The sequence below is a fragment of the Diadema antillarum genome, unplaced genomic scaffold (genome assembly GCF_040938485.1).
Source record: "Diadema antillarum isolate AM-2024a unplaced genomic scaffold, OU_Dant_1.0 seq00000696_RagTag, whole genome shotgun sequence".
Taxonomy (NCBI): domain Eukaryota; kingdom Metazoa; phylum Echinodermata; class Echinoidea; order Diadematoida; family Diadematidae; genus Diadema; species Diadema antillarum.
The window spans coordinates 866,945-997,843 of NW_027271601.1; the positions used below are offsets into that span (position 1 = coordinate 866,945).

Sequence of the window (130,899 nt, forward strand, 5' to 3'; positions counted from 1 at the left end):
GAAGCTGGACGGGTGTTAAACCATTGATATTAACACCAGCAAATATCAAATCAACACCATGTGGTGTCATTTTTGAATTAACACCAGTACAGTGTCAAAATAACACCAGGTACAGTGTCAAATTAACACCACGAAGTGTCAGGTGAACACTTTTCAACACCATCACAGTGCATTTTTAACACCTGTGGGTGTGGTCCTTTATTGAAGTTTGATCGGTGTTAGATTTAACACCCGTGGTGTTAAATCTAACACCGACGTTTTTACAGTGTATGTGTGTGTGTGTGTGTGTATATATATATATATATATATATATATATATGTGTGTGTGTGTGTGTGTGTGTATTGTACTTTTTGTATGTGTATCTGTATGTGTGTGTGTTTCTGTGTGTCTACGATATGATTGCTTGTATATAAGCACGCTACATCGTATCGTGACAGTCATGCCCTCTAATAGTGGTGACAACAAACACCAAACCAAACAGATTGGACGAAGTGTGTCCCCATAAGCTAATCTATATGAACTCTCAACAGCGCGTCTATTTACTTTCAATATGTGATACTGTAACTGCATGCACTGCAAGTTCCTATACATTTCCTTATTTTGGACAAAATAGAAATAAAGTGGAAACCTATTGAGGGAGATTTTACAAATGCTTTAAGAGGAAAAATTATTTCAGGGAATGAAACCAGAAAGAAGGATCTTCTGGTGATATGTTTTGAGGCAAGTACATGACCACGGACCTCATCCTGGGCCCCTGTTTAATGCCATCGCATGTGCTGCCACCAATCAGAGATATTTCTGGCGTGACGTGTCGAGTACCTGCAGCTTGAAGTGCGCCCCGCGTGTTGATACTTGGCCAAGATAACGCGTCGTAAACACACTCACGCCGCATTCACACCAACACGTAACAAACCACGAAGCATCAAGCGTTCTGCCTACCTCAGGTGATACATTATTTACCCACGAACAAATCTTAAGTCCTATATAGTGGGAAATTTGCTCTTGTTGCAAGGAAGACGAGTTAAACGGGGTTTGATGTCAGTTCTCACACTGTGAAACAAACATCAGCCAATTTGCTCGAACAAAACAACACCTGCCGCAGATAACGGAAGAAATAAGCAGTAACTAGCTAGTGACAGTTTGAAAAGCGTTACATAAAGTGAATCAAGATGTTTGATACCAGTGTATTCAGATATTGAATATCATTAGTTATAGGGTGTCATTAGAAGATCATCGTCTTGTTAAAACCTTGACAAATGTATGGTAAATTCGTGGTCAATGTCTCATATCTGTATTCAGTCTTTTCTTCAGATTCCTTTATTTGCCACGACGTGGGTTTGAGAGAGAAAGTAAGATTCTTTAAATTTTGTAACTCATTGTCACCGATGAGAATATGCAGCCGTGGCTTGTGACTGTTCATCATCGTGCTTCATCCAGGCCAAACTCACATCGAATTCTACTTTGAATCTGCTTATTCACCACTGTCGAGAACCTCAGCCTTCTGGACGTGACCGTCTCCGGGATTGTCGAGGTCGACGACGTCATTCGCGTAGTCGGACGCGACCTCTGCTTGAGCAAGTTGAATGGCTCGTACCGGGACCCCGACGTCTAAGTCGGCGGCAACCTCAGCAACCTGATCAAAGTCCAGGTCATCGGCAACGTGCTCACCGGCCACTTGTGCCTGGCCCATTTGTACAGCGCGAACGGGTGGGACGACGGCGTCCGTTGTCTCAGCCCGCTGTCCTAGGTCGATGACGTCCTTGCATCCATCGGACGTGATGTCGGCCTTGCCTAGCTGGACGGCTCGGACAGGGGGACTGACGACGGTCTTCAGGTCGTCTGCTCGCTGCTCCAGGTCGTGGACCTGTGGGCCGTGATCGGTGGCGACATCAGCTTTACCCAGCGTGACAGCTCGCACCGGCGGAGGAATTGTGGGCTGAACTTTGGCTTGGTGTACTTTGGTGAGCGGCTTAGCTTCGACTGAGGACAAATTGATGATATCGGAAAATGGCGATATAAAAGTCATTATTCGGCTTCTCAGTAACCAATCTTATGTCGGCATATAAGTTTCTGTGTGGATGTTTGTTTCATATCGCTCATTATGAAAATACCATTCTCAAAAACATTCGTCTTATGACCAGAATCATTGATATAAAAAAGATCAGTTGAGATAGATGATGCAGAGAAGTTAAAGTTAGTGATTCAAAGATTTATTTGCTTACCTCGAAAACTTGGAAGCTATGATAAAAGTAGCCAGCAGTCGTTAGTAATGTACAGTGCAGTTGTGCGCCAAGCCATTTTGTTCTCGAAATCGTGGAAATCCGCCCTCTATGTCCGCATGCTTGTAAGTTTGTTGTGGCCAGAAGCTTGTCAGTGAGAGAGCGGTCTGGAAGCTGACATGCATTAGGAGATCTCGGCATTCGCTGTCTGCATATCTCATTCATCATTTGACATTCAAGTGGACTTATTCATGTTTCAGCAATGTGTCACAGTATGAACGTCTACATAGCTGTCTACGTCTAGCGGGCTGGAGGTTAATGCATAAAGCAGCTGAGAGGAAAGTTAGTGGTTTGTTACTTATACTGTTTACCTAAAGTACCAGGGCTCTACGTTAACTGTGGACCGGTGGCCCGGTGCCCAAGGCCACCAGAAATTGCTGTCGGGCCACCAAATTTCGGATAAGGATATCCTTGGTGGCCAAAATAGATTATGTTTCCGTTTATTTCTGGTCACTGCATTTCTCTTTTTTTTCTTCTTCTTCTTCTTCTTCTTCTTCTTTTTTTTGTAATCCGAATGCAAAAAAAAAAGAAAAAAAGTTAGTGTTGAGCTCTGCCTAAACAAGCTAATGTTTATTATCTTTTTAAGCAGATTTGTTTTTCTTTTTAAAATCATCCTTTTGGTTAGTTGTAATTTCGACACTATTAATGACTAGCATGCTATGGGATAATGCTTGTCGAAAAGAAAATGTGAGCCCAGCGAGTTTCACTCCGGTAATCCCGTACTTTACTACGGCTTACCATGATCATGTAAAACGAATGGACGCTCTTCATTAGGCCCATTCCTTCACGTGGTAGTAAGTGGAGACGCTGCATTTTTCAGGCTGCATTCGATATCGCGTATCTCTCGCCTGCTCCCACCTGCTTGTAACTGTAACTGGGATTTGGGCGGCTGCAGACCAGAATCCCAGCAATACGAGGGGCGGGGTAGTGCATCTGGACCCTGGAAATCACTGTCAGCACGTCAGGGAAAATTTTTCAGCTTATCATGTTTCCTAGATCATTTCATTAGGTAAAGTCTGACGTCACAATAAAATAGACTCAATGGTATTGCATCAATGGACAGCTTGAGACAGTTGGAATATCAACTCGCTACAAGAGCCCAATTCAATGTTTGAATAATTGTGCGTCTCTGGAATAGTATACATTATTCAAACAAATTACATGTGATTTGATTTGAATACCACTTCCAATAATAGCTTCGAATAATAACATTAAACTTGAGGATATTCTAGAAAACATTGCAGTACTGCAGTAAGTAGTGTAATGTAGCCTGATTCCACAATCCAATCAGTTCTGATGATGACCACAAATTGATTTGGTTATGCATGGCCCTTAAATAAATACATGATTAACTAACGCTGATATCATGATCCACTACTATGTCAACATGAAGAAATGTAAGTTTGACTTTGAGACCATAGGAAATGTCAACATATGCGACATTAACCATTGGTTTCGTAGCAAAAATAGATTTTAAAGTTACTCTATAAATGCACAGCGGAAATGGGTCAAAGGCGCCACAGGAGGGCGGTACGGAGGGGGAGGTATCACCCCAACATTCCGGAACCACCCTCTTCAAGATAAGCTTTACACACCACCCCTGGCTCAATGAATCGGAGCGGCAAGAATGTTCCCCCCAGAGCCCGGTGTCTGGAAAGGGACACCCCACCCCAGTCTGATACCATCGCTCTCCGGCACATTTATGGATATAGCATTTCTGCTGTTTGTTACCACACGCAACCCAACGCTCTTCTACCACTGATGTGAACGAAGTCTGCCGCCAGCGCATATAATGCAGAAGTTGTGCAGTAGTATGTGCATTTGAATGGCTGCTTGTGTTTGTTTATGCATTTATATGCCTGTGCGTGTGTGCATGTGTTCCATCCATTATGATATTTGTTAGTCGCAAGAGGAGGGAGAAACACAGGTCAATTCGGGTAAATCAAACAACAAAAATATCTACAAGAAAATAAAGTTTTGCCAGCAACATGAAAGGAAATTATGAAATTGTTCGTTATCTTTTAATTCATTCACCTGATTTTGACCTTAAAAACTCAAGGCGCTAACCGGGTTTCCATTGTTATTTGTCGTTTTTGTATACCATGATATTGCGACTGACGCGATACAATTCGTTACTTATTGTGAAGTTAATGTAGACTGGATGTATCTCGTTTAAGGAATTTTCTCCAGGGTTGTGCTATATTGCCATTACGCACACGTCTTTATAGTGTGTGGGACTATGTGTACTCATACATCAATAAACTGTAAATTGTGTTAGATTGGCAGAAATAAACAAAACATTCCAGTGATGTCATTGAGTTAAACGTCGTCAGCTTGTTCCCTGGAATTCCAGGAATGCGGAAGACATCTCGCACACCACAGACCGCCGTGGCCGCGTCGAACGCCGCTCCGCCATAGGCGTCACTCACGAGCCGTTTCAAAGCAATTCTCAATCAAGTTCATCATCGTCAATTGAAACAGGAATGCAAGCGATTTACAGTCTATAGCCTACGAATCAACCTTGTGCGAAGAGCAGCACAAGATTTTGAGGTATCCCTATAGCTATGTAATGGTATGGTGACTTGTGTATTACCGTTTCACTATAATTATAAGAACTTGAAGTAGATTTTAACAAGGAATCAAGCAACTTCAAATACCGTCATCACTCACCGCACACACAAACGCTTACTGACGTGCAAAGAAACTGAGAAATGTGCAAAAAGATGTCTAGCCCGGCCAATATATTTGTCAGAAACGCCCCTTGGTAAGCTGGAGTATACATTGTACACACTGAAAACACGTGAATGAAGTTCAAACGCATTCAAGTGCACCCATTAATCCACGCGTTATCAAACTAATGTTCAAGATGTTGTAGAATAACTGTACATGTTTGTTTACTTTCTATCCTATTGACAGTACAATAATTATGTCAATAATAGTAAAGAGCAAACAACAACTACAACAAAACAAACAAAATGAAAAATAAAAGCCGAAATGGCCGACTCGGCGTGACGAAAAAGTTTAGCCAATATTTTTTGTACATCACATTAATTATGGAGCCAGGCTAGGATAAAAGACTTCACTCAAATATTTTCTTCTGCTTTGTTCGTGATGTCAGTGTCGAATAGTTGCTCATCAAATTTTAGGCGGTTGATCAGGAATTACATGCTCTTTGTCTGATGGAAGTGTCCGAGTACCGGAGTTCTTGTACCTTTTGTGACATCCATCCATCAACTATATCATTCTTCTTCTTTTTCTTTTTTCTTTTTTTGGTACGGAAATACAGAGCTATAGTATATATGGAAGGACAAAATCTTATTTATATGGGATTGATTAATGTAGTTATAGGAAATTGAATCTATGAGATCAGGGAAGTCAAGAGAGATGCACCCCCTAATGAGATAAAGGGGTGGTATACACCTCGGCTGGGACAGACTGGTAGACTAAAATACCAGGCATACCTTTTCAAGATAAAGGTGTTCCTGACATAAAAGTTTGCCCGAGGCTTGACGACAAAGCTAGAACTGCATTAGGCTGCGTTCACATAGAAGGATACTATTCGGGTATTCGGGCTCGTTTTTCGAGGGCACGCGAATAGCTTGAATCGAACGATAGGATTTCCTCACACCGGTTCACAAAGGAGGGCACTATTCGAAAATACCGAATAGCTGCAAATAGTATAGCATAGTGGGAATCAAGCTTGTTCGATTTTCGAGCAGCGTATACCATCTTTCGTTTATTAAATGATGAACATTTTGGTCTGGATTTGCCCTTTAGCAAAAAATAAGCATATAGACTGACATTCTGATGCAGTTTAGAAATTGTTATTGCTGGGATGATTGTGTAGGAGGAAGAAGTAGGGAGTTGATGGTGCGGGTGATGGTGTGATAGGCCTACTGGGTCGACTTGACGGCGCATAGCGAATACCGAATACCGAATGCCGAATACCGAATACTTCTATGTGAACGCAGCCTTAGCACCACGTGATTACTACTTGAACCTCAGACTTGATTCTGAACTTAGCAAGAAAAAGTACATTCTGTAGCTCGTTTAACATGATTATAGGTCCTTATTGAATATATCCATCATAAACGCAACATATCATTAAATTTGCTTTTGTCAATTTTGTCAAAAAAAAATTGTGTGTCATCAGAGGGGCGTGATCCTTGTCATGGATGTTGCACTGGTGCGGACACACAATTTAGATGATTGAGAGGCAAGTGTGCAGGTGCACTCAAGCGTGTCTAGCTAAGAGCTGTTGGTGACTTTTAATACGCAGTAGTCATTAAAAGCAAGAACACACTGAAGACGCAAACGCACACATAAGAAGGCAAAGAAACAAATTGTTTCAGGCTTTATCTTTAATAATTTGCCAACGAGATTTTAACCATGCAATCACACTATGTTGGGTACACACACCTTATCTGAGCCCAGAGCATGTGGCTATAAATTGCCTTATGAATTCAGCCATAACACCAAGTCTCAAAGATCGCACATTGCAAAAACCAGATCCATCTACATTGCTCTTATGTTACGTTCAGGCGAGGCATTCCGTCATTCTTTGACTCACAGAATTCACTATCAGGCATTTTTCTTTCTTAAAATTATGATTCCAATACACACTCCGTTAAAAACAAATTAACAAATTTATTACAAAACAAAAAGATATGACGCAATGTTCTAAAATAGAAACATTAAAATTGTGAATACATTCTGACGGGTGAGGAGAGAGAAAAAAATAAACTCTTTCCATATATTCCCCTCGGCGCTTTCTTTCTGTTCCTCTATCCGGAAAGACACTCTCTTTATCATGCAGGGCTCGACACTAACGGTGGCCCGGTGGCCCGGGGCCACCAAAAACGCACGTCGGGCCACCAAAATTTCAGAAATGAAGAATTTGGTGGCCCAATCGGGCCACCAAATAAGGTCGGATGTTTGCCTTTGGGCCACCAAAACTAAAAGTCAGTGTGGAGCCCTGCTTTATGATATATTCACTACTTGCCACCATGCACTAAAACTATAGTCTTTTACCTCAAAACTAGACTACATAAGATTATTTGCGATTCAAAACATGTACAAGTGTGTACAAAAGAAAGAAAGAAAGAAAAAGCTTTCGATTGGGTTTCCGTAGACGTGAATACGTGTTTGAACATATGCTGCATTAGAATATTCGTGTTGATTTACACATTGTACATGTAATTTCATTCTGGACAGTACAGTGTATTTGACGATTACTAAAAAACAATAGTACAAAGAGTGAACGATTGATTACAAAGGCTTAGATGCTGCCTTCGGACTAGGTGAAATAAGCTATGCTTGGTTTCTGATTAATTTAGGATGTTTGCTTGTGAAGCTGCAGGGAACGTGAATAGCATTTGTATAAATGATGTGCTTCAGCTAGCGGTGGCGCTGATATCATGCAAATTAGGGGTGCATGGAATCTTCTCAGCAATTAGATTTACATGGCTTAACATTTTTTGTCAAATCAAAAATATAAAACTTAATCCGATTCTTAATTCAGAGGAGAAGTACAAACACACCAACTCATTAGACTTCAGCCAGTAATATTTGCGCTTTGGAAGTTAAAAAACGATAAAATGTGATCATTAAAAATGGCTTATTTACATCATGGTTTGCACTGAACAAAATCCCAAAACGATTCTGTATTACGTTAGTCATATGTCGTTGAAAAACAATAGAAAGTGTATTGTCATAACAAACAAACAAAATCACACATAAACTATAGAGTACACAGTATCGCAATCAATATCTGCATTATACTCAAATGCGAAAAGGGGGATTCTTATGCCGCTAGGAACTATATACATTGTATGAATGTATATTTGTATCTTTTGTTGATGACGATGAATAAGAAAATATTCTCATAGAAAATAAAACTTTTCTTACAAAAATGTGAATGACGAAATCACAAATGCGTAGACAAGATAACTAGGCCTATTATAGCTGTCTGATGACAGGTACGTCATTCTTGTCTAAAGATTCAAGACTAACAAATGGCTGCTTATAATCTATTTTTGTTTTAAAAAATGCCAAGTGTATTGTCATATGAATGAATGTACTCTCCAGTACGGTGCACTTATGGATACGATGGGGGACATTTCTTATCTCGCTCACTATCTGACTTAGCAAACTCAGCATGTTACGATCTACTGCTGATAGACCAATCAGAAGCAAGGTGAAAGCCTTGTGATCATCCAGTAGAGATTTCAAGTGGGTGAGAGATTGTGGTAATTTTAGGGGGAAAATAACAATTTATGGACTCTGGAGGCCCAGCAGGCTGCTACAGGTGACATGGGATTAGACTAAGTAGTGGGACACCCTACCTAGGTCGTCATGCGACTCTACGATTACGGGTCTGTAGCCCACGGTAACCCTCTGGCGCCTGGTTGGGAAACTGCCGTAGAGGTATCCATGCCCGTAGCCTGGAGAGTAGATATCGGTGTAGCTGTTGGGGTAAAACTGCGAGTAGCGAGTTGAAGCTGGTTTCCTCTGCTTTCTGGGGGTACTGTAGGTTCCATAGTAACTTCCAGTGCGGGATAGGTAGTCACGTGATGCGTAGTAATACGGGTCCGCTTCGCGTAGCCCAGTCGTTTCGCCGATGCGCATCAGGGAGTTGCGGTAAGATGGCGGAGGGATCAAATTGTTGGCGTTTGTCAGGGATTTTCTCGGGGGAATCGTCTGCGGTACCATGTAGCGGGACTTCACGCTTTCGTATGCTCGCTGTTGGTAGGACTTTCCAGCACCCGTATAACTGCTTGAAACACTGGAACTGCTTGATGGCAGTGGAGTGCGAGCTGTTGGTGGGACCGACTTCGATCTCCTCTTACGTCGAGGGACCACAGGCGTGTAAGCTGGCGTGTAGGCTGCACTATAAGACATGGTTGGCTGCTGGTAACAATAGATTTACGACAAAAAAGTCAATCTACAACCAATCCAACTTGAAAAACGTTCTTTATTCTTGAACGGAGAAGATGGTAGGACCGTCAGCTCTTACTGAATATTACAGTAAATCTTACACGAGTTACTTTCCCTTGTGGGCAACACTCAAAACAGGCACAAACACACAGAGACGTCCAACGCTAGCAGACAGCCAGACGATTATTACACCAGCTGAATAGGAGGCACCCTATGTAACGCCTCGAATGGAGTGTCTGGGCACCTTTTCGCTCTGCCTGCATGTGGAAGGATCGGCCGAACACAGGCCTGATGACATTTGCTGCTCGGTGAGGGGCAATAGGACTGCCTTTCAGTGTCTCCCCGTCATCCGATTACAGGTTGGAATTGGCTAGTGGGCCACCTCTGGGTTAGGCGAGGCGTCGTCTCAACATGCCGGCTGACTTATATAGCTCTGCCATTGGCACGGCTGTGTTTTGATACACCCTCCTTCCAGCGAGCCCTGGGGATGGAGCGGAGGTTATGTTGACGAGATGGGCGTGGCCTAGGACGGTGGTATATCTAGTCATAGGTGAGGGAAGGGGCGGAAAGGGGATTGGGACAAGGTCGATATGTTGGGGTGAGATGGTGGAGGGAGTTCACATCCTGTTTATGGCGTACGTGTGTAAGAGTGAATGCATGTGTGTACGTATGTATTTGTGTGTGTGTTTCGCCATTTGGGAGGGCTTATATACGTGCCATGAGGAAAAGACAAGTACACTATAGTACAACAATATTAATATTTAAATTGGAAGCGATTACGAAAATGCGACACTTAAAAATACATGGAATAGAAGGGGGGAAAGAGATAAAAAGAAACTGAAGAAAGACGGTAATTTATTACATATGTATCATCCTTTGTTTATTGGTAGAAGCTATGATTGATGTGCAGTATATAGAATTATAAACTTGACCAAAGCGTAAAATGGTAATAATCTATATACGGAAAATGAAACAAATGAAAAGGAAGGACATCAAAACCATCACGTAAAATAACCTGAACTTGCCTTGCAAGGCATGCGAGCAGTACAGATGTATACTGAGAAAGATACAGAAAAAAATACAACGGCAGATAAGAAACAAATTGTCAATGTTGCCTATAAATATGTATTGCTGCCTAGGTGCAATTTTTGATACCAACATATACAACTCAAATTAAGACGATAATAGAAGATGAATCTATTAGTTATCACCACTCGTAATCCTTATTCTGAAATCTAACTGTAGGGCATATAATTTTTGATTGGATTGATCTAGATGCGATGATGTGAATCGCGATTTCATCAATAATCATGACTTAGTGAGATTAACAGTAATGCCAATAACATGAAATATTTAACGACTGACATTCCATGAAACAAAACACACACACACACACACACAAACATACATGCATTATAATGTGTATCATTTTATGCAAGTACAGTTGTCTAACAAATGCATTGTAACAGGACTGGAATCCTTACTGCTGATATCCACGCATCCCTTGCTTTTACGCTAATTCTTCATAAATAATCATAGAATCATAATAGTAATGATAGTGATTACATTGAGAATAGTAATAACAGTTATCACATGTATCATGATAAGAATTTATTATGATTTCTTACACAGGGTGTGATAGCCAAACTAATTTTACCACTATAGCATTACACTCATCAAAGCCGTGACAGTTTCGTGTTTATAGTTTAAAAAGTAACAAATCACACACGCATCATGAGGGAACAAGTCCCGGAAATTTTTACCTGAGAGTCAATTCAATTCAATTTATTCAATTTTCCACAATCAGGCAAAATATAAACAAAATACGACTGTGATTAAAAATAGTAACAAACAATACAATACTGCGTTTACATGACAACTCATAATGCGTATAGGTCATCACAAAAGGCTGTATTAATACAAGAAAGTGGATGGGGATAATATGGATAACAAAAGCAAAGTTGCTTATCCAGGTTAAAACCACAAACATGTCATGCATAGCGAATCCCATCAATCAAGTATCATAAAAGTTATGTATGTACAGAGTTAAATTGTATGTAAAGGGAATAAAATAAGTTCCTAAATCATAAAGAAAATACAGTCATACAAGCAAACAAGAACACACATTCTCAGGCATACACACACGCACACACAGACACGCACGTGCATACAGCCATATGTGCACGTAATTATCATACACGAACATATCATTATGCCTTACTTTCTTTTTTTTTGGTGTTAAACATTGCCAATCATAGATGCTTTTAATCTGCGTTTGAAAATATCTAATGAAGTGCTACAAATTATTCAATCACTCAAACTACTGGTATTCCATATGACTGAGCCCTTATAAAGAATAGAAAGTTTTGAAACATCAGTTCTTATTAGAGGAATATGGAATTTTTTGGCTAATCTAGTAATACTATTGACGTCAAAATTCAAAAATATCTGACGAGGTATATCATTTTTAAAACACAAAAGCATAAAAATTGCAATGTTGTAATAATTCAAATCAAATATATTCATAATTTTCAATTTGGCAAAAAGAGGCTTGGTATGCGCTAAGAAAAAATAAAGACTCGTATAGCTCTCTTTTGTAATAAAACAGTCTATTCATACAGTAATCTGTTGAATTACTCCAGGCAATGTTACAATAATTCAAATGTGGATATATTATTGCATTATGTAACATTCTTGAAATACATTGAGGTAAAAAAACGTAATCTATTCAATATTGCGACACCTTTGGATACTTTAATACAGACACTACCAATATGCTCATGCCATGTTAATTGATTGTCAACTATTATTCCGAGGAACTTTGTTGAAAAAACACATTTTATCTGTTCTTCACCAATTTTAACATCAATAATTATCAACATTTATATATCTTTTGGTAAATATCAGATAATTTGTTTCTTAATAATCGAAATCAATTTATTAACAGATAACCACTGAGTTAGTTTGTCTAATTCCATATTGAATCGATTACATAAATTTTGAGGATTATTACCAGACATAAAGACACTTGTGTCATCAGCAAATTGAATGTACTGCAAAATACTGGATACATTGTAAACATCATTCATATAAATAAAAAATGATAAGGGTCCCAAAATGGATCCCTGGGGCACTCCACATCTTATAGTTTGTAATTGAGATTCGAAATTATTATTGATGACTTGTTGTTTTCTATCACTTTAAATAACTTTTACTCCAATCCAACAAAACACCCCTAATTCCATAATTTTTTAATTTTTCTAGTAAAATAAAGTGATCGAAAGTATCGAAGACCTTTGATTTTTCCAGTAAAATAAAGTGATCTAAAGTATCGAAGGGCTTCTTAAAGTCAAAAAATATTGCCAACATTATTTCTCTTCTGTCAAAACAATTTGCGACTTTGAAAATAAGATCTGATATAACTGAAGATGTGGAGTCCCCGGAGTCCATACCACTCTCCGCTATATTTTTCTTATTGTTTGTGTTCTCAGAAATTCTACACTTTTCACGCCAGGAAGAAGGCTGCAGATATGCTAACCCCTAACAATAAAGGACGATTGAATGACATCAGACGTATTATACCGCTAAAGAGCAGACTAACGGATTGGTAAAGTATGGTACAACCAGCAGCCATCAGTGGAAGACGGTTATATGGACAAGCGCCCTCTTCTGACGATTCAGCACATGGGGAGAAAACTTCAAGGGTCATTAAAGGGATCATAGTTTTGGTTAAGACCTAATTTCAGGTTTCTAACATTTTTGGCGAGATAATGAGAAACCTCTCATGAAATATGAAAGGGTATGTAATTCGTTAAGGAATTCAACGGTCATGTGATGAAAATTTGTTTTGAAATGTCTGAGATATCCAAAACAGAGCGATTCTAATAAAGTGTGGGACCCACCTTTCATTACGATCGCTTTGTTTTACCTTGTTTTTGGATGTTTCAGTCATTCCAAACCCGAAATTCATCAAATAAACTTTGAATTCCTCTTAAAATGGTATGCTCTGTACTATTTCATAAGGGTTTCTTGGTATCTCGCAAAAAGTTAAAAGCCCGATTTTTCATCTCCACCAATACTGTACCCCACCCCTTTAACTCCTTCTATGCCAGGGAATGTGGACTGTGTGTACATCGCTACAGAATTTGCTGTGCCAATCGCACTCAAAGCAAACAAAGTTTTAATTAAATGTGGCAAATTTGGGAGAGTTACATGAGAGGTAAAAAGGCAACGAATGTAATTACCTAATTTTATATCTATATCTTGGAGTAGATATCGAAATGATTGGTTGGCCTATCGTAGGATTGGTTTGAGGCACCGAGAATTTTGTTTTTTCTATTAATGATTCCGTGGACTCTTTTAGCAAACAAGGCTGGGACACTCCAGTCATACAAAGCGCGCAAAATGATGTAGACCTATGATTTGTACTTATTTCTTCCTCATTTATATGTGAACTGTATATAATCAATTAACCACAAACAGATGACGTCACTGATGTTATATGACGTAGAAGCATAGCTAAAATCATCCATGTGAACTGAATATTTTATGCCTGCTACCTAATATTACGTGCGTGATATCAAAATATTTTGCAATATCGAATTTGGTAACGTAAGAGAACATGAATCGGAGTAGCAGGAAACCATGTTGGTTATCTTCATTTTCTATTGTTATCGTTTTGTTATCAAAGGTCAGCTTCATGATTTCACTGCAGTCGGTTATTGATTTATTTTATGTTTTCTATAATTCAATGGAGTACGACTTCTGAATCTTATGCAGTCAGTGTGAATAAATACGCATTTTATCATCACCACCACTATGCATTATGTCATTATATGTCATTATTATTTCATTATATCACCATCACCATCGGAATTATTTTTTCAGTGAAAAGAGATTGAAAATACTCCAAATTCTATAGCCACGCATGATTTCCATGTGACAGAGCAATACATTGAAATAATATACCACGCGTCGTGCCAATCAAGGGGTGTTATAGGCTTACTCCACGTGTCTGACAGCGCATGTATAATACATTTTCATTTTGACCCCGGCAAACAAACATGGTGCAAGCTTTACGTAAAGAGCGTTAGTGACAGATACAGGCAGACACGTGAACGGAAACAACGCCACAGACAGGAATACAGACAGACAGACAGCAAACAGACAGACGGACAAACAGACAGACGGACAAACAAATCTTCATAATTTATATTCCCTGCAGCCAGTGACCACTGTCCATCTGTTCCTTTGTCTAAAGTGTTACATAATCATGCGCGTCTCTCTGTCTTCAGAAGATGTTGATGTATTCACAACTTATCGTCGTTTCCAAAGTATTGCTCATGGGTACAATTTCACTCTTTTCGTCATGATACTGATTGAAAATACTTGAAGAAGTCTTGCCATGGTAAGAATATTCTTGCCTCTATAGTGTTTGATGATGATGGGGTACGCTTGAAATAACAAAGGCTGTTATAAAAGCAGCATTTTGAACTTCCCAGTTGCGCATATGCTAGAAATAAATGGTAACCTTAAAAAGAAGAAAGAAAACATGCCATGCAATTTCCTATCAAGCAGAGGTTACAAATGGTTGAAATAATCCCAAACAAATAGAATTCGATAAAAACGATCTGATATTTGAACAAATCGAAAGGTTTTCGTGTTTTGTAACATCAAATTGTTGAGGTGTACAAATTTGTTTGTCATTACTGTTCTTCTACGACAAAGAATGAGGGGAAAGACAAGCGGTCTCTCCTTGTCTCGTGTAGAGGTTGTTTTCGTTTTCTTCTCCGACCATGAAGCTTTGTTTTTCGATCACAGTTAATTTGAGTAACTGAGGAAAATCAATACCCGACTTTCTGCGATAAACAATAACACGTGTCATCCTCAATTCGAACATAAGGTCGGCTTGTTGTAATTATGCTCAACACCAAAGAATTATTTTGGCAGTAGGCCTATATCAGCCCAAAGTGTTCGATACGAGTGTGCTCAAAAAGCTTCCAATGTCTATGTATCGATCCATGGTACCAAAAAATAAAAAAGAAAGAAAAGACTCACACACGAGAAATAAAAGGAGGGGAGGGTAAATACGGCCTTGGCTGTGGCAACGAATGACACGTCATTTCTAACACGTCGACAGTTTCTACGTCGGACGAATTGATCAATGCATATGTAGTGACACTCTCGCCATTCTCCATCTCACGCTTGTTACAGTAGCAGGGAGAGTGAACCGGATTTGAGAAGCAACTTGTGGCTTTAAAGCGACATCCGATCAATGTTGTCGTTTCACCCGACGTTCACTGAGGATCCCAAGGTGATAGAAAACATTCATGATCACACTACACTATCCATTTAATACAACCAAAACAGTCTTGATAATTACGACATACCTGGATTTAATGTGACAACAGACGAATGTATTACCCCTTGCATGGGTACGATAACATCTTTTTTTGTTGTTTCTCCATGTACGTGTGTGTGTGTGTGTGTGTGTGTGTGTGTGTGTGTGTGTGTGTGTGTGTGTGTGTGTATGTGTGTGTGTATGTGTGTGTGTGTGTTTGTGTGTGTTATAGGAGTGACTAGCCCTACAACAGATGGGAGTCAACGATCAGCGAATTTTATACATGCATCATGCGTATAGTTCATAGATTATGCAAACACACACACACACACACACATACACACAATAAATGTACAAAATGCTAGACATTTAGAAATTTGCAGTCATGATAGATGGATTTAGTATAGTTTGTGTTAAACTGAACATCGTGTTTTTGTTTTCCATTGGAACACTTTCTCTTCCGTCTCTGTACTGTCACTTTTGAGTCAAATATATCGAAAGGGCAACAAGCTTGAACCGAGCTGACTTTAATCCCATGACGAAAACGCAACACGCCGCTCTTCGGTGCGTGCGACCTGTTTAACTCCCTGCCTAGATCGATAACTCTCGTCATTACAGCGAGTAATATTGATCTCCGTCAAAATGTAAATTTACCACTGTTGCTCAATATTATGAGTACCATCCATACTGGCCAAGACAATCGAGAGGGAATTTATGAAGCTAACTGTCATGCACGGAAGATCATTGTTTATCTTATTTTCCTATAATGAGCATAAAATCCCATATTGATTCCAAAGTCATACTTCCGAAAATGACTTCTTGCGAAAATGAAACGCATAAGCTTATTGCTTGGTGGATATTGTGTCTCTATGAGATGCACCAGGGTGGGGTGGGGTGAAGGTAAAGCTAAATGTGGTAGCAGCAAATGCATGAATTTTGATTAATTTTGGCTGGTCTGTTTTCCTTACAAAGCTGCAGGTGCTTTTTCATAAAAGCGTGAATAGATGGAGGAAACGAGAGAGATAGGGAGAGAGATAGACTCTGCTGGAGAGAGAGAGAAAAAAAAACATATATGAGGAGAGTAAGTCAGAAAAAAAAGTGTTATGAACACTGCAGTACATGTAGTTGTAAGGTACCTGTATTGGCCTAGCAGCTGTGTGAATATGTCAATATTTGATACAGGATGTCCTTAGTTCATAAAGAGTATAAAAATTATCGTTATCATCTTTTAAAAAAAATTCCCTATAAATGCCTTAATATCAACGATCTTTTCATTGTTCAATCAAAAGTCCAACCAATGGGAACCTGAACAATGCATTGAGAAAGAAAGGGGGAGGGGGGGGGGGGGGCGAAAAAAAGTAGTAAAAATAGGGGAAGTCCAAAAGTTGCCGTTCGTGTTTACTTCCTCGCATAACTAGACTGTGAATGGAATGAGCTCACCGCGAAGGAATGCACTCTAAAACGATCGATATACTAACACAATGATAAACGAGCAACAGAGCATTGTTAAACATGTCATTAGATTTGCTGAACACGTTGACCAGTCATTTCATAGATTTATGTTTTTTTTACCTGAAAGAACTGTCAATATGAGCAGATTATGATATAAGAAATGTCATATTTCCTCAGTCTATATTAATCATTCACACAATGGAGATAAGGGATCTGTTTCTGGGGAAAAGGTTTAGTCATGGAAACAACAAGAAAAAAAAATGTTCTGACCACGATTATGGGAAATTGTCAGACATCATCAACTGCCTCTTTGTCATTTTTTTACCATGACAAGGGGGTGACAATGGGGTAGAACCTTGAAAACTATAAAAGAAGATAGTTTTCCAAGCCTGAAATACAAATTTTGTTGTTTGACGTATTCAAATAACTGTAAGTACTTGGCGGTACCCACGAGCGAGCGGGCGCACGGGGCCAACCAACCATCGGCGAGTCTGCATCATCACAGCTGTACAACGAGCGGTACGCACTCACCGGCCACAGCTTAGCCTACTCCACATTTTCATCTCTTCCACACGTTCGCATTGACAGCACGAACAACTATATAACAGTATCGGCAGCATCACCGGAAGCACCGACTAGCTTCGACCTTTTGCACAATTTGTGATCTGTGGTAGTATAGAATTCTCAATCTTCAGTATTGGACGTAAAAAGACAGTCGTATTCATCGATTTTTCATCGCTTGACAAAACCACCGTTTTTTCAAAAGGTAGGATGAATTTTTCAGAGAATGTGTGTGATGAGGTGACTTTATATACATGGATGGATGGCGTCAAAAACCCATTGGCGCACACATGGCGTGGAGGTGTGTGGAGGGTTGGTGGGTAGTGAACCAGCTGGTAGCTCCACTACGCACGGAGTAGTTTAGGCGGGTTCCGTTGTTACACGACACCAGCCAGTAACCCCACCTGTCTTGCCGCAGTGGGTTGCTGTTGTACTGTATACTATCTGCGGCTTTGCCGTGCCCTTTTGACAATCTCGTACACAGGGAGAATCTACTTCACTGCCGATGTCTATTCATGTTTGATAGGGTTTCTGCTCGTTGCTTCACTATTTTCTGCCCCTCATCATTTTCTTAAAACAATATCCAAATTATTGTGCTATTTTGAAGAATTCGAACTCAACATCTTGTCTGAAATCGGTAATGATTTTAAAGCACAAATCTCTCATGGCCAAGTAAAACCGGTACAGTTTTCTAAGGAGCATGCATGCATTCATCTTCAGTTCAGTTGTGACTGACAACACCAATACATTTTGCACTATCTTCGCAGTACTTGTATAAAAACTGTATGTGCTCTTGAATTTTCATACAAGTGTTTAGTTTGTTGCTGTTGTTTTTTTAACAACAGCAAACACACCAGGATATTTCTGACATCTGTAGAGGCACTCTAACAAAAAAGTGAGATCTTCATTGTCTAGATGTTGGGTTGATCAGGCCAAAATATGTACTCGATGGTCATCATTAGGAAAGTTACAAAATTTATAAACATTGTGAAATAATCTGGCCAAATGCTGTGTACCTAGAAAACAACTTACAATGTACATGTGGTGTACAATACCCAGTAGCAGTATCAGTTCGGGAAACCCACTCACAAGGGGGGCCCCTCCTTATAAGTAACCCGTCCCCCTTATAAGTAACCCCGTCCCCCTTATAAGTAACCCCCGGGGCACCCCTTATAAGGAGTCTCCACGCTTTTTTGCAATGCAACGCGAAAATGAAAGGACTGCGGCAATTCGCTTGATTATGTCCATAAAGCTTCACAAGTTTCCTAGTTACTCACGAAATTTGAGCAAAATCGGTTTGAGGCATCATATCTAAAATCATGGATTTAAATGCGATGTCAAACGACCCATGCGAATGCTGAAATGCGAGCGATTACTGGCGTGAGTGTCGCCAGGCGCGGCGGCGCGGCAATGCTTGAGTGCAGACGTGGCGACTGATTTGTACTCAGTCGCAGTCCTTTCATTTTCGCGTTGCATTGCAAAAAAGCGTGGAGACTCCTTATAAGGGTTGCCCTGGAGGTTACTTATAAGGGGGACGGGGTTACTTATAAGGGGGACGAGTTACTTATAAGGAGGGGCCCCCCTTGTGAGTGGGTTTCCCGAACTGGTATTGAACTTAAAATGTGACATTACTGTCTGATGTTATGCAGATTATTCCATAAATTTCTGCTCACGCCCTAAATGAAAATGAAAATTGCAGTACATTCAAGAGCAGTTGATATTCAAGCCTAGCCTGATCACGTCTTATTGTATCTGCAGGGTGGTATAAATGTATTGTATATTTTCATTGAAAAAAAAAACAAAAACACATGAATAGGTACAAGTAGTATCATATTAAACACAATACACAAAGAAATGGTAATAGCCGCATGATTTATAATCCAATTTGGTACAAATTGTAGGACTCAAGCATTGTGCCGGGGTAGTACCATGTTGCATTGCATATGGTTGATCAGAATGTTTTGAAATGGAAGTGCAAGTATAATTACCATGCTATGAAATTGTATTACTGTTTTCAATGTGAGAACTCTGAATAGACGAGAATTTGATGAATCAATTTTAGACTCTATATTCAAGTATTGATCCTTAAACTCTGAACTTAAAATGTCTTTGACAGACGTCTTTGACAGACTTTAAAACAGTTGTATTTTGCTAGCAGAAACTTTCATTTTTGTTCCGAAAAAAAGTACAATTTATGTATCGAATGCTTTCATTTAAATGAAAACATCTGAATACACTAATTTGGGAATTTCCCTGAAATTGGCCCAGTGTGAAAAATCAATCTGCAAAAGTTATCATTTTTACTGGTTGTACTACAATTTATCTGAAATGCTGATAGATGCTGAAATTCGTTGATATTTTGTATTTTTGTGGACAAGAATTTTTTAACACAGATATTGATTTTTTCATGTCATTGACCACAACGCTGAAAGCACCAACGTGAAGCTGAGGATGCAGTGTAGGTCTATATAGCAAATGAATTCTCCCTTTCTTCTTTGCTCAATCTCCCTTCTCTTCTTCCCCCTCCTCCTCACTTTCTCTTCCTTCTCCTCACTTCCTCTTCCTCATCTTTACAAAGTTTTTTTTCATGATTTAAAGTGAGGCATAAGGCTCCTGCCATGTGTGATAATTACTGGTGTGTGCAAGATCCCTTGTGCATCTTTGCTACTGTAGGTTCATGATCTTCATACCATAGCCCTTGTAGATTTTTTTTTTTAATGTACATGTACACTTCTTGTACATGTACATGACTGGAGTGTACAAAATGTACATTCAAGCATACCAGGATTGACAACACTGTACAGTGCATTTTGTGCTTGTAGCTTGATAGTCACAACTGAGGTTCAAACATTACTTTGCCATTTGTACTTCCATTGGTTTTCCCAGTTACTGCCAAAATAATGTTCATTGTGGCAGTAACAGGCTTCATCATATACATGGCTCGACACTAACTTTTTTGTTTGGTGGCCCGATGGGGCCACCAAAATCCTAAATTTCAAATTTTTTGTGGCCCGAGAGAAAAATTTGGTGTCCCGAAAAAAACAATAAAAAACATTAAAAGTCCCTTTTTTTTTTAATGAGTCAAATATTTAAGTTTTATGATAGTAAGAATTAGAAGTTGGACATATCTACTCATAAATAAACTTCAACAAACTTGCAACACTCACTCTCAGGCACTCATTCAGTCCTTTTCATCCATCCTTTAAACAAATTTAAGTGCTAATTTCCGGCGCAAAAAGTTACGAATTTATTGACATACTTTTCAAAAAAAATTTGGTGGCCCGAGGCGGGCCACCAAATTTGCCCTTTTTTGAAATTTGGTGGCCCGACTTTCATTTTTGGTGGCCCCGGGCCACCTGGCCACCGTTAGTGTCGAGCCCTGATATAGGATACACATGCACAGTTTTTCTGTTCTATTGATTTTACAGGTGTAAAAATGACTCATTACAGTGATGTTCATGTCTGATTTTAAGAAAATGCTGTGACTGAATGCACACAGATTCAACCAAAAAAAAAAGAAAAGATTTTGCGCAAATGACTCGGCGCCCTTTGACTTTTTCTCCACAAAGATATTTTAATCTAATGCTTCATTGTATTGAGGCTGATTTCCTGTCTTTCCCATCAAACTAAAGATGATTTTATGTTGGACATACTACAATGTGCATGTAGGTAACTGATGGTGACTAGACGCAAACTGTATTTTATAACAACTGTATGCAATATACAACCTGTAATTTATTACTTAAACTGTATTATATCACGTGGTGATTTTGTTCCATGTCGGGCTGAGTATTTATAATACTTGAATTTGAACTCATCAGACATGAAAAATGGCGCGTAGTTCTACTGGTAGTTAATATTACCAGTGTGTCTATGTAAAAACATACCAAATTCACAATACTGGCGTTATAACCGACACCATTCAGGGATGGCAATATTCATTCTCTCAGAAATAGATTTTGATAGAGCAATGACTGCACTTGCAACCCCCAAATATGGCCTTGGATTCGTGTTGGTTCACTGCTTCGGTTATTTCCGGCAACTCATTATTTTGAGGCTGTGTATTATTGTGCCTCTATTTAACGGCAGTCATCTGATTCAGGAATGAGTTAGAGGCAAAAAGGAGCTTTATTTGAAATAGCACCGCAGGCATTATTCACTGCTGCTAATATTAATGTATTTGGTAACAAGAAACGAAGTCAATGGTTTCAAAATGAAAAAGAAAAAGAACACAATTATACATTCCACTTGTAGCACAGGTCATTGTGTGAGCTGAACAGAGATATGGCGGGTTTTGAAATTTGAAGTGCATTGGATCATCTGGCTATTGGCTGAGCTCCCCAGAAGGGAATTTCCTCTGTTTGATTAAACCATATTGTGTTCTGCCCTGTGTTTGAACTTGGCAAGCCGGGCTGGTATTCCTACCACTCTCTGTAATTATAGATCGATTGGTGCTTCAGGTCAATATGTGAACAGCTCAGTTTGTCCTTCGCTTCCATTTGTTTTCCACTTCAGCCATGCCCAGCAAATTTAATTCCATTATTCTTCACAGGTTTCCTTTCAGAATAAAAAGAGAAAGTGTTACCAGTTAGACAGAAATGCTAAAAATGTCTAATTTCTATCTCTGTATGTAGAGCATACATGTGTGGGAATTTGCAGAACATATTATATAGATTAAAGGAAAAATGTTGGAAGCATGCAGTATTTTCAGAATGAGTTAAATGTTTTTGGCTCTCCACACAAAGCAGTAAAAAGGCCAACAATACAGGTAGGAATTAATTTTGTCATAAACTAATCAGCAATTTGTGTTTAGATACTTGTTATTGTTGCTAATTCTACCAGTCCTTAAATCACATGTAATTAGTGAAATAACTCTGATAACAAGTAACAAGGTCAACTACAATGTATATTACCAATGATGATTGAAGAGCATTATATTGATACACCCAATGGTATCGTGTTGTGCAAATGCACACGGGTTGTCTTTATATCAACATGCTTTTTAGCTGTGCTTTTAGACTATGGAAATGCAACACAAAAAATTTGCCAAGTAAAATCAAATGTGATTTATTTCACTATGTACACTGTAATGTCAAGGATATTTTAATCAGGTTGTGGTACAAAGTGTATCTAGATTATTTGTAAATTGTGTCATTATGAAGAATAGATAATGCTTCCCATACGTGTACATGTACATTTAAATTGTATGTTGTGCATCTACAAGTTGTAGCTCTTCTTGCATTACATACAAACTGTAAGTACCTGTATTGTAATTAATCATGGATTTAACGAAACTGATTCATGCTCTCATATTCAAATTACCTCCAACTAAATTGTACACTAGCTATTACTCATATCAATGACAGTGTTATCTGATTTCGAACTATTACGGATCAAAAGTGGGAAATGTTTTTTGTAACACCTAGTACATGTATGTATCTAGGGATGTTTCTCTGTACTTTCCTTCAGAGAAATATTCCATCCAACTGTAGGCCCTTGACTTAACGTCAACATTATGTTGACATTGCAAAGACCGAGTTCTGTGGCATGCATGAACATGTTGGGAAAGGTAAACTGTGAGAACATTCATCATACAGTGAACTGTAATCAAGTGATGTAAATGTGACATCCATACAACACTGTCTATTTTCTTTAACCTGATTCTTTATTCTGTGTGCCAAATTGAACTTGGAAAAACGAACCTGCCAAGAGACTGCACTAGATTAACCCATGGCCTATAGGCATGTGATGAACGATAAGCAAAATCCATGGGAGTTTATAATATCCTATGAAATAGGTTAAAGTAGCTGCCCAAGGAATCTTTCCCAACTGGTCCTTCACAGGTTCAGCCAAAATGTAAACATTTGCTGCATTTTTTTATTAAGTTTGCAGAGCAATTGTAAATTTGCAGAGGTCCTCAGGTTGGTGGTCCTACTGTAGGCTAAGTGTTTGTCCCTGAATGTATTGATTTTGGACTAAGGGTTTTAGACTGTAACAATGGCAGTCCCCAAAATAGAGACTTTCTGGGCATGGGAATTCAGTTTTATTTGGTCGTGATTGCTTTCTTAGCAGTGAATGAAAGAAACTTTTGATTCATTGTTTTGCATTTTATACCTGGGTAGAATGTTTTTATAGGGTGTTACTCGCACCTCCTAACAAGTGTGGGTCATGCACTTTTCATACACAATAGGGCAGTTCCCAAGGGAAATAGGATTGTGAGAAGTTTCTCAAAGTCTGCAAAGAATACTTATATTGTAGCTTGATTTACATTTATTGTGTTCTTCAGTCTACAGTTTATACTCAGACCTCCCAACCATTCTGAATTTCAAGCAAAGAATCTGAATTTTGACCATTCACAGGCCATGTTTTCATAAGATTTTTCATATTTTCTCGATAATTTTACTGCACACTCAGGCTACAGGACATATTAACATTGCTTTGCTTTCAATACATTATACATGCTCTTTTATATTACTGAATGTTTTTGAGACTTGCCAATTTGTATACACATGTACAAGTACTTAAATAGAAATACCTAAACATGATTTAGTGCTGATTTGCACAGTAAACCTTTTTGCTTTGTACCCACCGTCTAAAGCCCCTGGCATAGGAAGAGTTGACTGGGATATTTTAAAGTGCTTCAAAACCGAATAGGTCATAAATGTACCATAAATTCACTGTCCAAAGTCCCATTGAACTCCATCTGCTCAGGTTCTCAACTTGGTTGCACCATTTTGACATCACTGAGTCTGTTAAAAACTCAGAACATAAAGCACTTGTCAGTTTGTGATTATTTGAAATTGTGACGATGAATGTGTGCACAAATACACACCATCCATTCTCAGTCATTCTTCCAAGTTTTCTTCCTCCTCCCATTTGAACAATCACAAAGAGCACAATACTCTTTGCCGAATTCCTTTGAACTTACGGCTTCGTCTCGGGATTACTCATTGTAAAGATTACTGAATTATCTCTCTCTCTCTCTCTCTCCCTCTGCTTCTGATAAAGAATCTGTTCTGAAAGGAGTGTTTTGTATCAATTCTCAGAGAGCAGGATTTTAGGCCTTTGTGTGAGATTTGTGATTGTACATTATGTCCTTTGCTCGGCATGAGGCAGGCTTAGAGTGTAAAGGGTTACCAGTGTGTGTATGCACCAAGCATTCACACTCTAAATCCACATACCATGGCTGCTTCGGTCAAGAAAAGGGTGCAGTTGTATGAGTGTTGAGCACTTTGGTGCTAGTTGACATTAGAAGGTTAACGCTAAAGGTATTTCTCTTACGGCTGTCATGTTTACACACTAGTCCAAGGAGTTCAGATGTGTTGAATGTTTACACTTTGTGTCAATAAAATATGATGAATTGTGCAATCTTTCAATCTCATTGGCAGAATGGGTTAGGCAAGCATTTATCTCAACAGGGGAGAAATGCAATACTTGCAGCTTTAATCAATATCAAAGATGGACAGTTCATTGTCTTGAAACCCCCCAAATCAATATGCTCTGTTTATGTACCAAGAAATGGCTTCAAGGGCATTTGTCTATTCAGTGTGGCTAAACAGGGCATGTTCAATGAGCTAATGAGTACTGTGTGCATCAATCAAATACAATTTGTACCATTGACAGCAGAATAGGTTACAAATGCATTGTTTTACTTTTTATCCTGATTCTGATGTTGAGTAAAACAGAAATCCCAGAATTGGACACATTCATTAATCTTCCTTTGTGTCAATGTCTATTCAGCATAGCATATCAGTCTTCTGCCAAAAGGCCCTTAATGCTATAGACTTTGTACACTATTAGTGCCCTTTTGGCATAACAGGGGAAGTTCTTTAAAGGTAGGGGATACCTTTTACAGACCTCCCAAAATGCAGCAAAACATTCAATATGAACCTCAGGGGACTTGTTTAGGCCACTGCTGAGAAATTTGGAAGTCAACAGTTATCTACAATTTGAATAATGCACAAAACTCAACTACTCAGTAGTTCTGCGTGTCAGCCACACTTAAGCCTTTTTGTTGCAGTCTTCTGTATTTTTTTATCTATAAACACAAATCTAAAAGTATAAGAGCTGATGTAATAACATATAGAGTGTGTGGCAAGAATGTATATAGAAATGTTTGTAAGTTTTGATGAACTTTCTTCACAAAATATACATGATGGACACACATGCAGTGGATGGGTCTGCAAAGCTAGCCTAGTAATGTACTGGAATTTACGGTGAGCCCCGAAAAAAATTCAATTCAAAATCTAACGGTCAATAAAAATGTACTAAATGTTACCTTCTACTTTCAATACTTTATGGGAGTTTCTAAAATGATACTCTCTTCAACATACCACTGTATTTATACAACTCTTCATTTCAGGCATGCAAATGGGATTCCCTACCTTTAAGGCCCTTTTGGCATTTAAGGCAGACGATATAATCAGATATTGCTATGACCTATCATTAGATTTTACATTCCCTGTAGAATAACATTAGTCATAGCAAGTACCATGTTGTGGATCGCTGGACTTAGCTGTTCCATGCCTGTACGAACTTACATGTAAATCATGGTTGTATCAAACTCCAGATGATAAATTCCTGTGTAGCGCCCTCAGTGGCCAATTGTTGCATTTTGCCATCCATCTGCGCTGCATCTGTGGAAGGGTCAGACTATCTGGGTTGGATATTAATGATGCCATCGAAGGTTGAGTGTCTGAGGAGCCTGGATTAGTTCTTGCTACGTGAGCTAGTGCACATCTCCTATACCAGCCTCTCAGAATTCATGCTGTATCTGGAAGTGCGTGTCTTCTATTCTTGGTTGCCGGTAGCAACCCATCCTCAGATTTATACCATCATCTGAATCACTTGATTTCCCTTGTGCTTCTTGATGCCAGGTTTGTTACATGTACATCCTGCTCTTGAACTTGAAGTGTGTGCTTGGATATTAATTTATGGTAACTTCATCTTTATTCGGACCATATGATCAAAGGGTACAATGTTTCAGAGCTTTTCATTATTATCCCAGAGAGCTAGTACATACATGTACAGGCTTACATGTAGTCTACACATACAATCTGTAGAAGTGTTAAATAGTGTGCTGGTAAAAGTACCTGTGTAATTGATGTACAAGCTACAGTGTACTATACGTACAAGGTGTAGCGTACATTGTAGTATGCCCTTGCAGAAACTGAGTTTGTGGTCCAGTCCTGCTAGAATGGAAACATTAAAACATGACTAATTTATCTGTGTGTCAGGCAAGGCTTTTTAATTATTTTGTGTAAAGTGTAAGGGTGTGTGCTTCTGCTTTTGACATGTTAATTTTACAGTTTACTGTATGTGTACAAAACTGTAAGTTGCAAACAGATACTGTAAGAAGTGATGCATTCACTATTGGTAATCTTGTATTGTAAACATACATGTACAATGTACTTTGTATTTTGCAACACTGCACTGATGTAAGATATTTCCAAAGTACTTGTGAGAATGTAAAAATGGGGTTGATTTTTAAGATATCTTGCTTTTTACAAGGAGTTCATTTTTTAGATATATTTGTTGGCCCATTTAGGCATGTAATGTTTGTCTAGGGTCCAGTCATTTGTATACCATGATAATGACATCAATTTTACGTTGGTCAGTGTTATTGGGCAAGAACTTACTTACAATGTACAATTACATAGCTTGTTACAGTAGAGCATACTCAGTCGTCAGTGCATTTCTCCATGGCTACTGTAGAATAACATCTGCTTTCTGACTCTACTAAACAATAAGCAGTCATGAAAATATTTCATATACTCTTTGATTGTTTTTAAAGGAAACTATTTCCCAGTCTCCATTCTAATCAAATCACTAGCAAAGATGCATGCCAACACTGCCATGAAAATAATGATTAAATTGACAAGAATTGCTCGCAGACCTAAATATTGATCCAATTACAAATAGATGGTTCACATACATGTATATTTTACATAAAATTGTTTCATGTTATGTTTATTTCAACAGTTTATTTAGAATTCATTGTTACCACGTTGATAAGTTACAGTTTCCTTCATTTGTAACATGTGCATCAATGCCACTTTCTCTACATCAAATCTATTCTAAACATTGGAATTTATTTTGCTGTTGATAATTCACTACATTGTAGAAATATCCAACTGTTTATCTAAAAAAGAAAGAACCTACCAAACTATTTTCATTTGGTCTGCGGACTATACCATGCAGTAAACCCAGCATTATGGAATGAGTAACCTTATCACATTATAGCAAAGGAGTTTGCAGCTGTAGACTACTTCCTGTATCAATCTCACCTGCTTTATCTTCATACTTCCTTAGAAACCATCAACCAATCACAACAGATAATAATGGATTGCCATTCCAGAATTCACTTGAATGGGAGGCTTTCGTATTTGGTGGTTAGCATTTCCCTCTTATCATACAGGAAGTAAGGCTGGTTTCAAAGATGCTGGCTTCTGAAATATGCCTGCAGAAATCACATAGCAGTGGTCTTTATAGGCAAACGGAAGTTTAGTTGAGTGCCAAGGGTTGTCAGAATGTCTGACTCATTAGATTGTACATAATGCATCATTTGTGAAAATTATGATACAGTATTTGTATTATTTCATCTTTTACACTAGCACAACACAATCAGAATGAGTTGTGCTACAATTTGTACAACAGCATGCCATTTGTTGAATGGAAAGGTGGCTCAATGACAAATAATCAGTCATAGATAAATATTGACCAACAATAGTCTCTACTTTTAAAGCAAGAGAAGGTAGATCATGTTTAAGCAGAAAACCCTAAGGCTCACAGCCAGACCAGATTAGACACAATACCACGAATAGCATTGATGTATGAAAGCACATTTGATTTGATTATTGCTCCCCTGTTTATTTTTTTTTTCGAAAAAAGTGGCAAACTTTCCTTTGAATTATTGTTTTTAAAATGACTAATTGGCTCTTTTACTAAAACTCATCATTATAGTTCAATAAAGTGTACCATACATTTGTACCTTAATATCCTGAGGGTCAATGTGCACATGTTTTGGATTATCTACAATTAGAATGCATGTACTTGTATACGCTTGCCATGAATATGAGTTTCCACAATCACAGCCGGATATTACCGGGGGTGGGGGTGGGGGCAACAATGAATAAAAACACACATTAGTGAACATTTTGTGCTGTACTCACTTGCATTCAACATGCCACTTGCCAGCTTATAAAGCTTTAGTCCTTTGGAAATTAAATGGAGTGTACTACTATGAAGATCTCCAGCTTTGTAATAAAGCAGGATGCCTCCTGACATTTGCTGAGATTGTTCTGTGCAGTCAAGTTACATGGCTCTAAGGCATTTAATCAGAGATCCATGAGAAATATGGTAGCCAATTTATTTGATGTATGATCAAAGGCATGTTTTCAGATCTGCCAAATATGGGGTAACAGTGCAGTGCAATAAAGCCACAATACTGCATCTCATGCATGCTCTTCTTCAGATAACATGCAAAATGTACAAGTGCATGTACAGTATAAGACCAATGTCATGCATTTTGTGGTAATGAACAATATGTGTGTGCAATTACAGTGTCTGACCTACAATATGTAATCTAGTGCTTTATTACTGTAGATGTTTATCACTCCCCTTAATTTAATTGCCCCTTTTCCCAAAAGCTACAGTAGAGCAAAAGATCTTAAAGGCAAAAGAGCTTAGAACTAGAGTTCATGCTCTGTATGGGATGTACAGGGTATGTTTTTACAATATTCAGTATATTTCTTCTTCAACAAATAAACAGTACAATTTGTATGTGATATAGATGAAAATAATTGTATTAGATTTTTTTTCTGAAATTTGTTTTGGTAAGCTGGATATGTTCAAATTTACCATTTTCAATGTAAAGATGAATTCAAACCTACAGAATACAATGTACAAGTATGTGTTTTACTGTATATTACTATATCAATACAATGTAGATCTACATGCTCTGTATGGGATGTACAGGGTATGTTTTTACAATATTCAGTATATCTACAGAGGTTGCAGCTGTGGATTTCTCATTGAATATCAAAACTTATCACTATTACCATGACAAAAAATTGGGTAGTTTTTTTTTTTTCCATCAGTGGAAATCACTATGATTACCGGTACAGATTGCAAGCCAACAGTTTTGTTGTAGTATTTTTAGCAGCTGTGATGTAGACTGATTTACCATCTTTACCATTTGTTGGTTTCCCCAATCCCAAAACAGGTATTGTAATCCTGCTTTGCTATACAGGGATATTGCCCAAAGCAGTTTAACACATTGAATCAAGTTTGATTACTGACAGTCACAATAGATCCCAATTAGAGGCTTATTGCATCATCTCTGCCTAATCACACTCTGCCAGTTTGTATTTGATAAACACAATCCTGAGATCACTGGACTTCGCTTGTGTGAATTGGGCGTGAGGGGTAGAAAGGTGTGTAGCTTTGTGTGTAAAGTGTGTACTGTGATGCATCATTATCACAGTGTGCCTGCACCTGTATGTGTAAGTGTGTGTGTGTGTCTACAAATGTGAGTGTGTGAGGGTGGATGATAAACAACAGATAAAGACAGATCAGAGATGCTGTAGATTTGAGAAGGTACATTAATTGTAGATGGAGAGAGAAGGAGGGGGGGGGGGAAAGAGCATACAAGTATTGTACAAGCAAATGATTGTAGCTTATTTTCTACTGCAGGTACTGAGTGTTACAAATGTAGTCAATATCAAGCCAAGGATCTATTAGTGCCAATTAATGACAAAGATTTGCCTCTTAAAAAAAAAGGGGGGTGGGCCGGGGGGGGGGGGGGGGGGGGGGGACATACTGGGAGCAGAGAAGTTATGTACAATTTGTATTTGCATCAGCATGTACAATTTTGTACATTGTACAAAAAACTTAACATTTGATTTGAGGAAGTAGCACAAATAGCTCAGGATTTGATACATGGTAAATAAATTGAGGTCACAGAGATGTAGAAAAGAATGGAATAAAAGGAAAGTATGTGGATCATTTTAGATAATTTTTGCATCCTGATGAGGGAGTGGCAGACAGCTTGCCCTCATTGTCTGAGTTGATTACAGCCAGGCTGTCAGGCTCAGAATAGCTTGACGTGTCATCTCATTATCTGTGACGTGGTAAAAGGGTGGAAAAAAAATGAAATCTGTTGGCTATTTGTCAAGAGTCAGTCTAAGCCTCACTGGCGAATGTATGGATTATGGATGTAAGGTCTCTCTGCTACTTGTAAATAGTGCAAGCTGTAATTATTGTACCCATACGTGCCATGTAGGGAACACTGGATACATTGTTGCAGTGAACAAGATTATAATGAAATTTTGTTACGATGAAGTAAAAATTCAAGTCCCAAAATTTATTATTTCTCGTGCCTTCTGTGCAAAATTTCCTAAATTTGGATATAACGAAGTAGCACTACCGGTGTCGAGGACTTCATTTTATTGGGAGTCGCCTGGACAACAGACGATACCAGCTAGTGCAGGCACTGTCAGATCAGTGATGGTTGGTAGGCTTTGGCAACCTGGCTTTCAAAGTTTCATGCTGACTGGGCTCAATTGATGTTACACGTAATACGGATTATCAAATGAAGAGACCAGAGCTCTCAATTTTATGGAATAAAGATTTTACGACGCATTATTCTTAAGCGTGGTGCCTTTTGAATGGAGTGATATCTTTAGCCAGCCTGAGGAACAGAGCCCTTGTCCATTGTCATAAAATTAACTGAAGCAACTCAAATATTTGGTCATGTTATATATGCAACATCCATTATTCTGCTGTTACTGCACACAGTACAAATTTTTGGTTCATGTTATTTTTTTTTTGAGGGGGGGGGGGATAATTAATTGCAAAATGATGCAATAAACTTCAAGGCAAAAAAGGGAAATTTGACCAAACATTTTTCATGTAAAATAATTTGAAACTTAAAGTGGCATGTATGCATGCTGCAGATTGAGGAATTGAAATAGTTCCCAAAAAGAAAGTTATCACATTTATAATTTATCTGTTTGTTTTACAGTGTGATCTGAGCTGATCATTGAACATCGAATCCTTCACAACACATCAGCGTACATTGCATCGCGGGAGTTTTGACATACCATGACATCATGTTTGCCTCCATGGAATTTTGGCAATCTTTACTCTCACCAACATCTCACAGCAAGGAAGGGGGAAGGTTCAAGTCCAGACAGCCATCCTTACCAAAGATGAAGAGCAAGAAAAAGAAGAAGCAGGACTCCCCTCCAAAGCGAATGGAACAGTCTCAGCAGGGGAAAGGTCAGAAGAGGTCAGCACCCAACTTGGCCTCCAAGTCGGGCAGGAGTGGGAGTAGCCAAGGTTGTCATGGCAACTTACCAATTCCCAGCAATGTTGACCGCCATATTTGGGAGGTAAGGGGTCAATTACTTGGCACTTGCTTGACCTTTGTGTGCACTGTGTGTGTGTGTGTGTGTGTGTGTGGTAACATAATTGTTTGAGCAGAAGTTTATGTATTGTATGTGTGTTTTGACTTCACATATCGAATATTGTTCATGTACCCCTCCCTGTATTTCTATATTATGATTGTGCTTATGAATTCATGTTAATAATTTGATGCCTAATACAGCATATTTCATTTTTAGTGCTTGTTGGTTAACAAAGTAGCAAGGTAGGTGCCTATGTACATCTACCTCTTGTTTCCAAAAGAGTACTAAGGAGGAAAGCCAGACCTGATGCTTTTTCCTCATTTCCGCTCGGCTGGAAATGGGGTTTTATTCAGAAAAAGGCTCATTGAGTGACCTGTCTCCAGATATTCATCAGCTCAAAGAACCTCCTTTTAGTGGAAGTCAAGCATTGAAAATCTGGGATCTTACTGCAAGGCAGCAGATGAAATGAGATTAGTCACTATTTAGTTTCAAAGAAGAGAATCTGAACTGTGAAAGTTAAACTGATTGCCTGCTGATAGTCCAAACAAATCAATAAGATGGCTGTGATTGTCCGAGAGAGAAAGTCCGTGTCACAACAAAGTTATTTCAGCGATTCAAACAGAGTGTCTCGCTGTGACTATTGATTTCATGCTGAGAAGACACATGCCTGCCCTTGTCTCCCAGCTGACAGTTAGCAGCAAGAGGGGCTAACGATGAAGTTTTCTCAAAGAACTGCTAGGATATATGTGTCTTCTTTAGGATAAATGATATACTGATTTCACATTTTGTGAAAGTTGAATGTGGAAATGGTTTAGATTTGTATCTTGAGCGGAGAGTATCAAAAGAAAAAAAAAAAACAACATCAAAAGACCAGTGAGAGATTAACAAGCAACCCTGATATGCCATAATATTTAAGTGCAGGAAGTGGGAAGTGTAGATTTCCATATGATGTGAGCCTGAGATAAAAACAGCCAACAGTTTGTTTTGGAAGTGAAAATATTTATCCTAGCAGTTTCCTCCTGTCACTGAATTATTTCTGGCAACTTTATTTTTACCCCCTTCTTTGATGAGAAATAAAGGAGAAATTATGTCTCCTGTACCCTGCCGTGATTTCGATAATCACACATCACCGATTCATTTGTGAGGGTCAAATGATACAGACCACGAGTGGATGGTGATTATAAAAGATACAATGTAGCAATACATCTGCATTAAAATAAAGTCTTTGGAATGAATCATTTTGTTATGTGTCTATTGGTGTGGGTCGTGTGGGTTTTTTTTTTTTGTAGGGACAAAGGGATGGTTTCAAATCTGTTTTGGAAATCTCATACTAGTACTAGATGAGCAGTCCTCAACTGAAGTTTCATTTAAGTTAGTATACTAGGCTCAAGGGGTGATTTTGTAGCTTTAATGGTTTATGTCAACCATTTAGCTGGCTCATCCCCAAAGTAAATCACTTAACATTCCAATCATTGGTTAAACAAGGAAGGAGAAAGGCAAGACTTTGGTGTACACAGTGATTCACAGAAACCATGAAAACTCTGTCATCAAAGCGGATGGTCAGTAGACTGCGTTTAGCGAGAGGATACAGCAATTATGAGTTCTTCCCGGGAAAGCTTGCAGCAGATATCGAGTGTACATTGTACTTCATGAGCTCTGTACGCTGCAATAATTCCACAAACTTTGTTCGTTTCCTCTCGGGCCATGCATCAAGTCTGCTAAAAAAAAGTGAGCGAGTGAAGTACTCCCTCTGAAGTAACATTCCTGAGTGGTGCGAGAGCAGTGGTTATGATAGCCATGAATATAGGAAGTTCCTACTCAGTGTACATGTGTGTATACTTGAGTCTGGGAAAGTGCTCAAAGTGTGGGAGGTGTACAAAGCCGGTGAAATGAAACTCCTAGCCTACTCTCTTTGTGTAGGTTAATAGCTGCGTGCTTTACTCTTGCTACTGCTGGCATATTTTGTGCCATTAGCGAAGTTTCTGTTGACTATGAAAAGTTGTTCAGGAATGCACTGCTGGAAATGAGTTGAAAGTGGTGTGGGAGCCGTGCTGCGTTACTCATGGATTTTTACCGAGTGGATTTATATCAATTCTGGATGTTTTGTGCTCTTTTGGTGAACAATGCTTGATGTTGGCGTATGTGGGAGGGTGAAAATGGCAGAATGTTTGGGCTATGAGGCTTCAGCAATGAACAGCAAGACTGTAGAGGACATGAATTCTTGCTTCTACTCAGCTTTAGAATCCTATTGGCAGGTAATTGAAATGGAAAAAGCTTTATTGTATTTACTAGGTCACATTCTTTTACTGAATGGTAATAAAATATAAATGCAACGCTTTCTGTACAGGACCGAGTCAAAGACACTATTGGCTTGAGTTTTTTCAGCAGTCTTTTTATTTATTTTTTTTCTGTGAATGATCAAATATTGATTCTGTAGCTTGTCTTGTGCATCTTTTTTGTCATGCCAATTGCTCCCATATCAATTCTCTCTTGATGATTTTTTGTCATTTTTTTTTAACAAGAAGCAAGAGTCCCGGATGAAAAGTCTTTTTTTTCACTTGATCATAAGATACATGTAGTGGCTTACAATAAATGTGGGTGACTCGAAGTAGCAGTTCAATGAAAATTTGAATTAGATACAGATGTGAAGAATTGCCTTCATAAAGCGACAGTATTTATTCATCTCAGAATGGTTATTCTGCGTGTTAACAAAGCTGCTACACTTTGTGTGTACCACCCTTCATTCACTTTATTCAAAATACAAGCTATGAATGATTATAAACACTTATAAATTTCTTTTTTCTCATAAGAACAAAATTATCTTTCATCCAGTGCCCTGCTTTGAAGGTATGTTTCCCTATCATTTGAAAAAGAAGAACTCAGTCAACGTTAACATTATGCATGTTCTAGAACAGTTGTGATATTGGTCATTGAGTGTACAAGGTAAAAAAGTCTAAGATGTGTAGGCCTAATTATTTATTCATATAATGACATTTGGACCACTTCTTAGAATACCACACGTGCTAACAACATCCAAACATTCTATCAGACAAAATTGCCTTCTTATTCATCCGTGAAAAAGTTTGAAGGTTTCACTTTTTGATAGTTTGTACACATTACAGGTATATTCCAACCTGAGACAGTATTTTGACTGGGATAAATTCTCTCTCTGAAAGGCTTTAAAAAGTGTAGGTAGCAGGTCGAAGTGTCATCTTTTTGCATTATGTCAGTAATTCCAAGAAGGGGAGCGAGGAACCTTTGATTTCAGCTCTCGTTTTTCTCTGAACTTTCTCTTTATTACATGTAAATTCTTATGCATGTTTAACTCTGCCAGTACTTTGTAGTGCCCTACATTTTGTGTACTGGAAGTGTATAACATTGTCGAGTTTCCAGTGGGAATGATAGAATTGAGAAGAAATGCTGCAGTGTCCGTTTCCTCATTGTCATGTGTAAATAGGCCTACATATTGCGCCGTTTCTGTTTACATTGTGTTCCAGCTGGCGTCATTGATACTGCTTCACACGCTTCATTTTATGGAGGCTACATGTATTCATGTACAGGAAGGAATGCATTGTCCTGCATTCCTGTAGACTCTCTCCAAAGTCAACATTGTATGACGTCATACATTTGAATCACTTTCCTTTAAAAGTTCAATGTATCTTGAAAACAAACTATCTAAATGCAGACTGTGGGACCAAACTGTGACTAACAAGAGTTTGAGGAAGTGAATACTTACTCCATAATCCTATCATTCTATCTTTCCCACCAAGCTATAGAAACTAAGTCTCTATAAAGTGGGGGAAAATTACATATTAAAATATATGTGTGTTCTATAGAGTGTAGTCAACAGATTGATGAGTCATCAGAGTCAGTGAATATCAAACTTGAAAGTGACTTACAGTAGCAAAATCATGTTAAAATTGCTATTATTATTTTTGCATTCTGTGCACATCAAACATTCAATTCATGAGTGTTTTTGAAAACTTTTCTTTTTCTTTTTCAAAGTCACGTAACTCTTTAAGCTAGAAACACAATCAGCAATATTAATGAGCAAATTTGCTAGGCTTGTGCATTTGAACAGTAAACTGTACAATGTATGCAAAGTTGGCAAGCCTTTACACTTGTACTATCAGTTGTTTTGGGTTTTGATGTTTTTTGTTTTTGTTTTTGTTTTTTGCACAAGGAGGAGACATTTGCAAAAGATACCTGTAGTATTAAAGTTCCATGAAAATTTGACAGAAAGAATAAATTTTAAAAGTATAACAGGGTCTTTCTGAAACCACCAGTTCAGTATACAGTAACTTCAATAATCTTGTAATCTTGGCATTGCTTAGATTATATTCATTCCTCCTCTGCTCTTTGGTAGAAAATAAAAGATGAAGCAAAATTATGGTTACAATGAACAAGAAATTAATGTCCTGGAACTTCTTTTTTTAATAATTTACTTCATAAGATGCCTGTAGTGTGGACATGGAGATATTGACCAGTGTTGTAAGTGAGGATGATATGATATGTTTCATATAAGACAAAAATGTGATGGTGGTGAAATTTCACTGTGTCTTAAATAAATAGGGAGTAATTTGCCTGAGGGCAATTTAAGAAAATGATGGGGATAGATTGCATTTGATACCGTAGGACATTTTGTTAAAGATTTTGTGGAGATGAAATTAATCAAAAAATTTTAAAGTGGATATTCAATTTCACTCAGACTTTCCATTGTTCATCTATATTCTTTTCTCTGTTCATTACAGTTTCCTCACACAGTGTATATACAGTGTAGAATGTAGATCATGGTTAACAGTTGTCCCTGAACTTTTGTTGTTGCTGTTGTTGCATGAGGCCACAAAGATTGTAATGCTCAAACACATAGCCAGCCGGGTCTTCAATGTGATGAGCATAATTTTGGCTTCGATCATCTTTCACATCATTTGTAGATTAGGTCTCAGCGATTGTATTTGTTCTGTGTTACATGATAGAATGCCACGTTTTTATAAGAAACAGAATACATGTACACCTAGATTCACCTGTATAACAATGATGATGATACCAATGATGATAGTGGTAACAGTAATGATGTGATAATGACTATGATGATCATACTGCTGATAATAGGAGAATGATGATGATAATTGGTATTATTTTGCCATTATTTCCATTTGCAGTATTGCTTTTACCAGTAGTAGTAGTAGTAGTGGCGGTGGTAGTTGTAGTAGTAGTAATGGTGGTGGTGGTGGTGGTACAGCTATATGCATCTTTAGTGACAAGAGAGTAGATTGATAAGCCGTTTGCCTCTTGTATCCTTTCCTACTATAATAGAAGTCCGCGATGCAATAGAATGATTAACCCATTTGTTTCTCTCCTCAGGTATTCACTACAGAGCTTGACTCTGTGACATCATGGCTGACAGAAGCTGTCCAGTTTACAGACTGCTGGAAGGCACCGTCTCACAGCATACCAAGCATTAGGGTACAGCTTGAGAGACATTTGGTAAGCTAACCATGGTACATTTGTACATGTATCTCCCTACTTTTATCTGCAGAGTTTACAATACTGTAAACTGGGGGGACATTGGACAGGCGGGTGACTTTGGACAGTTCAGAAAAAAAAAGATTGTTTCACTTACATTTGTTTTGCTGTTGGTTTTTCTGAAAATATTTTTGTAGGTTATGAAAGGGGGATATGTGAATATTTGAATGACTGCACCTCTCTTGTATATATTGCATTACCTTATATGTTTTTTGGGCTTTTCTTTGCAGGGTCCATGGAATGCTTGAATTTTGTGGCTGTCGAACTTTTGGTACTCTAGGAATACAGAACTATGGAAGCTCAAGCCTATTTGTTGGATAGTGAACATGAAGTGGTCATGAACCTGCCTGTATACTCAGGATACCTGACCACCCTTACAAATTTCAAAATAGGTCATGTCCAATTTCACCCCTGGATTTGGGGTCACTTACGGGGTGACTTTGGACACCACAAAAGTACCAAATGTTCGACGACTATGCAATGTTTTTTCTTTCTTTTACAGATGAAATAGTTAGTTAGGATGGGGAGATCATGTAAAAGACGATCTAGGTCAAGAGACTATAGAAACTCTTCAGAAGAAAGCATGAGAGATGCTGTGAAAGCTTGCAAAAATGGAATGTCGATCAGGAAAGCATGCGCAGAATTTAACGTTAAAAGGGGAACTTTGTGTAACAGACTGAACAATTGGCACACAGGCACACAAGATTTCCAGTAGACATTGGTTTTCATTTGTGAACCTAGGTCCAAGAATTTGAGCAAATATTTCCTGTATTTGGTTTTACTTTTGTGATTCCTAGGGCGAGGAAAACCTTGTATTTGCAATAGACATTGGTTTTAAATTTGTGATAACTACAATAGGGTCAATAAAAACCTTGTGTTTCTAGTAGACACAATTTTGTTCTTTCTTCCCAAAGGCATTTAAAAAAAAAATAAAAATGTGTTATTTTGCAAACATTCAAACTGACCTAAAGTTACAATGAAAAACATTCAAAGAAAATTATGAAATTTTCTTGTAGAACTACATACCCTGGTACTTGAATCTGGCCAACCTCATGTGTACATGCATTTCTTGGGGTAAAACCCCAAATTATTCTTTACAATGACATGAAAATGATCCATGACCCATTCAAATAGTAGTTTACCTTATTAACATCTGTAGGATTTGACAACTCAATGATGGTACATGTACATTGTACAATACCTCACTTATCCATGTTATCAAAGTTGCTTACTATCCTAATTGCAAGAAAATTCATGCAGTGCCTTGTTTAAGTAGCATCCTTTTTCCATTTTTGTTCTAAACTATAATAAATATTCAGGTTTTTTGAAAATTCAGATTTTCAAATGTAGGGGTACCAGTAATTCTAGTATTAGTATCTTGGAAAAATTGTGCAAGCAAATATCTGTGAATGCCTCTTTAAACTGAAATTCTTCACATGTTCATAAATGCAGAATTTTGCTTCTAAAAACCACTATACACAATGTATAACTCATTAATGTGTATTTTGTAAATCATATTTGCTGGTTGTTATGAAACATTTCAACATGTTAGAGTTGTTAAAACTTTTTAAAAAACTTGTTAGTAGTCAAAACTACCCCCATAGGGAGTTTATCCTTGGACAATCAACAATCCTGCAGGGTATATTGACAAGGTGTCTATAGTTGTCCAAAGTTGCCCCGAACCCCGGGGGCACTTTGGACAGACTTTGACCCAAAAAAATTAACATAAAATAGAATAAACTGAAGAAGTCTCTATATGGCATGATATCCTCTTTATTAGTACTTGTTAACCCCCACATTAACCCCAGAATTCCTTTGTTCTTAATGAAGATATTAATAAAGATAGTTCAAATTTGTCCAAAGCCACCCCGGTTTACGGTACTAATGTCTTCTTGTGAATTCATTCTATGAACATTTTGATGTTATGATGCTGTATCACAAGTTATGGTATTGATATAGTCTTATTGATACCTTTATTCATTTTCTTGGAAAAGTATCCCTTTGAATTATAAGAATTGACAATATTTGGTGTAAGATTATGGTATTGAAAATATGAATGATATTCATTATACTGGGGTAATGAATTTCATATTAATCCAAAAATGAAATGACATTTGTGACCGGCGACAACGGTTTCAGGCAAAAGTCGGGAATTTTGAAAATCCATTTTTTCACTGAATCACATAACCCATTTCCTAAGCTTTGCATTGATATAAAACACTTCTATTCTTCGGCACCATAAGTGGGCATAGAACGAGAAATAAAATGCACTTTTTAAGTTGTTAGCCTGACAAAATTGCGAGAAAACAGGCTTTGAAGATTCACCTCTTTCTCAAAGACAATGTCCGAGCGGCGATGCGAGGGGAGAATCACCCATCCGTACGATGGTGCCAATCGATGTTAAGCTCCACCTCTAGCAACCACATCACCTTCTGATTGGCTCACTGAGAGAGTCAAATTTCCCGGGCACCTTCCTCGGAGCTTAGCGTATGGAGCCAAAAAACAATGCATTTCGCTCGGGTTTGTTTACCAGTACGTCTTTCAAGATGGCGAACACGATAATTGCACGTATGGTGTACATAGTTCATTGTGTATGGTGTACGCATTACGCAATGGCATCCACGCACCATGACCGTGTGCATGTAACAGGAGCGGTGGCGAATCCACACATTTACACATCGCGTTTTCATTGTGGTTGATTTGTCTTTTTCATTGGCGACCCTTTTGAAGGGAGAAAATTGCTAGTGCTGGCAAGGGTCACGCTTCCTGCTTGTTTTGTTTTTTCAAGACATGCATAAAAGACATGCAACAAACACGACGCGTATGTTTGGTGCGATCTTGACGTGTAGTACTTGAATATAATTGGTCACATGTAACCGCTCCTTTCCTCTCATCTACCTTCCATTAAGTCAGTCTGCTGTCATAATTTTTACTACATGTACAAGTAGACACATGTGAGAATATTTAGTTTTCTTTTCACACGATTATGTCATGCTACATGATTTTTGTTTCACTTCCGTTGTCGAACATTGCGGTAGAATAGTTTGGATAGAAAGCCAAACGAAGAGCACGCCTACAGAGCGTATTATAAACCACTATAGAAAGAACAATGGAGCATGTAATCGTGCACGCGTGGACAAAGCATTCCCCAAACGCTGTAACTGGTAATGTGTCTCCGAAAGCCGAATTATGTAAATGTATGCGACGCACCAGCCAATCGCATGCGAGACCATGCGCCGTAGCAACGCTGGGGATATTGGCGCGGCGTTCGAAAGAAGCTCGAAACTGATGAGTGCGATCCAACATAGGGTGCTTAAAATTCCATTTTCGATAGGAATAACTTAGTCTTATGCTCTGAAATTTAGTGTAGATGTAGAAAACATATCAAAGATTCGATTTCTGCAAAAAAACCTAAATCGACAAAAATAATGGTCAAAATCTTTGTAACCCGCCTAGGAGGGAATTGCTCTTGCGACTTTTGCCTGAAACCGTTGTCGCGGGTCACATTTGTTATTCAGAAGGTTCATTCTTCTGAAACACCCAAATTTCATATACCTAGAGGTTCATTAATCTAAGAAGATTCCAATCAAGTGTGGTCAGTTTTTAGAGTGGACATTAGGGAAGTCACCTGAGCTGATTGGTGGCATGTGTATTTGAAATCTGCTTTAGAAGGGATTTCCTTTTGAAACTTACTATCTGTGGGGATTTGTTGATAATACACCCAGCCAGTCAAGGACAGTGGCACTGTGAGATAGGAATAGTACAGTCCAGAGGGAAAATAATCGTTCCATTGATTGGCTCAAGCATCACACTGTTTAAGACTGCTTGGAGATCAAAAGAATATGATCACATGTCTCTCATGTAGAAACTTTTCACTGTGATTGCATATGATCCAAATGAGCTTTATAAAAGCTAATATTTTGTGATGAGACATGAAGTTTCTAATATTTATCCCCCCCCCCAAAAAAAAAAAAAAAATGAAAAAAAAATGAAAAAAAAATGAAAAAAAAATGAGAGTAATAGAATGTATCAATTATTATATATTTTACAGGGATGGACAGAGAACATTACTTAACTACATGTACATCTTTTTGAATGAGTGGGGCCTAGATGAAAAAAAATATATAGTTCAACTGTTTCTGTATTGAGTGAAATTTATGAAAGGTTTTTTTATAACGATATCCTTTAATTATACTTACCATTAAAGACTGACATGTTTGTCAGGCTTTTCAGTTCTCTTAAATGTTAGTCAGAAGTCAGAAGAAAATATAAGTTACAGCTTATTTCAAATTATTGTATAGATGTGTAGTCCGATCTGGCTTAGTGCTACATAATGTCTCGTTTTGTAGACTGTTTTTGTTTTGTAATTTGTGTCTTATTTTGTCCTCTGTAAGTGCATTTAGTACTTGTAATTGTTTTATGTGCTTGTTGTTAATTATTCTGTAATGCTTTAATTGATAACTGTTAATTATGATATCATTATTTTAAATGACTCTCTTTTTTATTTTTTTGTCTATGGGGTTCGGCCTCGAAAGGTCAATGGCCTATTGCTGTTCCCCTCCACACTCGCCACATATCCCGAGTCACAAACTCTGATTTTTATACATGTGCGTTATTTTGTTATTGATTGTTTTTTCTGTGTGTTCATTTTTGTTATGCTCACATGAAATCACATTGATTTCATTTTTCTTTTTATGAGATGTGGAAAATAAACTTGAAACTTGAAACTTATTGTGAAGAAAATCCCCAATAATTGTGAAAAGTTGGGTCATGTTATTTTGTATATATCTGGGCAAGTCCAAGATAAGGTCCCCTCAGAGGGCAAAATTTCATCTTTGCTCAATATTGACATGTTTGGTATCATTTTGAAGCTTATGAGTTGAAGTTTTAATTTCCGTGGAGGAAAAAATGATATTATGTAAATTTATGCAAATTTCAAGGGCTTCATTTGCATAAGTGTGAAACACAGCGTTACGTATGGGACATTTATAAAAATTCATATTAATTCAAAGGAAAGCAAATATATTTGATTAATATGTGGACATAAGAAGTTCATCACATAGTTTAACTTGGTATGAAAATGTAGGGATTATGCAAATGATTATGCAAATTAGCTCGTGTCCTATCATGAGATGTCCCATACGTAACAAAATGAGGTCATTTTTTTAGGTTTTCTCTGAAATTGCTAAGGTTATTTTAATGCCCTTTTGGAAAGTTCTAATTTATTGTTTAGAGAAATTAAATACCAGAGAAAAAAGAAAAAAAAGTAAAAGAAATATTCTTCATTAGGCATTGAAATAATGTTATGTATGGGACAAATGCGTTACGTATGGGACATCCTCATACATATTGCATGTGAATGCATGTAGCTAGCTGGGAAGGTCTCTCAGTACACAAATGGTCAATCATCCTGAAGAAAACATCCCAACATTGCAGCTACTTTTTGAGTTATAGACACTTGGAACAATATATGAACTTGACTGAACAATTTTCAGAAAGGGGGAGGGGGAAATGGCAAAATACACAATGAAAAATCAGCATCAAAGGGATGGCATAGTTTTTTTGTAGAAATGGGGATTCAGTTTTCAACATTTAATGAGATGATTGGAAACCAATTATATGAATTACTTAAGAGCTTAAAATCCTAAGACTAGAGGAATTCAAAGTTTATGTGATGGAGATCCAATTTGAAATGGTTGTGATATATATATATATATATAAAAGTAAAATGATTTTTTTTTTTTAAAATTGCAAGTGATACACAAATTTTCCTTATTCAGTTTTTAGTAGTAGCCACAAAACAAAATTCATGGGTATACATATACTGAGGTGTGACTCGAATCAATGACCTGACTGCTAGACAGACATCATATATCCACTCGATCACTGGGGTTCCACGCAGCAGGTATTGCTTATTCATTAAACTTAATATCTCTTGTGTCAAGTTGTTTTTATTGAAACTAAATGGCAAACTGCCCTTCATCAATGGAAGTAAACACTTTAAACTATTCAATTTTTCAGTAGTAACTATCCTGATAAAAATAGGGCATACATACTCAGGTTGGTCATAAAAAATATAGAATATGATTGAATGTGATTATGATGGTAAATATCTGGGGAATATTGTTCCCTTGTCAATCTGGATCAGTATTTGAGTAATTTCAACTGATTCCACCTCAATAATTATGCAAAAATTTGTTGATGGGTATTTTGCAAAATTGTTTTGCAAAATACCCATAAACATGGCTCTTCACACACTAAACGAATGGGGGACAAAGGGCATGCATACCCAGGTTGGTCATAAAAATATGAAAATATGATTGAATATAATTATGATGGTGAATATTTAGGGAATATTGTTTCCTTGACAATTTGAATCAGTATTTGAGTAGTTTCAACTGATTTTACTTCAATAATTATGCAAAATACCCATAAACATGGTTCTTCACACACTAAATGAATGGGGGACAAACTGTCCCATACGTAACTGTCCCATACGTAACACGTCATGTCTGTCTTTAATTAGAACCTGTAATTAGAGCTTTTTGCCGAATGACATGAAACTTACATGTGATAATCTTGAGTGTTGTGACTTTCATCACAGTGAGTTACAAGTTGTAGAATGATATACTTTCAGAGAGTTTTGAGGTTGAAAAAAATGTTCAAAAAAACAAAATTTTTCTGGTCCCATACGTAACGGCACATATTTTCTCTTCTAGAATGTAATTGTCAAGGTCATTTTTCTCAATTTTTTACATGATTATACTTCTTCTAGATATCAATCACTATGATGAAGTTCAATATGATCAAAGGCCATTAACACTATTTTTCAGGTCATAAAAGTCTCTGAATGTCCCATACGTAACGTGCGCGTTATCTTGGACTTGCCCATCTGTAATGCTATCTGCAAAAATTGATATTCTATAAATATGAATGTATAATGCTTCTGGATGTTTTTGATTTGATATCTTAACATTTTCATGACTTTTTATTGTAGGAAGTAGTCTAAAACTACATATATGTGAAAATCAATAAGGAATCAAGAAATTACAGCCATGTCTGAAACCATGTCTGCTACATGGATTAAGCAAGCGTTGTCTAATTATTAAAGAAAATGTGGCTGCAGAACATAGTATCATACACATTTACGATGTACATCTTCATGATACATGTAGATCGATGCAGCCCAGTGAAATCAGACTGACCTGGGATTTTTTTTTCCAAGATATATTGATTTTTTTAATGACAAGCCTCAAAATGTGTTTCTTTTTGTTTCTGCCAGTTTAAGCATGTTGATTGCACTGAACTGAGGGCCTCATGTTTGATTATATTTAGCTGTACAATCATCCATGCTAAATTTGTTCCCCTAGGAGTGTTTGAAACAAAATTCCCTTTCCCCAGTTTACCCGTGACTCATGTCTTACAGTAAAAAATAGAAGCAGAAAATGATTCTTATCTCACAGGACTAACATAAAAACCTTTCATTATATCAAGTGTGTGACAGTAATTTTATATGTGTGCGAGAGACATTTGTTACAGGTGTGGTGTCGATTCATTTCATGCATCTCAGCAAACTAATAGTGATGTATGTATTTTGAGGGTTTTTCCCCCCAGAGGGTGAGGCAAACAGGATGTGTAATTAAACAACTGTGCAACTGATGAGCGTGAAAATTTAAAAAAGGATGAAATTAGTGACCTTGAATAGGAATGACTGTGAGAGCAGCTTCCCGTGAATTTATCTGCAAAATTGAATCTGGCTGTGTGGCATACCCTACCCTGTTCCTCCCTACCAATGAAAGCCATGGCCACTGATCCGCAATGATGCTATCGTCATGGTCGCACAAGACTTCAAACTCAGGCAGCTGGAGGACTCAGTGCTCCATTTCACATGCATAGTCTCTCAAAGAGTCACAAGATAAACTTCCTCTTTCAATATTTTTTTCAACTGCTGAATGTCACATAATCTCAGCAGTACTTAATGCTTTGATTTATTATTATAATTTATTTTTTTTTTGCATGCCATTCTGCTGATGGGTATGTACACTATGGTGGGGGTATCATTTAAACTTGAGATCTTGATGGCTCCATTATTTCTTAAATTGAATTGGTCAAACCTCTATCTGTAGGCCCTATATTGAGAAAGATACAGTACAAGCACACTTTAGCACTGATGGTGGTGTCTGAATTAAGTGCTTGTGTTTTGTATCAAAACTAACTTTGTATTTCACTGTTCAGGAAAAGATATAGAATTGTTGTTGCAGTCATTAAGCCTGTCGAAACATACTTTGATTTCATGTACAATGCAATTTTAACTGACTGGGCCAATATTATTAATGTTTGTAGAAATAATGAATCCAAGGCTACACTGTCATATTATATTAAAAGACCAGTCCTGATCATACTCGGGCAGGTGTGTATGGGAATTGTGTGTTAAAATAGCAAAATCACCTTGTCCTCAATGGGTTAACGAGTATTGTCTTTGGAACTGAAGAGGCAGATTACTAGAAATCCTTGTTTATCATCACCACTATTATTTGTATACTGCACTCATTCTGTGATGGTTTGCAAGATACAGTGTACTTCAGAATTATTGTAATGTTTCTTTTTGATGTCTTTGGGTCAGTATTTTTAAAAGGACTAGCATATAAACCTTGGAATGGTATGTTTCTCGTTAGCGGCACACAGACTAGTGGGACAGTCCACTCTAAATAATTGAATGAGAGAGAAATTATGGGGGAGGGAAATTGAGTCTGCCTAAACCACTTGTGAGTCAGTGTCTGTACGTCATGGGGTGATGATGAAAGAGTGATGTCAGCTAGCCACTAATCACGTCTATTGTCTATGGCTAATTTAACTGCAAACCCATCAGTGCCTTGTTCAGAGGGTGATGGGAGTTGATGTAGAAGCATCTGCTACCCGTACAATGAGAATGAGAATGGATCTAGTGTGTGGAGAGTTGCTACATTTGTACATAAAACTGTATACACTATACGTTACATACAGACACTATTAACATAATGCCATAATACTGGTAGATATTTAATACTGAACAATGAATGTACATGTATGCTCTTTATTTTACTTACACTGTAGTAGTCACTTGTCAAGTATATTTTGCTGAGTGTAAACAGTGTACTTTTTATGTTGTACATGAACACTCACAGTATTGCGTAGCTCACTGAGAGCACAATTTGTTCAGTCTGGGCTTGATACATGTACAAAATTGTAAAGTATACAATGTAGGAAAACTGTCTGAGACATTCGTGTACAATCTGAGAGAGATTGTGAACAAGTGGCAAAATAATGCTTGATTCTTGGTCAATTTTATCAGCTTAAAACAAGTGATATTAAAGTAAATGTTATAAGGTTTTGCATACTGGTAATGTAGAGACTGGATTCATTAATGAAGTGACGGAGTAATATACTGTAGGCATGCCATATATTTAGTGAGTTCAATTATTGGCGAATCAGGACTTCCCAACAATAGCGTGTGGTTAAATTTGCGGATGTGGAGTGCAGTAATGAACAGAAAAATGTACAACGTATGCATGCACATTCCAGTCATGTCGAGATCCAAGTTTAAAGGGATGGGTTAGTTTTTGGTTGAATTACAAATGGAGATGCAGGTGTTAACTTTTTGCAAAATGATTTGAAACCCCCCATATGAAATATTAAAGAGCATATAAAGAGGAATTAAATGTGTATTTGATGAAAAACAGTTTTAGAATGGCTTACACTGTACATCCGAAAACAAAGTTAAACAAAGTTGTCGTAATAAAAGGTGGGTCCCATGTTTTATTAGGATCTCTTTGTTTGTGGATATCTCAGCTATTTTAGTACCAATTGTCATCAAATAAACTTTTAATTCCTCTTTTGATAGAATTGTATGGTCTTTAATATTTCATTTAAGTTATTTCTTAATCTCTTGCAAAAAGTTAAAAAGCTGAATCCCCATCTCAACTAAAACTGCTTACCATCCCTTTAACATTTTCACATAAACCCCCCCCCCCAAAAAAAAAAAAATTACATAAAATAATATTGGAACTTGATTGACAAATTGCCCTACATCGACGTAAATAAGCACTGAATTGATCAGTGTTTTAGTAGTAGCCATGATAAAAAAAATCATGGGCGTACATACTCGAGCAGGATTCGAACCTGCGACCTCCTTGTAGGGCAATTTGTCAATCAGTTGCAATAAACACATCTGGACGGAAGAATTTCATCAATATGAATAATATTGGAACTTGTTTCAATCAGCGCATTCAGTGCTGTATGCACAGCATTATACAATTGAATGAATGCTGTAGTGACTGTTACTTTGGAGTGCTGCTGCACATTACATACAGTACATTGTATATGAAACAGGTTTAGGATGCTTGACATTTAGGATGCCTGCAGTACATCCCTTGTGCAAGCAAACTTGGCACACTTGAATTCCTCCTGGAGTAAATTTGTTCTATGATGGATTAAGTCCAGGGCAGTTTTAATTTCTTAGATGTAGAGCAATTCATTATGATGTATTAGTACAGTCAACTTTGGATTGGAGGGAGATTGGGATAAATTTACTCAGGATCCTGAGTCGATAAGAGAGGACGAAAAGGACAATAGTGCTGATGAACTCACGGACACACTCAGCAAATATTGATCAAACTAGTCGTCTGTTGCATCTATATTTACCTGTATGATGTATGGGTAAAAATATATGCATGCAAGAGAATAATTCTTACAATACAATGTTTATGTTTCACGAACAACAATGGTTGTCATGGTGCACAGTGCCTCAGGCAAGGGCGAGAGAGAGGAGAGAGCTAAGGTCTGATTCTTGCAGAGATTATGTTCATCAATTATACATGATCTCTACAATCTGAGTGAAAGTAAGACCAACTTGAAGAAATACGTACGTTTTGCCAGGTGCACTCACTACACTCCTGAAATGGGCAGATATGTCCTCTATCTACATCTACAATATCAGGCATGATATTCTGTATCTACGTAGAGTTACATCTGACTTCAGAGTTTTTTGCTTGTTTGTTTTTTTTGCTCAAGTTTATACACATTTTGATTTTTCAATATATGTATCAAAATCACCTGAAAATTTTGATTTCCATTTTTTTAAACAAACCTCAATATCATCCCTGAATATGTATGTAGTTTGACTTTGTCTGATGTTTGAAAGCTATATTGTCTGCATGGTACACTATATTACACATACCATTTGAGCATTTGACGAGAACTTCTACACTGTATGTTGACTCAATGTTGGTGAAAAAAAAAAATTGCAGTTGTTACATATTTGCTAGATCCCTATTATAGGAGGGAAAACATGAAACTGAGATTTAGACCCAAGCAATTATCCAAGAAAGGCATGATCAAGTTGAAATATTAATGTCAAGTTCAATGATTACCAATTATTCTTCCAGGCTTTTTCACTGGAGGTTCAGACCCACAAGAACCAGACAGAGCGGATCGTGTTTCAGGGCCAGGATATTGCGGACCAGTCGCCAAATGTGGCCCGCAGTCTGGGACCAAGACTAGAGAGTGTGGTGGCCCAATGGAATCAGCTGGAGCGAAGTCTAGACATCCAGTCCCGACAGATCCAGGAGGCACTCTCAGTGGTAGAAACCAGCATTTCAACAGGACTCCAGGGGGTACGTATTCATCCCAAGGGGGCGAGTCTCACCCCATTTTATTAATCCACCTGTCATCCAGGAGGTACTTGCACATCACCTGAGATAATTGCATGTTCAAATTTTAGTTCTCTTGGCACAGACATACAGTGTACATGTACAATGTACTTCAACATTCATATCATCATGTAGGCCTTACCTTTCAAAGAGCATAACAGGTATTGTGAGACAATTGTATGCTTCATCATCAAAGTGAATAGGTCAATCTGCTAAATTGAGAATTAAAAAGATAGTGCCCACAAATCTGATTCTATGATGTCAAAAGAGTCACATTTTTGAAAAAGCTGTTCATTGAGGAGGTTGTGTGTATTAAGGCACATTCCAGTGATTTGAGATGACAGATCATTGCTTCACCTAAATCAAGCATACTGCCTTGTACTTCGCATTATTTCAGATGTGGAGATGTTATTTAAACTCACTTTAAAGAGGAAATACACCCCAAAAATAAATAAACTCTAAAAGAAATTTCTTCTGAAATTGATGAAATTTTGGAGTGGATTTCTTCTTCAAGTGAGATTGAAATTTATAAAAGTTAACTTAATTAATACTACAAAATGCAGTAATACTGGCAGAGCTCATACTTTGTTATGCTGTCATGTAGTAGTAGGCATACTCACAAGTAGTGGTGTATTAACCCGTTCCATACTGAATTCTGAAACCCCTATGTAGACTTGATAACAGGCCACCAGGTTCCCGTATGGAACGGGTTAAAAGTCTGAGGTTTATCACACAAGCTACATGGAGCAGTATTATGATACATGGTTTTGAGGATGAGGAGAATAAGGTTTGCTATCCAAGAGGAATATTTTATACCTCTTTGTGATCGTCTCTTGTCTGTCTAGTTTGCATCCTGTACCAAACTTTGTGGAGGACTTACTCTTCTCTGTGACCCTCAACTCTCGCCAGTGTCTGTTGCTAGGCAACCTTTTTCTGCATATCAAAATAGCTTCATGGATATTGATGAATACTCCTTGAGGCACACATGTGTTGGATGTGTCAGACTCGTAGCTTGTGTCAATTTGCAGGGAACTGTGGGACACATGAGGCTCCAGCTCACTAAAATAGCTTTCAGTGTCATAAATTGGCACCGAGGATTGGAAGGGGAGAGTGTGTGTATTTCCTTGTATACCAGCAGATTTTGATGTCAGTGGGAAACCTGGCTAGCCTATAATAGCCATAGATTGGGCTTACTCTCTGTACAGGGTGATGCCAAAATATCGCTGCACTTTTTTGAATATATGACAGTAACCTCAGAAGGCCCATTAAAGTAAACAAAAAAAGCAATAAATCATAAAATTTAATGGTTTGTTGCTAAGTGGTCATCCATTAAAGAATGTTATTGGCATGATTGACTAGACACTAACATAGCAACTGTACATTTGTTGCGCATTCATATCTACAGCATCTGCAGTGGTTGTGGAATGCAACTTGTAATTTTACTTGAGCAGAATTTTTCATCAAGGTAGGCCTATCTGAAAATGGCAAAATGAAATCCTCAAAAAGTTATGAAACAATCATTTCATTTTGTGTCATAAGATATTATTTGAAGACAAAAGCAAGTGCTAATAAATTTTGAACTAGATTTTGATAGCTTTTGGTCTCATCAGTAATGAAGCAGAGGAAGAGACAATTTACAAAGGATGTTAAGTCTGACATCCATCCAAGTTAATTTGAACAGCTTTAGATAATTATATAATTAACTGCTAAAAAAAGAGTGACACAAAGGAAGGACAAATTCTGTGGACTAGAAGGCCATGAAAAGTGGCCATTCCAAAGATCATAATTAAGTTCCAAGACTGAGGCATAGTGAGTATTATGCTGTATTATGAAGGGATTGTAAAAACATGCATCATGTGATACATAAGGCCGTACACTCAAATGGACGTGTAGCTAGTCATTTCCTAGCCATATACCGACCACCCCCCCCCCAGCCTGTCTCGACAATGAATTGCAAACGAGCCTCGCTGCCGTCTCGCTTGATCTATGCCTTGCCATGCCTGCCTAATACCCAACCATACTTCCTCCAGCTATTCCTGCATAAATATTCTCTATTGTAGTCACACTATGTATTATAGTCTCATATATGTCCTGTGAGTACCAATCCCCCCTTTTGAAGGTCAAAATACTGTCTTCTTCTGGAGAGCCATTTACCTTAAGGATGGGTTGAAGAAATATCTTGACAAAACAAAAATTAAGTCACTTTAAATTGATGATAAAAGCAAAAATGCACGTATGATATATTGGCCTTCATACCTAATCAGTGTTAATAGTTTTTTTAGCAAGATTTGCAATTTCAATCACATTCTGTCCTGTTATTCCTTGGGCATGATAGTAAGACTGATATTTACTACAGGTGTGTATGTATAGTACACTGAGTAAGATTTAGATTTACTCTGTGTAAATGATTGTAATTGGTACACACTCAATACATTGAGTAGTAATGTACTAAAGACAGTTAGATGAAGATTGTTATAATTGGTTTGTACAAGCATTTCTACTATTAAGTAAGGTTTAATATTTACTGTGTGTATAACATATCATATTTACACTGAGTTACAGTAAGATTTTGAATCAGTGTTTTTATAGTACGTATGTAATTGGTGCATTTCTACCACATGATTTAGAACAAATTGTTACAATGGATCCTACATACAGAAGACAATCTACGTTGTAGATGCTAAATTTTATACTAATTAGTCTTACAAAGCCTAATAGTATGTGCAGACACGTTGCGGTAGAGATTAGGGGCACCTGGAAAAGAGGACAAGAGGTTTTGACGTCAGTCGGTGTGAGGAACTTCCTGTCCGCTAGTCTCTAATTGATATTTATCAGACTGTGATTAACAGTCTGTTTTTCATAGGCAAGCATAAAACAGGGAGAAATGGAACATACATGTAATACATAACAGATTCGAAGGCTTTTAATTTCTTCAATATTTTAAACATCGTTAAAATCAAGGATATACTCATGCATTTATCAAATGTGAGATATATTGCATGTACAAAGTAGGCACACATTTTTTTTTAAAGTTGTCCAATTTTGAATATTCAGTACAGTATATGTGCATTTCTTTTTCTAGAGATATAAAGTTGACAGCAAAATCATGGTGTATCATAGATGAGAATGAATCGGAAATGCAAATGGATGTTATCGGAAAGATTTGATTCTATAAAGTGCAAAGCAAAATGAACGTAAAGATAAATATGTGTTTCAGCATTGTGAAGGCCTCAACATAAGATAATTTTTCCACTTCAACTCGTTCCTAAAAGTCATTATTGCTTGGTTATTGTTGCATACTTATATTATGATAGAAAATCTTTATCATAACAGTAAAACAAATTTCATGAAGATGATAGATAAATGGAAGACATGTTCTTCGATGACATACCGTAGCCTCACCTTGTAGTCATGGTCAGTATCACTGTTTGAAGAAAACAGATTTTTAGTCCATGACTTTCTGTCATTCTTCTTAATACTCTTAAGAATTATATTTTTTCTATCGAAGCCAAATTTGGCATGGAGTGGAATTAGACTTAAAGCAAGTGATATATCGCAGAGCTGGTTTATTGATGACATTCTGATACAGTTCTTGTCTTGACTGAATTCAGAAGAAAGTCTCTACACCCACATGTAAACAGCTGCACCATTTGCATTATTGACTTAGACAGGGCACAGAAGATAGAAATATTCCACCATCTTGAAATCGTGGGTTAGAGATGCCGGGGGCAGGAAGTCATGGAGTAGATGCTTGCCGGGTTTTCATACCAGCATCTGTTTTTTATGTGGATGCCTTCCCGCCCCCTTCCTTGAGTGTTGTGTCCTGGCAACCAGTGTATTATGAGCACAGCAGGTCTTCCTGCATCATTCTCCGACATCTCACTGTCTTCTCATCCAAGGAGATGAGAGCTGACATTTAAAGGAGGAGCTCAGTATCAAAATCTCGTGACATTCGCAAACTGTAACCTGCACCTCCACAAATGCTTATAATATATCGTTTGCTAGGAGACTGGTAAGGATTCATATTAGACATTTAGGCATTCACAGATGTACTTTGAGTTTATTGAATGTTTAATCTACCTGTATAATAATGATTCGTAGCATTATTCTTGTCCTTTCTGTTCCTCTTTTACAATCTTTATAAGTTACTTAATACATCGCTGTACAAAGTACATCGTACGTGTACTGACATATAATGATAATTTCAGAAGATTACCAGTTTGAGGACAAATTTAAAGCTAAGTACCTTGTTTCCTGAAGATATTTACTTTTACCAAAATTTGCTCAATGATCATGCTGCAGGTGTTGTGTGATTTGAATGTAAGTATATGAAGTTTTAGAGCACTATGAAGAGTGATAACTTCTACTGAGATCAACATTGACATGTCTTGACATGTCTGTGTAACATGAATGCAATCCATTGCTGATTAGCATAGCATATTACATTAATGTACTTTTATTCTAGACAATTTATTTAAAATCCTTGTAACTGACTTTGAACCTTATACCACTGAAAGAGAGAGATGCATACATCATGCAACCAGTTGAAAACCATTAGCTCGATAGGAGTCCACTATTAACAAGTCTGTATTTACACGTACAAGTAGATCCTATGAATCCACAAGATGTTCACAGAACAATTGATATATGTTGTTTAATTCTGATACATGTATGTCATTCGTGATATGATATAGTTGAAAATATGGGTATGATTATTGGCTTCTGTATAAACTAAATATTATGCTACATACATTGTACATGTGTATGGTTGCATTCTGTTGTGGATTCATCATCATGTGTTATGATACACAATGCTCTCCAACAGTGAACAATAGACCTTGATTTTCCATTCGCTGTGTAGGGGAGATATTTGATACAAATGAGTTATAGCAGAGGCAGTGTAATCGGTAATTTGGTCTCAGGTGACAAATTTGCCTTCGTTTTGTGTGACAGCCACCAGCTCAATTGGCAATTTAGCCAGCTATTTAATACAATTATTTGATTGCGATAGTGTGTTTGACAGCCTAGAGCCAGCAGTGTGAGTGGTGTAAGCTTCCTACATGTGTATGAAGAATACTTTGCCATTTTGCCTTATAGAAACATATCCTAGCCCCTTTCAGAAGACCTGTGTTGGGTTTCCTTGAATTGATCAATTAGGCATATCATGTTTGACATTTCCTGAAGCCTCCTTCTTCTACAAACATTGATGATTAAGCAGTACCCAGCAAGATCATGCACAGTATGAACAATATTAATATGCACTAACATTCTTTTTTTGTTTGTATTGAAAGGATAAGACTCGTGTACAATGTACTGTACATGTATGTCACATTGCTCAGCGTGTTATCAACTCTGTCATGTGAGATATTATGCATGCCTGTGGCTTATGAGGAGAGGAAATTACTGCACTTCTGTTTTTGTTTTTTTTTTGTCTGCTGAGCGGTGTGTTTTTCTCATTCTGATTATTGCCAAAGCCTTCTGCTTCTGGCGAAGAATGAAATATGAGTTACACTGTAGATTCATGAATTAGTGAGAATTTCTCACATTTTTGGCCTAAGCGACTGATATTATGTGTGTTTATTGCATAATGAGGAGGATTTTCATAATATGTGTTGTAGCATATGTTCAGAAATATCGCTAAGGCTGGTCATGACACTCACGCATACAATGTGTCATGTTATCCAAATCATTTTCATTGTTTTGTCTTCAATACCTTTAAATAGTACATCCTGAAAGAAATTTTTACTCATGTCATGTGATTATTCATTCTTTCCTGTGGAAAATAATCATATCCTTTGAGTGTCACCTGCTCCATGAAAATAATGGTGTCATGGTACAACATCCACAGATGGTTAAAAGATGTACAAACTAAACTTACAATAAAGTGGTTTTTTTTTAATCTGTTTCAGTTGACAAGATTTTACCCCAAATTGGAAAAAAAAATGCCACTCATCTTTCTGATTTCATGTCTTTGTTTTTATTTTTTGTTCACAGAACTCGGATGACTTGCTTGTAGAAGAGACTCGGGATGCCATTGAGTTCATGAGGATGAAGCTCAGACGGAATCAGGGTCGAAGTTCACCGGTCACCGTGTCCATCTCACAGACCAACAACTCAAATTTTAATAGCAAGGAACAATCAGTGCAGTCAAGCAGGTGAGATACAGCAGTGTTTCTTAGGATTTAAATTGAATTATTTCTTCTTCTTTTTTGTTCAGCTTTCTCTCCTAAAACAGTAAATCAGAAGTTAGTTTTTGCCTTGTAGCCGTAGGCAACCACAGATGTTGTAATGCTAAATTTTGGCAACCTTGATTGGAAACCCAATTTTCATAATTCAGCCTTGTATACAGTATTTGTCAGGCAAGCCTGAAATCCGATGATATCATACTATCATACTAAATTTATGCTGAAACTGTTTCCTACTCTTGTACTCATTATTGTATCTTATAGTTTATTCAGCATTGATAGCTTTGAAGTCATCGTACACGAATAACTAGTTTTTTATGGTTGTGAGGGACCACATCTCACGCTCGTTTGCAGTCGCCCAAACAACCAAAAGAAGGCAAACCAGAAGAAGAAAAAGAACAATTGTTGAACATTTTATTTGAACAGTTATGGCTAAAGTGACAATGAAAGTGTTCCCCCCTTCAAAAAGACAGATCCCTGAAAGTAAATGTTATGATTTCTCACAGGTTTTCTCCTGCAACAAGCAACCCACCATCATGCAGCTCATCGCCGGAGTTTGAAGTACTTTACAACGAGCTCTCTGATTGGCTGGATGACATGCACCTTGCCGTATCAGACAGTGCCGACATGCGGGTCTCGGAGCACCACAAGCAGCACATGTGCAAGGTAGAGATATAGCGCCCTCATTCTTCGTAATGACACACAGCTTCTAGTCATACACTGGTTTCTGTAATCTAATTAGTCTGAGATCTAATCCTTCGCTGCATGCAATCCTAGCCTGCAAGCTGATGAATATTTTCAATTCTCAACTTAGTGTAATGCTGTTAGCAAGCCTCCAAAACACATACTGCATTAGTAGGGAAATATAACTTTGCCCATACCAACCTGGTTGTATAATCAACCTATTGGTTGGTTGCTTGTCTCAGTTTTGGGCAACCCCCTTTTAAAAACAAAAGAAAGCAAAACAAAACTGAAACAAAACCAAGGATAAACAAGCTAGACCACAACAAAGTAATGAAATAAATCCATGCAAAATAAAACAGAAGCATAAAGCCAACAAAGAATCCAACAAAACAAAACAGAAACAGAATAATAGACCACATTTTTATAGCTTTTGTGAAATTGTTTGAATTCTGTGAAGGAATATCCCCTAGCAATCTGTGTATGCCAGCGCAAAGCTAAAATCAATTTAATCAAATTTTACAGTGTCTCACTTAGAATATATCGACATTCAAAACTCGTCTGATTATACAGTTCACTCTCACTGCAAATACACATTACAAACGCACTAATGCATTATTACAATTTTGTTTCAGCTGCCTTTTGTATAGTTCTAAGAAATGATAATTATTATGTTTTTGAAAATCAATAAGTAGCAGTGAATAATGACACAAAATGCAAATGATGAAAGTATGTGTCATCATCATTCTCTATCTCATGTGTTACCCTATATGAGTAAAAAGAGGAGGAAGTCAAATCTAAAAGTGCATCATTTTCTGATAAAATTCAGTGATAGCTAAAGTGCTACTTTGTCTGAAAAATTGAATCATAAAATTCCCAGCATTTGAAAAGGGATGAGGAAAGGACCAATTAAATTTTGGACATCTTCCTGTGAACCCACAGTTCACTCTTTATGGGAAGGAACAAGTACTATGGCCTTTTTGCTACAGAACAGTTCCATGTAATGTTTCAGTTACAAAATTTGAATGCTTCATGCATATTTATTCATATTTATTGAATTACGTTTAGATACCACATTCAATAACAGGCTGCGTAAGATTGAATAAGGGCACATGGTATCACATTGTTTTCATATTGTTTTGAATTATATTGTACTTGTCACTTTTTTGTTTTTAAGAAGTAAATTACATCTATATATTTGGTTTAACATCATGAAAATGTCTTTGCAAGAATTCAGTATGAAAGCTGCCCATCTAGTTTTCAATCATCAGATTATCTTTAAAGTGTGAAGTGGCACTCTGGAAGGCCTTGCTGAGTGTCCACTGTTTCTAATGCATAATCCAAGTAGCTCTTGGTGTGGTGGCCTTGACATTTAAATTGGTAATACAGATACAGCAAGAGGGAATACTTTCTCCTTGCGACAGAGTTTTAAGTGGTCATCTTGTTCTCAGATTGCGAGTTTGTATGTGGGCTAAAAGCTCTCCACTTGCCATTGAGTTGACAAACTGAATATCACAGAGTGATGTTTTATAGCCTGATAGCAATATTTATTTTGATGATTAAATTCTAGGAAGATAGATATCTCTCTGGCAGAGTATAGTCCCGTGCCCACTCACTGAAATATGGAATCCTGGAAAAAAATGGGCAGTAAAAGTGGCACTGAATTAAGATTGAAAAGATATGCCCCAGATTCAGTGGACATGTATAGAGTTAGGAAGCCTCATGAAAATGCATGTAGGAATCACACTAATGGATAATGTATCCTTTGTACTTTAAATGGTTTAAAAAGAAAGAGAGAGAAATGAAAAAAAGAAGTTTCATACTCTTTGTTATGTCACTGTAGACTTAAAGGGATTATTAGCATTTGCAGATGAAACAAAAACACAGCTTTAGTACTTCAAAATAGTTCTAAAATGTGAGTTACATGTAGGGATAGAAACAACTGGTATAAAAATGTTAATTGGAATAATCAATGTTAGATATTCAAAATGTGAACAATAGTTATAATGAAATTGTATCTTGAATAAACCGTCTACAGTTATGGTTTAATGAGAAAAGTAGTGATACATGTATCTCCCTATATTTTAGGCTTTATTGCAAAATTTATATATGGTAGGATGTTTTGTTTTACAACTGACTTATACACATATGCATCAAATGTGATAAACTTGATCATTTTTAAAATCACTGCTCCCAGTGGTAAACAATACCTTTAAAATGTAATCTCGCGTTGGATCATGGGTTAGTTCTAACTTTCCTTAAATCTATACTTCCTTTCATTCCTGTTCTAAACAGAGAGTAAAGAGACTACAAGATTTTTTATTAATATTTCCTCTCTTATGCTAGCTTTCCTGAGCACCACAGATACGGCATAACTCATATCTCAATTAGTGTAGATAGTTCCGTATGCATAGTGATGCCCTTTAATATGAATTCAAACATATGCATTCCATGTGTGTGAGGTCATATGTTCACTGCACTGGCACTGCTTGGTTGAAATTCCACTGTAGCCATTCAATGCCAACTGCAAAGCCATGTGGCATTGTTAGTCTTCAGAGTCAGACCTTGTGACATGGCTGTTCAAAGTCATCCATATTTGCTTCTTTCTGACCAACAAAAATTGCAGAAATAAACTTGAACCATTGTTCAGAATTACTGTTTAGTGCGATGTTATAACAAGGGAGAATATATCCAGTTTGAGTGATGATGTTGTATGACTTCACACCTCTTTTACTATAATGCCTGATCCTGCGAAGGTTGACCATAGTGTCTACTTTTCCAGAATAGCTTTCTGTAGAAATTGAAACCTCAAGTTGAAAATGGGTTTAAAATCACACATTGCTGGATTACTGGTACATGCAAATGCTATAATGCCAGCTCAGATCTGCTTTATTACCCTTCCTTTTATATATCTATCATCACATCTGGCTGTATGGTTAGGCAGTTAACCTTTACGACTTCAACCGTTGCCTCATATGTTAGAGATCTCTACCCCCTTAATTTAGACTTGCCTTGGGGTGGATGCACGGAGGCAGGAAGCCTTGCTTGCCCTGCCACATAGGTGTAAAGCAGCAACCCTCTGCCTTCACATTGGTCCAGTACTTGAATTGTTAAACAGTCAAGATCTAGGTTTCCCTGGCTGCACCTGGTAGGGTTACATTCAGGTCTGACACAATGTTGGGACTTACCGGTATAATGGAGGATGGTCAGATAACAGGCACTAAGGAGTGATGGATAGAAGTGGGGTAAGTTTTTGTGTTTTTCTGTGTTTGGTCAGAATCATGGCAGTTCAGCTGGGTAGTGTTGGTCATTGGTGGGCAGGAGTTTTATTAAGAAGTACAGAGTTTTGACTCAGAACCAACTAGCGTGTATGTAATGATAGAAGAATATCCAAGAGGCTGGCTCTCAGAGAAAGAATGATGCTAAGAATTACCGGAGGTGCTTAGAAAAAAAAAAAGGAGGATTAGCATAATGACATTTTAGCATGCACTGAGATGGAGCTAGAGACCCTTGAGTAATGAATGCGACATTTTCCTACAAGCCATTAATGTCAGTCATGATATATTATCCTAGGGGCGGGGATGGGTGGTTTGTACTGTAAGGAGAAAGACACACGGTGAAGTACCTTGTAATTCAACATGGCCTCCATCATTCTCCTACATGAGGGCTGATCTAGAAATAACTCAAAGTGGCGTCTTTCTAAATTTAGTTCTTGTAAACTGATTTAACTCAGCAAGTCTCGGAAGCCACATGTTTGTGGTTTGGTGCAGGATTTTACTGAAGCTACATTTGAAGGTAAAGATGCCCCATAAAACATCTCGTGGCATGATTTTATTTTGTTCACCTTGAAGTTCTCTTGCTAAAAGTACAGTTACCATCACCTAATTGACATATAAAAGTTTGTAATTCCTTTTTTTCCTAAAAGCAGCATGCTCTTCTAAAGGTACTGCTTTGATTATGAGTGCAAAGTTTCAAAGATGACATTTGCGCCTGATACTTTTTAGCTCTTCCTCATCACCCAACTCATTTCAGTGATGAGTTCAAGTCTAGTTCATTCAAGTTTTAGTCTTTATAGCTAGCATTTCGTAAAGTACAAAAAAAAAACCCCTCTCATTTTAACACTTTGTATGTGTGTTTGTTTCGTTTGCAGAATTTTCATAAGCCTCCTGTATTGCAGGATTTGTAACCAGTCATAATCCTATTCCTCTTTTACATTGACAAAGTTGTGCCCATTTCTTTATGATTTTGTGCAAATTTAATGATTTCAACCAGCGTCATCAAATCTTTCCCCAGTATAAGATATAAAATGCAGAGATGCTAATTTCACAATAACAAGTTGATAATATCTGCAGTAGTATTATCCTGAGACTGAAGGGGTGTGTAGTTTGGGTTGAGATGGGGATTGGTTGAGATAGGGATTCAGATTTTTTTTTTAAATTTTGCGATATTAAGAAACAAGATGTGAAATATTAAAGAGCATATGATTCTAAGAGGAATTAAAACTTTAGTTGATAAAAAGTGGTCCTTAAATGACTGAGATATTCTAGTACAAAACAAAACAACACAAAGTGGTCCTAATAAAAAGCTGGGTGCCATCATTCATTAGGATCATTTTGTTTTACTTTGTATGTGAATATCTCACCCATTTCATAACCAATTTTCATCAAACATATTTTTGATTCCTCTTAGAATTGTGTGTTCTCTAATATTTTACATAAGTTGTTTCTAATTTTCTCACAGAACGTTAAAATCTGAATCTCCATCTCAACCAAAAGTATAATATCCTTTATGGGTTGAATAAAAAGTCAAACATTGACACTGAATTTCATAGCAGAAGTTATTTCCGTTCCTTAAAGATCAGCAACTACATTGTGGTGCTAAGTCACTTCAAGAGATGCACACTTTTTAAAGTATTTTTTTATATATTTGTTACTGAAATATGTTATTGCACAACTCTGTTCTAGACATGTTATTAGTAACATTTATATTTTTTAAATCAATGTTTGAATGCTTTATGGGCAAATATTCAAGCTTATTTCTTTCAAATGATGTTTCATTAAATTTTTGGTTTTCCTTTTTTGTGTCTCTTGATACCCACATTAGGCCCAACCATTTTAGTTAGACAGCATCTGTTTATCATCATTATTATTATTCTCTAGTCATAGCTTTGTAATAAAGTCCATCCTTTCAGTAGAGATGAGATACACAAGAGTACACATTCTACATCGGTGTCTTGTAGACACTTCATCAACAAATATTAATCACAATGTAATGATGCTGTATTAGATTTCCATCATTATTCTCAGGACTCTTAATTACATTGTAGCGCTTAACTATATGCCCAGGGTGTTAAATTTGTTTGCAGGCAATGTATTGCATGTGTAGTGCATGGAGGAATATTGATGACTGTTGATAGAAAAAACTCAAATCAGACTTTGTTGTTGTGGTGAACACTTTGCCCTAGAGATATTTGTCAGCACAAAGTCATTATAGAATTAAAAAAAAACAACAATTCTGTCTCAGTTAAGGAGGAATGATTTGATAAGTTTTCTCTACAATAGTCTGTCCCAGCATCTGTACCATTATTGAATAATGCCAGTTTTCGTAAGCTGTAGGAATGTTTGTCAAATTTCAGTTTAAATGTACATAAATTCAATGACCCAGTTTCAGGGGGAAAACTTGTTTGATGGAAGAAACTAGGTTTTTAGCACATCAAAGGATATTGACATAGGTTTTGTACTGTAGAGAAAGAAGGGAAGTGTGTGATCGATCGGTTCCATGCAGGAAGTAGTTCAGTCTTCCTGACAACAGACCCATGGTAATAGCTGTCTGACCTCAGCTCACTCTTGTCTGGCTTGGCTGATTTTTCCCCCCTTCATTTCTAGTTTAAAACTAACAGTTAGACATTTATATACAGTAATAAAAACTGTCAAGGTATGAGATGTGAAACTGTGGAAACTGTGGAGTATTGTTGTTTAGTTTTGATACTCCAGTCACTGTGCATACACTGGACTGTCACAATGACTCATTTTATTATCAAATGCAAGATTAAGACAAATGAGACCAAATGATCTATCCTGTTACCATGTTGAGGTAGACACTTTTGCAGTTCACATGATCCCCCCCCCCCCCCCTCCCCACGATTGCTGTCTATATATACATGCAGTATACTTCAAATTGTCAGTGTCTTCAAATTGTAGGTAGTCCATGTCAATCCCCCTAAAGGAACTGCTCACAAGTGCACTGATATGTGAAGATTTCAAAAGGGGTATAATATTTCACTCCTCTGAATCAGGGATTGACCCAGATATGATGCAGATCGTGTGATAGAAAGGTGATGTGAATGGAGCAGGTGTCATTGGTTTAGACTTTGATACTAGCAAAGCTTGACATGGCATGATGTATCTTTGTATTCTGTGATATCTTGACGTCTATCTCAGTATTCTGGATCAAGAGATTGTAGAGTAGAATTCAGTGTGGTTCCTCTACATTGTTCATTGTGTGTTTAGTATTGACATGACCCTTTCCATTTTTCCTTCCTTTGGAAGTTATTTCAGTTCACTAACAGATTTTCCAGTCAAAGGTTCCAAAGGATGTGTCTCAGTAGATAAGATGTAATCTGCACGTGTGCTTTATGGCATTGAACGTATTTGTGTTCTAAATTTTATATCCAGTTCAAGGTTTGTCAGTTTCAGTTGAAATAGTGTCATAAGTCCCACACTTCTTGTTTGTAATGACATCAACTTTCAGTGGGAACGTATATTGCCATGCGGAGTATTACTATACATGCTGTAAGTCTGGCATAGTTTTCTTGCTGTCTTCTAGTTTAGATTTTTGCTCATGACTTGGATTTAAGAGGCAGCAGAAATTTGATAGCAGGTGAAACACAAGGGGGAGATACCAGAGAGAATAGTCATCGGATTGAGATTTAGTCAGAGGAAGCGAGAAAAGCTGCCATGGAAGAGGGAAGCTGTCATCACCCTCGCCTTCCAAGAGAGATGGAATGTAGGCAACGGAGATTGGCTGAGGATCTATGGCAACAGGAGTGTAAAGCTTTAGGGGGATGGTTCTCATTGGTTAGTAAGGCAGAAGACAGTCATGCCGTATCCTCCAAATAGTGCAATATGCCATGGGCGAGATAGTCAACTTTGGTGGGAGAAATTAATTAGATATGCCCCCATTTCCTTTCTCCCTCTTCCTCCTCCATCCAGGGCTATGAGCAGGAGATGCAGCTACGTGAGGTGAGTCGCAGTAAGCTGCAGAGGAAGGGACTCCAGCTCATGGCCTCCAAACCCAGCCTGGTGGAGGAGGTAGGTGCCAAACTGGGGGCTCTCAACCAACAGTGGCAGGCCCTTCAGCAGCACATTGCACCGAGCCCACTCCTGGCACGCAAGTCTAGCAGCACAAGGTGAGTGTTGAGGAGAGAATACTCAATGTGCTGCCCTAATGACAGTATCTCACTTTCTCTTTGAATATCATTTTATCACTCTTGATTCAATGCAAAAGACATTCCCATTCCTTCTCAGGTATCAATTTCCCTCTTGTCATTTCAAACTAATATGAGTATCATTAAATAACTTTCACAAGGGTCATCAAATTGAATACAAGAATGTATTTAGAGCAGTTCATGAGTCACAAGCAATACCGGTAATACAGAAAGATAGGTCAATAGAGAAAGTGTTTTCAGTTTAATGTTTACAGAAAAAGAAACCCAATAGATGATGAAATGTTCATCTTCAGTCATATTTACAGTTTTATGTTCAAATTGTATGAGACCAGTATAATCATGAAATGTCAATAGATTTATGTAAATCATATCTGTATTCTATAATTGACATCAGATTTAGATCGTATTTTTTGAGCATAAGGAAATTGCATTAAATGATGTAACACCTAATATAGCTTCTGATTGCTTGTCCTGATGCCCCTGTAGTTTTTAACAATGTTATGACTCAATCACTTACGTGACAGCAGTCTTTCAGTCAAGGAGTAGGAAAATCTTGTTCTTTTAGAGTAAAATGATGTCAGGTCTGAATACTGTATACGCCGATATTTCGCGAGGTGTTTATTTTCGTGAATTTCGCGAGTCAGGTGCTATTCGCGAAAATAAAGACACGCGAAAATATTGACTCTGATCCCGATGTGGATGTGATGTACGCGTGTACATTTTTCCGTTCAGTACAGGACTCCACGATCGCGAATTTAACCACTCACGTAATCGTTGGGAATTCCAGATTCGCGGAAATTAAGACTCGCGAAATATATGGCGTATACAGTAGTTGATTGACGAAATTGATTCTATACGGGCCTTGTGCTCCTAAAAGCAAAGATTTATGATATGTGCTTGATAGAAATGCTATTTGATTGGTTGTGACTGTCTGCTATTTACCAGGAGCCCAAATGCCTTCAGTAGTTCCGAGCAGGCCATGAGTATGGCCATCGAGGTGGACGAGGCTATTGGTCAGCTCAAGACATGGCTGACCCACATCGAGGGCAGACTGTTTGAGACTGAGGGCAGTGAGGCTCCACAACTTTGCCAGCTGGAAAACAGACTACAATCCTTGGAGGTCAGTCTGTGCATACATACCACATTGTGAAATCGAATGCACACATGTAAAAGAAAGGATGAAAAAACCCTCTTGTAGGGCCATTTTGTGCAATTTTGTAGTGTGATTTTGATTTGATTCCTTCTCTGACTCTTATCAAACATTCATATTATCCATTATTTGAGTCTACTGTATATTATCCTTCCTTTGATATTTCAAGAGGTCCATCAATCAGCATAATATGACAATATACTGTGGCCTGTACACTTATAGTATGTGAGTAAATACTGTCTCAGACTATAGGGCTCTAATCACTTGTTTGGCCCTGACAAAGCTATTAGCCTAAAGAATGCTAATTTTAAGGAGTGGTGGAAAAATGATACGTATAATTATCATATTGTTCATGATGGCAAATCATATGTCAGCTAGGAAGGAATTCAGTTGATCATCATACAATTCTAATGTGGCTGATCCTGGTGAGCTAATTTAATATCCATATTGAACATATGTTAGGAAGTAGAGAATTCATTAGATTAAAAATAAACATTAAAGTTAGTGTCTCTGCTAAAACATTCAATGCAAGTAGTTATCATGTGATTCTCACAAAATATGCAGATCAGCAAAGTTGCTGTTGGCAAAACTCTGTGCCAATTGTATTTTCAGAGCACCTTTGTATTGCGATATGGCAATAATGATGATAATGATGTACCATTATGTTTGTTGGTGCGTTTTACATTCATGATCCTAGCACTCTAGCTTCTCATTTCCTGTTAATTAAAATTTTATTTACAGGTAAAAAAAACCCTCATAAATGTGTAAGGGCGGTGCACTTTTGACCATTTTGACCAAACTTATAGTCGGTTTCTTGATGAACTCATTGTTTAAACCAAAACCTTGCAAATGCTATGTCTGCTTTTATGAACATATATGGCCCTGATATCCTAAGTTTGGGTCCAAACATCTTTGGCGAACTTTATTTTTTAAAGCAGTATTAAAATAGAGTGCTAGGAAAATGATGCTGACTTTGTAAATGTCTTTCCATCCCTCCACCACTAGGAGCTATGTGAGGAGATTGAGAGTCACAGTCAGGGGGTTGGAGTCGTGCTGGAGCTGTGTAGTCTCCTCCAAGAGGACGATCTCTACCTCAGCTCCCACCAGAGGGAACGGGAGACCCTGCAGCTTGGTGCCATCAACGTTGAAAGACGCTGGCAAAATGTCCGCATGCAATCCCAAGAAATCCTGGCACACACAAGGGAGAGAACGGAGTCCATGAAGGTATGACACTGTTAATGCAGTTTACATTCCTCCGGAAAAAGTAGTTTCTTTTAATAACCGTCGCTATGTTTTACTTTAATAGCTGTTGGCCAGTTTTACTAATATTTTCACATTTTATGCATGACTACATAGCATAAGTTGTTCCTGTTGTTCCTGTTGACATTCTGGACACTTTTATCAGCTTTCTAGATATCATTCTTGACTCAGAATCTATGTCACGATGTTTGCTTGTAAACTGATTGATGATTAGCAATTGTTGGTATGGTACTTGTTGAAAGTGACCTCCATCAAAATTCTGTTCTTAGAACTGATATTTAGAGAAATGCATGTAATAGTAAAGGCAGATTGATAGCATTTTTCACAAATTTAAACAGTTCACTTTTATTGATACTTTTTTTTACAGGTCTGGTTTGTGTATGACTTTTTTTGTTCATCAAAATTTTATGCTGGTAGTCATAATCTGTGAGGCCCACAGAATATTAAGACATGTATCAGTTGAGGTCCTTACAGAACTTTACTAATGAGGGCGCCCTGTCATGAAAGCAGATGAGATTAGTTGGAAAGATCAGCTTTAGTATAATGATAGAGGTCATAATCATTTATCAATGCCCTTATGCTTTGCTTGATCGAACAGCTGTGAAATGCTTTAAGTACTTATAAAGTGCATTTAGTTCTTCCTTTGCTATTATAGAATTTTGTCTGTATTTACTCACTGGAAGGTGATATCCTCTAGATTTTAATGTAAACAGTCCAATCTTGACTGTTGATCCGACACAAAATGATTATGATTTTTCTCATTTCATTTTACATGTGGAAAAAAGTAGAGGGCATCTTGTGAGTGTCTGTTGCAAGAATGTGTTCTGAAGTTCAAGTAGCTTAAAAGACAAGACCAATATGTACATATACATGCTAAATGTGTGGAACTACCAGGAAAAAACCTGTACAACAATGTCAAAAATTAATATACAGCTTCTAGGATTGTATTATTCTTGTAGCTGTCCTGAAAACTATTTGAGCCAGAACCACTTTACATTGGATTATTTAGATCTATTCCTGTGCTGCCAACTCTTAAAAACCACTTAAACTCATCAGAAATGAAAATTTTCCTTTAAGCGCTTTGTTGTATAATCTGATCAAATTGTAAAGAAGGGCAGTAAATTCACTCACATGTACAAGCTGGTTGCTAAATATACTGTAATTATTCAAACCAACACCCGCAGAAAGCCCTAATAAAAAAAGGCACAGACCTTTTTATTTCAGTAACTGTGCTTTCTTTCAATTGGGATCTCTTCCTGAATGAAGCGATGTGAGAGAAAGTCTTACTTTTCTGCACCAGGAGTGCCACTGTGTGACAGACATGGCGCATTACAAGACTCCATTATTATTATTATGGACTGTTATTAGGAATAGTTAAATGTATTCCATTGAAGTCCTCCTGGCTGAGTATAGATTGAAAAGACATTGTGGCAAAGGGAAAAGGAAATCCTGGTTAATCCTGGCTTTGTATGTGGTGGTGGTGGAGCGGCATCTAACTTGAATAGGGTTGGCATCTGGTCTCTTGTTAGTGAGCTATAGGAGAATACCATGGCTTAACTGAGTTTTTTATGCCTCCGCCACGAAGTGGTGCCAGAGGCATTATGTTTTCGGGTTGTCTGTCCGTCCGTCCGTCCGTCGTAGCGTCCGTCCGTCGTAGCGTCCGTCCGTCCGTCCTTCCGTCCGTCCGTAATGAATTTTGTGGACAGGGTAACTATCAAAACCTTTTGAGGTATCCTAATGAAACTTGGCATATATGTGTATTAGGGGGTGAAGTTGTGCGTATCAACTTTTGGGTGCACATGCTCAAGGTCAAAGGTCAAAAGGTCAAGGTCAAATACATAAAATTTCACTATTTCCACCATATCTATGCAATACCTGAAGATATTTTCTTGAAACGTAGTGTATACATGTATTACCCAATTAAGATTCTCTAGTGAAAGTTTGGGTCATGAGGTCAAAGGTTAAAGGTCAAAAGGTCAAGTAAAAATATTAAAACTTCACCTTTTTTCTCTACCTTGGAAATATTGTTCAAGGTATCTTCATGGAACATAGTATATATACATGTACTGACTGGCAGTGATTATCTAGAAAATTTAGGGTTCATGGGGTCAAAGGTCAGGGATCAAAGGTCAAGGGAAACACCTCAAAATTTTACTACTTCCGTCATGTTTATGCAATGCTGGCAGGATTATTATTTTTTTTTACACTTGGTGTATGCATGCATAACCTAATAGAGATTCTTTGGAAAGTTTTTTTTTTTCTTTTGTTTTTGCCTCAAAGGTCAAAAGGTCAGAGATCAAGTGAAAGTGCTGAACTAAGCTTTTCCTCCATATCTCGGAAGTGGCTCAAGTTGTCTTGAAACTTACTACATATTTATGCATGTTCTGCCTGACAGTGATTATTCTATGAATTTTAGGGTCAAAGGCCACATGAAAATGGTAACAATTTACTACTCAATACAGAAACTGCACCTTTTCTCCGCACTTGAAAATAACTCATTGCATAAACATATGAATGGGTCAAAGTTAACGTAAAGTCCTTAACTCCCAAATACATGCTCTCCTATTCATCTAATTAAACCTAGGTCAAGGAAGGTGAATATTTAACACATTTGTGACAAACTTGTCGTTTTAATATTTAGCCAATTTTGTGAAACTGTAATCACACATTGTCCACATGTACTATCTGGACCCATTAGGAGAATCATGCATTATGGCGGAGGCATACCGGTCGCCATAGCGACATTTCTAGTATCATTTGATGGGCAACAAGGGGTTGATTTGTTCAGCACAAATTCCTGTTGTGTTCCAAACTTGACCACCTACTCCAGGAAACACTGATAGAATACTGTTAAACCTAGTTGGTTTGATCCATATTCATTATTATCAAAATATGCCTGTGATGTTGTGTCATTCTTTGACTGACAACCGTACTGTCTTCACATAGTCTTATAGAGTTTGTCTGTGTTACACTCAAGTTGAGTTTATACATGCTCCTTTAACCAATTTTATGGACCAGTATTTGTGTCATTATACCCTTTTAAACACCTCTTCCTTCTTAATACATAGAAAAATATACATCCCTTTTCATTCTTTTCCCTCTTTTGTAATAAAGTTGTAATCACTCTGACATGATTCCTTTGCTATTTCGTAGATTTCCTGTGGGGATGATTTTGAAGGATTTCTAGTCCTATGGAGGCCTGCCACTGCTAATCACTTAATAAAAGGGAAATCATGTTTTGACATTTTTGAGCAAGTTCTCATCATGAGCACACTATGAGCTATATTTGAATGAGATTATAAGAGCTGATGCTGGCAGCATTTCTTGACTAGCCAGCGACTATTGCTAATATGAGCATATAATAATTGGTTTGAAGGTACTTCTATGACTCTTGCTTGGGAATCCCAGGAATATGTAATTTGAAATGTGAGGCAACAAAACCAAAAACACCGAAGGGAGTGTGATGAAATATGATAGTGAAGCATGCTTGAATAGTGAAACTCAAATTTCCCTGTCCTGTGCTATATCTCTTTTTCATTGCATAGACAGGACTGCAGTATTTGAATGAGTGTATATAAAATGTATCATCTAATGTTGCACAGGTTGCAGTATCTGGAAATATGTCAGATGAAGAGCAGAGGCCTCAAACACCAGATCTGCCCTTCATCATGGAAGAAAGTTTGGAAGAGATTAGTGTTGAAGAGCCCAGTCTGCCAAGTTGGATTCCTACAGAAAAGTGCAATGACCCCAGTCCACCAATATTTTGCCCATCCGGAGCCAAAGATGACGATGTTGTTGATGGCTATGGCAACCGGACCCATGATCATGGCCGGAGCATTGAGTACGAGGACATTCTGATCGCTAGGGAAGCTTTCTCAGAGAATGATGCATTCAGCATTAGTGATGCTTCAGAGGTGTCAGCAGAAGACTTTGCATTTGATGATCATCTTCCATTGAAGTATGAGGAGGAAGAAGAGGAGGGTGAGCTTGATGATGACTTGGCCTTGCCGCTGAGTGAGACACCAGACATCATGGAGCTGACAGATGAGATGCTGGATGCCTACCTCCAGCTGGAAGAGGACCGGATCCAGGAGGTGGAGGCAGAAATGGCTGAGGATGAGAAGACGTCCAAGGCTGCCGAAGCTCTGGAGTTCTGGTCCATGTCACCCAGGGAAGACCACATGCTGAAAGCAGAGGAGCTGGATAGGATGCGGGCTGCCCTCAGGCAGGTGCAGGCTGAGAGGGGAATTGAGGAGGAGGAAGATGGAGAGAATTCTGGAGAAGAAGAGAGGATGTCCCTGGAAATAATGTGCAATGCTTACGCCCAAGCCATCTCCAGTATAGAGGAGCACCATGGCCGCTTGGGATCTGTCGGTTCAGACTTCTTGTCTGAGGAGGCAGAAGAAGCCCTGGAGTGTCTGGCATCGGATGATGACATCGGAGATGAATATGATGGTGATCTGGATGACGACTGCTTCTTGGTTGAGGACTCCGCGCATGATGTTGCTCTTCCAGACTGTGTCTTCATGGAAGAGACCCAAGAATTCAATGATGATTATGCTGGATGGATGATTGGGTCAATGGAAGATGTTGCTGAATGTCCAGATTCATTAGAAATGGACTACATGAACACCCCTGATAGGTCTGAGAGCAGCAAGCAAACTGATAGCAGTCTGGGTGGAGAGGAGGAAGAGGAGGAGGAGGAGGAGAAGAATGAAACTATTGATGATCTCCCAGAACTCTGCCCAGAGGACTCCATTTTTGCTTCCGCAGATTATGAGTCTTCATCTGTATCATCATCACCACTGCTTTCTACTTGGCCCCAGGATAGCCATCAGTTTAGCCCACCGATCTCTGAGGAGTCTTCAACCAACTCACTATTCTCATCCCTCAGGAGTCTGTCCTCAGCACCAGAGTTAGGAGCCTACCTCAAGTCCACCAACCTGATTCCATCCCTCGTCCATGTATCCACCGACGATTTTCTCAGTGAGGACAGACAAACTGAGAACAGCATTCCTGCCGTTTCCCACCGAAGGAAGAGCCTGGGACAAAGAACACATTCCCAGTGGTCTAATGATGCCACTCAGAGGAAAGTTGAGGAGAAAGACAACTTACTGGAAATAACCGACATCAGTCTTACTCACATGTATGAATCTCTTGACTTTGTAACAGAGCTGGTTCATCAAATTGCTCCAGAAGAAAAGAGCAGAAGTCACAATAAAAAATCACGTTTTGATAGTTTCACAGAAGCAATCAGGGAAGCAAAATTCTCAACCCCCCACCAACTCTCTGACAGTTTTGATATAGTTTCTAGCATTGTACGCAAGATGGTTCCAAGCGACGATGATCAGTCAACCTCAGTGGAGGAATCAACCACAGCCAGCGAACAAACACATGCCAATCAGGAAGTGAACTATTACAGCCAATCAGAGGATTCAGCTGAGCTTAGCTTACAGGAAGTAGAGAGCTGCAGCGCCATTACATTGAGTGATTCACTCTCTAACGACCATTCACTGTGGAACACTTGTACTGGTAGTTTCAATTTCACGTGGCCCGCCAGTACTACGGCACACTGTGATAGTTGTGAGTGCAAGGAACTTGCTAGTATACAGGCTGCGGTGAAACACACCTTGTCCAAGGCATTGCAGGAAGACGACCAAGCCATGGAACGAAGCAAGAAGTCAAAGAAGCACAAGCGAAACAAGCGAAAATCGGGATCCACCTCCACAGAGTCCTCGGCCCAAAATGACGGAACCGAGGGGAGTGTTACAGGCAGCTGTGACACTGGATTCCACTCCTTGATGAGCGTGGATGATGAAAAATCCAGCATGGATGCCAGTAAAATCACTGAAACAGACAGTCCATGCACTGTTGTAGATGAGAATGATGAATCAGCAAACAAGTCTGGCTATATGAGTTACATATCTCAGTTGGCTGAGGCGTGCTCTGAGGGAAATCTTGACCAGTACCTGAGTAGCAAAAAACACAAGCAGTGCTACCTGTGGTCAGTACCACCAGCTGCCAAGGACACCCCAGAGGAGCTGGCCTTGAAGGCTGACATTGCAGAGCTGGAAGAGACAGTCAGTGATCTCCTGGTGCCCACTGAGGAGCTGGAGTCCAAGTGGGACCTCAACTCTCAGGCCTCCAATGACACTGACCAGCTCATGGAGGCCACTAACCATCTGGTGGAAGAACTGAAAAGTGGTGGGAACCTGGACGTCGACGACCTCCGGGAAGACCAGGTGGGCAGCTGGAAGGACGTCATCGTACTGTGGATGGACAAGAATGGAAAGATGAGAGATACAGAGACGCAGGGCTGCACTCCAATCACCATCTCACCTGATTACTTATACTCTGAAGATGGCCACATGACCCCCATCATTGAGGTAAGTTTATTGGTTCTATGGAGATCAAGATTTGTCATTTTATCCTTTTCATATTGAAATACATAGATGTACATGTAGCAATATACATGCATGCAAACATACATGCATCGTGTATGCATCTGCATAATGAACATTTACGCGTTGTACACTCTTTCCAGAACATGAGACTCAAGAGTGTATACAGGGCTCCACACTAACTTTTATTTTTGGTGGCCCAAAGGCAAACATCTGACATTTTTTGGTGGCCCGATGTGCGTTTTTGGTGGCCCCGGGCCACCGTTAGTGTCGAGCCCTGGTGTATACATTATACAACTATATTTTCATACAATAGCATATTTATTCTGTGAAGTACAGCGCTCATGTTATAGAAGGTTTGTCATTTAGCTATAGGTAGTTTGGAGAAAAATGCCGCATGTGAATATTCTTTGCTCCACTGATAAGATTCTTGGACAAGGATAGCATTTACAGGAACAATAGTAAAAACAAATGTTTTTACTTCTGTTCTCTCTGATCTTTTTTTAACTAACTCCATACGTGAAAAGTAAGTAAAATACTGTAAAACCTGACATTTTAATTTACATGGAATTTGTGTGAATTTTGCGAGGAGCCAAGATTCCTGAAATTAAAATGCATGGGAAAGTCTTGTCTACACCACTATGTATTGAATGCCAATTAGCGAAAATGTAATGTCGCAATAAAGATCATCTGCTAAAATTTGCTAAAATTCCATGTTGTATGAAAGGCTTTTGGCTCCAAGTCGTGAAAATATCGTGCCTCAAATATTTCTGGGGTTACAGTATTTTTTTTTTCATTGCATTCAAAGGAGGACATCATTTTGTTATAAATACATATAACTCCATACAGATACTCTTCATGAATGCAATAAACACTTCACAACACCAGTTTATTGCTACATGTAATTTGAATTGAAGTGAAAGAGTATCGTCTTTTTTTAAGCATTGCTAGCACAGATATTTAATTATATACCCAGTATAGCAAAAGTAATTTGCTCAAAGGATGCATTCATTGTTTTAATGCAGGTCTACTCAGAATTTGGTGGAATCATCATAGCATCCTATGCAGTATTTAAACAGGTGTTTGATTTTAATCTCATTTCCAATGTCCTCCATTTATTCTCCTAACCAGGAAATCACATCGTTGACGGAGCCAGGCACGCAGCAGGAAGCGGTCTCCCGGTATACCAGACCCAACCCTGGGGAGTTTGGTCCACCAGCAAAAGATGAGACGGATGCCCCTCCCTCAGCCCAGCCGAGACATGCGGTGGAGACTGTGAGGCCTGTAACCTATGTGAAGGATGCTTGTGAGCAGTACGAGATTCCAATAGCGCAGAGTAAGTCGGTTTTGAGACGGTCGTTGGGTGTGGCCCTCACAATCCACCTGCTCCTCTTCTTGTGCGTCATCCTCATCATTGTACTGCCCTCTGTAGTTGTCCATACCAATGGTGACTGCCACCTCTACCTGATGGACAATCTTATGCTAGACTCTTCCAGATGGGGTCCAGTTAAAAACTATGTCCATGGTTCACCACCGGTGTAGGACTTTGCAATGCATTGTGGGTCAGTAGAATCAATCCTATTGGTCGTCCTTGGCTTGGATGTGTAGATCCTTGTCATAGTGTGTATTAGAAAAAAGGCAAAAATTGTTGGTATCATAACTGGATGTAGCCAATGAAATGCTTTTGGAATACATTTGAATGTGTTTCCCCACATTAGGGCTGTGACATATGACAAGGATCTACATATCCATTCCAAGAACAGACAAATAGCATATGCCTCCAGCTTCTTAATGGAAGGTAACTGCTGCATACTCTATAATATTGGTCACCTTCCATTAAATTGGAGCTGTGTTTTACTGACAGGTTTATATTAATCATGGACCATCGTTCTGTGTACTTAATATGTCTAAGCTTTCCCAAGCTTGCATCTTATTTAGCATGACTGATTTTTGAATATCATGCTCTTCATTTTGCTGCAATCTTTGAGCTTGTCACTGGATGCCTTGCCAAACATAATTCCTAGATTGCCATGAAAATAAATGTATTTTGGATTGATTTATTGAAGCTTTTAATTAATCCATATTGTTTTCTGACAACTCATTCAAAAAGGCACAAATGAAAGCTTTGTTAACGTTTAGAATTTATGAAGTCCTGAGCTATGTCTGAAGGACAATGTAATGTGACCAGCTGCTGTTTTTATTTTCTCAAAATATGCTGTTGACTGCCAGGTGTATGGAATTTGCTACAATGCAATGGCAGAGGAAAAGTCTCTTGTTTTGTTGGATTTTTTTTTGTTTGGCAATGCAAAATTTATCTTCCATTGCCATAATTCTAGAGGAAAAAGATTGTCACAAAGACAGTGCTAAATCACCTTGCTCACTGAAGGAGTTTTTGATATTTTTGTAGCACCAATGACAAGTTGAAGAGAAAATTGAAGAGTTCTAAGGCTTTGTAATTTCTCCTTGCAGGTGATAATTAAATTATAAGCCATGTGGGCTGCATTATATCTATTTGTTGATTTGAAAGAAACTTGAAAAAGGAAGCAGACTGCAATATGAAACCTTCCTACCAGTATACAGTGACTGTGTAACATTGTATTTGGCTTTCTCTGTATTGTTGAGTAGCAATACCAGCACACTGTGTGAATGTAAACTCCTTTTAAGTTATTTGAGCTAAAAAGTGATGGTATGTGATGTGTTCTGTAATTATCAGTGGTCTATGTATGGAAGTCTGTGTGTCTCTTATAATACATTTGTGGCATGGATGGCAAGTTCACATATGTTCTGCATGTTTAATGGCTGATTGTAAGAACCGAGCTGGATGTAGATATTCCTCTAGTGAAATTTCGTTGTCTTTATCTCTTTACTTATCTTTAGTTACTACCTTCTGCCATGATTGATGTTCTCTGTATGCAAGTGAAATGTGTATGCTGATCCTGTAGTAAATAGTGCTTGTACATACTGTAAACACATTGTAAATTGTTTAACAATGGTAATGTACCATTTTGTACAAATGTATACAGCTGTGTAATTATACCAAGAATGTAAATATGATGCACTTGGATGACTTACAATGTCTGTTTATGATCTCTGTGTGTGCGAGTATGCATTGCTGTTACTATACCATGTGTAACAGGTGACTGATAATCATGTGTTTTTATCTATTTATTTTTTTTTGGGGGGGGGGGGGTGGACAGACAAATAGGTTGCTTTGAGCATGTATGTGTATGTGTGCATGTCTGTCTGTCTGTGTGTGATGCTGTATTGGGATGCAATATATTTCTTGCCTTTCATCATGTTATTGCCACTTTCTGTTTTTGTTTCCAGTAAATTTGGTTAGCTTTCATAATGTGTCTGCAAAGGACAGGCAGTACAGGAAGGCTAGTGCACTACCCAGATCGCAGAAAACAAAGTACTGCATGTTTTTAGTGCAAGACATATTTGCTAAAGTTTGGGGGAGGGGGAGGAAAACGAGGCAGTTTTCTAAAATATTTTCTTATCAAATCTGATTTCAAACTAAAATGATGTCTAAACTTACAGCTGAAGTTTAAATTATGTTACATGTTACCGTTTCCTAGCATGTCAGCATTGAATGAGATAAGTCAGTAGTTCAGTAAAGCTCCAAGTTTGCAATTGGCTTGAAACTAGATCGCTATAATATTATGCTAGGATGGTTTGTATTATTCCAACTCTCCCTGTGGCCCTTGGGAAATTGTGTCAAAGGGTAAATGAGCCAAGTGGTTGTTTTTGTCTAGTTGAAGTCTCAACTAATCCAGTCTTTATGTAAGTAATGTTCTGGAGAAATATTTCCAAGTGCCAACTTCATGCATAAACAATGGAAGGAAAGCAAACCTGAGCAAGACTTGTAGATGTTGGATATCATGTGTAATCCATGTAGAAAGAGATACAATGCATACAGTTTTTGTATATCATATTACCCGCACATATGACCTTAAGGAGTGATAAAAGATTATGGCTTTGCCAGTAGAATTTTGCAGATCTGTTATAATGATTATGTTACCCCCACCCCTCCCCCCAACCCTGTCTTAGGTCAATAAAGCAAGGGTTAGAGGTTAGAGTGGTCATTTCCTGTCTCGGTCATGCTGATAATTTGAGATAACACTGATCCTACTTCCTGGTCTTTCTTTCACGAGGAAACAACCAATTTTTGTTATTCCTTCACTGAGAGCAGCCAATTGTCCTTTTACTTTTATCAAACTTTTGTTTGACTTGGCAAGTGTTGCAAGACTTGTTTTTGTAGCAATTCATTAGCTGTCTCTTCAAAAGATGAAAGATTATATTATATCTTCCAAACTTTTCTTGATTTTAAAATTCCTCTATTCATGAAATTTATCATTCATATATTATCAGCATTTTTGTAAGGTTATTATTGTAACTATTGGGTAACTTTTATTATGTTTATTACCTTATTATTGTTGTTATTGTTATTATTATTATTGTTATTAATATTATTGTTATTATTATTATTGTTATTATTGTTATTGTTATTATTATTATTATTATTATTATTATTATTATTATTATTATTATTATTATTCCCATTCCCTTCTGTGTTCATTTTCTTTTCTTCATGTCCTTCCTCTACTACTACCTGTCCTACAATAGTTTCCTGTTTCAAACATCCTGTACCTCCACTTCCTGTGTACAACCTGTGCAGCCTCTCTCTCTCTCTCTCTCCCCTCTCCCAGCCCTCCCCCACCCCCATCCCTTCCCCATCCCCATCCCTTCCCAACCTACAATCTATCTTTGTAATGTCTTGTGTCTGCTGTCTGTCATCTCAGCTTGCTCATTGTGTGTTTAATGCTTTCCATTTTGTGGCAATAAATTCCACTGTAATACCTATCCTGTCGAGTCCTTGTTCCTCAACTTTTGTCTGTACCTGATGAGGGTGTGCATATTTCACTGATGGAAAGAGTTTTGCCAACTATCCTGGCATCTCTTTTTTTAATACTTCTTTCCTTTGCTTCTTTCTTCCTGTTTTGTCTGATCTTTCCTCACTCATTTACCTTGTTTTCTCTTTTCTATATGTAATCCTCAATCATGGTTGTTACATCAGTCTGTGTAATTCATTTTAAGAAGCAGTCTGCTACTTTAACATGCATCACCATGATTGCATTTGGTCCTTTTGTTCATTTCTTTTTAAATCTAGCCTTACCCCGTTTTCTCCTAAATCATTAATACTCTCTTTTCATTACCCACCTAGGTAACTTCTTGTCTGTTTGTTTTTTGTCCAGGTCATAGTACCACTGGACTTTATTCCTGCACACTTTACATCTTTAATATATTACATACCTCCCTTCATCCTTTTGTGCTCATCTGTATACTTCTATAACACACTAGCAACACATACAACTTTCACTTTCACAGCAGTAATGAGGTCAGTGTTTGCACAGGAAACATAAGATTGATATCAGACTTCTGTGTAAACATTCACATTCACTGAAAAGAATATCCTCATAGATAGTTCCTGCCCTGCTTCCTCCCAGACACTGTTTTTCATGCTCATATAACACCATGACTACAGTATTTCCTTGTATTCAGTATTCACCAGTAGCCCTCATTATAATACTGTTCAGCTAATGCTCATATTAATGTAATGCCGATAATAGTGTAATACATTAATGTAATGCTTGTAATTAGTATTAGTGCAATATTCATATATTAATCTAATCCTTATTTAATGCTTATATTCTAATATCATGTTCATGTTGAGTGAGGCTAGCAGACTGCTTCTTGCATGATGTACAGTCACATTTTCAGTAAACACTGGTTGATTTTTTGTGTCATATTGCTTCCTTCTAAGCTTCATTCTTTTTAATACCTTCCTTCCACCACCATTCCTGCCCAAGTTGTTCCTTCTATTCTTTGTTGCTTGGTCTTCATCATACACAACTTCCTGTATCTCCCCTCCTTTACACGATAATTTATTCATTTGTTTATTATTTATTTATTTATTATTGTTATTATTATTATTATTATTATTATTATTATTATTATTATTATTATTATTATTATTATTGTTATTATTATTATTATTATTATTATTATTATCATTATTATTATTATTATTATTATTATTGTTATTATTATTATCATCATCATCATTATTATTATTATTATTATTATTATTATCACAATAATTATTATTATTGCCATATTGAAATTATTTCCCAAAATAGAAATAGCAGTATATTTCAAGTATTACTTTATTAAATGCATTTGTTAGAACCACAGAGAATTTGATCCATGTTCTTTCAAATTATATTTTGATGGCTGCTACTTTTGTATGTGCGCTGATGTACTTATTGTGTTTGTGAGACCAGGAAGTAGGGTAATGCTCAGAGTGTTACTGCTGCTAAATTTATATCAACTCCTCTTTTCTCTCTCTCCCCCCTTCATTTTTTTATCTCTCTCACATGGAAATTCCGTGAAAATGACATTTGATTTAGATTCCTTTACTAGTGATTGCTACCAACTTCTTGGTGATACTGTGTAGTTGCATGGCAATCATAGACTTGTCCTCTGCCCTTTAGTGTTCTCCAGGAAGTACAGTGAAATAACCTCAGAGGAATTTATCATGCTGTTTTTATTTATGAAAAGGAACAAACCTGTATTATCAATGTAGTAAGAACCTTGTTGAGTCCATTTTTTCTAAAATTCATCCTTTGCATGTTATGAATCCGTCTGTATCAGTATCCCTATGTGAAATAGGTTAGTGTGATGTGTGTGTGTGAAATGCATGAAATTTCTCGTGTTGCTTGCGACCTGTGTGTAATCTTGAGCAGAAGATGTCTTTGTGTATGTGTACGAAAATTCAATAGCAAACTAACCTCTGCAGCAATATCGTGATATGCTTTCCGTTGATAAGATTAAGGTCATGTCCTGTCGTCAGTCACCAAAATATCCAGCTCGGTCAATCTCACTTCTTCATTTGTGTCATATTTTGTTGAGTTGAATTTCATGTTATGGAAAATCTCATTGTAACATTTATGTTAGGTGGCTATTGGTATTCTTTTATCAACATCAATTCATTGTTCTAGTATTCTGTTCAGAATAACTTAATAATTTGTGAAAACTTGTCATTGGTGGAGCTTGTTTCCTCTGTAGAATTGTATGTGTTTGTCATGATTGTAACAGATTTAGTCTGCAAAACTGTTGTCAAAGAATGAACTTTCCTTATAGATGGAATAGACAGAAGATCAAGTAAACACTTTATTCTGTGAAATGTAGTCTATGGCCTCATCTCAAGGTCCACCTTCTAATGGTCACTGCACCAGTGTGTGGTCCAGTGGACAGTTGACCAGTGGGAGAGCAGGTCGCACATCTTTCTAAAGTTTTCCAGAACTTTAACTGACACCTTTTATAAAAGAAAAAAGAAGATCTCCATTCCATATTACGTGATTTTCTTTGTTCTGATTGCATCATGTTGTAAATCATTGCTTGAAATCATTACCTGTCTTTTTCTCTCTCCCTACCTCCAGCAACGAGAATAGCCTGTCAGAAATATCATGCACACATTAAAGTAAATTTGTGTTTATCTAGCTAAGTAGTAATACATTTTATCACTCTTATGATTGAGGGTGAATTTTTAAGTTGGGATGTCGTTAAGTAACGGGTGTTAAGATATATCATCAGTCATTTCAGGTATTGTAGCACATACGTTTTGTAATGTAGATAAGGTATATGGATACTATTTAAGAGAAATAGAGATTTATTTGAGGTAGACAACTACTGGAAAGAATAGGTGTAGAATGAATGATTTATGTATATGTTGGCCAACTTTATCTCTTATGTAGGGTAACTTTTTCTCTCTGGTTTCTGTGCAAATTATTGCATTATTCCTGTTTTTGATTGGCCAAATAGCAGTCCCTTCCTTGAGTGGATTAATTGCAGAACTTGCCACAAGGACATTGCTTACATTGCTGCCAAAGGTCTTAGATAAAACATGTCCAGAGAAAGTAATATCCTTATCTACATATTTGCAGCTGCATGAGTGGACTCAATACCAATGCAGAATCGTTGTGCCAAATTTAAAAGTGCAGGTCAGTATTGAAGTAACTCTCCAAAGGATGTACACTAGATGGGTAGGCATAGGTGTCGTAGTTCTCTATGTGCTGAAAGTAAAAGGGCAAAAGTGGTGCTAGATTGATAGCAATAAATAGCATTGTCTTCAAGTATGCAGACAAATAATGGGAAGAATTGGCTGAAGAATGTACGTCTCTGGTTTAATATCAAGACATGCTCAAATGTGTCTGCATGCTGATTGCTCTTCTATTTCCACTTTTATGTATTTTAATGCCAAGAGTTAGGTGAGGATTATAGTTTATATTGTACAGCAGGGTATTGTTTTAGATGTAAAGGTAGACATGAAATGTACGATCAGTTAGTAAACTTGTGCAACAGTATCAATGTTTTGCCAGGATGTAAGCAATTATAGAATATGCACGTTCTTGTCCAAAGAGGGTTTGTTTTGTAAGAATTCTGAAGTATTTTTACTTCTAGGCAGCTATTGTACCACTCTATGTATGAATGATATTTGTATGCAATGGGCGTAGTAAGCCAAGTTTTGTTTATTGGGTATATTTTGTGTTATGATATAATACGGGTAAGTTATTGTCAGCATCGAGTATAGGTCTAAGGTTACGAGTGAAGGATTAAGGTAATTAGTGAACTGTAATGGATTACATCATCTTGTGGCTCGAAACTTATCATGCATGCAGCCTGCAGTATCAACTCTGGTCCAGAGGCATTGTTTTTTAGAACCATCTTGCTTAATCCTTTGGATTTTATTTTTTTCATAAAATTTTGATTTCTTAACAATCTTGAAAAGAGTGACCAGTGTAAGGACTACCTCATTTGTGTTCTTAAAAAGAATTTTGTGAAAAATGTTGGACACTGAGACCTTTTAAAACAATGAGTAAGTGGTTGTAGGCATCTGTACAGAAATACAATATGATATTTTAATTAGTTACAGAGATGTTTTGATTTTATGGTAACTTTCTCCATACAGTCTACATAAATTGAATCTGTGACTAGGCTGGAAAGTGCTCAAGTATTGTGACACTGTGCACCTATTCCCTTTATATGTGAGTGAATTGAGTAAAAATCTTTCAGTTTCAATCAGGCAAGATTTGATATGTTTGGGTAGCTGTGAGAATGGCTGGAAGCACAAAGATAGGCCTGAAGAAGAATTGTCAACTGACACCCACCTTGTGGTCTTATGGACCACTACTGTAATTGATAGCTGAACTCATTATCATTGCATGTCATTGTAGCCACAAGATTGCCATTGCAGATTAAGCAGTATTTGTGTAAGGCAGTATTAAGATTACATTGTGTATTAAGCAGAATTAACAGCTCATGATAAGTCAGGTTTGTACCGTAAGGCTCAAAGTGTAAAAACAGAAGAATAAGGCTGTAAAAGTATTACTTGTATGTGCAAGGGTTATGATGTACAATTGTAAATTATCTAAGTTATATAGGATGTAAAGTGTAAAGTGTAAAGAAAAAGGGTTCTGTAAAGTGTATATGCTGTATGACATAATGAAATAGGTATTATTATTATCATTATTATTTTTTGTAAGGTGCAATTTCTGTGACGGACTATTTTGGTTATCTCGACCAACCAAACCAACCAGTCAAGAGTTCTGGAGAATAAATTCTGAAAAAATTGATGTCATTGCTGTGTGTGTGTTTTATCTGTGGCATGTATTGTGCATTAGTCATGACTGATATCCTTGGGCCCATTTGATAAAGACTTACAATTGATCTTATGCTCGATTTATCAAGTGTGACTCAGTGAATCGAGTCTAATATCAATCTCATGATCAGTCTCTATGAAAAGGACCCAAAAAGCGATGTACAGTGCACTCCCGGTATAACGAACATGGTTATGATGAAATTCCGGTAACAATGAAGTAAATATTCAGTATTATCTGCTCTATGTCTTTTATTGTTTATTTGTTCGGTTATAACTAAATTTTGATATAACGAAAGAAAACTGCCAGTTCCGAGGACTTCGTTATAATGGGAGTCCACTGTTTAAGGAACTGTTGAATATGTTCCAAACAAAAAGTACACAAACAGAACTACACCACTGATCCTGTGAGATATGGACTTCATTAAAATGATTTAACTTATAGTGCTAAAACAGATTGAATAGTAAGATGATCATCTTTTGCTAAAATTATTTTTCAAGGAGAGTTTTTAAAGAAGAATGATATGATTCACTGGATATATGTATGATACAGCATGATGTAATGTAGTAATAATCAGGTTGGTACGTGTGTTATGATAAAAAAAAAAGTTGAATTGGAATACTCCCTGTACAGTGTATATGCCAGACCTATGATAACTGGCTTAATACTGTAGCTCTAAGCAGTGCTAAGTACCCAAAGTAGTTTATTTAGCATTTGAATATCAAAAGTGTTCAGATTACCAGGGAAACATTGTGGACAGGAAAGAGAAAAAAATGAGAAGTAACAGGAAAATGAAAGTGAAAGTACAAACAAAGGAATGGGGAAAGTTTGTTAGAGGCAGAGTGTGAGAGAGAGAGAGAGAGAGTCAGAGAGGGAGGGGGAGGGAGAGAAAGGGAGTCATATGGGAGAGAGAGAGCACAACATAGACTGTAAGATGTGACACAAACTTATGGTGATTCTACTTTTCTCAATCAGATATTAAAGTTGTTTGCATTTTGTCATATCCAGTAGTCAACTGCCCAAACGTGACATGCACTGCATGAATCTTAACTTAAAGCACTACATGTATTTACTTTCAATAAGAATTTTAATATTTGATATTATCAGATATCAAAACTTTTAGTAAAAAATAAACAGTGCTGTAAGGACTAGCACAGTGAGAGAAAATGAGTGCTTCCATTGTGCTTGTAGTGCATTGCTATATGTAAACTACATATGAATCAATGAGAAATGGTACTGTAAATACTTTTAAGTACAGTATACTCTTTACTAATGTCCTCCACTGACTTGTACCATAAAATTGAAAATACAATGTACTAGTCCCTGCAATCCTTACATCTGTACAATCTTTATTAGCAATTTGTAGAAATTTTTCGATAGCATGTGAACAATGAGCATTTTTTTCATACATTATGTCCATACAATTATATATACATAATATATACAGTATAATATACTGTATGTATACATATATATATTATATATATCATATATATATATATGCTATATATATTATGTGCACATATTATATATACATATATATATTTGTATACATATATTATAAATATATATTATATATATAATTATATATATACATATATATATATATATATATATATATATATATATATATAATCATTATACATATAAGTATAAAAGCATCAAAAGGGGGAATATACATCTGAAAACGAGGTATCTTATGGGGAATTGATTCCAAAGGGGAAATTTTTTATTCCCCTTAAAGTTTTGACAATGTCTTTCAAAGCCTTATCATTGATTTGGGGTCTCAAGACTATACTCCACAGTATGGCACAGATGGCATAATGTGTATACACTTTTGTAGATTGAGGACTGTCAGTACCATCAATACAATTTAGCAGGGATGCAAAAAATGGGTGTATGATGTTGGATGTGCATAGAAAACGGGTAAGGGGGAATTTAGGTATATCTGCTTTTTCAAAAAAAATACAGTTGTATTTTCTCAATAACACACAGAATTTAATGGTATAAGATGCATTTTGTGCTCTTGTCAGCTAAATTCTGCATTAAGCCCATATTAATGCATGATTTTTCAAAAAGGGCAATATTTGTATTTTGTCTCAATATTTTCATGCTTTTTATCAAAATTCCCCCAAACTATCATTCATTCCGCATTAATTGTTAGATATGATATATATATATATACATATAATACATATACATTTATATACCATACATATATAATTGGTAAAGAGAAAGAGAGAGAGATGACATGATAAATAATATTTTGGGAAAAAAAAGAAAAAATGAGATAAGCAACCTGCCCCGTGTGAGGCTCGAACTCACGACCTTCAGATTATGAGACTGACGCGCTGCCGACTGCGCCAACGAGGCTGCTGAGGAACAGGGAAGCTAATAGCAGATAGGTCGGTGACCCGTTCGCATAATTTACATACATCCGCTTAATGTTTACCAGCTATAGACAGAGGCGAATAGCACCGCTTTGTGTGTTTGGCACATTCTACTAGAAGCTCCTATAGGCTGTTTCTGCTGATGATATGTATAGCACAAACTCTCCACATTTAATAGTAATCATATCAGTGTATATCAAATCCATAAAAACACTCTGAAAAACTTTCAGAACGATACAGTGACTTGTATCTTCCACACCATGGGTTAAAATAACTCTTTTGGCACCCTCAATTCCCATCTATTCTCTTAAAAGTAGTGAATGGATAGAGAGACAATCAGATAAAATTATCAGCGTTCATCCGTGTTATTTGTGGTATTAGAATGATCCATGATTTTTCACGAAGTTCACTACTTGAGTTTTATTACATACTGCTGGTGTTTGTTTTACGCGATATGACAACTTCTTAGAAAAGACAACGCACGGAATACAACTCGTCCAGAACACTTTGTTGCTTACTGGGGGCGCTATTCTCTCATTATTTGATATCAGTGGCTGGACTTTGTACATAATTATTGGGTTTGTGTTAATCAACTTTGCCTAATCAGAAATAAATATGAATATATGAGTGAGTGAATGAAATGAAGTAATCCTATTTTGACGAATTATAAAGAGCGCTCCTTGATTACGACATAATCATAGGGTTTTGTTGGATATTTTTTGAGAATCGTGAGAATTGATGGTAAAGAGACACGATGAGACACACTTTCTTGTAAGTTAGAAGTTATCTTTATTAAAAGAAGAGCCCCCTCCCCCCCCCATAAAATTGACTTGTTTTTCTCAGTTTATCTTAGTGTACTGGAGTACAGAATGCATGCGATTTGTTTTGAACTTTGCTTAGCAGTCAAAAACATATAAAGAGCTAAGATGCCCTTTCGTAATTTCTTATCATAAAGAAAGATATAAAAATTGGTCAAATATTTTCCTTTTGAAATTCTAAGAAATAGTCTGGTGCCAATGAGTGAGTGTTTGTTTGATTGTTTGTTTGTTCAGTTCAGTTCAGTTCAGTTCAGTTTATTTTATTTTAGCACGGAATCTGCTTCAGCCAATGGCTGTTCTTCAGCTAGTCCGTGCCTGATAAAATCACATAATGCATCACCATACATTGTACAATAACAAGCATATCAAATAAACAAAACAAAAATACAATACATTGATTAAGATAACAAAAATGCACACTAATACAAGAAAGTACCCCCCCCCAAAAAAAAAAAAAACACACACAAAACGTTCATCCTCTCCCACCCCCCCCCCCCCCCCACCCCCGGTCCATTCATAACATAATACTGAGTATTCACATGATATATATCTTTATCCTTCAAATATATTTCATGATTATCTCCATTTCAACCTTACACCTAAACAATAACCTTTGTTTGTTTGTTTGTTTTTGTCCGTGGAAGCAGAAACAGTTTCTTGTACATCCTCGGCATGAAATCATTGTCCAGTTCTGATGACCTACCAAAGACATTGAAAAAAAAAATCTGGAGGGGGTTGTAGTTGCAAATCATTAGCAACAACAACAAAAAGAAATATTTCCGCTTTATTCAAGTGCAATGGAAAGAGTTGCGTTTCCATATACAACTCAGCATAAAAAAGAAAGTAAACATTGATTTCCAGTTCATAATTTTCAAAGACGATTTTGATGAAAATCAGTGTATTATATTACAGCATATTAAAGGTAATTTAATTGGATATCAACCTAGTAGGCCAATATAAAGAGAAACTTTACACATGAGTGAACACATTTTGTTTTTATCCTCCATGGCACAAAAGTAAAAATTGAAAAAATCGACATAAATGTCTTTCATTTGTAAATGCCCTTTAAGATAACAATGATAACAAAAGACAAGTTTAACACAATGAGAGACATGAACGACATAGCAAAAGTAAATTTTCGTTCTCTTTATCTCTTTATAACTTCAAACTAAGTCAAAGTGGGAAACTTAAGGGGAGAAAATAAGAATTTTCTCTCAACTCAAACTTCAAATAACATACATGTCACGCATGTAGGGAGTAAGGGCACAAAGATGATTAAATGAACAGAATATTTTTATTTCATTCATTCAATCAATTGATTTAAGAATTCATGAGGCAAATTCAAGGACCAAATTTAATTTACAATCTTTCAAATTTGAGAAATCATTTTAAACTGCTACCATTTTTGTTAATAATGCTTCTTCTCTCATTTCATTTGAATTTGGATTTGACAGAAAATTCTTCATTTCCCTCCATTATTTTTAGCCTTTTATTGATCTTTTGGGCTTCAAAGATATTACAAAGATCATAGGTATATTTTTGCAACTGAATTCAAGCTTTTATTTTGCTTAATTTGTCTTTTGTTCATATTGTTACATGGAAGAGCATTTACGTATGAATGACAACTTGTTCATTCAGGTGTGAGTTTCTTCAATTTGTCTCCCTCTACAAATCTTTCTTTCATTTAACTTGTTCATTTTGTGCAATTTTTACTTTTGTGCCTTGGAAGAGAAAAACAAAGGTGTTTACTCATGTGTAAATTTTTCCTTTTTTATTGACTTACCAAGTTGATAGCCCATTAAATTACCTTTCATATGGTATATAATACATTAACATTTAGCCAAAAATTTTATGAGAAATATAAACTTGAAAAGGTGTTTACTTTCTTCTTTTTTTTTGCTGTGTGCACATGTATTACATCAGTAAATCATCATCAATCTATTCTTCTATCTATCGTTTTTTTAACACATTGAAAGACCCTTAGTCGATGAGAGTATCCTGAATGAATGATATTGTGACATAATTGCACAAAATAAGTTCATATTACAGTACATAGATATCGCGAAAAGAAAGGGAACAAAAATTGAAAAGATTTAGGTCTCAATTTATATGAACATTACTTGATTTGTTTGTATGATTCTACTCCATACATCACAACCAAGTTGATTATCGATTATACATGTAGTACAAAAGGAATCTTGGGGTTTAGCACTTGTTTTTTAGTGGTTTGTTTGCTTGTTTCTTCTGTGTCTAATGAGCTATCATAATAGCTCTCTCTCTCTAAAAAAAAGACAACAAAAAACAAACAAAGAAAAAACATTCTGAAGTGGAAATTATTTTTTTTAAGTCAAAGGGCATAGCGATCTGTCACTGTCTGTAAAGCACATGTCATTATTCAATACTTCATGAAATTCTGCATTAATTTCATAACAATTCATACATTGATTATATGGAGAGTTTAAATGCAAAAAACAAACAACACACAGATATACATTTAGTATTTTTAGCTATTTGAGATAATGGAGATTAGGAGTAAAGTTGCTGAACAGAATGATAAAGAGCTTGCTTCCAAAAGGCGCTAAATTCATTAAAAAATGATGGATTTAGCGCCTTTTTGGAAGCAAGTTCTTCAATATCACAGGATATAGAAAATGATTAAAATGTGTGTGGCAATCTTAATAAATTGTTAAAAGAACATTTCTTGTTTGTATTTTTCTCTACTTGATGACTTTACTTTTAAAAAAATCAAAATGGGGACTATCTGTTTTTGCATTTAAACTCTCTATACATTGGCGGCAAAAGAAAAAAAAAAGAGATACGCAACCTGCCCCGTGTGAGGCTCGAACTCACGACCTTCAGATTATGAGACTGACGCGCTGCCGACTGCGCCAACGAGGCTGCTGTATGCTGTCATAGCCCTCTATTCGAGGGAGTTCTGTTGACATCTGCCACAGTTTTTCCCTATTATATGAACTTGGAACTTTCTGTTGACGTAGGCCTACTGCTGTTTTATAAGTACGATAACGTTTTTTCTTTCGGAATTTTGGATAGCTCGTTGCTTGAGACATTTCGGCAAAAAAATTAACATACATCTTCAAAAGCGCACAATATACAATGCGGGGGCGGATCCAGGAATTCTGTAAAGGGGAGGCGCCTTTACAAATTTAAAGGGGGCGCACGCACCCCCATTTTTCTTTTTATTTCTTTTGTTTTAACAAAAAATAAAGAAGGGGCGTCTGGATCCGCCACTGCAATTGGTAATCAAAAAAAAAAAATCCTATAGTAGTCATCTAATATTCCACCTTGATAGCAGTCTCCTACATTCATCCTCTGACGCGTTTCCAATTATTTCTATAGTGAAACAATTATTACACCCTATTAATCTAGGTCTAATAACTTTTGGAATCTCTCAAGTTGAGACACCCAAGGTACGGGTTATTGTGGTATTAGCTTGAACAATCAGGCACCACCTCTTTTTTCTCTCTTTCATTAACTTCCTTACGTGAATAATTAGAGATAGTAAGTAAATTTACCTAGTGCATTTTATGTTTATTCACTTTTGACACCCGCGACAGTGTCGGATGAGCGCATGTTTGTGTCAGCACAGATATTTCTAATGCACACGACGTGTAGCCCGTCGAATTCTTGTTCGGTGATGTATCGGCAACAAATGACATCCTCTGTCCATGCCTTCAATTTTGATGATGGCGCTATTTCGAACGTGATTTCTCTCAGATTGCCAATAGCTAAGGGAATCTGTACCCTGTGTCCATGGTGAGATTCCTGTGGGCTAAGCTTTAGCTACATTTATGCCAAACATGCGTTGGGTTTGCAATAGACATGTTCCGACACATATAACATAATGAGTTGGATGACAACTATTCCTTAATCCGAAAATGAAAAAAAAAAGGTTCGTAATTCCAACTGTTCGTTAATATTGTTTGTTTTTGTTGTTGTTGTTGTTGTTGTTGTTGTTGTTGTTGTTGTTGTTGTTGTTGCTTTTCATGCAAATCGAATCCCAAGTACCGGCATTGATATCAATATTCATGCATGGAAAGAAGGGGGAATCCGCAGAAGTTGAATTCGCCATTACCAGTAGTCGGTCTATAATAATTGCGGACGATGTCTTGTCTCATGTAGACGGTGAAAAGGTGTCATACATTTTCTTTCATCCACCGTTTTCGTTAACAATGAATGTGTTTGGTAGCGGCTTTCGATCCTGTCATCCATACTGACAAACAATCATTAATACACACACACACACACACACACACACACACATGCCATTCATTCATTCATTCATTTCAGTCTTTATTGTCCATATCATGGATATTTGTTTTGTTCACATGCTTTTTACAAAACAGACAAATATACAATACACAATTACATTGACAACATTCACAAGACATATTAGACATCATAAAGGCATCTTTTTGTCAACATTATAATACAGAAAAACATTGTATATGATCATCAATTTTCAAACATTCAACCTATTAATATATCTTTATCTTTAACTGTAAATACAACAAAAACTGATATGGGTGATTTGTTTCCGTATATTTCTGGCACAGTATACAAAATCCTGCAAATTATTCATCCATAATCAAAGGATGAAATGAAATACACAAACAAAAAATTCTCACTCTAATGTAATTCAATCTCCTCTCCCTTCTCAACAAATTTCATTAATCATAATTTACATAAACATCATCAGCTACACTAATCCAAAACCTTCCATACAACCTCCAGCTCAATCTATACATCCCTCAAAACTTTCCTAAACCATACCACATTTTCAATCAATCCAATCAATTGATTAAAAATATCCAATCAATATCATTATCATTTTTTATCTACATATTTTCAAAAAAAAAATCCATACCTTCTCACCAGCCTCATCATTACATATCAGTTTAAACCCTATCAATCAAATTGATCAATTCAATGAATATCATCATATACCTACATACTTACAGTACATATATATATATATATATATATATATATATATACTGTATATATACATATATACCCATACATACACTGTAATATACAATAAAGTACATGCACATTAATAGTATTCCAATAACATGTGAGCTACTACGAAAAAAAACCGTATTTATCAACATTACACAACATAAGAAAATAATAAAACACATCTTTCATCATCATCAATAATTCATTAACTTTATATCTTGCAGAAACCCGGATGTAGACTGTGAGTACAGCGTAAGATGAAATTGGAACTGAACGTGCAACACTGTATTGATGAGGGTTTAAGTCATTTCCATGTCTTGGGGATACCATAATACAATGCATATGCATATTGTGTACAGAATAAAAAGCGAAATGAAATGTTGTACGCCATTCAAAATTTTATGCCAAGAAAGAAACTAGAGGACCTTTGAATTGGTGCTATAATGATTTTGTAAGTTACAATCCAAATATTGATCTATTCATTATATCATTGTTATTTTCCACTGTGTGTGATCTGTGTACAAACAGCGTTGGGTAAAGAATAAAAACAGATGAATATAAATGGTCCCTTTATTCATGCTTCTTAGGATCACTCTCATACATTCGTCACGGAAAAATTGCATACTGGGGCAGATCTTTTGCAGTTGCTGGACCTAATCTTTGGAACAATCTCCCACAAGACATTCGACGTGCACCCAATTTTGCAAATTTCAAATCCATTCTTAAAACCCACCTTTCCGTCTTCCTTGATTAAGATAAACATTTATTACCCCTTTTGTTAATTATTGTATCTTTTATGTTGATTGCTATACTTGTTCGTCATTTGTTTGTGTGTATTTTGTATCTGAATTGTACAGCACACAGAGAAGCATGTGCTTATTATGCGCTTCACAAATGTATAGTATTATTATCATTATTATATGAAACATCTAACTCCTCGAAAGTGTGTTAACAGTCAAATTGATAAAATATGAACATTTTGAAAACTGCTTAAAACTGCTTTACATGCTTTTATATCACGTGCGGCACGTATTAATACATTATAAGAACAAAAACTTTTTTAGCAAATCATTGGTTTCACCGATGCCCTTGTGTGTGTTCACGAATGTATCCAATGATGTGATGTGTATAGGTTAAAGTTTATTCATAATTATGTCAGACAACTGTATGTTCCCAACTGGTAAACAGCGGACAAGAAAAAGTGGGTTGGAGCTGGACCAACCAAGCAGCCTTTTCTCGCTCTGTCACATACAAACCTGTGTCCCTCGTGTAACCAAAAGATGACGTCACTAACTCACCTGCTGCCCTCCTACAACACGCACCTGGTGCTGACAAACCGCAGGTCGGACTCCACACATCTCACTCTGATGTTTCCCCGCAGCAGCGCCGCAGCGTCCATCGATTGGGCACGGTGGGGGTGCGAGGTGATCAGAGGCCTTGCACCAATCAGGGGCAGATCATGGCTGCTTTTTAACCTCTTTTCATTGGGGTAGGAAATTTCATTTCACGCGGTCACTTCGATATTTGTCATGTGATGATTAAAGGTACATCCCAGGCGAGTTAGGTATTCAGTTATTTGTCTAAAAATGGTTGCTGCCATGCATTAGCTCCCGCTTCTCCTACAGAGACATTTACGATACCGCGGAGTGACAGATAAGCCTGTACTTGCTTATTGCGCTTTATGAAATCTGATACCAATAAGTTGGTTTTTAAATCTTTCATTTTTCTCTCACCCTATTTCTACATCAATTTATATCCCTTTCTCTATCTCTCTTTCTCTCTATTCTGTATAATATGAATATGTATCTGTACGTACATGTATGTATCTATACATTTATCTCCATACATAGGCTTACTCCAGCTATTTGCTATGTCGCGGAGAAGTAGGTTGTGTTTATCTTCGACAGAACACAACATACATGCTTTTACATACGTTGTTATGTAGATTAATTGCAAAGTACACTATAAGATCAGCAGTGGTGTTGTCTCATGTCAATTTAGCAGTCACCATGCTAGCCATATTCGGAAGTAATGGACTTCAACCAGAAAGTTAATATGGTGTGTGCCAAGGACAATATATCGAACTTGTTACTGGTTTTTGCGGTGACCCTTTACAGGATATGACCTCTTCAGGCGAAACCACACATCCGCAACATTTGACCTGTAGAGGGATATTGACTGAAGAGGAGCAACTGTTAATTTCGTGGTCAAACTGCTCTTAAAGTAGTTCTCCTGTCACCCAAAACCAAAAATGCGATGCCTAATGAAAATATTAAAAATAAATCTTCCGGTCGACCTGAGAGCAGATGGTAATGAGTTTTCGTGCAGCCGTGATGTATATGAATACCAGAGAATGGTGTTGTGTCGACATGGGTCATCAATGCAGTGTTTGCCTATGGCGTTTCAATTCCAACAGTGTTTTACGAGTGAAGGTTACTATCTCAAGCAATTTCGTGTTTAATACTGGTCTGATCTTTTAGACGAATATTATTCCACTACGTTGCCATTTAGGGAAAGCGTGCTGCCAATTTTCAATCAGGTTCATAACACTGTGGAACAACCTCGGAATCGGTCTTTATTGTTGATATTTTCATTCACATCGGTGTATTTGGGGATATTTTTGTTCTGGTAATCCGAACAAATACCCAAAATACACCGAGCGGTATTTGTGGTTTTGTCTCATGTAGACAAGCGCGGCAATCATCCACCTTATTCTTCTTGTATGTTGCACAAAGAGTCGCCGCATCTAAAATTGTGAAGCTCGCTGTCTTCGTTGATTACAGTGTATCTACTATCTAGAAATCTAACCCTGGATATGATTATGGATGCCTACCTGATGTCATATCTACTCTGTCAGTTTTCTCCTTTTTATTTATGGTCACATTAACTCACTGAAACTATTCACTAAGTTTAGTACGATGGGTGTCACATGCCAAACATGTTAAAGACCAAACCGATTTATACGTCCGGCAAAAATACGATCATTACTTTGGCACACCAGTGGTGTGTTGCTGCCACTCAGATCTCTCTATGATAGTAATGATCACTTCCGGTCTTGTACAAACACTGCATAAAAACAGCTCGCTATGGTTTGGACAGCTACACTCCCTGTCAAGATGTCATGCTTTTATTTTGATTTTGATATAAGTGGAGGAGGAGCTTTAACAACGCAGATTCAGTGATGTTTGATGAATAAAAGTTGGTATTGAGCTATGGCAGTTCAAAGGTCAAATCCCACATTGAGAGCCTTGAACAGATCTTATATATGTTCTCAATGCAGCATCTTTTGGATTTGACTGAAACTTGTTAAAGGCTTGAATGAAGTGACTTTGATAATGAAGCCATACTCAAGTATACGTTTGGGATTCTCATATCGGTTCATTCTCTCTGTGTTTGCGCATTACATAATACGTTAATACTCTCTATTATTAAAGACCACTATGCTTCACAGATATTGTTACAAACTATCATGAGAAGCTAGAAATGCATGGGTCCTGAAATCCGTTTATATCAGATTCATTAAGGCTGAGCTTCTATCATGGCGCAATTCAGCGACAGTGATTAGATTGATTCGAGTGATTCTCTGAGATTAAATTCATCAAGGTAGAGGGAAGACTGATTTTTGGTGAGGTTTGTAACAATGCAAATAAAGAAGTGTTCTATGAGGACTACGTAAGTTGGAAAGAAGGAATTAGGGTGTTACAAAATAAGAATTGAGTGTGACATTATGATTTACATGAAAAAAGTTACATGAAACACACACACACACACACACACACACACACACACACATAGGACAGGGAAAGTGAGCTATTTACCATTTCTGCTTCACCATAATACATATTTCTGTGACCTGTAAGAAAATTTATATATATATATATATATATATATATATATATATATATATATAATATGTAATATATATATATATATATGTATATATATGTATAGAATATACATAAAATTATGTATATACGTATAATATCTGTTACGTACTTATACATATATATATACCGGGTGTCCCAAAAAAAGCGGAACGGTGGATTTTAAGTATCTTGCAGTCTAAAAGTTATATATCTTTTGACATCATTAGAAAGAGCATCTTCCGCAGAAGACTATGATACCAAAATCATTAAATTTGGTTCAGTACTTTTTATTCTACGCCAATTTATGAAAATGCATTCATTGTCAAATTTCGCCGGATTTTTGCGACTTATGAGATAATAATTTGAGTGCGACACGCGATCCATACGGTGACTATTGTGTAAGCTCGGTGATCCATGTCAACAAAAGATACAGCTTTCACATTGGGCACGGGCCAGGAAAAAGCAGTGTGTGTGTGTGTGTGTGTGTGTGTGCGCGCGCGCGCCCAATATGAAAGCGTTATCTTTTGTTGACATGGATCAACGAGCTTACACAATTCACCGTATGGAACGCGTGTCGCACGCAAATTATTATCTCATAAGTCGCAAAAAATTGAAAATGACTGCATTTACAGAAATTGGCGTAGAATAAAAAGTACTGAACCAAATTTAATGATTTTGGTATCATGGTCTTCTGCGGAAGATGCTCTTTCTAATGATGTCAAAAAATATATCATTTTTAGAACGCAAGGTACTGAAAATCCACCGTTCCGCTTTTTTTGGGACACCCGGTATATGTATATATATATATATATATATATATATATATATATATATATTAATACATATGTGTACAACGTGTACATACGTAATATATACATATCACTGATATGATGCCAGATAATAAATTAATTTCTCTCATCACTACTATCGAAATGAAATTAATCTATGTCTGGGTAGTATGCTTGAACGGCATGAATGTGTGTGTGTGCTGTGTGAAAATGCTTTGGAATTGTCAAGAATACTACAACGATGACATTCGCGCGTTACAGACCTATAGCCTTATGAGGTACCGCTTTCATCGATCTAAATCTATTTCCCTTCCACAGCTTAACAGAATTTCCTGGTAACGTTGATCTAATTTCTGAAAGGCGTGAAATGCTGATTTTGCAAATCCATTGCGTTTGATTTGAAATAAAAGTCTATGTCGTCATGCTATGACGTCAATGGGAGACTTCACTCAACGAGTGAAAATCATCTGAAATATCACTCTGGGGTTACACTAGGGCAAGTTCGGGATCGCTAGAGGATTATCAAAAGAAGAGAAAAAGGCGAAGAAAAAGAAAACCTTTGCATCAACAATGAACAAGCCCGCGCTTTGCAAAGTGTCGTCTGTCTCTTGACCTAAGGTGGTTACTCACGTGACTAAAAACAGTGAAAATTGGAGCGCATCACCTCACTGCTGATATAAACTAACATTTCGTCCTAATATCTTCGATTCTATCTCCAGGAGATTATATCGTATGCAGTAAAAAGCGTGTGGAATAGTAAAACATTTTATGGCTGCAGAGACCAGGAAAATTCGACCTTTAAACAATATCTTTCGCTAAATGTGAAACTTTCACCGTTGCAAGGACACGCTAAACGGAGAAGGATTTTTCAATTTTTCAAACTGCCGACAAAATTGCAGATAGAAAATCAATGAAAACCAATGTCTCCAGAAGAATTGAAGTATCAAATACAGGAAATCTATGTCATTTAATGAAATACATTGACAGACGTTTCTAAACAAATCAAACAGTGGCACACACATACAAGTCACATTGAGTACGTACACAAAATCATACACAAAATTATGAATAGGCCTAACACCAATGTTCTATACACCTATCACATAACTTTGTACATTGTACTTTCCGGGGGGGGGGGGGGAGTTTTTGAAGTGAGTGAAAGGGTGAGTGATAGGGGTAAAGAAGGAAAACTATACCCTGTTTGAGATTTTTACATCAAATTGACATTACTCCGAACAGGTGCTGAACTTTGTCATATCTGCAGGGCAAATCTTATTTAAAGGGATGGTACATTATTGGTGGAGATGAGAATTGGGCTTTTAACTTTTTGCGAGATACCAAGAAAACACTTATGATATAGTACAGAGCATACCATTTTAAGAGGAATTTAAAGTTTATTTGATGAAAATCGGGTTTGGAATGACTGACACATCCAAAAACAAAGTAAAACAAAGCGATCGTAATAAAGTGTAGGTCCCATACTTTATTAGAATCACTCTTTTTGGGATATCTCAGCCATTTCAAAACCAATTTTCAGCAAATAAACGTTGAATTCCTCATAGAATTACATGCTCTTTCATATTCAATGGTTAAGAGGTTTATCATTATCTCACAAAAAAAATGTTAGAAACCTGAAATTAGGTCTCAACCAAAACTACGATCCCTTTAAGGTAAAATCAATGGTTCCTCATTGTCACCGAGTATGGGCTTAATTTGGCACGACATTAAAACAAGGAAACAAGGGGGAGGAAATTTCAAAACTATGATTTTTCAACAGTGTTCATCATTTACTAGATCCTTTCTTTACCAGTAGAACGTAATGTGCCTGGTTGCATGCTGATAAACATGCCTGCATTCAAGAGGTTACCCTATAGGTAAATATAACCGTATTATCTCCACCATCCCAATTATTAATAGTACACGAAATGCATCGAACACGACTCCCACATAATCTTGACATGTATTGCAAAGTTACTTATTAGCTGCATTTATATATAAAAAACACCATTATGAGTAAAACATGATTTATATATTCATCACACTGTACTACATTCAACAGGAAACTTACATATCATTTCAAGAAACATTAATTTTGGTTTGGTTTGATTTGATTTATTTTTGCTTTTTATTTCGATCGCTAAGTTTAATTGAATGCATTTTGCACATAAATCGATCACTTCAAAGAACAAAATATTTATTTGGAAGATCATGCGTTCATAGAAAGAGAAAGAAAATGTCTTACCATCCGCCAATGTTACACTAGTACCATTTTAGCTCCAAGTATCTCACGTTAAAGTCTGGACAAAACAAAAGTCACATACAACGGATAACAACCGATTCGTACAGACTCCCCCCCCCCCCCCCCCACCCCTACCCCTACCCCTCCGTCATGGTTATAATGTCTGGAGGTTATCCATTTTGGGGTTCAGGCACATAGCAGATCAAGGTATGTTTTCCTAAGTGCTCAGAATGGTTACATTATTGCTAACCAAAGCTTTTCTATGATAACCCAAAACTTTCCTCGTAGATTCTGCTGATGTCTCAGATATGAAATACATACACATTAATGATATTGCCTTACGCAATCTGCGGTTGATGTTGTTTATGTTCAGCTGCAAAGTGAAGCATGATGTTGTAGGAGATAACTATCGCAAAAAGAGTCGATGGTCTTTAATAGAAGCATCAAGAGACGGACGTTTAATGCCAAAGACACCCAGACGCGTACATACTTGGTAAGACTAGAAGCTAATGCCTCGGTTCCTTGGTACTTCCATTGCACATGATTGTTCAGTAAGTTTTGTCTGAGCGACCTTTTAAGAACGTAGAGCGATTTCCATTGTGCTCCATCTGAGAGTCATCTGGCTTGCAGTCACAGAAAAAATTCACGAAAGTCGCATGATTCATATTTTTTGTTTGTTCAAGAATGTGCCGTGTTCTCATGGCAAAGATTATTGCTTGTATGCAATAGGAAATGGTCTCCCTTTCTCCCAGCGATGTTGTCGCTCTCCGGCGTCCCTGGACTTCCGGCCGAGAAGCAGACGATTGATCTCGTCCAGCCGTTTGTTGAGGTCGTCTGCTCGTCTGGCCAGGTTGTTCATGCCTCCTCGGAGTTCGCCGACTTCCCGCTCGATGCCGCTGTTTTCCCGCTTTAGCTTGAGGCTGACTGACCGGCAGGTATTCACTCGCGTCTTTAGCTGCGAGAAGGTGTTCCCGGTGACGGTGAAACTCTTTTCAATGGTCATCTGCTTGGTATAGAGCTCCCAGGTTTTTTCCCGAAGCACAGCCACTTTTCCCGCCATGTGTTTCATCTCTCTGAAGGTGGCGTACTCGGGTGGCTGCTGTGTGCTGTGCTGTAAGATCATGGCCTCCCGGTCGATGCCGATTTGTGGTAAGCGACATCGCATCTGAATCTGTCTCGGCTGCACAGGCATCGTCGAACAACTCCTGCCCAAGTAGCTGCTTCTACGAACGAAATTTTCTTACAGGTCACAGAAATATGTATTATGGTGAAGCAGAAAATAATGGTAAATAGCTCACTCTCCCTGTCCTCTCTGTGTGCGACAATTTCCCAGTCTGAAGTCAGGCTCTGGATCCAAAATGTGCTTTTAGGATTGAAGCTGCCACTCTCAGGTCTTCAGATCTGCATTTTCCGAGGATTAAGTCATGACTTCTGTGACGGACGACTGAGAAGTAAATCGACAGTTCTTAGAGTAACACTATTTCATCGACAGAGATGCTGGCGTGTCTGTGAGTGTTACAGAATGCTTCGAATCACTGGATCGCGAGGAAAGAGGTGAAAAGCTAATCTTCCTGTGTTTTGGTGGCGGGGATGTACGGATGTGTTCAATGGCAAATGAGTCAACCGTTGCAGCTGTAGTGATCAAAAGCAACTTGAAGCAGGTTCGCGTTTGTTTCGACCATGAGGTGTCTTTCTTCTAAGGAATCACCGCGGATGTCTTTCGCTACCATTTGCCAAGATTCCACCTGCAGAGCAACTCTGGTCACTCCGCACATATGGCAGCGAATTTATACCGCCCCCTCACGAGAGATCATTTACTGCTCCCCTTCCCCGCCTAATTAGCACGAACTCGGGCGTGTGCGCAGTTAGTCGCTATGTTTTTCTTTAATCTAATACTCATATCGCTCGGGTGCGGACTTTGTCTGGCAAATCCGCCTTTACCTGGCATACTGCCCAGTGATTCAGTTAAGATTCCTGCTCTTTCATATCTTGTACTTTCTTCGGTCTTTCATGCTGTTGTTGATTTCATTCATTTCGCCTTTTCCACTTGTGACGTGTACAGGAGCAAGATATATTTGGCAAATCATGGCCTAAGTTTAAGGTCGACAGGTTTCGTTGAAGACTGGTACGCTTGCTTGAGACCACCATGGCCTATTTACAGTTTGGTTTATTTTTAGCCACGCCATCTTCAATTACACGATCTTGAGTTGCGCTAATACGATTTACGAAGGTGAGACTTCCGCGCCAAACTGACAACAACGCACTTGACATATCCACAGAGCTCGGCTGTCTGTTACGACCAGCTGATCACATCACGTCTTATTTGCTTTATGACACCGCACGCAAGTACCCTACCCCGGGTAAACCCGGTAGTGATTTCAGCGGATGTTGGAGTGATTTCTTGAGATGTATCATTTGGCATGTCTCCATTCATCGCTGTAGTCTTCTCAATTTCTTTAGAGATGACGTCACAATGTCCTGGATGCACACAAGCACATGTTACTCGATCCCGACAGTTGGTATAGGGCAGTGTTCAACGTTTTATTTCCTGTACACTCTGTCATATGCCAAGATGAATGACAGACCACTTTATGCAAATTTCACTTTATGTTAACGTTATTCTGGTTGCCTTCTCAGTACAAAAACAAAACAAAACAAAACGACAAGTTTTGTTACATTTCTCATGTTAGGTATTGCCTTACATGTCGATAGGGACCTATACGTGAAAGTAGGTAAATGTCCGTGTGAAGTTTACAAATCGTCCTCATACAGATATTTACTTTTTTTTTCAAATAAAAACAATTCAGAAAGGCTGTATTTCTCTCAAGCGGACTGCAGGAACTTAAAAATCTGATGTCCATTTAAAGTTGGTGGATAATACGTTCATAATTCGTGCGAATTTTAAGATTTACAGACGGAACGAACCAAACAAGCAATTATTGAACAGATGACATTTCGAAGTCGCATTAAACTTCAAAATGGTGGATGACATTACTGATTACTATAATACACGCATTAAATTCCGACCAACTCTTTATTTGGTATTCAGATCCAGGATACTGCATGGGGCATACGATACCACATGCAAGAAGAAATCCTAGGCCATGATGCCCACATACATACCAACTGTGCACCTGTACCTAATAAATGACTGCCTCGTTATTGTGCCACAGCATAACTGCATAACTACAACTAACCTTTATAACTATGATCTTTCAAATCTATCATAATATGAAATCGGACTGACAATTGCATCCATCTTGATTGTTATTTTAGTAAGCTCCATGTGAGAGTAATTAAAAAAAAAAAGAAATTAGCATCCATTAAGTGTTTCCCCCTTACTCCCATTTGTTTTCCCTTGTTCACTCTCCATCTCGTGGACTCTTAACTCTCACGGTGTCCTCGACCCTTCCCTAATCCAGAAAGAAAGAAGTGAGACCACATCCAGCGACAAATTATGGCTAATTAGCGAAATTAGCGCAGATAACTCAATCACATTTCCTCGATCTTGAACCTGGACGGGCGTAACGATGAGTGCGCTAATTACTTCAGAAGAATGAGTCATGCGTCTACAAGCCTTAAAGGAATGATGGAATGTAACCGTACAGTTATCATGAATATTTCGATGTACTCCAAACAAGATGTGACATCATCCAATCGTGACGAATTTTCATTTTTACCCACGCCGATGAAAATCGGCAGGGGGTTATGTAAAGGGTTCCGTATGTTTGTTTGTTTGTTTGTTTGTTTGTTTGTTTGTTTGTTTGTTTTTTGTTTGTTTGTTTGTTTGTTTGTTTGTTTGTTTGTTTGTGTACAAGATAACAAGAGAACGGGTAAACGGATTTGCACGAAATGTTCAGGGAATGTTTGGATAATGACAGGAAAGAATCGATTAGATTTTGGTGATAATCGGTTGACCCTTGCAAATTCTGTGTGACCTTGAAGTTTTGACCCCATGTATAGTGACCATTCCGAAAATTTCCCGTTTCTCACTTTGCGATTTTCCGCTACCATACGAAGACATAAACTCCCCAACGATCCGACTTCGCTGCTCAAATGTTCGTAAGAATTCCGAAATTTACGTTTAGGCCTATTTGAGGGTTTAGTATGTCCTTCTAGATTTATGAAAGTTCGTTCTCCGTCATCACAAACTGGCCCGTATTTTGATGATTTTTCAAATTAACATTGATTGTTTTTTTCGTTGGAGGAGCATTTTGCTCGGTCGCAGTCACACTGCACGATATGCGTGCTCAATGTCAATGCGTGTGCAAGGCCGCTGAAAATGCATCGCGCTCTACACTGTTGGTGCAAAATTGCACCGGGGACGTTGCGGCGCTCGTTGGTGGCCGAATACTGGTGCAGTAGACATTTGCATTCAACCCTTGCATTGAATAATTCCCGTAGACACTAATCATAGGGGTAATTGCCTAGGGGGTACGTAAATTTTGTTTTTCATTTTTGCTTTTGTGGATACCATCAAAGATCGTACACTCATACGACCTTTGATATTTGATGATTTTTCAAATTAACATTGATTGTTTTTTTCGTTGGAGGAGCATTTTGCTCGGTCGCAGTCACACTGCACGATATGCGTGCTCAATGTCAATGCGTGTGCAAGGCCGCTGAAAATGCATCGCGCTCTACACTGTTGGTGCAAAATTGCACCGGGGACGTTGCGGCGCTCGTTGGTGGCCGAATACTGGTGCAGTAGACATTTGCATTCAACCCTTGCATTGAATAATTCCCGTAGACACTAATCATAGGGGTAATTGCCTAGGGGGTACGTAAATTTTGTTTTTCTTTTTTGCTTTTGTGGATACCATCAAAGATCGTACACTCATACGACCTTTGATATCATCACACTCTCGGCTTGCTATAATCAAAATATCCCGCAAGAAAACGGCGTATTTCTCGATTTTTAGCGCTTTTTCCGCGACCCGTCGCGTAGACAATACTCTTAAAACTGGACTTAATTCGCGCGCGCTTGGAAAAGTTCCGATTCTGCACTTTTGACGGTGGAATTTGGGATTTTCGATGGATTTTTGGAGGAGACTTAAGGACTTTCCTGTACGTGAATGAGTGTTAATACCGTATGTGTAATTATGTGATTTGCGTGTGATGTGACTGTAGAACCAAAGATCGTACACTTCAGTGTACGATCTTTGGTAGAACTCACTGGCTGGTGATAAAGCACACTGGCAATTAAGTGGCCGAATTCTGGTAGATGACCGAATGCACATTATGTTTACCCCGACTTTGTACTTAGGCGTGGGTCTGCCGCCTTTGACGGCCCCTCTCTAGTCTTAAATGTCCCGAGAACGACAAGCCTATTGATTTTCTTCTTATTTTTGTAGTTTTGCGTTTACAGTCATGTTTTATTGTGTAAATGAATCATCGCATCAATCAGATTTTCGGGGGTCACTGTCTAAGTATTCATCTACTATACATCTGTCTTGCATACTATGCGTTATAAATTCTAAAGAACGGTAGAGCGGCTGCCATAAATGAGAATGTAGACAATTTGTGTATTTTTCGTCATTATAGATTTTTCCGCCCAATTTCATCAGATTTGCATTCGAGTTAACGATGAGGTCATTCAAGTTCGAGTGAATTTGAATAATCGCCGAGATCGACATTCAAAAAGATAACTAGTTCATTCAATCTAATTTCATCAGCATGCGATTTCATGAGTTTCTCACACAAGGGTGTAAAAAGGGCATTCAAATAAAAAATTCAAGTGCAACGCATTCAAATTCGCATCAGCACCGCCTTGGAGAGCGTGAAGGAATTCAAATTCACGACAAGGGAAACAATTACAACGTATGGGCAGTCTTTTTCGTTGTTGCTTTTACTCTTTGTAGTTACTCAGCTGTTTGAATATGCAAACTTAATATACCTTGAAATGTAATTTTCGACTCATACTATATATAGCTAATAACTCGTATAACCCCACTTTCAAACACATACATCTACACTTTATTCATACACGATTTTAGCCGCTGCTATACATTACAGAGTATGCGTGAACATCTCGAATACGGACCGAATTAGTGGATGAAGCATGACCTTGACAACCAGCAAAACTGGCGATATAACCCTTTGGTGAAATAGATCTATCTACAGCTGATCCGATTGCGGCAACTTATGATATGGACACGGGGAACTAAGGAATGGAATCAAAATGGATCAATATGGATTTGGACGTATAGGACCCCTAAGATTTAAAATTCTGAGGTATGGCTATTTCCTAAATGTTACATCCATACTGTTAGGGATGAATTGAAAGTGACAGAAAGGTCGACAGGAAAGAAATACATCCAATACAATTCATTCATATTTCATTCATTCATTTGTTTTTCATTTCCAACAAAAACATATAAATGTATTACAGAAATTGAATACAAGTACATAAATTTCATCATAATACAAAATAAAGGAATGCTAAAAAGCTGAGCTTGTAGGGTGCATTCCCCCCTCACGTAACACAAGAAATTATATGATCGATTGACTGATATACGTTGAAAATGGATGAAACAAAGAAACTAAGACAAAAAAAAAACCTATTACTAAGCTAACTTATCCGAAACAAAAACCCTGAACAAATCCCTACACTAAGTCGCTGTCATGCCGGAAGAGAGAGGAGAGACAGAGAGAGAGAGAGAAATAGAGAGAGAGAGAGAGAGAGAGAGAGAGAGTATGTGTGTGTGTGTGTGTGTGTGTGTGTGTGTGTGCGTTGTGTGTGAGAGAGAGAGAGAGAGAAAGAAAGAAACTTATTACGTGGAGAGAAGATAAAAGACAAAAAAAAATAGAAGAAGACAAGAGGTAGTGGATGGATGGAGCCGCTTAGCTGTGATTTCAACAGAATATAAGGTTGGATTTTACACTTCTTTGCAACTAATAAAAAGTCAATATAGTTTTTTAATTTCATAAAATTAATGTTCAAAACATTAATTTTCATGATATTTAGATGAATTCTTATAACTGTTCAAAATATTTTTCTTCAGATTACTCTTAAAAGAACTTAAACTTAGGGATGTCCTTAAACTGTTAGAAAGATTGTTCCAATATTTTGTCCAGCAAACGTAAATATAGATTGTGTGAACATAGTTCTAGTTAAAGGCAGATGGAATTCATCAGAGTGACGAGTTGGATATTTATGGAACGAGCGGTTTGTCGCAAACATGCTTGTGAAAACAGACGGTAACAAATCATTAGAGAGTTTATACATAAATTGGCCAAGACAATAAAAATAAATATCGGTTATCTTTAAAATGTTGTTTTCAAAGAATAAAACATCGGTGTGGGCTCTCCAAGATACATGACAAATTATTCGAAGAGCTTTTTTCTGGAGACCGGACAGTCTGTCGAGATAGGTTAGAGTCATCAGCAAAAAGTACAAGATAAGATAATTAAATGAGGCGTGGAAATGAAAATGAAATTGTATCATCGGACGTATCAATCGTATGATAGTGAAAAACGGCCCCTAGAAGTTGTGTACACCATGTACACTGTATGTTGATTGAATTCGAACGTTCAAAGTGCGAAGTTGTGTTCCTCTAAATGAAATTGAAACTGGTATTTGGCACGAATTTGAACGTCTATCCAGCTGGCGCGAAATTGAATGCCAACTTTGAGTCGTTAAATTGAATGAACTTCCCTCTAAATTGAATGAAATAAAATCTAAAAGGAATGACATGAAATTAAATTGAATACTCAAAAAAATAAAATGAACCGTTAGAGGAGAGCAGTGACTAAAATCGCTTGAATTTGAACACCTTTTCATTAATTCTAATGCAAATGTGATGAAATTGGGCGGTAAAACCTACATTACCCCCGTCAAGGAGGTTGTCTATTTTTAATTTTGCAGTTTGTGTGTTTGTTTGTATGTTTGTGTATAGCAGTATTACCCGAAAAGTCACCTTCGGATTATAACAAATTTTTCAGAATAACTTCGTTTCGGTAATACATGAGGAACAGGTAATTAACATTAGTATTGTGCATATTCTTTCAGGTGTATTATTTCTTACACATTGTTTGTTAATATGCAAGATCCCAGTTTTTTTTGTAATATGATGATACCCGTATGTCACCAGCGTCCTCCTATAAAAACAAAAAAGCCCCTCATGCCCTCGACCCAATTCACAATTCAGTGATTTAGAAGACATTCCTCTTTATATTTATATCACTGTGTGACGCATTTTGTACCGTGTTTTAGTGAATGAAGCAATGCAACTACCTCTCAGTGCCCTCAATCAACAATTCACTCATTAAACGGCTTCCTCACTGAAACAGTCAATCTATCAATCAATCACACGGTTTGATGATTTAAGGAAGGAAATCTCACGATTCATTAGAGCGTTATTCACGATAAGTCATTGTGGCATAGAGAAAGAGTCATGATACGCCGTAATGTAAATTCAAATACTTATCCTGTCACTGTGCGAAATTATGATATCTGAGCATTTTTTATGCTACTGGCTTTCATAGTGCGATGTTTCCTTGACACGTACCGTGTTAATGTTGACTGGCTATGATTGATGATGAAGGATACGAGATGCAATGGTAGTGTGTGGTGTCACATGCGATAACAGTAACGATGATGATGATGATGATAATGATGATAATGATAACAACAACGATATTGATAATAATAATTTAATTATCATTATCATTATCATTGTTGTCATTATGACTATTATTATCATTAGTATAATGTCAAACAGTTATAATTACAATAATACTGATTATAATGGTGATGATTATAATAATTATAATGATAATAATCAATAGTCATATTGTATGGCGCATTTCCAATACGATACTGATCATTTCAATTATCATGCATTGACCTATAACTACACAATATACATTCATCGCTAGTTGATTAATCCATGCACCTGTTTCTGTCACAAGTGTCACAAAAACATTTAAAACTTTCCTGTTTTGATCTCATCATCACCACCGACAGCCAGCCTGGATGAAAACAAGACGATGCTTTGAGAAATCTAAGTGTAATTTACAAGAGAAAGAACAAAATTCATTTTGTCAGGTTGATTGTGATTAGTAATCTAATTTTTCCCATTTTTGCACATTGCTCCAGAGTAAAACAACACATAATTGTATGCCTTACATTAAAAGCAGCGTTACATGCGTGTCCACAAGTGTCCACTTCAGTATAGACAGCAATTTTGTCACACAAAATTTGTCATGTTTTCAGATTTGCTGCTCCCAGTATTGGTGTATATATCAAAGGCAGTTGAGTCTCATAAGGCACCTCAGGCAAAAAAGACCGGAATGAGAGAAGCGGTTCCATTGTCATTGGCGATACACAATCGTCATCAGATCAATTTCACAACATTATATTTCCTACCATTTACAGAAGTGAACATCTAATGTGATATTTCTGCATTAAAATCGATATTCTCTTTGCTGCTAAAATCGATGATATTACATGAGCTCGACAATCGATTGCAGAAATCACGTAAACATTCGGTCATGTTTTGTAAAATTCCCTACCTCCATCTTACTTTCAAAATTGAAAAGAAATGTTATCTATGGCGGTGCTCGGTATACATTCCAGGTCTATCTTAGAAATCATTACGTAGTCATAAATAAGTGAAATGAAAGACATTCAATCAATACATCTGCTAGCCCGTTTGTTGCCTTCTCATACTTATTTGTTCTTCCTTCAACATAGGGCCTATCATTATTCATTCGAAGCCTAATTTTGATAGGATTTCTTCAGAACTATTTCGCTTTACATATAATGATATACTTTCACAATGGATCTCATGACATCCCTCCAACTGAATTTCCGAGTTTCATCTTTCACGCAGCTAAAGAAACAATTCAATTCAATTCAATTCAATTCAATTCAATTCAATTCAATTCAATTCAATTCAATTTAATTTAATTCAATTCAATCCAATTTATTGATAATCATAATAATAGAAATATATACAGTGTAAAGTGTGTCGGGGAGTTCACAACGAAAGCCAAAGGCTTGAGACAAGTGATCCCCTTTGTAGAGTTAGATACATAAGAATGATACAAATGCAGATTCAGATACATTCAGAGTACTTAATGACAGTAACAGATTACATAGACTAATAAAATGAAATAAAAGAAATAAACAAGATATGACGATTCAGTTATCAAACTCTGTTTAGGCCCTAATTGGTTTTGTTTTAACAAAAAAAAAAAAAAACAACTACAAAATGTATGGCTCAACATGTAACTTTCACAACTATTTACCTCTTTAACGTTGCTCTTGCCTGAGAACAAAAACAAAAAGAAGAGAAGGAAAAGGGGACAGAGAGAGAGAGCGCGAACGTGCGCGCGCGTGCGTGCGTGCGTATTGTGTGTTAATGAGTGTATATGTGTAAGAGGGACAGGAAGAGAGAGGCACAGGGAGGGTAAAGAATGTTGATGAGATCTCTAAAGACAGAGGAAACTAATAGGCAAGACAATAATAGGAAACGGAAGTTCAGTAACATGTGTTCCATAGCCTGGTAACAGGCGTGTATGTCACACTGCCTCGTCATGGGAACGATGAGAAGTGTCAACAGGGAAATTGAAAGCTTGACACAAGCCATGGAGAAAGAGAGAACCAAAATAGAGAATCGCTTCCCTCACGTAGGCAAAGAATGAAGTGATGACATTTCAATCAGTGAATGACCGCTTAGCCGATGACCAATGATTTAAACATTGTTAAAAGACCAATGAAATGTATTAGCATAGTTTTTACCATACTGATGCATTTTGTAGCTACCCTACTCGGTTATACAATTTAATATGTATTAATTGATTTGTAAACAAGTTCAAGCCATACAATGCTTATCCAGAGGCCGCCATCAAACTCAAGCTTTAGCTTAAGATGATGGTCTCCTGCATTTTGTATGTGTTAAATCGATTGAATAATCAATGATTTTCCAATTGTTTTTGTATGATTATAGTTCACCTATACAATATTTCATTATTGATATGTTATATATGATTATATTTATATTCATTTTGTGACGGATATAATGTGATTAGTACTGGAAAATTGTTTGCTACGTTGTATATATTTTGTGAAAAATGCAAATAAATCGAATCAAATCAAATCAAACAAATAAAGAACTGTAAGTCTGTGTATCAAAGACGCATTGTCCGTGACAACTAACTACCCATAGCGATCACATGGACATCCTCTACAAAGATAATAATGCAGGTGATGACCTGTCTACAGTGGCCACCTGCTTTGATGCCACCAGCGACCTCAGATTTGATTCCTGGGCCCCGTCTTATCAAAAGATGTAATCGATTATAAATCTCCTTACCACACAGGCTGCCATAGACTTATGATAGAAATCAACTATATAATTAATTTAAACTCTTCATGAAACAGGACCCTGGACGACTAATAACTTGTATGCACAACGACCGGCCAGCAGCGCGGTGGACGGCCGCGGCAGAGCGCCCAACTTCCTATAACTATGTTGGCCATTGCAGAAAAAAAAATTAAGGTAGTTGGGACATCATCCAGGATTATCTATGATACAGAGTTTTGCCCACTTTATTTCCAAAAACATGTTATATTACCACGGAATCAACACTTTTTTTTAAATAAATGGGCTTTGAAGTTTAGACGATATGCCTCGCTCGGATGACTTCAGTAGTTTGATTAACTTGCTACTTTTATAGCATTTAAATCATAGGTTTAGTCAAAAACATAATACTATACTTTGTGCATTCCGTAAACTTTATAATATTCTCGATATCTTGTATTTTTGCATGTTACGTCACTTTTGAAATTGATATACTGTACTAAAAGCCTGTTACATTTTTGGAACCCACATCCTACAAGCTTTGCTTTTTAGTGGGTTCCTCATATTACACGCCAATTATACGTCCTTATCCATTTGTGCAATTTTGGTTCAAACTGACCATTGTGTTAAAAACATTTCTTTTTCAAAATCAAATGGAATATATAATTTGTATGAAATGTGGAATATGGAACATGAATAAAAAAAAAATATCAAGCATGAAATCCATTATTCTGCAGAACAGCATTGTCCATTTAAAAATACGATGTACATATTTCATCAAAACCGAAAATTTAAATCATAAAATAATAAAAGAGACATTTAACATTTGAACAAAATATCAAATTGCCTATAAACTGCAGTATATGGGAACTCTATTTTACAGGGGCTTTTCTGCTTTAATTTCGGTTCGTTTATTACCAAATAAACATCAACAACTCCAAGGTATAACATGTGCATTGACTACACCAGAGGGTTAATAGTTGATAAGCTGCGTAGGAATCACTTGATATCACTTGATATTATATTAGGTCTGCATTCAACGGCATCATTGTAGCAAAGCGACATATATTTTTTTTAATTTCCTGAATAAGATCTCAAAAGGCAAATAATTTTGGACTAATATGCAATTAAAGCTTTTAAATATGTGAAATAAAATTATGCAAGATCATGATTATCATCGATGCCGCGCAGGCTTTAAACATCCAACAGTCCAAGGTGACTCATTTGATAGATTTATGATTTTGGTATGATGAATAATGGAAAAAAAAGTGTTCTAAGCCTATGAAATTATACAAACTTTAAATTCTAGTCATCTTTGTCCTGCAGATTTCAAATTTTCAGTAAATACTTTCTCATGGTAAATTTGGTGTAAAATCTATCTGGTACAGACTGGCAGGTTTCCCATCTGTCAACAGAATGAACCCTCATCAAGCCCCATCAATAAGTCCTTTCGGATATGCAGTAATATATATAATCAATAGTTACTCAGTCCTAATTTGTGTTGTTGTTGTTATATCATACTTTATGTACATAATGCTGTATTTACTTCAATATTTTTTTCCGGATTAATGCGCCTAGAAACGTCAGTATTAAGCGCTATATACGTGTTATTCATTATCATTATTATTATTAAGAATTCAGACGCGCTTTCTTTCACTTACCATTCGAGAGACTGCAATTATTTCGGCGTAGATTCAAGATACACTAGCAACTTTGAAGTGGCAAAAACCAAACATTTCGTTTTAACTGACCACCCCCCCCCCCCCCCTCCCCCGCCCTCATCGCAAACTTCATTACTGCTGTATACCAGTTGGGTTAGCCGGAAATCAAACATGGTCAAGATTTTTGTCTGAATCCAAGTGTAAAGAATAAATACACAGGAAAATGTGCTGTGAGTAGCTATGCCACATGATGGACCTGTGTATTTATGAAAGAACCTAACATTGGATTTCAATTGAGGGCGCTGTCATAAAAACATGTTGAGGGACATACTTGAAAAGATAGGAGACTTAGATGGAATTTCATAGTCAAGGTGATATGTCAAATGAGGGTGATGCATGTACCATAAAAAAGTATTTTGGGACATAAGTGCAAAGGCATGAGACTTGAATAGAATCACAATCAAAGATGACCAATTACTCTATTGCATTTCAAATTCATTTACGCTTAACACAAATCTTGGAACAGACCGAGGCTGCGTTTATGAGATTTTGGTGCCGAGAAAGACGGTTTTGAAACATGGTTTTTATACAAGGTTTTGAAACAAAGTTTTGAAACATGGTTTGCAGAGGAGCATTTATAAAAGTTTTACTCGAGCTTGTTTATGGCGAGGCTGGCTCGGGATGTGCTATTAGGCGCAGCTTGTCCATCTACAAATGTGACGTCATTTACACGGAAAGAAAGCGCCTATGCTGTTTAAAAGTACTTCGGATTTTTTTTTTTTTTGTTGGTGGGGGGGGGGGGGAATTTTCAAGCCTTTAGTTGATAGCGTATGTGTTGTTAGGTCGCTTAGCAAGGAAAGATACGAAATAAAGACAGGTGAGGTAAATACAAAACTTCGCTAGTTCACTACATTCAATATTTGAGAGTAATTTTATCTAAAATTTTACAAACGCTTATTCTATATAGCGGCGTTGACTTCGACGGAACGATTATTTCTTTGACTGCTTATCATGGATACACACAAATAATGCCAGCACAGAAAACATCCATTGTTAGCTTCATGTGCCCGCAAGGGAAATTCTTACAGCGCCACCTCTCGCCAAATTTCACTGCGGACAATAATTCGGTCACCCAAACTAAAAACCCTTGGCGGATTGTTATTTATCATGAATTAACAAGTAAATGCAACAGACAGGTTCATACATTTCTTTTCTAAGCGTGTTTGGTTGTTGGCATCATTTTCAGTCATTGCTTCAGTCAGCTTTAATGAAAGTCAAAAAGAAACATTTATGGACTTCCCACCAGACCTTAATATTTCGTGAAAAGTTTTTTTTTTAATTTTTTTTTATTTCTAACTCATTTTATTTTATTTTAAAACGGAGGTTAGAATCAATTTTTGATATTGGTCAGAGGAGACAAGAGGTGATTATCTTGCAGTTGACAGACACAAACTAGTTCAGTTTTGTTCTAGAATTGTTATCGTCAGGGGATACAGTAAGTACCATACATTCAAAGGAATACGCATTGCAAGGGGCATGGACTACTAGTAGAGTAGCATTTGATCAAGAATGTATTAATGATTGAGAAGAAATAGAAGTATCACATATTGCATAAGGTTTGGGTTTGTTATTTGTTTGCTTGTTTTGAAGTTGCTTTAGTGTGTAGAAATCATTTATCTCTTTCCACATCGTTTTTTTTTTCAAGGGTAGGATTTTGTTTGTATTTTTGTTTCCCGTGCCATGTTTCAGAATACTAGCTAGATTATTCAAAAGCCATTACATCTTCCGTAGTTCTAATTTTTCTCAAGCCTACATCTCATCTGCATCTTGACTTGAGTTCCCCTAAACGATGTAGAATGAGCAAGCATTAACCTTGGAGCATAGACAATTATATATATAGACAATATACAAAATAGACAATTACCCTCCATTTCCCCGACCTTCATTCTGGCGAAGATCTCTTCATCAGCTGGTACTCATGAGGGTACGATAGCAATTTATTGTCGGCACACACCCACAGAATAAACCACGAAGTTTGCAGACATTATATTGGAATATCTGTTCCAAAAGGTCGGCAGATCGTATGTTTGTCAGCATCGTCCTTTTAGGGTAAGAAGCGGGTGCTTGAACTCCAGCACAAGTCTCCAAAGAAAGATCGTTACAAATAACACGTTTTACTGCCGATATAAAACCAGCGGGCATTTATTGTCTTGCTGAGGAAAACCTGAAAACATTTGGTGGTACCACGAAGCTCTATATGTCACGTGGGAAAGTTCCATGCCAACTTGAAGATTAGATTGTTACGGGGGGGGGGGGGGGGGGTTGCAACGGAGGGGAGGAATAACAGGTAGAAAATAACGCATAAAAGCGGGCGTCTATATACAAACTCTCACAAACCCCATCACGCATACATGGAAACAAGCAAATAAATAAACATAAAACACCAGAAACATACGCTTACGCATATATACATTGGTAAGTCAATATAAAGAAGAAGGTGGACATATAGACAAATACTGTCTGAGCAAACAAGTAGAAGTGTTGACGTATCCGAAATTATAATGATGCAAGACTCACATAAAAAGAACTTACGAACAAATTCGCACGTATATACCATAATCTGCAAACACATAAACAATGTATGCAAGCATGCAGTGAAAAAGCAGTTGAACAGAAACTTGTGAGAGAGATGCCTAAGAGGAGCCTAAAAAAAAAAGATAACCCAACCACTGAAAAACCTAGACTGTATAAATTACCTTTTATTATTTCAAATCTTCATCTCGATGTCAACCAAAATGATTAATAATTTCCTTGTGTTCTGTGAAAGAAAAGTGAAAGTAAGTTGATTTGAATTTACTCAAACGAATAACAAGAGATAATAGAAGAGAGGATAAAATGATTCTGTAATACGTAAATGGATAAATGAATATGAATATCAGAGACAATATGAAATATGAGTCAGTCAGCACATAACGGAAGACAGAAAGATAGAGCGAGTTGATCAAAAGGAGTCTTATGGCGAAAAGCAGTAAGCTCTATAATAGATATGAAAATTATTATACTTACCTGACTGGATGTCGGAGCTGCAACAGAACAACCAAATATTTCGCATCTCTTGATTATATTATGCTATGTTTCTAAAATGTGACATTTTGGTCATCAAAGAAAATTATAAAGTACAGTATGTAATAATTCCATGTCATTCAACAACGCCTGGATCGCAATTTAAGCAAATTGGTAAATATGCAATAACACGTGTAGGCCTACTTACCGTTTGTATCATTGTTTATATTAATCTAAACAGCAGCGATCCTTGATACTGTTAACTATTCACGATTATCATCGTTAAAGATTGAAAGAGATGATTTGTTTGAACAATTCTGACTTTTGAATCTTTTTAGCACTGTCCCTTCTAAACTTTAATCTCACCAGTGAGCAACAAGCATATTATGATATACACTGCAGATGCCTTTATCTCTAATACATATTCATTGGTCGGATCTGCGTTCAGTTTGATACATTTTGTAGCGTCTGATTATGTACACCTGACGAATATAATCGAATGTAATAACTAATCTTCAGAAAATAACATCCCTCGGTAAAAGGGGTCCATAACCAGCTGTTAATAGAGAGACAATCTTTTCAATTGCACAAATGACCGAACAGTCTTCAATAACATTCTATTTCCAGATGTTTGTACTTCTCTCGTGGTGTCGAATAGCTAAAGGATCCATTAACATTTCTAGTGTTTGGATATCATATTTTCAAAATACTAAGTAGTCAAGAAATGATACCACTGTACATGCACCTATAGAGAGTGATGAGAGATATTGATTATACATTTGATTAATAGAATAAAAGATTAGTACATGACGTTGATTTTCACTGTTAAAGCTAATTTTATTAAATTTCTTGGATGCCATGAACACATTTATTTCAGTTTGTCAGTTTGCATGTTTTGTTACGCTGTGTTTTGTTTATTACCGATAAAATTTGTTGATACCCACCAGGTAAAACTACTGGTAACAAAAAAATGCATCCTGTTTTAGTCGTAGTGGCCGTAGATGGCGTATAATGACTCTTGAAGTTAATGCAGAACAGATACTTTCATTATACTCATCACTTCCCCACTCGGGAAGTAATATATACGTTACGTTACGACTCATCATGACTTCTTTAATCTGAGTTCTATTTTTCCCCTCTTACTCTCTCTTCTGACTTTAAATGACCAACTATGGAGATTTAAATATACTGTTGGAATCATACATTTCAAGAAGGTTGCTTTTAAACGTATCTTTTTTTTCAGTAATAAGTGGAGATGTTCAAATCTGTTACGTTATTCTGATGAACATTTTCCTGTCAGACGTGGCTGTATGGAATCGAAACAAACGAAAGATATCCCTAACAGAATTAAGTTCTATCAAGAAAGATTTAGAGGGTACCGATGGAAAATAAATACACCATGGTATTCAGCGATATTGGGCCAAAAAGAAGAAAAGAAGGATTTCTAAACGACAAAAAAATAATCTTACTAGCAGCACAGGAATAAACAGCTTGGAAAGGAGAGTAGATTTACGCGTGTGTATTGCTCTGATACCATAGTTCATCGCCTCTGTGCCAATCACACGCCTCCTGTGCACGTACAACATTCACAATATTTAATAAAGACGACTCTCATTCCAGACACATCACATTTTTCCCCGCACATTATTTCTCCCTTTCGTTTAACGTCTGTGAATGTGATCCTTGCCTCTATGATGAAGTACGACTCCAAGATCTCAATAATACTAGTATTTGACCAAAGGGGACCTATTCTAGCATCGACCTTTCGATAGTATTGGATCCTAGTCTCGAAAACATGTCTTTCTGGACATAACATTTCATTACAATTGTCTGGAAGTTCGAGACTAAACAGGCTGCAACGACCAGAGTAACGTGACACGAATGTTCTCTCTCCCTAATCATTCATGTTCGAAAATGTGACTCTGACTTGACCCTTCTGTCTGACCTTCTGGGTTAGGGTCAGCGTAACGTACGCGGATCCTGGGTCAAAACGCGTTCGTCTCGTGAAAAAATGAAAAGAAATAAAAAGACAGAAAACGTGCTGTTTAAATATGCCCAACACAAAAAAATAAAGCCTGAGATTGTATGTCTTTGGAGTGAATGCGCTCTCCTACATAGTTGTTATCAGTGAAGACGGCATAAATATTCGACGCCAGAGACAGCACATAAACACCGGCTGTACCAGATCTCTGTCTCTCCGCCCTTTCGTACCCCTCAACCAACCCCACCCATGGTAAGAAAGCCGCTTGTTAGACCAACTTCAGATGCCGGCGAGTCATATTATCCAAGCCGCTTCTCTCCGGCATGAAAGCCTGCTTTGCCTCAACTCTCAGCTTCTGGCGTTTATAATCCACACATTAAATGGCGACAAACATTCAGCTCATGCTGATACAACCTTCCCAGTCCTTTTTTTTAACAATTATTATCATTCGACTGATTAAATCTGATTTAAATTCATATACAACGGTTTGGTTCTAACCAAGGGCACATACGGCAGGAAATGTATACAGACATACACTGGATGAATACATGAACGATCGAGAAGTAATGAGTCACACAGCAAACAGTTTCAGCAGGTCACTGCACTTTCCAAAAACTGAAGTCTTACTTTTCCTCCGTCAGTCACTTTCGCAAAATGCTGTTAGATGTGTCTGTGAGATCAGTCATCATCATCACATCGCTAACAACAACAACAACAACAACAACAACAGCTAAAAGAATGAAAAATAGAATGTGCTCAATATTATGAAACACCGAGATGTGATCACATTGTCATAAACGCATAAAAAGAAATACTCCACTGCTAAATGGGTAATTCCCCGTTTCTATGTAATCTTATTTGCAGATTGTATGTATCTTATTTGCAGATTGTATGTATTCTATCTGAATACATAAATAAAAGAACAACAACGACAAATTTCTGTGTTATTTTTTGTGTTGAATTATATATATATATTTTTTTTTGGTGGAAATACGTTAATGGTTTATGTTAACAGAACCTGAATGAAGTGTAGAATAACATCACATCTAAGACATGGTCAATAATGGAAAAGGAAGCATCTTAATGTACAAAATAAAGATGTAAAATTCTTAAAGCACTGATGAAATGCATACGTCAATGACATATCAAATCAAAAACAGAGAGAAGATAGCAGATAAGGTGAGTATCACGTGTGATACTTAACAACATGAGTATGGTTAGTTCGTTATCTGATTGGCTGCGCTTGATTTAAAGGGACAGATCATGTCACTAAAATAAAAGTCTGTTACCAAACTAGGGTATTGATATCACAGGAGTGAAAAAAAGACAACTAACACTAAGATTTGGAATTCACGCATAAAACATTGTGTTTCGGGGAGTGTTTATACATGCTACTTGGAATAAATCTTTTAAATGCTCTCTTCTGATTTCTAATCGCCATGACACGTGCCCATAATAAGAAATGGAATTAATGACTCTGATTTCTTCCTACAAGGTGATCCTTATGGCTCCTAAATAGTGTATAGTCTCCATAGGGTTAACACACGGTATACAAGGTTTCCCGTAAGTTCTGGGTTAAAGGACGGACATAAAACGATGAATCAGTTTTAATCCTGAGCGTAATTCCCGAGCTAACAGCCTAATTACTCAAATCCAGTACCAATCATGTCAGGTCGTCTAGAATTAGCCTCTGGAATGTATCATGACAGAATATACATACGAGCATAAATATGTGCTTTCAGAAAAAAAAAAACCAAACATGGATATTATGCTGATGCGGAGCGCTGACGATTCTACAATGTGGATAAAGCTCACGGAATTCATGCATAGATTCAGCCTATGGTATACATGTTCTGTGTCCTTGTTGAAGTGCATGGACTTAATGATCAGTTTGACCAGTTCATTCATTCACGTTTTGCAAAGATTTAAAAGATGGACATTAATGCATTTTCGTTAGAGAACATTTCTTTCGTATAGGCAAGTACGTTTTGAAAGTTTACACTGCAATTAAATCTTTCCAGTGTTGTGAAAAACTAGGCCTATTTGTTAAACTTCTGAGATGATTCGACTATTTTCAAATTGTCAATGTTGTCAAAGAAGCCACCATACTATGTAAAAAATACCATATTATCAATAATGCTCTGATTCAAAACGTCGTTGTCTGTCACTGCGTTTACATTGTTCCAAGAAGTTTGTAAGTTTGTTTGTTTGTCAAAAAACAAAGCTGTACACAATTTCAGCATGACACATCTTATTTTTGAGTCACAATTACTGATTAACAACTTCTGGAGAGATAGAGAGAGAGAAAGAGAGATGAGAGAAAGAGAAAAGAGCGAGGAAGCTCGATAAAGAAGGAAACATATAGATAGATAGATAGATAGATAGATAGATAGATAGATAGATAGATAGACAGATGGATAGATAGACAGATAGATATATGGATAGATAGATAGATAGATAGGTAGATGGGTAGATAGATAGATAGATAGATAGACAGATATATATATGATAGATAAATAGATAGATAGATAGATAGATAGATGGATGGATGGATAGATAGATAGATAGATAGATAGACAGATAGATATATGACAGATAGATAGATAGATAGATAGATAGATAGATAGATATATGATAGATAGATAGATGGATGGATAGATAGATGGATAGATAGATAGATAGATAGATAGATAGACAGATAGATAGATGTGAAGAGAGAGAGGAAGAGAATAAGGCAATGCTAAAAACGACATTCTAGTTGCTTTAATATCAAACCATAGAACAATGAGAAGACTGTTTAGTATCGAAAATGGAGCAAAAAAAAATCCTTTGATATCTGAAAGTTTCACAGAATAGCCATGTTTAGTTTTAGCGTTCTGCGATCATGAAGATTTATCATATTTACGATGCCTTACAATAAATCGTAGTGGAAAAATTTAGAGGATAAATCAAATGTCTCAAAAATGACATGCTACAACCAGTCCTGCATCATACATGTACAGTCTTCCTTTTACGACATTTTTTTTTGACCAAGTTGAAAGTTGAAGCCATGAAAAAGGAAATTACCACTCATTAATCACAGTCAAATATTTCTGAATTTCTCTTCCATTATTGCCATTGACTCTCGAGCCTTTTATTGAATGTGTTAGTAATATGTTTTAAGCGTTTATCATTCAAAATTTCAACTATAGAATCTTAAAATGGCAGAAGTATGATCATTGTACCTATGCGACCATAAAGTCATTGCACATCATAAGTGGGTACCTTATAAAACCGCATAAACTAATGCAAATATGTTGTCGACTGGAAGACATGCATAAATGACGTCACAATGTGGTACTGTATGATAGTGTGACGAAGTCTTTGTACACAGTACATTTATATCGCTTCGACTATAGTATCCACGTTACACTGTATTTGTTTTCTAAATCATCATACATATAATGCATTTTATCATCTCAGCCACTATAAAAGCCATAATTCCACACGGCTTTGAGTTCCCGCCCTTATGGAATCGAAGGGGAGGAACCAAAAATCTCTTCTCCTCAACAGTGCAACCTTTGACCTTCCCCTGTCGATATTTTCACTGAAATCGCTAATGCAATCGTAGATCCGATCACATTCGGGGGACTGACTTGTCGGTGTTTGGCGGGAGAGATACGTCTCAAATTAGTAAGATGATGACAGTGACAGTTGTTGCTAAACGTGTGCATGGTGAATTGCTCGCTGATAGTTGGCATGATGAGCTACATTCTACGACAGTCGCGATAATACGGCGTCTGGGACTCCAGAAGGGGAAATCTTACACTAATCCCCTCGCTAATCGCAGATTAGATTTTTTCTCTCCGAAGTGCATGGCTCAACCTCGAATTCAAACCTCCTCGCCAGATGCCAAAACATGATTTACTAACCAAGAGCTACGAAGTGGCGACGGTTTATTGGATGTTAGAGACCGCCCTTAGCAGAAAAAAAAGGTCTCGGCATCTAGGAAAAATATGATATCTTGTCGGTAAGGTCGACTAAAGTTGTAGTTTTTAGATTTCTGAACGTGCTGACGAAGCCGCAATCTGTGTAGTAATCACACACCTAGAACACACTAATTCAGCCAATTAGATGCTTGCATTCTTTGATGACTCCCGGGGTATAGTTGCTAATAATCAAGTGACAACGACAACAAAAACAAAAACATCAAAAACAAAATGTAAAACGAACTACACAACAAACAAAAAACGCGCCACATTACAGCTTCCGGCAAAATGATACACGCAAACTCGCCTATTCATTCTCTCAATACCGATGTTATTTCTCATCATCTTCTCATCACACAATGGAGATCGAGATAATAGACAAAATATGAGTCCAAGAAGTAATACAATATTTAATAACTTATTTTAAATTGAAAACTGAGCTAACAGGCATTGGAATCATACCACTTATTTCTTCTCGACAATGGCAAAACAATTGAAACAGACAAATTAAGTATGCGGAAGTGGAGTTACAATCATGGTGTACGTTATAGACGACGAGCTATTATGACGCCATCGCTAGACAAGCCAATAAGAGACACTTAAGACACAAGAACTTTCAAAGGTTTCCTGAGAACCAACGTACTTAGGAAAGCGAGTTCATTGAAGCTCCAACATTCCTTTGATTTAAGGTTGGTGGTTTTAAGACATATTTGCAATAAAAATGATACATATTCACTTTGCTACTATTGCATTACTGCATATATACATTGTATTTCTGATTAAGCTAGATTTTCATACTTAGGCGAAGCAATATAAGCAATACTGGTAATGACGAAAATTTGAAACTGATTTTCAGCATCATGCACATTATTTTGATAAGAATGAAGTAGCGTATAGATCCAGGTTCAATGTCTCATCTTAGACTGATCCTAATTCATATTGATGGGGAAAATCTCTGATGATAACGTTTGGCAGTGTACCCAGTCCTCTTACTGTTCTCTAACATCATGGGGTGTAATATGGCATGCCAGGTGTGCGAAAAAAAGGATGAAAGGTCTGCGAGAATGTGTGAATCACTTCAATTATGGGATGTCACTGCCAAGGTCAGTTCGCTTTGAAGAGAACTGAGCAACCCCTCCAGCGTAACCGGGCAACCTTCGGGTTAGCCGCAACTTCAAGTAACTTACGTGCTTATTTGCGAGGAACGAAAAAAAAAGCATTGTGAAAAGCATGATATGACACGATCACGTTTTGCATCAGCCTTGTTAAGTGAACTCAGTGTCTGCGACCTTTTGATCTTATGTTCTTTATCCAGTCCTTTCTTTCTAAGCTGAGCATAGTAATAACCCTAGTTCACGTGTTGGTTCCCGAAAGGCGTCGGTGATATTATTTTAAATGTCTAAAATATAGGGTGAAGCTTCACTTTAAAAAATCACGCCTTTTAACTCGCTGATTGGTTGCAAGCATTTACACGAACTAGTCGCCCCTTTTCACTATTTTCTCCTCGTTTTCGGGCAGATTAGGAGATCATGTGAATCATCTTCAATCCCGTCATGCATCACGAGGATAGGGTTACCGTTTACGGAAGTCGGGCTCCTTTCGGAGAGAGATGGGATATAGATGGGAGCTAAGAGGCTAATTAGTGAAGATCAGTCTAGCCCGCCTCCCTCGAGAGGCGCGGGAAAACGATAGCATGTCCCAATGTGTTGCCTGAACCATACACTAAAATAAGACTTCTACCATTTTAAACTTTCATTTCCTTTATGGTGAATGTTGAATATATACTCGTGATAGAATTTCATTGTCCTTCAATGATCTTTAACAGCAGTCATGTCCATCAAACACACTTGCAAAATTCATTTCCTGCGCTTTGAAACATTGTATTAAGCGCATTACAAATGTAATGTATTATTATTATTATTATCATTATTATTATTATTATTATTATTATCATTATTATTGTTATTATCATCATTATTATCATTATTATTATTATCATTATTATTATTATTATTATTATTATTATTATTATTATTATTATTATTATTATTATCATTATTATTACTATTATCATTTTCATTATTATCATTATTATTATCATCATTTCCTCAAAGACGAAGGATTTCTGTGAGTACTCACAACTTCCGTCGTTACTGGTCATCTGTCGAGTGAACCAAACTATGTCTAGACCAGATTAAAATCCGAAATACATTATATGATTACAATACGTGGAAACTGATACTAGCACAGAGCACAGAGGGCGCTCCACGATAACAAACACTATCTAATACAAACCATTCAACTAGCACCTGCTTCATGCTAAAAGAAGAACTTTATAGCATCATATTCATAGAATATTAGTTCATTGGGAACAGTTTTCCGGTTGCTTGAGCTACATGCAAGATACAGACTAATACATGTAGAAGGAACTTATAGCTACAGTTAAACCTGTCTATGGCGCCGGGCACCCAAGGGAGGCGAAAAAAGTGGCCGTTGTAGACAGGTGGTCGCTATAGACAGGGTCATTAACCTGGCTTTTCTCGGGGGGGGGGGGGGGGGTTGTGTTTAGTGGTCGCATAAGGCAGGTGGCCGCTATAGACAATGTTGCTATAGACAGGTTTATCTGTATATCTCAAGATATCATAGCTCAATTCTTCACTGATCGTCTGTTGTTGCTTAATTAATGCTACATAATGGTGCGTGCTTTCTAGGCAAAGAATAATTATAGTGGGCGTTTGACCTAGGGATCCAGGAGGCTGCAGTTACACGCCAAATGACGTGTTATGATGTTTATCGAGTCAATATGTTTATTCATGCAACAACGCTTTTGTCCCTGAAAACGTGGCGATATTGAGGGAACTGATATTATTCTTACAGTTCTTCATTGTTGAAATGACCCTTCTTATGTAATTTTTAATTTTGATCAGACCTCTTAATTAAAGGTTGGAATATGGCTGCGATGCGCATTTCCGTCCAAAGCTCTAGATATTGTTATTACATGACAATGACATGACGTGACAATGATGCGAAAGATATGACATCCATTATCATTAATTTCATGCTTACATATAAAAATATTAGTATTACGGGATTTATTTTCCGACCTTGTGAGGTGACAGCATCATAATTTTGTGATTTTAATTTTCGAAGAGGTTCGCTCCTAATGCTATAATGCCACTAATTACACATGTGAAACCATGTCAAAATTTATGTTTTAAAGTTATTTGAATTACATTTTGATAAAAGCTCTTAATTTTTTTTAAATCTTTCAATTATAAACATCTTGAACATGTAGAACTACACCTTGAGAACGCCCATGCAGTGCAATGAGGTTCCCGCTGTTGATTTGATCCGTCGGACTACGACCCACTGGATAGACCTGGGTCATCCCACGAGCTCGACACCCACGAGTCATACGGCCCACGAGCAAGTCATTGGGGGAAAAAAAGAGTCCATGAGTCTTACACCCATGCACGAGTCATACAGCCCACGAGTTAGACACTAACTAAAAACGGTCTCACCAGCTAGACAATAATTGAAGCACGCCCATGAGCTTGACACTAGGCAAAAAGGGTCAATGAGCTGGACACTAAACATGCATTAAGCTCAGTGATGTTATGTGGGCAGTGGGCCTCTGTTGCCTTTGTGTCATCTTCGTGGACAATATATCTGCCTAGTGTCTAGCTCGTGGGCCTATTTCAGTCGATGTCAAGTTAATGGGACTTGTTAACTTAGTGTTTAGCTCCACGTGAGCTGTATGACTCGTGTGCTACATGACTCGTGGGCAGTATGATTCGTAGGCAGTATGACTCGTGGGTGTCGAACTCGTGACGTGCATTTGGATAGATCAGCCTTTGATCCCACGTTACATCCATATCGTGACCTGCCATGTTGGCAGCTGGGATTGAAACTCTCATAAATTCATGACACGTTAAAACAAAGATCCCGCTAATTAATTGACTATTGATCGAGGACACTTTTAACAAGTGAGACAAATGACCTATTATATCAATGACAATCTAAATGATAACTTAATCGTATTCCAAAACGTAAACGTCTTCTCTCTTCAAATCAATCAGTTCGTTTATTCTGCTCACATAAAATCTGTTGAATTTGTGTTGAATAAGTAAACTCAAGTAAGATGAACGTCAAATGAAATGTTGCGCAACATTGGGGAAATATCCCGAATTGAAAAGGGACAAATCACCAATTCACCTAATCATTATGAACCAGTAACCAATAATATCGACTCATTGCCCTAAACAATGATGAAGACTATAAACACAGTCCTGAATGGACACAACATGCAGGTAACTGCCTGTCCAAATAAAGAAATAAGCTTGTGATACGACAAGTTATACATATGAAGAGTTTGTTCGCAAAAACCGATAAGTCCATATTTGCCAAATGGAGATATTTGCGATTAAAGGTCAAGAAAAATAAAGAGAATAATAATAAAATTTTTGCTTCTTTTGACCATCACTTCAAAATGTACCTTTATATGTAGTGACCAATATATCATTTAAAAGGTATTATTTTTTACTTTATGACAGAGACCGTACATCAAAGTCTTCAAAAATGGACTTATCGGTTTTTGCGAACAAACTCTTCATATATGTCAACTATACAGAGAACTGTACATGAACTGAACGACATTAAGGTAAGAAAGATCTAATATTGGATAATGATCATTTGAATAATCAAGTACAAACGAAATAAAGGCAAAGGAATAACAATGGGAAAAAAGGGATTGGGACGAGAACAGAAAAAGAACAAAGAGGGGTTAAACGGCATACAATAGGACTGAAAAATAACCAGTATAATTAACAGCATCATGTTATGCAAATTGTACAATTCTTAAGTGACAAAAATAGAAAGAAGTGAAGGGTTTGAGAGCGAAACGGATTAAACGTAAAAGTAAGTTGTACATCATCAGATAGACCAAAAAAAAAAATACCATTCCAGTGATACCTCAATTGTTACATAACAAGGAATATTCTTCAAGTTATGATTAAGAATATCCCATATTTTCTAATCATTTTCTTTGATTTTTAGCAGGTTTAATCACGAATATCTCAAATTAATGGTAATGGAGTTAAATCATTTTGCGATCCAACTCCCTAAGTGTTTACTATCTGCATGAATAGACGAGACAGAAATAAGAAATTCCACTGGACATCTTATGAAGAGTAAATGCGAAATATGAAAATACGCAGGTCAATGCAAAATTATTAGTTTTCTCTATCTCTTGAAGTACAGGTAAACGTGAAGACGAATTCCATACTAGTATATCTTAATTTCTTAGCATAATGGAATTGCACTTCACTTTCCTCCTTAGAAAAATGGGTGCGGGGGGAATGGTACTATCATCCATATATATCAGTTGTTCAAGGGAATGTGTTTTTTTTATCCAAAAGATAAAGTTTATTGCATTTTCTTCATAAAATGCTTTTTATCCCACCACTACTGTGATATCGCGAGTAGTTGTATACCTCTTATTCAGAAATTTAAACAAAACTAAGAATTCACAACTTTAGAATGGATTATCCGATTTCCCTCAAAATTCACTGAAGTGTTCTTCTAATGTTCCTGGATTCACTAAATTCACATGTATATCATAAACTACGGTACATCCCCCTTGAAAGTATAAAATGAAGCAGTGGCATGTTTTATGTATTGGAGCATATGACACTACTTTTTAAAAGCAGACATTTCTTACTGAATCCTACAAACTTTACCAATTATTGTTCTATTTCTCACACGTTATACCTTTTCTCTGATGTTTCTTTGATAATCTTTGATACTTCTAACCTGATGCAAAAGGGAGAATGCTTTCTCTTACAAATGGTTGTATTATGCACATAAATGGAAAGACAAAAGCATTTGATTGATTCACTGTTTGTTACGATGCCAATAGTGTCTGTTCCCCAGTATGTGAATGTTCGTTGCAAGCTCTAACGGAGCATAACCTTTGATTGACGTAATGTTCAAATGATATTTCCTTGTATTTTGCGAACCCTAGTCAATATCAACCCTTCGCACTTCATATTCTAGTAACATCTATTTTGTTTTACCCCTCGTGGTTAGCTATTTCTTTTCCAGAAGAATATTATTGTATGGACTCAGGCAGTTGACGTGTTCACTCAAGGACAACAAATAATCACACTTATTTCTAAAATCTCCTTGCTGCATGTTTGCGCAAGCATTTACTGCAACCGTAATGCTACATGCATGAATATGCTTTTTACAAACATTTTGCAAACCCACAGTTCTGGAACAAAGATTTGGAGACATACGCGAGAGACCATCACTTTCAAAAGTAAAAATACCCTCGAAATTTATATCATAATATTTGCACGTGAAGTGTCTGTCTTCAGGGAATCCTTGAAATTTTCTGCCAAAATTTGGCGTGTATAGCAGGTGTATAGCGACAACACAAAATTATGCTGTGGTGAGTTTCGATATATCTTTAACTACAGTAGGCTATATCAAATCTAACATCGTATATCCTGGGTTTAAAAACAAAAACGAAGCCCCGAAGTTTTCATGACCTACTCCACATACCGGATATAAGAAGTAGACTTTTACTAAATTTTGGTGTTTTTTACTTTTACATATTGGTCTCTGCCTCAGTATTTTTACGTACATGCTAACACAATGACAGTATGATAGAGTTGTGTTTACTGCCATCGGTTTATCTGACTTATTATGAATGGAATAATATCAAGAATTATCTAGACCATTTTAGAGCCTGGCATCAGAAATAGAAGGAAACAAAATGATTTCTTTCATTCCTGAAAATTAACAATGCAACAACAAAAGTATCACACTGACAAGTGTTATACATCTTCCCATTTGAATATAAGCAGGTATTGAATGAATTTTAGGCCATCGCTTTAAAGTGATACAAACAAGAGATTGCCAATATATCTTCTTGTTGGCATCGACTACAGGATGCCACCCCCGGTACAAGCTGCTCCCGATACTATGATAATCAAAAAATAAGTGCTCAGAACAACAGAGAAGCTCTGTCTATGAAACTTTAATAATTGTCTAAATAAATGAACGGGTAATCAAAAACATGGTATAAAATGGAACAGTTAAAAAGGGAGCACAGCATCTCTATAACAACAAAAATGCACCAACGTTTTACTATCTAACGATACGGATTTCCTGATGTATATCGAAATGAAACAAATCATGTGGTTTGGATAGAAAGACAATTTGCTCACGTTCACTGCACATCACATTTAAATGATGTTAAAAAATAATCGAAATTACGTCTCCGCAAATAAGATTCGCGGATCTCATTCATGATGTGATGACAATACTAGTAACGCCAGAGATATAAACCATGAGGTTTATTATAAATAAGAACAAAAGATCCGGGAGTCTGGTACTCACCTGAGTAGGGCTTATCGCAAGTTCACTTTTCACACGTTCTCACTGACTATTACCAAAGAAGAATAAGCAAACTTCGGGTGTTTGGGCTACTTCTAGGTGGGCATGGTGTCCATTCGTATATTCTATTAAACTGGCAATAACACCTGCCAAGTTTGTAGAAAATTTGACCATGCGTTTTCAAAACAAAGATCAAAATTAGAAAGCTAGCACCCGACTTGGTCCTGGTCCATGGGTTGGGGGGGGGGGAGGGCAGAGACCAAATGCAATCACTGTATATTGCCTTTACTCAGAGCATTTCCCTTTTTCTTTAATAGAAGAAGAGTTTTCTTCTAAAGATTGTCTAACCTGGGGTTCTGATGGGCCCCCTTAGGGTCCACAAGTTGGGCACGGTGACCGACAATTTGCACAAATGTATATTATATATTTCATCATATTTTTTCTCACCACATTTTCAAGAAGGAGCATGTGAAAATCACTGGCCCCCAATGATCCCTCGGGCCTCAAGGGAACATCCCAGATCCACCATAAATAAATTCTGAACAGCAGTCATCAATGCACTTACACTCAACACTATGAGCTCTATCACTTCTAGTTTTAGAGACGATTTAAAAAAAAAAAAGATTCCTTAATTTGGTGGTGATTGGGCCCCTGGGAGCCCACGGGGGATGGGGCATGCTGTCCTTTCGAACAAATTAAGGTCCGATCACCCCAGGGGATTATACTTTCCAAGTTTGGTGAAAATAGGTCATTTGGGCTTCCTTAGGGAGCTGAATATGTGAAAAATTGGGCCCACTTTACGGTCGTCTGGGGCACAAGGGGCGGGGCACCCCAGATCTACCATGAACAAACTTGAAAATGCAGACACGACTGTACTAACTCATAGCTCCACCAATGCTCTATCACTTCTAGTTCTATAAGACTTTAAGACTTTCCTTAATTTTGGAGTCTTTAGGCCCTCTGGGGATCCCCATCAGTGAGGTATGATGCCCATTTGAAAAATTAAGATATTATTACGCTAGGGATGCCATCTGCCCAGTTTGATGAAAATCTGTCATCGGGTTTTCAAGAATAAGCTGAAGATTTTAAGGACAAATTGACAAAGGACAAATTTTAAGGATGACGGGCGCCGGAAGAGAAATGATCGCTATAGCTCACTTGAGCCTTTGGGTCAGTTGAGCTAAAAAAAGAACAAGCAAGCAAGCAAACAAACAAACAAACAAAAACACACTTACAAAAACAAACAAATGACAGGAATTAAGAAGAAAAGGTAGAAACCCTTACTTCCATTAATGCCCTAAAGGACTGTTCCCCGTCACCGTCACATGTATGTATATTACACATATGTCGAATGTACATTAAAAGTAAAGTAACAGTATAGTCAAAATTTTAGTAAGACGGGTGCACGTCATGAGCTCGACAGTCTCGAGTTACACCCACGAGTCAAACATCCCACGAGTCATAAGGCCGACGAGCTAGACACAAAGTGAACAAGGCCCACGAGCTCGACATCAAATGAAATAGGCCCACAAGGTATTTGGTCCATGAGCTAGACACTAGGCAAAAAAGGCCCACGAGTTCGACACAGGGCAAAAAAAAAGGCCCATGAGCTCGACATTATCATGGGGCTTACTGTACGTAATGTCGAGCTCGTGGACCATTTCTGCCTAGTGTAAAGCTCGTGGGCCATTTGCCTATAGTGTCTTTGGGTCTGTTTAACATTTGTATCCAGCTAGTTGTGGGCCTGTTTTTACTAGATGTCTAGTTCGTGGGCCCCACTTGGCCGTATGACTCGTGGGTGTCGAGCTCGTGGGATGAACCCATTAAACAATCTTACCTACATAATAACTACTTACAGGTAAGGTTTCGAACAAAGTTACCGTCTGCCTAGTGTCATGGACCGCAATTTTATGTCCAGTGAAAAATGTCATTGCCAGATAAAGATTCTCTAACCTTTTTTAATATATGGTCAATCTCTTGATTAGATTAATCAGTCCGTCAATATCATTGCCAATGAAAGAAGTTTGTAATGTAATATGTACTGCAGCAACTGTCCTTCAAATGACAATGACAAATGACAAATAAAAAAAAACTAACATGTTGCATACATATCTGATTCTGCAAACATTAATCTTACTCTATAACTTTTACGACTAAGATCATTTAGTCACTAAGCCCATTAGACCATTTCAGAATTCGCTCCCATGAAAGATTCCTCCACTATCGGACATTGTTGGGAGATTAAAAAAAAGAAGAAAGCAAACATCTATCCGTGCCCTATCACCATGTATTATACCAGATAGACATTCAAAGTCTCATTTGAATCCAGTTTTCGTTGTAGCCGCCCATCTTTCTTTTTTTTTCTTTTTTTTTTTTTGATTGTTCAGCATACAGTGTTCTAAATTAAGATTCCCTCACTACCTCTCGTGCTAAGGTTCGTGCTGTTGATTCGGTTCCTGGAATAAAGTTTTTATTTGTGGATTACCATGCCTACATGTTTGTTTATACGCTTGTTAGTGTGGTTGTTGTTGTTGTTGTTGTGTGCGTGTGCGTGTGTGTGTGTGTGTGTGTGTGTGTGTGTGTGTGTGTGTGTGTGTGTGTGTGTGAGTGCGTCGAAGTTCAAGCACTTGGCAAGACTGTAATGGCAAAAATGAATATGGATACATTTTTGCAGCCATAAGGTTGGTAACTTTGTGTCCTATAACATGACTAAACTAATCCGTTCCTGCAGGTCGCTGGGGAGGCACAATCTAAATGCAACTGTTGCCACTGGCACATAAACAAACACAATGGGGCTTTCAAATATAGAAGTCGACACACTAAAGATGAGTAATTTAGTTCTTTCCAAAATCCATGCAATACTTTCATAACAGTGCGCTACAAAAATGAGGCACTTTTGCCAATTGAAGTTCATCAAAGGTGATGTTTTGTTGCATTAACTGCCCTAAGATTTTGTTTAGAGATGCGATCTCTTCAAAAAGACTGACAAACTGACCTGTTCACATTGGAAAATTAAAGCGAGTTGCCCCAGTTTTCCATACTAGCCATCTTTCTTGTTTGACTTTCCACTTCTTTTGGTTAAAAAAGTAAGTATGAAAGGATGAGGAATGGGTTTTTATGCTATCATTGTCAAGAGCGTCAACATATGAAAAGATTGATATTCAAGGATTTTCTCATTTTTGTTTCTGTTTTGTAGAAATTTTGAATGTTCTGTTTGATTGTTTCACTCCATCGAAGTGTTCTTGAAAACTTTAACCAAACGTCGTCACCTCATAGCTGGCGAGTAAAATATATGTATATATATATATATATATATATATATATATATATACATGTATATATATATATATATATATATATATACAATATATAATTCATCTGTGTGTGTGTGTGTGTTGAAAACGAAAAAAGCGTGTGTGTATGTGCGTGTGTGAATATGATTGTATTACGGAAGTTGCTTCGTGAGTTATACATTGCAGCGAGCAAAGAATCAGTGAATACAGGTAGCTGTAATTCTTCACGTGAAGATCACATGCCAACACGTAGCAAAAGAAAAATGTTTTCTTTCATATTTGATTCAAGAAGAGTGTATGTTGGTTCTCCTTTTAAACGAGTTTGGAATGAATTGTATGAAAATAGTTGTCTATTTGATTTGAGCTCATTTCATTTCGACCGTGTCCTACACGAATAAACATAACAAAGAATGTGTACAATGTGTACAATGTCTTAATGAGAGATAAACGCAGCACCATCTACATGTAATAACCCACCATCACAAGTAGAACTTCATGATTCCATATTTGTTGACCAGAAAGCTACGGACGATTTGTGGGCAGTTTTTTTTTTTTTTAACTAAAGACTATACCACATATGTAATTCTGAAATAAAATGGAAAACATCCATCTATATGGTTAAGCGTGTCTTTGAATAATCATAAATTGTTGATCAATGCATGCGTAACCATGTATCACTGTAGATTTTTGTTCCTGTATGTGGCTGACAGTGATACAAGGACTGCTGTAACTCTTTAATATATTATTCTTTAGTGGAATAAATGATAAATGTTAAAGTCATTAAATACAAAGACGACATCATATCCCAGAGGTGACCTAATTTGAGGACTCTTGTTTGGCTATTGATTTTGTTTTATATATATTATCTCGACCTATAGTGATGGCACATATTATTACATAAAGTCCTAAATCAAGATGAACACTCTTAAGATTCATGATTCAATTCTTATCTTAAGTTTTTCTTACCAAAAGAAATTTACAGATGAAAACTTTCTTTGCACTCTGATGACAAGCAACGACAAGCCTTTTTATTACAACTTTGGCTACAGCTCGTATCGAACCCTTCCGGCCACAAAAAGAAGTTCTAAAAAGAAAAAAAACCCATAGTT

At 37.2% G+C, this 130,899-nt stretch overlaps 3 protein-coding genes and 2 non-coding genes across 6 annotated transcripts; 1 reads left to right on the top strand and 4 right to left on the bottom strand.

The window, feature by feature from the left end:
* Window positions 1-365: 365 nt before the first annotated feature.
* Window positions 366-9,598, bottom strand: LOC139737593 (uncharacterized). Its single transcript, XM_071648272.1, has 2 exons — window positions 8,625-9,598; window positions 366-1,981 (listed from the first exon to the last, which is right to left on the bottom strand). The coding sequence occupies exons 1-2, from the start codon at window positions 9,178-9,180 to the stop codon at window positions 1,473-1,475; spliced, it is 1,065 nt and encodes a 354-aa protein (XP_071504373.1). The 5' UTR covers window positions 9,181-9,598; the 3' UTR covers window positions 366-1,472.
* Window positions 9,599-17,691: 8,093 nt separating this feature from the next.
* Window positions 17,692-73,883, top strand: LOC139737544 (uncharacterized). 2 transcript variants are annotated; one of them, XM_071648220.1, is made up of 11 exons: window positions 17,692-17,774; window positions 31,593-31,962; window positions 37,342-37,464; window positions 48,927-49,154; window positions 55,185-55,345; window positions 55,882-56,041; window positions 63,268-63,464; window positions 64,449-64,623; window positions 65,659-65,877; window positions 69,516-72,299; window positions 73,446-73,883. In XM_071648220.1, the coding sequence occupies exons 2-11, from the start codon at window positions 31,681-31,683 to the stop codon at window positions 73,854-73,856; spliced, it is 4,740 nt and encodes a 1,579-aa protein (XP_071504321.1). In that variant the 5' UTR covers window positions 17,692-17,774; window positions 31,593-31,680; the 3' UTR covers window positions 73,857-73,883. The 2 variants fall into 2 exon arrangements, with proteins under 2 accessions (XP_071504321.1, XP_071504322.1); XM_071648221.1 differs by lacking the exons at window positions 17,692-17,774; window positions 31,593-31,962 and adding an exon at window positions 34,168-34,232.
* A 10,450-nt stretch (window positions 73,884-84,333) lies between these two features.
* On the bottom strand, window positions 84,334-84,406 carry Trnam-cau (transfer RNA methionine (anticodon CAU)). The gene has a single exon. It is a non-coding gene; the product is annotated as a tRNA-Met (tRNA).
* Window positions 84,407-88,066: 3,660 nt separating this feature from the next.
* On the bottom strand, window positions 88,067-88,139 carry Trnam-cau (transfer RNA methionine (anticodon CAU)). The gene has a single exon. It is a non-coding gene; the product is annotated as a tRNA-Met (tRNA).
* A 9,684-nt stretch (window positions 88,140-97,823) lies between these two features.
* On the bottom strand, window positions 97,824-98,237 carry LOC139737594 (uncharacterized). Its single transcript, XM_071648274.1, has one exon. It carries the CDS (start codon window positions 98,235-98,237, stop codon window positions 97,824-97,826), a length of 414 nt encoding a protein of 137 aa, XP_071504375.1.
* Window positions 98,238-130,899: the final 32,662 nt, after the last annotated feature.

Excerpts from the sequence above, each read along its gene's own strand:
- LOC139737593 (XM_071648272.1), bottom strand. The coding sequence starts at position 9,180 with ATGTCTTATAGTGCAGCCTACACGCCAGCTTACACGCCTGTGGTCCCT. Across the intron at positions 1,982-8,624 it reads AGAGTCGCATGACGACCTAG|TCGAAGCTAAGCCGCTCACC; the intron begins GTAGGGTGTCCC and ends ATTTGTCCTCAG.
- LOC139737544 (XM_071648220.1), top strand. The coding sequence starts at position 31,681 with ATGTTTGCCTCCATGGAATTTTGGCAATCTTTACTCTCACCAACATCT. Across the intron at positions 31,963-37,341 it reads TTGACCGCCATATTTGGGAG|GTATTCACTACAGAGCTTGA; the intron begins GTAAGGGGTCAA and ends TTCTCTCCTCAG. Across the intron at positions 63,465-64,448 it reads CGCAAGTCTAGCAGCACAAG|GAGCCCAAATGCCTTCAGTA; the intron begins GTGAGTGTTGAG and ends GCTATTTACCAG.
- LOC139737594 (XM_071648274.1), bottom strand. The coding sequence starts at position 98,237 with ATGATCTTACAGCACAGCACACAGCAGCCACCCGAGTACGCCACCTTC.